The sequence below is a fragment of the Bos indicus genome, chromosome 18 (assembly GCF_029378745.1).
Source record: "Bos indicus isolate NIAB-ARS_2022 breed Sahiwal x Tharparkar chromosome 18, NIAB-ARS_B.indTharparkar_mat_pri_1.0, whole genome shotgun sequence".
In the NCBI taxonomy this organism is placed as follows: domain Eukaryota; kingdom Metazoa; phylum Chordata; class Mammalia; order Artiodactyla; family Bovidae; genus Bos; species Bos indicus.
This window is the reverse complement of record NC_091777.1, coordinates 49224169-49348947: the sequence shown is the minus strand read 5'-3', so window position 1 is coordinate 49348947 and position 124779 is coordinate 49224169. Positions and strand designations below refer to the sequence as shown.

The window sequence follows — 124779 nt, the reverse complement described above, 5'->3', positions numbered from 1 at the left end:
GCCCCACTGGTCACTCGATGGGCTTGGTGCCTCCCTCTGCGGCGTTCTCTTGCTGCTTGTCATCCGTATTGTGTAACCACATTTCCCTGCCGGCCCTCGGGCTCCCAAAGGATCTTACTGGGCTGCTTCATCTCTGTCCCTGGCATTGCCTGGCTGGAGCCTGACACGTGGCAGCCTTCATTAAGGCACAAGTATTTATTAACCTCAAGAATTTATCTAGTGCTGGGCTGCGCTGGAGTGAGCCCTGAGCATCGCCCTCATGGGGTTGACAGTCCAGTGGGGGAGACAGACCCACCCCCAGACAGTGACAGTCCAGACTGGGCAGGGCCCCGACTCAGCCTGAGAAGGGGTCTGGGAGGAATTGGTGGAGGTAAGGGACCCATGAATGAACAAGATGGCCTTGGTTTCCACCCTCACAGATCGCCCCCAGCCCAGCGAGGCAAACTGACAGTGAACAGGGTAATCGATCAGTCGAAGAGCGAATAGCAGAATGCTAAGAGTTGGACATGAAGTAAAACAGGATGAGACAGAGTGTGACTGTGACCCTTTAGCTGGGATTGTCGGGGAAGGCCGAGCCCTGAGGCTGAGCAGATGCAGCCCCGAATGAGCGGAGGGAGGGCACTCACAGGCTGAAGAGCCAGTGCACAGGGCTGGGAGCCGACAGTGAGAGAGAGCTTGGTGCTCAAGAAAGTGCAAGGAGGGAATTCCCTGGCCGTCCAGGGGTTGAGACTCCCTACTTCCACTGCCCAGGGTGCGGGTTCTGTCCCTAGTCAGGGAATAAGGCCTTCCCTGGTGGCTCAACAGTAAATAATCCACCTACCAATACAGGAGATAGGGGTTCTATCCCTGGGTGGGGAAGATCCCCTGGAGAAGGAAATGGCAACCCACTCCAGTATTCTTGCCTGGGAAATCCCATGGACAGAGGAGCCTGGTGGACTAGTCCATGGGGTTGCAAAGAGTCAGACACAACTTAGTGACTAAACAACAGGGCACTAAGATACCACATGCTGTGCAGCCAGCAAGTACTGACTAAAATAAAGGTAAATAAATAGAGCCAAGACATTAAAAAAAAAAAAAAAAACCTAAAAAAAAATGCTGCAAAGAGCCTTGGGCAGAGTGGGTGCTGGGTGGGAAAAAGATCTGAGGAGGCTGAAACCGCAATGGGCGAAGCGATGTGCTGTCAGCCTGCAGAGCTAGGAACTCACTGGCTTCACTCAGGAGAGCCCTCATCCTTGAGGCCAGAGTCCAGCCTTTGCCTAAGACTTCTGGAGTCAGGTCCTGCCCATCACCAGCTCAGAACTCTCCTGTGGCTCCATGTCACTCAGGATAAAGGACAGAGACCGCCTTGTGACCCACAATGTCCCATGTGATCTGCCCTTGTCACTTCTCTGTTTTCATCCCTACTCTTCCTCTTACTCTGGCTCCATCACCCTGGTGTCTCCACTGATGCTCTGATGTGTTTCTGCCCCCCAGCCTTTGCACTGGCTGTTCCTCTGCCTGGACTGCTCTGCCCATGTGACTCCTCCTTCAGATCTAAATATCACCCTCTCAGTGAGGTCTCCTGACCATCCTCGTGAAAACTGCCACTGTCCCCTCCCGTGACTTTCCATCCCCTTCCTGCCTTTGCTGTGTGCTTCATCACCATTTACCCTGTTATGTGCTTTACTTATCTATGGTGCTTGCTGTCTGACACCCTGGATAGAATTTCAGCTCCATGAGGGCAGACATCTCTGTGCTGTTCACTGCATGGAGAACAGGTCCTGGCACATAATAGGCACTCAATAAATAACGATCGACTACACAAAAGGAAGAGGCGAAACAGAAGGAGGGGGGAAATTTTTAAAGGGAGGAAAACAGCAGGTCTGTCCCAGCTGGCAGTTTGGAGTGTTAACACTTGCCCGCTTCCAGGATAACTCGGTGGCAGGCTGGGAGACTGAGGCACGGACCACACTGGCTAGCTCCCCTTGGGCTCTTGGAGCCAGACAGGATTGGCACGGAGGGCCGGCCTGGAAGAGAAAGTCACTGGCGCCACCTGCTGGACAGTGGTGTCATGACAGCTGTGCCCACCCTGCTGACTTGGGGCTAGTAAGGGCCTTTGCTAGGTAGGCAGGAGGAGACAGCCCAGAGGAGGCCATCACCAGCAGAAGTTCAGAGTCCAGGGAGACACAGCCATAAGCCTCTTTATTCCCGAGGCCCTGTGGACACTCCGCCCAATCAGTGCTATGCAGGAGGGCAGGACGGTGCCACCCATGACCTGTCTTGCTTCACTCTCCCTGTACATACACCTGCTCTCCCAACCCAGCAGGCTGGGACCCCCAGCTCTCTGGGAGGTGAGAGCTGCTCCAGCTCTCTCGGGGCTGCATCCACCCTCCGTGGTGCCAAGGACGGCAGAGGAGTCGAGGCCCACCCTGACTCTCCTCTAGGGCCTGGCAGCAAGGCCCGGGGTTCCTGATGAGAGCTGTCTCCATTCCTAGAGGTACATCATCCGGCCAAGCAGGGGTCTCACCACCCAGACATCGTCCACAATCTTCCCATCCTGCAAGGGACAAAAAAAAAAAAAAGGAGGAGGAAATGAGGGCTGAAAGCCCAGATTCTGGAGCCAAGTGGCCTGGGTTCAGATCCCAGCTCTGTCGCTGATAAGCTGTGTGACTTTGAACAAGTGGCTAGACCTCTCTGAGCCTCAGTTTTCCTCATCTGGAAAGAGAGGATGTAGTACGCACATCATAGATACTGTTAGAATTAAGTGAGGTATTTGGAAAAGGCTTAAAAGGGAGCCTGGCACATGGAAAGGACTGGGTAAGTGTAGGCTGTTACTATTAGAGCACAAACCCCAGAGTGAGACAAAACTCACTTTATATGCCAGCAAAGCCACCCTCTGTGGCCTACAGCACATGATCCAACTCTGAGCCTGACTTCCATATTCTATTGTGTTTGGGTTGGCCGGAAAGTTTGTTTGCAGTTTTCATTAAGATGTTTAGAAAAAGCCCAAATGAACTTTTTGGCCAACCCAATAAAAAGTGGGGAGAACTGAATAGATAATACACACAAGTGCCTGACCCTGTATGGGCCACACAATAAATGGTAGCTACTTATCGTAAAAAGAATATGGTCTTTGTGGTCGTTTCTGTAACCTCTGGCTGTGCAACCCTGGGAAAATTACTTGCCCTCTCTGAGCCTCTGTTCTCTTAGCTGTAAAATGGAAATAAAATGTGCCCTATAGTATTATTGTGGTGATTAAAGGGACTAAATATAAGGCATTGACCTCAGGGTTTGGTGCACAATAGTGTTCAATCAATCATAGTTATTAGTGCTATTTTAAAACTACAATGGCAAAAATACAGAAAGGTGAGCCATGATTATATGGGTCCATCTAGGCTTAAGCCATGGGGCTTTCTAGATGGCACAAGTGGTAAAGTTTTCACTTGCTAATGCAGGAGGCACAAGAAACTCGGGTTTGATCCCTGGGTCGGGAAGGTCCCCTGAAGTAGGAAATGGCAACCCACTCCAGTATTCTTGCCTGGGAAACCCCATGGGCAGAGGAGCCTGGTGGGCTACAGTCTGTGGGGTTGCACACACATCATATTGGTTTCCCTCTGCCTGCCTCCCACCTACTTTTTCCTTCCCCTGCTTCATGTTGATAAATCCCTTTAGAACTGACCGTGTTTTAGAAACCATTCTGAGCACTTTCTATGTAATAAGTCATTCAACCCTCGTTCAATCCTCTGAGGCAGAAACTATTAACATCCCCATTTTGCAGATAGGAAAATTGTGGCTCAGAGTTGCTTGAGGTTATCCAGCTGGTAAGTAGCAGAGGCAAGATTTGAACCCAGGATCTCCAGCTCTCAAGTCCACTTTTTAAACCACTTGACTCCAGAACACACTGGGCCTGCTCTCTCAGGCAGGGATCGGGCCACTGCTCACTGACCTGGTCATCAGACACCTGCTGGATGTGGACATGGGTCCCGTTGAGGATGTGCAACCGTGTGTACCCGTACTCTTTCACACGCAGGGCGCTCCAGGGCCGCGGGAAGAGGGTGAAGGGGGTGAGCAGCTCCTCACAGCCCTGCTGGAAAGAGTCATTTAGCCCCAGGGCTGGGGCAGGTGAAGTACCCTCTGGGGAGCAGAAAAGACCTGCCAGGTGGGATCCTGCCACCCCCAGGGAAGACAAAGCTGGTTAAGACTTGACCTTGGTAACACATACAACTGAGTGTTTTGACCCAGCCAGGCTTTCTGTGCCCCGAGTCTTGGACTTAGACAACAGTGCGTGGTTGTACAAGACTGTCCACTGAAGCATTTTCTGTAAAAGCTCTGAGCTGGAAGACAGCCAAATGCCCATCAGTAAGGGTCAGTTAAATAAATTAGAGCGTAGCCATCACAGAGAGGGGCAGTATAGAAAGATGGCCAAGATGTATTGTTAAGGGGAAAATGCAATTCACAAAATAGAAGAAATCGGTGGCTTTCAACCCTCGCTGCAGAGTAGACCCTCCAAGAAAGCTTTTAAAATCATCATTGCCTGGGAGAGAGGAAGTGTTTATCCTTGCAGTATAAAACTAGGTGATGTGAGCAGGAAGGATGAGGGAGCTTAAAAAAAAAAAAAAAGAAAGAAAAATCACCATGTTGCAGCCATCTCTGTAATAACTGCTGGAAGCAAGAACCATCAATGGATGGTCAAAGTAGCGGCGAAAGTATGAGGAATAGCAGGATATTTGCATGGTCTCCAAGTAGCTCCGGGAGACACTTGTTAACTTTAAAGGGGAAAATCATAAGTATGGTGCAAGAGATGCGTAAACCGAGGCTTAAAGACATACCATGCACTTCCTCATAGGATACACTGAAAAGAACACAGTACTGGGGACTTCCCTGCTGGTCCAGTGGTTAAGAATCTGCCTGGCAATGCAGGGGATGCACATTCAATCCCTGGTCAGGGAACTAAGACCCCCGATGCTGCAAAGCAACTGAGCCCACACATCACAACTAGAGACTCAGTATGTAACAAAAGATCGTGCATGATGCAGTGAAGATCTGACTGCTGCAACTAAGATCTGACGAGGCCAAATAAGTAAATGTCAAAACAAACACACAGGCAAAACCAGTATCACTTTTGTGTGTTCTTATAACAAATGTGTAACTTCAACCTAATCAAACCCACACTGAGAGTCTACCAAACAACACTGCTGCGCTCTTCAAATTTTTCAAAGTCTTGAAGAATGCAGAAAGAAGGGAAAATGTTTCTGACTAAAGGAGGGGAAAGAAACAAGACACAATAATAGAACGTATGATCTTAAACTAGATCCTGGAGCAGGAAAAAAAAAATCTTTCAAGGACATGAATAGGACAATTGGATAAATCTGAATGAGACTGGATGATGGTATAGTATCAATTGTTAACTACTTGAATCTATTATACTGTACTGATGTAAGAGAATGTCCTCATTTTTTTAGGAAACACAGATGGAAGGATAAAAGGACATCATTTCTGCAGCTGAACTCTTCATTGGATCTGCAAATGATAGTGAAACTGTACACACACATACACACACACGTGTGCACACACATATCGAGAGAGAGACAGAGACAGAAATAGAGATTGAAACAAGAATGGTTAAATGTTCACAACACCAAGGCCAAGCCCTCAGCTTCTGGTGTTTGTCCTGGGGTTGGGTCAGGGCATCAAAGATTTAAAACCTCCCTAGGTAATTCTAACATGCATCAAGGCTGAGAACTGCTAGGGTATGAAAGATGATCCGAGATGTTTTTAAAAAGTGGGTGATGGGACTTCCCTGGTGGTCCAATGGTTAAGAATTTGCCTCCCATTGGAGGGGATGTGGGTTCGATCCCTGGTCAGGGAACTAAGATCCCACATACTGTGGGGCAACTAAGCCCATCTGACACACAACTCGGGAAGCCTAGGCACTGCAATTAGAGAAAGCTTTCATGCTGCAATGTTGAGCAACACCGCCCCCCGCCCATGCACTGCAACAAAAATCCAGAGTAGCCAAAAAAAATGAAAAGTGGGTGATGTACTAATACATCTCTACTGAGACACTGACTAATTTGCATACACAGAAAATATTCTCAAATGCCACCCAAGAGACGTAACCATTGAGAGTGGGACTCAGTGGTAAAGAACTTGCCTGCCACTGCAGGAGACACAAGAGACATGACTTCGGTGCTTGGGTCAGGAAGATTCCCTGGAGGAGGGCATAGCAACCCACTCCAGTATTCTTGCCTGGAGAATCCCTGTGGACAGAGGAGCTTGGCAGGTTACAGTCCATGGGGTCGCAAAGAGTCAGACATGACTTAAGTGACTTAGCAAGAAGGATGTGGATGGCTGCATCTCCTGTCTGAATTTTTATCACAAGAAGTGCTTCCTTCAGATCAGATCAGATCAGATCAGTCGCTCAGTCGTGTCCGACTCTTTGCGACCCCATGAATCACAGCACGCCAGGCCTCCCTGTCCATCACCAACTCCCAGAGTTCACTCAGACTCACGTCCATCGAGTCAGTGATGCCATCCAGCCATCTCATCCTCTGTCTTCCCCTTCTCCTCCTGTCCCCAATCCCTCCCAGCATCAGAATCTTTTCCAATGAGTCAACTCTTCGCATGAGGTGGCCAAAGTACTGGAGTTTCAGCTTTAGCATCATTCCTTCCAAAGAAATCCCAGGGCTGATCTCCTTCAGAATGGACTGGTTGGATCTCCTTGCAGTCCAAGGGACTCTCAAGAGTCTTCTCCAACACCACAGTTTAAAAGCATCAGTTCTTTGGCGCTCAGCCTTCTTCACTGGATCTCACTAATGTGTTGTTGCTTAGTCACCCAGTCGTGTCTGACTCTTTACAACCCCATGAACTGCAGCACGCCAGGCCTCCCTGTCCCTCACCATCTTCCGAAGTTTGCCCAAGTTCATGTCCATTGCATTGCTGATGCCATACAGCCATCTCATCCTCTGATGCCCTCTTCACCTTCTGCCCTCAATCTTTCCCAGCATCAGGGACTTTTCCAATGAGTTGGCTGTTGGCATCAGATGACCAAAATACTGGAGCTTCAGCTTCAGCATCAATCCTTCCAATGAGTATTCAGGGCTGATTTCCCTTAAGATTGACAGGTTTGATCTCCTTGCTGTCCAAGGGACTCCCAAGAGTCTTCTCCAGGACCACAGTTCAAAGGCATCAATTCTTTGGTACTCCACCTTCTTTATGGTCCAACTCTCACAGCCATATGTGACCACTGGGAAGACCGCTAATTTGTAAAATCAGCTTAAAAAATAAGCCCTCACTTCTTGTGGAAGTGATTGATTCCAAGGCTGCTGGGGGTGAGAGTGAATGGGACACAAAATATTCCTGGAGCACCCTGTGGAGCCAAAAAGTAAGAAAGAGCCCACAAAATGACAGGGACACTTTGGAAGGATGCGGGACCTGATCTGAGGAGCTCCCAGTGGCCAGAGTGAGAGCCCGTACACAGCAGCATCAGTAGCAGGAGAACTGGATTATAACCCACAGAAGGAAATAATTCCCCAGGAGTCCACACTGGTGCAAATCCATAACTAACCAACCAACTAAATGGGGCAGAAGGGACGACCCTTCCTCACAGGAGGTTGCTAATTAATAAATCAGGGAGAAACAAGGGAAATAGACGATTCCCAGCCGAATGCCCCAGTGATCACTGTTGCAGGCAAGACCCACTGATGGATTCAAACATTAGTAAGTGGAGACTTCCCTGGTAGTCCAGTGGCTAAGACTCTGAGCTCCCAATGCAGGGATCCTGAGTTTGATCCCTGGTTGGGGAACTAGATTCACACGCCTCAACCAAGAGCTCAAATGCCACAACTAAAAATTCCAAGTGCTGCAGCTGAAAAAAAAAGAAAAAGAAAAGAAAGATTCTATGTGCCCCAACTAAGACCTGGAACAGGCAAACAGATTTAAAAAAGAAAATAGTGGGTGAAAGTTGGGGGAGAAACAACTTTTGCAGGGTCTAAAAGCATCTCCCCCAAGATGTTTATAAGCCAAAAGGGAAATACAGCAAGTTGATGGTGGAAGAACATCCTTACACAGGTGATTCAGAGAAAGTCCTCCAGGAATGAGACACTGTGAGGACCTGGACCCCTCGGTATGATGTGCTGAGGACACAACCATCACTTGTGATCCTCTGGCCCCAAACGCGTAATCTGCATCTTGGCATGAGAAAGTATCAGACAAGCCCAGATCCACGGGCATTCAGGAAAAAAAAAAACCAGAAACAAACAACTGGCCAGAATGAAAGACAAGGGAAGATGGAGGAATAGTCACAGATGGGAGGAGACTAAGGAGACACAATGAAGAAGGAAATGACAACCCATTCCAGTATTCTTGCCTGGAAAATTCCATTGACAGAGGAGCCCGGTGGGCTACCGTCCACGGGGTCACAAAGAGTTGGCTGCGACTGAGCACAAGGAGACACAAAAACCAAATACAGTGGAGGATGAGCTGGTGCAACGTGAATAAAGGCTGGAGTCCAGTTACAAGGATAATAATAAGCCCTCTGTTCTCGATCCGACCAGCAGACCTGGGCAAGCACCCCCTCCCCCGCCACTTACTGAACATGTGACTTCAAAGGAGTATTTTACTCTTAGCTTCTGTTTCTGCATCTGTGCGATGGGCACACTACTAGGTACATCTAACCCTCTAAGAGATGCCAGCTGAATAAAGGAGGAGGCACCCAAGCTGGCACAGGTGCCACCCTCAATAGATCAGAGGTCAAAGGCAACATCCCACCCCACCCCACCCTGCCCTGCTCACGGCGGATCCTGTGATGATGTGGACAGGGCCTCGAGGGTGGGTGTAGGGCATCTCTTGGCTGCCATTAAGTACCTGGAGAAGTGACAAGGTGGAGAGGGTGTGTCACACTGGCCAGGCCCCTGGGGATCTGACTGAGGGAGTCCACTGACACCACCAGCCCCATGGGTCTCAGCCCTCCCCGGGGGCCTCCCTCACCTGGTAGTTGTAAATCGGCCACAGGCGTTCATACGAGTGCTCATGGGCCCACAGCTGCAGGTCGACCCCTGAGACAAAGCAAGAGGGGTTCAGGCCTCTGAATCCAGGAGAGAAGGGAGGCGGGGCCTCGAGAGTCCTGGGGTGGAGCGGGGGGTCACTCACCATATTTGTAAAAAAGATCCTCCAACCCATAGAACTTGCCACGGAGGCCTTTGCGAACCTAAGCAAGATGAGCAAGGAGGGGAGGGGGGCTGAGGCTCACCCCCGACCTGGATTTCAGCACCTGGTTCCCTGGGAGGGGGTGCTCACCTTGCTTTCATGCCAAGTACAGTCATCCAAATCAGCATTGGAGCAGTACATGGGCCGGTGGCCCATGGTGATGATCCACGGCCGGACCGCCCGGTTCTTATTGGCTTTCTGCAGAGAAGGGTTCAGAGTGAGGGGCGGGCAGAGCAGGGGGGAGCCGGTGATGGAGGAGGGGGTGGGGGGCACATCCCAGGGGGACAGCCACAGGTTACCTGGAGGTCGCTCTCCAGCCAGTGAAACTGTCTCTCTACCAGGTGGCGGCCGTAATGAAGGAAGAAATATACCTCGGTGGAGAGGGAGATGATGTGTGCGGGTCCCAGATCCCAGCTGGAAGGGTCAAAGGGCAGGGGTCAGAAGTGAGGGTCTCCTCTGCATCTCCCATCCTTCAGGGGAGGGAGGCCACTGTCCCTGCTCCCCCCCCAGATTACCTGTACCACAGGCCTTCGGTGTTCCCTGGCATGCTGAAGCGAGCTTTGTAGTTGGAGAAGTTGCTGGATAAAAGGAAGTAAAAGGGTAGGAGGGAGGGTCTGGGTGCCCCTCCCCCCTCTTCCCACCATCAGGCCAAGCCTGGCTCCCAGCCCAGCCCTCATCTCCTCTCCTCTCACATCCGTCAATGAGCGGCTGCAGTGTGAGAAACTAAGGTGAGACACTAGGAAGGACTGGTTTTGTCAGCCAGGCCCTCGCCCACCCCAAAGCCCTCGGGCCTCACTAGCGTTCCTCGTGATTCCCAGGGCAGGTCATGTAGGGTAGGCTAGCAGCCACGGGTTCGATGAGTTTCATGAACCTGTCTCCGACACGTGCATTGTCCTGATCCATGTTGTAGGCGAAGTCTCCTGGGTGGGGGTGGGGAGGTGGGGGGTGGAGGAGAGGATGAAGACCCAGACCCAGCTCTGCTGTTGCCAGAACTGAGAGCTTGTTGATCAAGTCCTGGCTCCCCCTCCCGCTCAGGCATCTTCAGTCCCTACCTCACACCCAAGTGCCTAGGCACTTGGAACCGTCTCCTTAGCCTCTGGTCCCTGACATGCCTGCAGGACCCAGGACCTCGCTGGTCTCCTGTGCCCCAGCACCCCAGCCCCATCTCGTCCCTTCCCAGAGTCATGAGCATTGAGACTGGCATGGTCTGCCCTGGCACTGGTTTTGTACCAGGCAGTGTTCCAGATGTTTTGCTTGATCAGCCGAATCCTCAAAACACCCTCTAAAGTGGATGTTATTATCATCCCCGTTTCAGATGGGGAAGCCGAGGTCCAGGGAGGTGGAGAGCTGACTCAAGGTCACAGAGCTGAGCTTAAGGATCCAGGAATCAAACCTCAGGAGTCTGATTCCAGCATCTACTACAGCTTTGAATCATAGCCCCGATTTCCGTGTCCCATCTGGTTCCTGGCTCTCAGATCACAGCAGAAATGATCATGACAACCAACACTTATGTAGCACCTACAGCGTGGCAGTCAATGTCGACTTATTTCATCATGGTGCATGTGTACTAAGACGCTTCAGTTGTGTTCGACTCTTTGTGACCCCGTGGACTGTAGCCCGCCAGGCTCCTCTGTCCATGGGATTCTCCAAACAAGAATACTGGAGTGGGTTGCCATGCCCTCCTCCAGGGGAATCTTCCTGACCCAGGGATCGAACCCGCGTCTCTTACATCTCCTGCATTGGCAGGCAGGTTCTTTACCACTAGCGCCCCCTGGGACGTCCGTATCGTCATCACAACAGTCGGAAGAATCTAACCTAGTCCCAGCTCTTACAACAGTAATACAGAGGAGAAAACCAATGCACGTAGCTCTAAGTGCCAGACTGATTTTAACCCGGGAGCCCAGTTAACCGCGACAGCATCCCCATAGCCAGTCTCTTCCCCCGTCCCTTTGGAACCACGCTGGCCCCGGCTCCCGGCCCCTTGCAGTCCTGGCGTTACCTCCCACCCCACACCTAGCAGATGCCTCCTCACCCACATGAAGAATAGCGTCGTACATGCCCTGCTGGGTGTCCCGGCGCAGTCGGGGGAGGGCCCTCGGATTGTCGGCCCCTAGGTCCCCAAACACAGCCAGGCGCGGGCTCCAGTGGGGTCCCTTCTTCAAGGCCCGGAAGCGGAAGCGACGGCTCCAGCCCTGAGCACTGCCACAGCGGTAAACTGAGGGGAGAGGAAAACGTCAAAGTCTGCCGGGGCTGGGGGGTGGGGGGAGCGCCCCAGGGTGTCTCCTTCACCCCCATCCATCTTCAATTGGTGGGGGGACTGAATGGGTCTAACCCATGCCCCTTCTGACCACCTCACCCCAGGTCTCCAGCCTTCCGTTTTCATCCCAGGGTCTCATACAATAGGCTTGCAGGTAAGCAGAGAGGGTACCAGCCTGCCTGAGCCACCTGCCAATAGTAGCTGTTAGCCCACATCCCACTTTTCCTCCCATTCGCCCTTCAACACCCGGCCCCAGGGCACCTCTCACCATACTGGACCCCTGGCAGCAGCCCCTGCAGGGTGACTCGGTGTATGTAGAGCTTCCGCCGGAGAATGCCCCCATCCACAAAGAGGCTGAAGGTGCCCTGAGCCTGGAAGGGCAGGGGCCCAGAAGGCTGCAGCCCATACTGCACTTCAGAGGGCACCGGGACCTGTGTGGTCCAGGTTACAGTCATGGAGCCTGGCTCACCTGGAGAGAGAGGCAAAGGAGGTTCGGCAGTGAGGCCTGGGTAGACGTGGGGAGAGATGTGCAGAGAGTGAGAGGCTGTTGAACATTTACGAGTTAAGGACACAGGTTCCGGAGCTTCCCAAGTTCAATCCCTACTTCACCATTTCCAAGCTGTGCTTTCCCTGGGCAAGTCACTGCAGTTCTCTGAGCCTCAGTTTCCTTGTTGGTAAAATGGGATAATAATAGTATCTTCCCTATAGGGTTCTTTGAGGCTTAGATGAATAAATAAGAGGAAAGCACTTGAAACAGTGTCTGGTACAGTCAGGGTTACATGAGTGGATGGATATTATTATAAATGGTGTTACTATGTGCAGGCTTGTGCCACATACTTTACACATGACACTGTTTAGGGGTTGTAAACTCAAATGTCTGGAGGCCAGTTAGGTAATATATATGGGAACAAGGGCCAGCTGTAAGGAGGAAGGCAGCAGGGAGGGGTGGAGTCTGTGACCGAGCGTAGAGCCTGCCGTCTCGGAGTGGAAACCATTGTTCAGCTCTAGGGATGGCTGCCGTGCAGGAAGCAGGCTTGGTACCAGCCAGTCTGTCAACTTCTAGAGCAAGTCTTTATACTGCTAAGTGCTGTAAGTCACTTCAGTTGTGTCCGACTCTGTGCGACCCCATAGATGGCAGCCCACTAGGCTCCTCTGTCCCTGGGATTCTCCAGGCAAGAACACTGGAGTGGGTTGCCATTTCCTTCTCCAATGTATGAAAGTGAAAAGTGAAAGTGAAATCACTCAATCGTGAGCGACTCTTAGCGACCCCATGGACTGCAGCCTACCAGGCTCCTCTGTCCATGGGATTTTCCAGACAAGAGTACTGGAGTGGGGTTGCCATTGCCTTCTCCGAAATCTTTATACAGTGGTTTTCATATCCCAAGAGCACATACAAACTTTTAAGTAATAGCTTCTAATTCTTGAATGTCAGCAACCAGGGACCTCCCTCAAGGTCCAGTGGTTAAAACTCCAGCTTCTAATGCAGGGGGCCTGGGTTCGAGGGTTCAATCCCTGATGAGGGAACTAAGATTTCTCATGCCACAAGGCATGACCAGAAAAGTCAATTTGCAAACAAACAAAAGCAAATAAACAAACCCCATTAGCAACAAAATCAAGGTTTTAAAAATAACATGTGGTGTGTGTGCACGCGTGCTAGGTCGCTTCAGTAGTGTTTGACTCATTACGACCCTACGGACTGCAGCCCACCAGGCTCCTCTGCCCATGGGGTTCTCCAGGCAAGAATACCGGAGTGGGTTGCTATGCCCTTCTCTAGGGGATTTTCCCGATCCAGGGATTGAAATGGAATCTCTCATGTCTCCTGCTTTGGCAGGCGGGTTCTTTACCATTAGTGCCACCTGGGAAGCCCACCAGGTGATTCTTTTTCCTGCAACGTGTGTACAGAAGGCACGCGCACAGGTCATTCATGGCAGCACTGTTTGTAACTGCAAAATATCGGAAACCACAGACATGCCCCTACATAGGAGCGTAACTTAAGGAACTATCTAACATCCGTACCCAGGAGCACTTCACAGCTGTCGGAAAGGAAGACGATGAACTCTAGGAACCAGTATAGAATGACGTCCAGGACACAACGTTAACAGAAGCAATGTACGAAAGAGTGTCTATAGGCAGCTACTCTTCATGTAAGAGGGTGTAAGAGAATACACAAGTATCTGCTCATTTATTTGTACAAGAGACGTACACCAGAAACTGAACAGCTGGATTACTTACATGGGCTGGAATGGGGAAGGGGTAGAAAAAAGAGGGGATGGGAATGGAGTAGTTAGTCGAGAGGCAAGGGTAGGATGCTTCTCAAGTCTGTCATTTTCTTAAAACCCTGAGTCCTAGAGCTATAGTCCTGTTTCATCTTTCCTTCACACACCCCAAGAAATGAACAATTAAAGCCTTCCTAGGTTGTAGCGGGGCTTCCCAGGTGCTGCTAGTGTTCCCTGCCAATGCTGGAAACATAAGAGGTTAGAGTTTGATCCCTGTGTCAGGAAGATCCCCCTGGAGGAGGGCATGGCAACCCACCCCAGTATTCTTGCCTGAAAACTCCCATGGACAGAGGAGCCTGGCTGGCTACAGTCCATAGGGTTGCAGTGAGTCAGTCACAGCTGGAGTGACTTAGCACACACGTAGGTTGTAGGGGGACGTCAATACGGAATAGAAACACTTAACAGAGGGCTGTAAGTATATCAAAAAACAGGGACCTCCCTGGCGGTCCAGTGGTTGAGAATCTGCCTTGCAATGCAGGGAACTCAGGTTTCATCTCTGGTCAGGGGACTAAGACCCCACAGGCCATGGAGCAACCCCTTTATGCTTACTCTAGCACTGAACAAATGAGTAAGTCTATTGTAGATAGAGGGAGCTTGGTTTCTCAATGTTGGAAAAAGAAGTTGCAAATGAGGAAAGAAGGCTAAAGTATACCCTTGTTGGTGCACTGAAATACTGCTGGCATTAGTAAGATCTCATGGTATCTAAAATTAGTACAAAATTTACAGTTTGAAGACCAAATATGGCAGGCTCTTAAGCCAGCCTGCCTGGATTCAAATCCCAGACTGTGTGACCTGACGTGAGACTCTTCATTGCTTTGGGCCTCAGTTTACTCTTTTGTAAAATGGAACTAACAATAGTACCTACAGCTTAAGGTCAATAAGAGGTTAAATGAGTTTTCCATCTGAATCACTTCTAAGAGTATATTTGTTATTATATCATTATTGTGTAGGCCAAACAAAGGACAGCTATGATCTCACTGGGTTTTCACAGCAGCCCTGTGAGATGGGTTTTATTTTTGTTCCAGTTTACAGAGGCCTCCAGGCAAAGTGCCTTGTCCGAGGTTACTTATCCAGCAAATGCCAAAGCCATTTCATTCATGAGGTTTCAGATTCTCAATGCAACTAACCTTTAAGAAACTACCTTAGGACTTCCTGGTGATCCAGGAGTTAAGAATCTGCCAGCCAATGCAAGGGATGCGGTTCGATCCCTGACCCAGGAAGATTCCACACGCCACAGGGCAACTGACTGAGAGCCACAACTTCTGAGCCCACACCTGCCCTAGAGCCCATGTTCTGAAACAAGAGAGTAGCCTCCTCGCTGCGACTGGAGAAAAGCCTGAGCAGCAGCGGAGACCCAGCACAGCCAAACAAATAAATAAACGAATAAATAACGAACTAAGTGAAACTACCCTAAAAGTGTCAAGGATCCAAAAAAGCAGAAAAGTCTGAGAAACTGTCACAGATAGGAGAGGACATTAAAGAGACCTTAAAAGATTTAATAAGTCAATGCCAATTTTCCCACAATATTGCTTTTCTTTTTTAAAGTGTAGTTACTTTTCATGAAAAATGTCATTTACCTTACTACTGAATAGGTTTACTATTGTTCATTTTTAATGATTGAATCAATATTTTTAAATGCCTCCATTTTAGTTTCTGATATGGCGATTGTTATGGATATAACTCACATAGGCTAAAGCTCTCTGAAGTTCTCATAATTTTTTCAGCTGTGCCAAAGCATCCTGAGACAGAAACATGTGAGAACCACTGCCACATTCCAAGTTCCCATTTGCCACTTCACAGGTTACTATTTCACTTACTCTCCACTGGGAGGTCTCACTAATATTACCCTACTGTCCAGATGAGGAGGCTGAGGCCAGAGAGGTTAAGTCACTCTCCCAAGGTCACACGGCAGATAAGCAACAAAGCTGGGTTAGAACCCAGAAGTCTGGGTGCAGAGGGTCCAGAGTCCAGGGTCTTATTACCCCCTTGCACCTCCACCCCAAGATTAAGGACCAGGAGGTATTTTGTGACAACACAATGAGCAGTTACACAATGAATAATGACAACTCCAATCCTCCAAGGAAAATGCTTACTATAGGCTGAGAACCAGAACCATTTCCCACACAGCCATATACCCTACTGCTTATAATCCCCATTTAACAGATGTGGGCAACTGAGGCTCAGGAAGACCCACCAGCCTAGACTCCCTCGGGAATCAGTGCGAAATACCAGGGCCCCCAAACCAACTGGTCCTCACTGGGAAATGCCCAGGGAGAGGTCACAGACACTTACCTGGGTAGGACAAGTGCACTTGCTCGGGGGCAGCACTGGGAGGCTTTGGGGACCCCCGGACTTCCAGGGAGAAGAAGAGGAGTAGACAGCAGCAGGTCCAGCAGGGACGAAAGGAACACATGGTAGAGGGGAGGTGGGGAGCAGGGGAAGGGAAAGGGTCCTGCAGGCATCAGCAGGAGGGGCTGAGAGGATGGGGGAAGGAGTCAGCGGGGATGGCAGGGAGGGCTTCACAGGGAGTGCTTATCCAGACTCTGGAGAGAAAACAAAAGCAAGTGTCACTCACAACTGAGAGACAAATACCCTCTGAGCCTCACTGGATGCTAAGCACTTTGCATAGATGAACTCGTGGGAGCCCGACAACATTCCTGTATTGGTAGCCTCTGTGATCATCAGCCCCGTATCACACATGAGGAAGTTGAGCAATGGAGTGATTCAGTGGCATGGCTCAAGTGTGAAGGAGCGGAGACTGGAATTCAGGGGTCCTGGCTGCAGAACCCTTGCTTATCCACCGTTCACTCCCAGTGCAAGAGGTTTGGGAATGGGATTGGGGGTGGGGCTCTCCATCCTGGGCATTCCACCCTGCCCTCAGAGATCTCATGGTCCTCTCCTCCATCCTGCAGCCTTCCATCTTTGTGACTCCAATACCTCCACTCCATCCCCAGACCAACCAAGCATTTCATCCCACCTGGAGCAGCCCCATCCTCCCTGCCCCCATCTCAGCATCCCATCCTGCTGTTAGTGACCCCAATTTCTCCCTATTTCCTGGCCCTGCGCTTGCATACCCAACCTCCTTCTCCCCAGCCCTTCCCCTCCCGCTTCAGTTCGGATCTCCTGATCATGGAGGACCTGCCTGCCAGGGCAGAGGCAGGTGGGGACTGTCAATCCGGGAACCGGGAGCTGGGGCTGGGGGTTCCCTCCGGGTCCCGGCTCACCCTCTGGGACGCCAGCTCCCAGCATGCGCGCGTCTCGGGCACCAGTGCCACGGTGGTATTTATGAGCCATCCCACCGCCCACAGCTGTCCCAGCCCCGGAAGAGCCTGCCTTCTCCAGGTGACGGCCTCCCCAGACAGCTGGGGCCCCGCGTCCCACTGGTCTGGCCGGTCCCAGGCGCCCCACGCCCACACGCAACCCCCCAAGGGCGGAGCGAAGGAAGGGGTACCCAGGAAGTTTTGGTAAACCACCGCCGCCACCTCCAAGCTGGCCACCAGGTGAGCGCCCGGACCGGTAAGTCTGTGCTTGTCTCCAGGAGCCTCACCCCGCAGCTGCGGAGCCCCCAGGGCACTGACACTGGTTTCCATCTCTGGCCTTTCCGGATCCCGAGGTACTCAGGTGTTCAGGCACCTTCATCCGCGACCTGAGTTGGGGTGGGGAGATTCCCCATCCCTTTCCCTCCTCACGGGCTTTGTATTCTTGGCAGTTCCTTCCTCCTCCTCTCCAAGCTTAGTTCAGTCCTTCGCAGCTGCCGCCCCGCCCCCCGCATGCTGAAAACAGAAAATCTAAGTCCACCAATCACAGTGCTGCTTCTGAGCTGTGCGACACGGCTGTTGCTCGACCTCGCTGGGACTTGGTTTCTTCGCCTGTGAAATGACAGTGATAACAGTATGAACACTATGGTCTATGGTGAAGTTTAAACCAGTTGACACATGAAATTGCATGCTGAGAACAGGGCCTGGCCCAGAGTAAGGGCTGGATAAGAATCAGCTGTTATTTTTATGATTATTAATGTGTGAGTTCCAGAAATTGCCTTGGGATGTAGGTGGGACCGTGCTTCCCTAGTGGCTCAGACTTACCGTGGCTCAGAATCTACCTGCAATGCAGGAGACCTGGGTTTGATCCCTGGGTGGAGAAGATCCCCTTCAGGAGGGCATGGCAACCCACACCAGTATTCTTGCCTGGTGAATCCCATGGACAGAGGAGCCTGGTAGGCTACAGTCCAGGGGGGCGGACTAAGCACTAACTAACTAGGTGGGAGCCAGTGAGACCTCTCTGTAAAAGGTTTGTGACCTGTTTGAAGGTTGTAAGTGGCTTGCCACGATACCCTTGGATATTTTCCCAGAGCCTGGCTTGGACGGTAAAGAATCCACCTGCAACGTGGGAGACCTGAGTTCAATCCCTGGAGAAGGGCATGGCTACCCACTTCAGTATTCTTGCCTGGAGAATTCCACGGACAGAGGAGCTTGGCAGGCTATGGTCCATGGGGTCGCAAAGAGTCTGACATGACAGAGCGACTTTCATTCCCTCATTTTGCCAGAGCAGCAGGAAAAGTCAGAGGTCCAGGTTTTCTTTGCTTCTTCTTGTCTGACAAAATGACTCCACAATTTGGCTTTGTAAATTCAAGCAGAGCTGTATCTGCAGATTGTGTACACCAGTTTCCAAGAACAACACTGGGGGTGTGGTTCAAGATGGGCTTTTGCACTGCTTGGATTTTTCTCCACCTCCTGGAGTCTCCGTTACAGCTTAAAATCTAAAAAAAAAAAAAAAAAAAAAAGCAGCCCTTTTAGTCAAACTCAAATAACCTCAAGACCCTGCTCACCCTCAGCAATTGTTTTTGCTTTTAATTTTTTGGCTGCTCAGCAGGGCCTGTGGGCCAATAGTTCCCCTATCCGGGGATTGAACCCTCTGCCTCTTCATTCAATGTATGGAGTCCTACCCAGTAGACCACCAGGGAAATTCTACCCTTAGCAATTTTAACTTCCTCCTGTGTGTGTGTTCAGTCGTGTCCGACTCTTTGTGACTCCATGGACTGTAACCCACCAGGCTTCTCAGTCCGTGGCATATCCCAGGTGAAGAATACTGAAGCAGGTTGCAATTTCCTCCTCCAACGGATCTTCCCGACCCAGGGATCAAACCTGCGTCTCTTTCGCCTCCTGCATTGGTGGTTGGGTTCTTTGCTACTAGTGCTACCTGAAGTTTTTTTGCTAAAGTCACCTGGGGTAGGCTGGTGAAGCCCTTCCCCGAATCATGTTTTTACATGCATTAAAAAAAAAAAAATACACAGGATACAAAGGAAATGGATGCTATTACACAGATGCAGGAAATTTTTTATATATGTGATACAGTAATATATGTACTTCTTTATCAATGCATTAAAAATGTTAGTAATTTAGAAACTTTGTTGAGTGTATTGATGGTGTTTGAGTCTTGTGACAACTACAATAGGGATGACTATAATAGGGTGTAAAAACATCTGTAATTTCTTCTCATGACAAAGCCAGAAATCTGCTGTGTCCTGGGGTTGGCCCTTCCAATCCCCCACCATGTTAGAAGCACCTGGGAAATTTCAATTACAGCAGCAGTTCGTAAACTACCCTCTTAAAAATTATTGAGGACCCCAAAGAGTTTTGTTATATGTGGGGTTATATCTATCAATATTTACCATGGAAGAAACCCTGAATATTTATTGGAAGGACTGGTGCTGAAGCTCCAATACTTTGGCCACCTGATGGGAAGAGCTGACTCATGAGAAAAGACCCTGATACTGGGAAAGATTGAAGGCGGGAGGAGAAGGGGACAACAGAGGATGAGATGGTTGGATGGCATCACTGACTCACTGAACAGGAACATGATCAAACTCTGGGAGATGGTAAGGAAAAGGGAAGCCTGGCGTGCCGCAGTCCATGAGATCGAAAAGAGTTGGACATGACTGAGCGACTGGACAACAACAGTGTAAGAAAATAAAACTGAGAATTTTTTTTTTCTTTTCTTTCCTTTTTCTTTCTTTTGGCCGTGTCTCAAGGATGGTGAGATCTTAGTTTCCCAAGCTGGGCTCTCTGTAGTGAAAGCACCGACTCCTAACCATTGGACCTCCAGGGATTCCCAGAAAGAGGAAGTTTTTGAAACTCAAGAATACACGTGCATACGTTTCATTAGCCATCACAGTGATGACGTCATCGCAGGTCAGGTAGCTTCTAAAGAGTGAAAAGGACAAACACATCTTATGAAAATCGTTTTGTTCCCAAACCACATGCTGAGGATCATTGAATTGAAGGGCTGTCAAAGCAAAGTTGTTTTTCCAGTCCGAGTTCACACGGCCCCTGAATTCTATCGCTGAGTCAGGTTAAAAAGCCCCATTGCGGGGTTTCTCTGGTGGCTCAGTGGTGAAGAGTCTGCCTGCCAATGCGGGAGACATGGGTTCAACCCCTGCTCTGGGAAGATCCCACAGGCCACGGAGCAACTAAGCCCGTGTGCCACAACTATTGAGCCTGTGCTCTAGAGCCCATAAACCACAACTCCTGAGCCTACTTGCCCCAACTACTAAAGCCTGTGTACCCTTAGAGCCTGTGCTGTGCAACAAGAGAAGCCACTGCAATGAGAAACCCGCACACCACAACCAAGAGTAGCCCCCGCTCGCCACAACCAAGACCACAGCCAAAAAGAAAACCCACTGGGGACTTCCTTGGTAGTCCAAAGGTTAGGACTCTGCGCTTTGACCACTGGGGGCCTCAGGTTCCATCCTGGTGGGGGAAGTAAGATCCCACAAGCTGAGCAGTCAAAAAAGAAAAAAGCCCTACTGGAATTGTACTTTTTGGTCCCTGATGTAGCTGATAAAGGGGTCATAGCTCACTTATGACCCCTTTCCTCTGTCCTAATCATACGCAGGCCTCTTGCCTACTCTCAGGACAGCCATATAATTACTTCTAGTTTCTCTTTTTAGATACTTCTATGCTTTTGATAAATAGACTCCCATTTTCCTATTTCTTATTCTCTCCTTAGAGTAATCTTGTGGTGGCGAACAGAAGATCTACTCTGGGGTGACTTAGCCTGTGTTTAGATCTAGCATTAACCAGCTTAGGGAAATGATTGAACCTCACCGTGCCTCAGTTTCTCCATCTGTTAAATGGTGATACTAATAGTGGCCATCTTAGAGGGTTATGTGACAATTAAATCAGGTAACAGATATAAGCTACTTAGAACAGTGCCCAGCACAGAGCCAGCGCCACACACAGTGCCTCCCAGTTATTTACCCAAGACTTCCAGTCTGCCCAGTTTGTAAGGTAAGGCTATAACGAACCTACTTTTCAGAGTCATTTTTAATTATTTATCCTTCACCCCCACCCCCCAGGCTGCTGGGTGTGCCTGTGCCTGCTCAGTAGGAATGATGGACTTGGCTCTCGAGAGAATAGTCTGGATTTCTTCCTGGGGAGGATCACCTCTCCTTGAAGAGTGATCCGCAGGCTGGTACCCGCTGGGTGCCCGTAATAGGATGACTGTGGTGCTGCTCCCTGGGCCAGAGATCAGGGGAGCAGCGAAACCCTCTACCTGAAGAGTCCTGCCATCCTAGATGTCAGTTCAGTGGCCCTGACCACGAGGTAGCCTGTCTCTGTCACTCACAGCCCTGCAGAAGTAGGTGAAGGGAAGTGTTTGCCTCCATCTCCTCCCCCGGCAGACAACAGAAGTCTCTCAGTTAAAAAACCACGTAAGTCTTCCTCACTGCAGCAGTGTGATCCATAATAAAGTGAAGTAACAAATTAAAAAAATATATATTTTGCAATCTTTTATTGCAAAATATGGCATACATATAGAAAAGCACATGAAACATAAATGTTTTACTGAATGAATTATGACAAACACACTTATGTAACCACCACCCAGGTGAGGAAACAGATCTTCCCAGGTTTCTACAAATTCCCTCCAGCCTCCTCCCAGGCACGGCTTTCTCCCTCCCCATGAAGGTACCCACTTCACTAACTTCTACCTGATTTAGGTTACCGCACCTAAGTATGTCTCTTCATGCCTCTTTCATTTTGCCTGCTCCCCACATGACATAAACCGAACTATACACTGTGAACTCCTGTGTCTCTCTTCTTTCTCTCAACGTTCAGTTCAGTTGCTCAGTTGTGTCCGACTCTTTGTGACCCCATGGACTACAGCGCACCAGGCTTCCCTGTCCATCACCAACTCCCGAAGCTTGCTCAAATTCTTGTCCATCGAGTCAGTGATGCCATCCAACCATCTCATCCTCTGTTGTCCCCTTCTCCTCCTGCCTTCAGTCTTTCCCAACATCAGGGTCTTTTACACTGAGTCAATTCTTCGCATCAGGTGACCAAAGTATTAGAGTTTCAGCTTCACCATCAGTCCTTCCAATGAATACTCAGGACCGATTTCCTTTAGGATGGACTGGTTGGATCTCATTGCAGGCCAAGGGACTCTCAAGAGTCTTCTCCAACACCACATTTCAAAAGCATCAATTCTTCAGCGCTCAGTTTTCCTTATGGTCCAACACTCACATCCACACATGGCTACTGGAAAAACCACTACTTTGACTAGATGGACCTTTGTTGGCAAAGTAATGTCTCTGCTTTTTAATATGCTGTCTAGGTTGGTCACAGCTTTTCTTCCAAGGAGCAAGTGTCTTTTAATCTCATGGCTACAGTCACCATCTGCAGTGATTTTGGAGCCCAAGAAAATAAAGTCTCTCACTGTTTCCATTGTTTCCCCATCTATTTGCCATGAAGTGATGGGACTGGATGCCACAATCTTAGTTTTTTGAATGTTGAGTTTTAAGCCAGCTCTCAACATTATGACTGCAGAATTTAGCCAGGTTGGGTCTATACATACAGTCTATTCCTTCTTATGGTCAAGTACCATTCCATCCTGTGAATACTCTACAGTTTATTTATTTACTGACTGTAGATGGAAATTTGAGTTCTTTCCATTTTTTGTCTCTTACAAATGGTATTCTTAACTTTCTAGTACATATTTTGTTCTAGTACATTTACAGTATATTGTGAACATCTGTATACATTTCTCTTGTGTATGAATCCAGGAGTAGACTAGCTGGCTCATGGGAGATAGAGATAGACAGACAGACAGACAGATAGATAGATAATAGATAGATACTACCAAAGAGTTTTCCAAAGTGGTTGTAATAATTTATTCTCCTTCCTCCCGCCATGTTGGAGCATTTCCATTGTTCCGCATCCTCGCCAACACTTGGCCATGTCAGGCGTTTTATTTTTAGCCATTCTGGTGGATCTGTAGTGGTAGCTCATAATAGTTTTAATTTGCATTTCCCTGATGAGCAATTAAAATTGACCATCTTTTCATTTGCATACTGGTCTTGTGGATATCCATTATCTTGGTGTGTTTGTTCATGTGTCTTGCACAATTTTCTATGGGTTGTTTGTTTTTAAAATGAATTTGCTCTTTATATATTCTGAACACCAGCCATTTGTTAGTTATATGAACTATGAACATCTCCTACTGTGGCTTGCCTTTTTACACACACTCTCTCTCTTTTTTAAAAAATACATTCTGTCAATTAGGTGTTTTTTTTTTTTTGTTTGTTTTTTTGTTTTGCTGTTCTGGGTCTTAGTTGCAGCATGTGGGATTTAGTTCCTTGACCAGGGACTAAATCTGGGCCCACTGCATTGGGACCGTGAAGTCTTAACCACTGGACCACCTGGGAAATCACATCTTTTTACTCTCTTAATGGCATTTTTTAGATGCTTTTGAACTATGGTGTTGGAGAAGACTCTTGAGAGTCCCTTGGACTGCAAGGAGATCCAACCAGTCCATTCTAAAGGAGATCAGTCCTGGGTGTTCTTTGGAAGGACTGATGCTAAAGCTGAAACTCCAGTACTTTGGCCACCTCATGCAAAGAGTTGATTCATTGGAAAAGACTCTGATGCTGGGAGGGATTGGGGGCAGGAGGAGAAGGGGACGACAGAGGATGAGATGGCTGGATGGCATCACTGACTCAATGGACGTGAGTCTGAGTGAACTCTGGGAGTTGGTGATGGACAGGGAGGCCTGGCGTGCTGTGATTCATGGGGTTGCAAAGAGTCGGACACGACTGAGTGACTGAACTGAACTGAACTGAATGGACAGAAAGTCTTAACTTTAGCATCACTCAATTTCTCAATTTTTCTTTATGGATTTTTTTAATCCTATTAAAGCTATATCCCCATGTTTCTGAAACATATTGATATTCTCTTATTTTCCAAAAGTTTTATCATTTGCATTACATTTAGGTTGGCAATCTATCTGCAACTGATTTCTGTGTATGGTGTAAGGTGGGGTTGTTAATGTTTTTAAACTAATACACATGGCTAATAAAATAAAGATAAATGAGTCTGCTTTCTTAAGGGGACTTCTTTCTAAAATATTCTTTCCTTAAGAAAGTAAATCATCTTATTACTGAAAAATAAGAAAGTAGAAAGAGCCAGAAAAGGATAACCAGCTCAAATTCAGCTGACACACCTGAATTTGAATCCTGGGTTTGCCATTTCTTGGCTGGGTAACCTTGGACTAGTTCCACTCTTCTCTTAGTCTCAGTGTCCTAATCTCTAAAATGGGTTCAGCAATGACTACTTCTTTTTTTAAGACTTTTTTTTTAATGTGGAGCAGTTTTAAATTTTTTAATTTATTTTTGATTGGAGGATAATTGCTTTACAATATTGTGTTGGTTTCTGCCATACATCAACATGAATCAGCCATAGGTATACACATGTCCCCTCCCTCTTGAGTTACCTTCCCACCTCCCACCCCGCTCCGCCCCCTACCTTGTCACAGAGCACCAGGTTTGAGCTCCCTGTGTCGTACAGCAAATTCCCACTGGCGATCTGTTTTACATATGGTAATGTATATGCTTCAGTGTGGCTCTCCCAGTTCGTCCCATCTTCTCCTTCTCCCACCGTGTCCACAAGTCTTCCCTACACCTGCGTTTCACTGCTGCCCTGCATATAGGTTCATTAATACCATTTTTCTAGATTGCATGTTGTTATCGTTCATTCCCTGAGTTGTGACCAACTCTTTGCAACCCCATGGACTGCAGTATGCCAGGCCTCCCCGTCCCTCACCATCTCCCAAAGCTTGCCCAAGTTCATGTCCATTGCATTGGTGATGCCATTCAGCCATCTCATCCTCTGACACCCTCTTCTCCTTCTGCCCTCAATCTTTCCCAGCATCAGTGACTTTTCCAATGAGTTGGCTGTTCGCATCAGGTGGCCAAAATACTGACACTCCAGCTTCAGCATCAGTCCTTCCAATGAGTATTCAGGATCGATTTCCCTCAAGATTGACTGGTTTGATCTTTTTGCTGTCCCCGGGACTGTCAGCAGTCTAGATTCCATATATATATATTAATATATGATAGTTGTTTTTCTCTTTCTGACTTACTTCACTTTGTGTAATAGACTCTAGGTACATGATGTGGACCATTTTTAAAGTCTTTGTTGAATATGTTAGAACATTGCTTCTGTTTCATGTGGGGTTTTTTTGGCCTTGAGCCATGTGGGGTCTTAGCTCCCCAAACAGGGATGGAACTACACCCCCTACATTGGAAGGCAAAGTTTTAAGCACTGGGCCATGAGGGAAGTCCCTGGCTACTTCATAAGTGCTTAGAAAGATACAGCATGTAAAGCCTATATCATAGGGTGAGGCACAAAGAAAGAACTCAATTAATAGTAGCTGCAACGGTTAACAAAACATTTCATTTAATCACTCAGTGTTCATTTACCCTTAAGCTACTGCTGGTAACAGTGGGTGTCCCTCATTGGAGCCTTTTTTCTTAGACACTGGATCTGAGTTGAATCACGATCATCTGACATACCAATGTTATTTTACTGGACTCTTCTAAACATTCTTTTGTAATGACTGTGTGATATTTCATTGTGTGGTGAAATTCACCTGTTCTGCGGAGAAGAGAAATGGCATTAATGGATGAAAAACCAGGTGTTTGGAGCCAGGTGGCCAGGGTTCAAACCCAGCTTCCAACTCTAGTAGCTCTAAGTCCTTTGGCTCTCTGTGCCTCAGTGTCCTCATCTGTAAAATGGGGATAACATACTGCGTACTTGATATGTTTTTAGAGAATTGCTGAGAATTAGACCAGTGAATGGCTGTAGTGAACTAAGTACAGTATCAAAAGTAGTATTTGGTGTAAACAGAGTCCTCAGAAATCCTAATAGAAATATTTCAGGGTTTTGCAATTCATTATAAAAGATAAAGTAGACTGATGGAGATAGTTCGATGAATCAGTAGATGTGTAATAAAGCAAGAGTAGTAAAATGCTAATGGTCGAATCTAGGTGATGAATATGTGGGTTTCTTATAAAATTATTTTACATTTTTTGTATGTTTAAAATTTTTCATAATAAATTTTGGGAAAGTACTTGAGGGAGATCCATGTAGCTATTGCTATTGATGATCTTGGTGAAAACAGAGCAGCAATTGCTAGGAGCACTGCTGTGTGCCAGGTGCCCTGCTTAGGAAATAGCTCATTTGATGATCTGTAATGATTTGATACTCTGTAATGCAGACTCTAGGAGGCCCATTTTATAGATAGGAAAATTGAGGTTTGGCAAACCTTAGCAACTCACTGTGTGGCCTTCAGGTCACTGACTTGGTCCGAGGCAGAAGAGGCCTATGGGATCCAGAGGAGGTGATTGATGGAGGGACAGCTCCCTTCTAGGAGGGTGGCCTACTCTTCAGGGACAGGGACCTGGGCAGACAGGTCTTGGGGTCCCACCTGGGGAAGGTTCCTTGTTATCACAGCTGCCATATATAGATGGAGCACTCCCCATGTGCAGGCATCACACTGAGTGCTTTGCATAAACAATCTCATTGATACTGCACCCTGGCTATTAACCTCATTTTTAAATTTTAAATTTTCATTTTGGCTGTGCTGGGTCTTTGGCTTAGTTGCTCTATGGCATGTGGGATCTTAGTTCCCCAATCAAAGATCAAACCTGTATCCTCTGCATTGGAGGTGGATTCTTAACCACTGGACCACCAGGAAGTCCTCTAGCCCCATTTTATAGATGGAGAAACTGAGGCTAAGAGAGATTGAACAATTTAGCCAACATCATACAGCCTGTATATAGTCAAGCTGGGACTAAGACCCTGGTGTGTCTGATGTGATAGCCTGGGATGTGAACGCTTTTAGGAGAGACTTTTCCCCAGCTAGGATATTCTCTGTTGAGAAATACTGTCAACACCACCCTCAGTTTTATCCAGAATCTGCCCACTTCCCTCCCTTCCCCAGCAGCTACCCATCAGCTCCTTCCTGGACTGTCCTAGCAGCCCCCTCTCATGTCTCCATGCTTCCATCCTGTCCCCACTGTCTTCCCCACATGCAACCACAGGAATCTTGTTAACCCCTGAGCGAGGCCACGGTCCTCCCCTGCCCAGAGTCCTCCCCGTGGCCGATCCCACACCATCTGCCCCAGCCACCATTCTATCCTCACTCCTGCTACTCAACCCTGGCTCAGTCTCCCCCAGATACAGAGGCTTCTATCCTGTTCCTTGAGCACAACAGATGCATTCTTATCTCAGGGCCTTTGCACCGGCTACTCTCTCTGCCTTGAACATTTTTTCCTGATGCCCCTATGCTGGAAAAGACTGTTGAGAGTCCCTTGGACAGTAAGGAGATCAAACCAGTAAATCCTAAAGGAAATCAACCCTGAATATTCATTGGAAGGACTGATGCTGATGCTAAAGCTCCAATACTTTGGCCACCTGATGCGAAGAACTGACTCATTTGAAAAGACCCTGATGCTGGGAAAGATTGAAAGCAGCAGGAAAAGGGGGCGACAGAGGATTAGATGGTTGGATGGCATCATTGACTCTATGGACATGAGTTTGAGCAAACTCTGGGAGACAGTGAAGGACAGGGAAGCCTGGCGTGCTTTAGTCCACGGGGTTGCAAAGAGTCAGACAGGACTGAGCGACTGAACAACAACGTAACTTTCTCCTTCCTGCCTTCAGACTTGACCCAAATGTCACCTTATCAGTGAGGTTCTCCTTGACTTCCTGATGGAAAATAACAATCCACCTCCACACATCGTTCTGAATCCCCTAAGTCAGGGGTCTGGAGACTTTCGGTAAAGGTGGTTGTGGTTGTATAGTCTCTCACTCATGTCGGACTCTATTGCGACCCCGTGCACTGTAACCCACCAGGCTCCCTGTCCATGGGATTTCCCAGGCAAGAATACTGGAGTGGGCTGCCATTTTCTTTTCTAGGGGATCTTCCTGACCCAGGGATAGAACCCGTGCCTCCCGCTTGGCAGGCAGATTCTTCACCACTGAGCCACCTGGGAAGATATTAAAGAGTTTAGGCTTCAGTAGCCATATGCTCTGTGTCATAGCTTCTCAACTCTGGTTATAACACAAAAGCAATCACAGACAATATGTAACTGAATGAGCATGGCCATGTTGCAATAAAATTTTATTCATGGACATTGAAATGTGAATTTCATGCAAATATTATATATCACAGGGACTTCCCTGGTGGTCCTGTGGTTAAGATTCCGGGCTTCCAATGCAGGGGGCACAAGTTCAAACTCTGACTGGGGAACTAAGATTAAGATCCCACATGCCGTGAACCACAACCAAAAAGAAAAACATTCTCTTTAAAAAAAAAAATAGTGGATTATATTTGATTTAAGTGTTGTGACAAAATATTCTCTTGATTTTATTTTCCCAAACATTAGTAGTTGTAGTGTTAGTCGTTCAGTCGTTGACATTCCCTTCTGCAGGGGATCTTCCTGACACAGGGATCAAACCCAGGTGTCCTGCATTGCAGGCAGATTCTTTACCTTCTGAGCTACATTAAAAGATATAAAAACCATCCTTAGCTTGGGAACTGTACAAAAGCAAATGGCAGGCTAGATTGTACCTGGGTGCTACAGTTTGCTGACCCCTGTCCTAAGCCCACCCTGCCCAATGTTTTCACATCACCTTCTAACAGTCTGTAATATTTATTTATGTGTTATATTTATTATCTAACTTCCCCGCTAGTCTGTCAGCTTCAAAAATGCAGGGACTGGGGACTTTCCTGGTGGTCTGGTGGTTAAGAATCTGCTTTGCAATGCAGCAGACACAGTTTCTATCCCCGGCTGAGAAATTAAGGTCCCACATGCCACAGGCTCACTGCAACAAAGATTCAACACAGCTGAATAAATAAATATATCTATTTTTAAAAGACAGGGATTTTGCCCCTGGCTGGCAGCATGGAGGCCGCACGATGCCTGGAGTTACTGTAAAAGACATGAACCAGCAGGAGTTCGTCAGAGCTCTGGCAGCCTTCCTCAAAAAGTCCAGGAAGCTGAATGGGTGGACACAGTCAAGCTGGCCAAGCATAAAGAACTTGCTCCCTACGATGAGAACTGGTTCTACACACGAGCTGCTTCCACGGCACAGCACCTGTACCTCCCGGGTGGCGCTGGGGTTGGCTCCATGACCAAGATCTATGGGGGGTGCCAGAGGAACGGCGTCATGCCCAGCCACTTCAGCAGAGGCTCCAAGAGTGTGGCCCGGCGGGTCCTCCAAGCCCTGGAGGGGCTGAAAATGGTGGAAAAGGACCAAGATGGGGGCTGCAAACTGACGCCTCAGGGACAGAGAGATCTGGACAGAATCGCTGGACAGGTGGCAGCTGCCAACAAGAAGCATTAGAACAAATGGTGCTGGGTTAATAAAGTGCCTCGTTTGTTAAAAAAAAAAAAAAAAGCAAGGTGAAAAGACAGACTTCAGAATGGGAGAAAATAATAGCAAATGAAGCAACTGACAAACAACTAATCTCAAAAATATACAAGCAACTCCTGCAGCTCAATTCCAGAAAAATAACAACCCAATCAAAAACTGGGCCAAAGAACTAAATAGACATTTCTCCAAAGAAGACATACAGATGGGTAACAAATACATGAAAAGATGCTCAACATCACTCATTATCAGAGAAATGCAAATCAAAACCACAATGAGGTACCATTTCATGCCAGTCAGAATGGCTGCGATCCAAAAGTCTACAAGCAATAATGCTGGAGAGGATGTGGAGAAAAGGCAACCCTCTTACACTGTTGGTGGGAATGCAAACTAGTACAGCCACTATGGAGAACAGTGTGGAGATTCCTTAAAAAACTGGAAACAGAACTGCCATATGACCCAGCAATCCCACTGCTGGGCATACACACCGAGGAAACCAGAATTGAAAGAGACACGTGTACCCCAATGTTCATCGCAGCACTGTTTATAATAGCCAGGACATGGAAGCAACCTAGATGTCCATCAGGAGACTAATGGATAAGAAAGCTGTGGTACATATACACAATGGAGTATTACTCGGCCATTAAAAAGAATACATTTGAATCAGTTCTAATGAGGTGGTTGAAACTGGAGCCGATTATACAGAGTGAAGTAAGCCAGAAAGAAAAACACCGATACAGTATACTAACGCATATATATGGGATTTAGAAAGATGGTAATGATAACCCTGTATGCAAGATAGCAAAAGAGACACAGATGTATAGAACAGTTTTTTGGACTCTGTGGGAGAGGGAGGTAGGGATGATTTGGGAGAAGGGCATTGAAACATGTATAATATCATATAAGAAATGAATTGCCAGTCCAGGTTTGATGCAGGATACAGGATGCTTGGGGCTGGTGCCCTGGGATGACCCAGAGGAATAGTATGGGGATGGAGGTGGGAGTGGGGTTCAGGATGGGGAACACGTGTACACCCGTGGCAGATTCATGTTGATGTATGGCAAAACCAATACAATATTGTAAAGTAATTAGCCTCTAATTAAAATAAATAAATTTTTAAAAAAAGACAGGGATTTTGTCTGACTGGCACACGGTAGGTGCACAATAAAGATTTGTTAAATGATTGAATACTTGAATGAATCTTATTGATTACTGAAAGCATGAACTGAAGCTTTATTTCCACCACCTTCCTCACGTGGGGTAACCATGGCCAGTGCCCATCCAGGAGGAACCTGCTAAATGATGAGTCCAAGAATTAGAGATTGGCAGGAAGAGATTAGCAGGGAACCATTTCCTCTCACCCTGACCTTTGGCCTTCATGATTTCATCCTGTCTGTGATGTCATGGGTCAGGCGACCTGAGAGCCATCAGAGGTGAAGGGCATGCCGAGGGCACAGCTCATCTACTCAGAGATGCCATCCTGCCTCAGATTATCACAGGAAGGGTGACTCACCTCCTCAGATGTGGAAGCTTCTTGGGACAGAGCCAGGGCAACTCCCCTCCCCAGCCCCGCCTTCTCTGTGAACCCTGTCTCCCGCCCACCTGGTAATTATGGCGGCAGCCAGCTCGGTGCTCACTATGTGTCAGGTACCACGAGTGTGATTATGTGAATTTCACAGATCTCCTCATATCCCCATTTTCTTTTTTTTTAATTAAATTTTTTAAAATTAAATTTTAAATTTTATTTATTGTTGACTGCCCTGAGACTTCGTTCCTTTGTGTGGGCTTTCTCTAGTTGCAGCGATTGCGGGGCTACCCTTCTCTGCGGTATGTGAGCGTCTCATTGCAGTGGCCTCTCCTGTTACAGAGCATGGGCTCTAGGCACGTGAGTTTCAGTACAGTTGTGGCTCATGGGCTTAGTTGCCCCATGGCATGTGAGATCTTCCCAGACCAGGGATTGAACCTGTGTCCCTTGCATTGGCAGGTGGGTTCCTATCCATCAGGGAAGTATAAGTCCCTATCCTTATTTTCTAGAAAAGTAAACTGAGGCTCAGAGAAGTAAGCTAACAACTTAATTAGAAAGGAGAAGAGCTAGGATTCATTCCCAGAGCCTTCTGCCTCCAGGGCCTTGACTACTGAACTCCACAGTCTCAAATTCATCCCTCTGCCCGAGACATCAGCCGTCACATCCTGGATTTCAGGTGTCAACTCTAGGCCAGTGGCACCTCCTCATACTGTCCAATCATGGGATGGGATCAATGGTGCCACAGGATCCAGAATTGAGGCCTGGGACGGAGAAAACTCTCAACAAATGTGAGCTCTCGTTAGTATTTGCCCAACTATTTATCCTCCTATTGTTTGGCTACATTTTCCATTAGAGTCATTTTGAGGGGAAGGGAGGATTTTAAAGTCACTATATAAGAGCTGAAAGCATATGTCATTTAAAATTGGCTTTTAAAAAACTCTCATATGTCTTGTAAAAAACAAAACATTTCTGGAGCACTCGGAGGGTGTCAGGACAACACTCTAAGCACGTTACACATCCTTATAAAAAGGGCTGTGAAATTTAGGAGCTTGGGATTAACATACACACATTACTATATATAAAATAGATAACCAACAAGGACCTACTGTATAGCACAGGAAACTCTACTCAATATTCTATAATAACCTACATGGGAAAAGAATCTGAAAAAGAATGAATATATGTATAACTGAATCACTTTGCTTACACCTGAAGCTAACACAACATTGTAAATCAGCCATGCTTCAGTAAATTTTTTTTAAAAGGCTGTTGAGGTAGGGATTTTATTATACCCATTTCAGCAATGAGGAGAGCAAAGCATAAATTTCCTGTCTCTGGGTAAGCCACCACAAAGACATTTTGATTTTTTGCAAACTTTGGAGTTGATCACCGAACAGTGATTTGAATAAAGCTCACGTTGAGGTTAAAACCTCTGACTAACGGGCTTCCCTGGTGGTTCAGTGGTTAAGAATCCGCCTTGCAACGCGAGGGACACCGGTTTGATCCCTGGCCCAGGAAGATTCCGCATGTCACAGAGCAACTAAGCCCATGTTCCACATCTACTGAGCCCACATACTGGAGCCTGTGCTCTGCAACAAGAGAAGCCACTGCAATGAGAAACCTGTGCAACGCAATGAAGAATAGCCTCTGCTTGCCTCAACTAGAGAAAGCCTGTGTGTAGCAAAGGCCCAGTGTAGCTAAAAATAAAATAAATACATCTTAAAAAAAAAAGAAAAAGGCAAAAAACTCTGAATAATGACCAAAGGCCATCGAACAGAATTAGCTTGAATTGAGGGTTCATGATATCTTACAAATCCTTATTATTATATATTAGGATCATACTTACTATGAGAAAAATGGTCACACTATGGGAAGGAACAACAAACTCATGAAACACATGCTTATTGAGTGGAATAGCCTTTAGGGATTTGGCTTTGTTTTAGAAGGAAGGGTTTTTCCTGAGAACACAGAATCAAACGCCTGTGGTATGTGGGTTCACCCTGACCAGGAGCGTCACTGGTGACAGTAGATTGCACTCAGGTATTGTATAGTGTTGTCTTTCTACAACATGCTGTGCTGTGCTCAGTCACTTTAGTCGTGTTCGACGTTCTTTGCGACCCCATGGACTGTAGCCCACCAGGCTTTTCTGTCCATGAGATTCTCCAGGCAAGAATACTGGAGTGGGTTGCCATTTCCTACTCCATAGGGTCTTCCCAACCCAGGGATCGAACCCTCATCTCCAGCATCTCCTGCATTGGCAGGCAGATTCTCTACCACTGAGTCACCAAAGAAGCCCTAAAATCACTTTCAATTTACAGAAAAGCTGCAAAAATAGTACAACAGTTCCCATATTCCCCTTTCCCAGTTTCCCCTCAGGTTAGCGTCTTATAAAACCATGGTACATTTGTCAAAGTAAGACATTTCTTTTGGTGTAATACTATTAATGAGACTATAGACTTTGGTTGGATTTTACCCAATTTTCCCCACTGTATATCTAATTTAAATTTTCCACTGTATAGTTGAGTTTTTTAAAAAACATTGAGAGAGCAAGGACCACCTGTCTATGTAAGGAAAGGGCAGACTGGCTCTTATAAGTGGAGAAGATGAGCTGAACTGTGTCCAGGTTGTAATCTGGTGTCAGCTTCCTGAGAGTCTATGAAAACCCATTCTGGAGAATTCAGTGGGCAAGGACATGGGTAAATCTTAGAAAGCACACAACTAACCATCAGTGTGTGTAGCTGTTAGGGCTGAAATGTGGGCAGCTCTGTGTTTTTGCCTTCCGAGAATGCCCCAGCCCTTCCACAATCTCTCAGGTGTAGGAGCCTTTCAGCGCATCTATCGGGGGAGGAATGAGAATTCTCAGTGGACCCAACATCCCATCACTGAGCGAGAGTAAGATATCCATCATGATGGAAACAAGTCAAGTACAGACAAGAATGTGGTTTGCCTTCACCCAGCCATTCTCTCTTCAGGTTAAAAATCAAAGCAAACAGTACAATGGCAATTGGCATACTGGTGGTGACAGTTCATCGACACAAGTGTCCCTTGAGTCATGTGGTTCTGTTTGGACTGGTAGATGTCTAACCGTGATACTCAGCTGCCATTTGGGGATTTCTGTCATCCTGGGAATTCTCTTCCCTTCTGTCCTATATCAGGTTCCTTGTGTCTTGGATCCCAGTTCTTCCTCCTTCCTGGTGATGTTCTCATTTTGGTGGAGCTCATCCTGAAGCTTCATGAGGAATGTAAATTTTTGAGAGCTTGCACATGAGAAAATGTCTGCAACTTCCCATTTTAATTGACTGATATCATCATCTCCATCACCATTTTCTGTCACCTCCCCACCCTTCCAAAGCTTATTAAGTCTTTCTGTCCTGAGTTCTGAAGCTTTACAGTGACATATCCTGTGTTTCCCTAGTGCCTCAGTGGTGAAGAACCAGCCTGCTAATGCAGGAGATGCAGGTTCCATCCCTGCTTCAGGAAGATCCCCTGGAGAAGGAAATGGCAATCTACTCCAGTATTCTTGGCCTGGAGGATCCCATGGACAGAGGAGCTAAGCTACACAGTCCATGGGGTCATAAAGAGTTGGACATGATTGAAGTGACTTAGCATGCATGCATCCTGGGAAGGACCTATTTTTATCAACTCTGGTGGACACAGGAGGGGGCAAGTAGAAGCAAGAAGACCCAGTGGGGAGGCTGTGGAAATGGTCCAGACAGAAGACAGGGGTGAAGAAGACCAGGTTTCGGGGGGAGTGAAGGTGGTGAGATGTGCTCATATTTTGGATATATTTTGAGGGTAGAGCTGAGAGAATTTGATGTCAGATTGGATAGAGGATGAGACAGAAACTGAAGAATCAAGGACAACTCCAAGGCTTTTGGGCTTGAGCAACTGCAAAGACAAGTTGCTTTTCACTGAAATAAGGAAGAGGCAAAAGAACCGGGCAAGAAAATCAGGAAATTATTTTTTAATGTGTTAATCTGGAGATGCCTCTTATTCCATTGGAGATGTTAAACAGGCAATTGGATAGAGAGTTTGGAGTTCATGGGGAGAAAAATTTGGGAGCCAACAGCTCATCAATGGTGTTTAAGGCCATGAGACTGGCTGTGAACATCAATGGGAAGAGGTGAGGACCAAGGACTGAGACTCGAGAGCCCAAGAGCAAACAGACACAGTATCCTGGAAGCCAAAGGTAAAAGGAAGGATGAAGTGTTCAACCATGTCAAATGCTGCCGGTGGACCAAGGACTGAACTTTGGGTTTAGCAACATGAAAGTCATTGATGATCATGGCGAGCTACTGATAGATTCCTTTTTCATGCTTGCACATTATACTTTGTTCGGAGTACGGTGACTTATTTAACCAATCCCCTACTGAGGGATACTTAAACTGTTCCTTATCTTTTGCCAGGCTTCCCTGGTGCCTTAGTGGTAAAGAATCCACCTGCCAATGCAGGAATGCGAGTTCGATCCCTGGGTCAAAAAGATTCCCTGGAGAAGGAAATGGCAATCCACTCCAGTATTCTTGCCAGGGAAATCGAACGAACAGAGGAGCCTGGCAGGCTATAGTCCATGGGGTCGCAAAAAAGCAAGAGAGTTGGACACGATTTAGTGACTAAAGAACAACTGCTTTTCTATTTCAAATGGATTGCAATGGAGAACCTAGTTATACATCTTTTTGTACCCTATATATGTGCCATTCTCCTGCACATGAATTTCTAGGGGAAAAATAGGTGAGTTTCTAATTCTGACAGATGTTGAAAACTGTCCATCACAGAGATTATACCAGTCAACACTCCCACCAACAGCACATGCCCTTTCCCCTAGGGTCTTGTCAATATTAGGTTTTGCCAATCTTTTTGTCCTTTACCAAGTTGCTTTATTTAAAAAGGATCTCAGTGTTGGTGTTTTTTTTTTAATTTTTAAAATTGAAGTATAGTTGATTTACATTGTGCTGTGCCAATCTCTGTTGTAAAGTGACAGTTACACTCGTATAGACATTCTTTTTAAAAATATTCTTTTCCATTATGGTTTATCACAGGATGCTGAACATAGGTCCCTGTGCTCTGCAGTAGAACCTTGCTGTTCATGCATGCTACATATAACAGTTTACATCTGTTAATGCCGCGCTCCCTGTCCTTCCCTCCCCCACCCCCTCCCCCTTGGCAACTACAAGTCTGTTCTCTGTGTCCGTGGGTCTGTTTTACGGATAAGTTCATTTGGATCACATTTTAGGCTGCACATATAAGTGATGTCGTGTGGCATTGGTCTCTCGGTCTTACTTCACTTAGTGTGATAATCTGTAATTGCAATGTCTGTGTTGTTTCAATCAGCATTTGTTTTACTTCAAGTCATGTCTCATATATCTACATATATTTTCTATTTTTTCTTCATCTTTTTTAAAAATTGAAGTACAGTTGATTTATAGTGCTGTGCCAATCTCTGCTGTACAGCAAAGTGACTCAGTTATACATATATAAACATTTTTTAATATTCTTTTCCATTATGGTTTATCCTAGGAGATTGGACACAGTTCCCTGTGCTATACCATGGGATCTTGTTTATCCATTCTAAATGCAATGTTGATAATTCGCATCTACCAACCCCACACTACCAGCCCATCTCTTTTCCTCCCCCTCTGTCTTGGCAACCGCAAGTCTGATCTCTACGTCTGTGATTCTGTTTCTGTTTTGTAGACAGGTTTATTTGTGCCATATTTTAGATTCCACATCGAAGTGATATCATATGGATTTGTCTTTCTGTGTCTGACTTAGTTTGATCATCTCTAGTTGCATCCAATTTGCTGTAATCATCTCATATTTTTAAGAGCTTTTTTATTTCCTTTCCTCGGAGAAGGCGATGGCACCCCACTCCAGTACTCTTGCCTGGAAAATCCCATGGACGGAGGAGCCTGGTAGGTTGCAGTCCATGGGGTCACTAGGAGTCGGACATGACTGAGAGACTTCACTTTCACTTTTCACTTTCATGCCTTGGAGAAGGAAATGGCAACCCACTCCAGTGTTCTTGCCTGGAGAATCCCAGGGACGGGGAGCCTGGTGGGCTGCCGTCTATGGGGTCGCACAGAGTCGGACACGACTGAAGTGAAGTGACTTAGCATAGCAGGAGCTCTTTGTTCATATTCTCTGTGCATTTTCCCCACTATGGGGCTGCTCCTTTCCTGATTGATTTGTGAGAAATCTAGATCTTCTTTGACTTGTGATGGGGTTACATCCCATAAACCCATCATAAATTGAAAATATAGTAAGTCGAAATTGCATTTAATACACCTAACCTACCAAACATCATAGCTTAAACTAGCCTACCTTAAAAGTGCTCAGAATACTTGCATTAGCCTATAGTTGAGCAGAATTATCTAACACAAAGCCTTTTTTTTTTTTTTCTTTTTGGCTGCACTGAACAGCTTGCAGGATCTTAGTTCCCTGACCAAGGATCAAACACATGCCTCCTGCGGAGTCCTAACCACTGGAACACCAGGGAATTCCCACAAAGCCTTCATAATAACATGTTGAATTTGTTGTAGTTGTTTAGTCGATAAGTCATGTCCGACACTTTTGTGACCCCATGGACTGCAGCCTGCCAGGCTCTTCTTTTCTTGAGATTTCCCAGGCGAGAATACTGGAGTGGTTGCCATTTCCTTCTCCAGGGGATCTTCCTGACTCAGAGACTGAACCTGCATTTCCTGCATTGGCAGGCAGATTCTTAACTGCTGGGCCACCAGGGAAGCCCTAAGTGTTGAATATCTCATGTAATTTGTTGAATACTGTACTGAAAGTAGAAAACAGAATGGTTGTCCACGGACAGAATCGTTGGATCATGGGGACTGTGGCCACTGCCCCACCCAGCACCACCAGAAAGGGTCAAACTCCATATTACTAGCCTGGGAAACAATCAAAATTCAAAATACAATTTCTACTTAATGAATGCATATCGCTTTCACATCATCTTAAAGCCAAGAAAATTCTAAGTTAGACCATGGTAAGTCAGGAATATTTGCACAATGTTAGGAAAGTTAGCCCTTCAAGTGTCATACGATATGTATTTTTCCTATTTTGTTGGTGTTAATTCTGGATTGGTCAAATTTAGACATTAACTATTAACTCCTAGTTATGAAAGGTGAAAATTTATATTTCTAACCTCATCACCCGTTTCCCCACTTCCCTGTAATTTCCATGATTAGAACTCACACTACCACATTTAAGACTCTTGCAAACACCAGCTCCTGACCAGCAAGTTTCTTGGGTAAAGCCAGGATGATCTAATCACATGTGATAAGGCTGCTGAAAAAGAATCAGAAATGATCAAGAAAACTATGTGAAATGCAGATTTTCATCCACCACCATCAGTGAAACCTTTGCCCTGAGTAGGTACTGTGCTGAAAGAAAGGCCAGCCTTTTGAAAATCCAACTCCTATTTTAGGGTGTGTTTTTCAAACTTTTGTAATTACAATTCAGAATAAGCAATGTATTCACATTTCATTGCAGGGGGTCCAGGTACCTTTATTTTAAATGCCTGTCCAAATCCACTTAATGAATTTCGAGGCCTTAGCAGATCCAATGCCTCCCTTCTACAACAAATATATGTTTATAATTTTTTCTGTACAAGGACTTCCCTGGTGATTCAGTGGCTAAGACTTCATGCTCCTCATTGCAGGGGGTCCAGGTTCGATCCCTGATCACGGAACTAAATCCCACAAGCTGCAACTGAAAAAAGATCCCACATGCCAAGAGGAAGATCAAAGATCTTGCATGCCGAAACTAAGACTCAGTGCAACCAAATAAATAAATAATTTTTTTTCTTTTCTTAAAAAAAATATTTATTTTAATTGGAGGCTAATTACTTTACAATATTGTATTGGTTTTGCCATACATTGACATGAATCTGCCATGGGTGTACATGTGGTCCCCATCCTGAACCCTAAATATTTTTTTTTTAAATGGAAAAAAAAATTTTCTGTACAATGTCTAAATTTATGTTTTATCCAACTTGAGTGAGGTATAATTTACATAGCAATTGCAATGAAATGCGCCCACTTGAAGTGCATAGTTTGATGAGTTTTGACAATTGCATACCAACCCGACCAAGGCAGAGAACATTTCCTTCACTCTAGAAAGTTCTTTTGTGCACCTTTACAGTTCTTTCTCTCACCATCCACCACCTACCTGCCCCACCCACTCTGGGTAAATGCTTTTCTGATTTTTTTATTACCATAGATTTGTATTCTATTTGGGGGTATTTTTTGGAGGGGAGAAGCCATGTGGATCTTAATTCCCCAACCAGGGATTGAATCCAGGTTCTCAGCAGTGAAAGCCAAGGAATTCCCTAGATTAGTGTTAAAAGAAACATTTTTATATGCTCCCTTTACTATCCTGAAATGAAATTTTTGGATAATATAACTTACCCACATACAAATAACTTTTTTAAAATAAAGATGTGCTTATTGTAACATAAAGGCAGATTAAGAGGAAAGTGATCTGTAGAAAGTGAAAGAGGAGAGTGAAAAAGTTGGCTTAAAACTCAACATTCAGAAAACTAAGATCATGGTATCTGGTCCCATCACTTCATGGGAAATAGATGGGGAAACAGTGGAAACAGTGTCAGACTTTATTTTTTTGGGCTCCAAAACCACTGCAGATGGTGACTGCAGCCATGAAATTAAAAGACGCTTACTCCTTGGAAGGAAAGTTATGACCAACCTAGATACCATATTAAACAGCAGAGACATTACTTTGCTAACAAAGGTCCATCTACTCAAAGCTATGGCTTTTCCAGTAGTCATGTATGGATAGATGTGGGTGTTGGACTATAAATAAAGCTGAGGGCCAAAGAACTGATGCTTTTGAACTGTGGTGTTGGAGAAGACTCTTGAGAGTCCCTTGGACTGTAAGGAGATCCAACCAGTCCATTCTAAAGGCGATCAGTCCTGGGTGTTCATTGGAAGGACTGATGCTGAAGCTGAAACTCCAATACTTTGGCCACCTCATGCGAAGTGTTGACTCACTGGAAAAGACCCTGATGCTGGGAGGGATTGGGGGCAGGAGGAGAAGGGGACGACAGAGGATGAGATGGGCATCACCGACTCGATGCACATGAGTTTGAATGAACTCCGGGAGTTGGTGAGGGACAGGGAGGCCTGGTGTGCTGCGATTCATGGGATTGCAAAGAGTTGGACACAACTAAGCGACTGAACTGAACTAAACTGAATAACTGAGTCACTTTGCTGTACAGCAGTAATTAACACAACATAGTAAATCAACTATACTTCAATTTTAAAAGAGAGAGGAAGATGAAATTAAAACAAACAAGCAAACAAAAACAACAACAATAAACAAAACAGTGAAACAAGAACAAACTTCCGTTGTTTCACTCGATTGTTGCATTCTTGGGAAATTTTTACTTTTGTTTATGAGTAAAATGGCACTCAGAGCTGGACTTGGGTATTTATAACAGGTTCTCTACCTCCATGAATATCTCATGGAATGTAGGGTGGGACACCTCCTGGGACACTTAGCATCCTGATCCCCTCCCAGGAAGTGCTTGTGGCACCCCCTAATCCCTATAACACAAACCTTCCTTCAGTTTCCCAAACACCTTTGGGAGAGCAATGGCCACTTTAGGAATGAGTTTCTATTGCCATTCCAAAAACATTGCTTTAGAGAATGATCTGTCCCTCTCTCATACTTGGGGGTGGGGTGGGGGGCTGTTCTGGGTTCAAGTGTTGGGTTGCCTGTGCTTTGTGGTTGGGGGAGGAGGAGGTGGAGGGTGTAAGCAGCTGGCGACACCCCTGATGTCTCTCCTTCCCATCCACCATCTGGTCCTGCCCTGCTCCTCCAGTAGGCCCTGCCTGCAGGTTTGGGGCCAGGGACCCCCTCACGGTCCCTGAGTCAACAGCTTCCCAGACAAATTCTGTCTTTGGGAAATTTTTGATATTTCTATCCATTTGTACGATTTTCTTTTCCATTCCTTTGCTTTCCCACTGCAGGGGGATTTCTCACCCTTTTATTCCTTTACAGGCACTTCCAGAAAGAGAATCTTTAGATGTCCCAAGGGTGCAGGATGCAGAGCCTTTGAGCCAAATCCAGCCTGCCACTGTGTTTTCTCTGATCCTGAGAGTGAGCCCCTGTGGTGTGGCCCACTTGAAAGGGGACATTTGAAACAGTCACACCAAGGGCTTAAGAGCTCCATTCTTTATTAGCTGGGCTGCTTTAGGTACCTTTTTTATTAGTAACCCCTCTGGACCTCCATTTACTCAAAGGAAAGACTGAGGATGGTGATCATACTGCTCAGAAAAGAGTTAACTCAGCAGACCTGAGTTGCTCAAACCCTGCACATTCCCAAAAAGGATCTGTTGTTGTGAATGGGCCTTGGTTGACAACAGGGAACTGAGCTCCTCGAAGGTTCTGGTAAGAGTGTTTTGTACTCTTTAGAGTCTTTTTTTTTTTTTTTTTTTTTAAATCTTGAACTACACTGTACAGTTGATCTAGTTTGTTCAAATGATGGAATTTGTGGTTTAACAAGTGCTTTTCTCCTAGAGCGTCAATAACTATGGCCAGCCATTAAAGCGTGTGTGTCTACATGACTCCCTCTCCCCCAGTAAAAACCCTGGACTCCTAGGCTCAAGTGAGCATCCCAGGTACATAGCACTGCACATATGTTGTCACATCACAGCTGGGATTCCGTGCATCCTGTGTGACTTCACTGGGAGAGGACTCTTGGAATCTTGCACCCAGGTTCCTTTGGATTTCTTCTCATGCACCTTGGCTTCACATCCTTTCACTGTAATGAACTATAACCCTGAGTACTATACAGCATAGGACTATGGTCAATAACGTGGAATAACTTTGTATGGGGACAGATGGTTCTAGACTTATTGTGATCATTATTTCAGAATGTATTCAAATGTCAAAGCACCATAGAGTATGCCTGCTGCTGCTGCTAAGTCACTTCAGTCGCGTCCAACTCTGTGCGACCCCATAGACGGCAGCCCACCAGGCTCCCCCATCCCTGGGATTCTCCAGGCAAGAACACTGGAGTGGGTTGCCATTTCCTTCTTCAATGCATGAAAGTGATAAGTGAAAGTGAAGTTGCTCAGTCGTGTCCAACTCTTAGCGACCCCATGGACTGCAGCCTTCCAGGCTCCTCCGTCCATGGGATTTTCCAGGCAAGAGTACTGGAGTGGGGTGCCATCGCCTTCTCTGAGAGCATGCCTGAAACTAATGTAATATTGTATGTCTATTGCATTTCAATAAAAATAAAGAAATTAAAATAGGATGAAAAAAACTCTGAATATTATCACTTCTGAGTCCTATGAGTCCTTCCAGTGACTCACCAAACTCAAGGATGGTCTGGGCGACCCCCAACACAATACCTGAGATGCTTTGGGATATAGAAAAGAAAATGATTCCAAGAGATGTTTTTGGTAGTCATTTGTTCTGGAATTTTTAAAAAAATTATTGCAGTATAGTTGATTCACAATATTGTGTTAGTTTCAGGTACACAGCAAAGTGAACCAGCCATATATGCACATACATACACTCTTTCTCAGATTCCCCTCTCATACAGGCCATCACAGAGCTCCTGTGCTACAAGAGCAGGTCCCCATTAGCTGTCTATTCTACATACAGTAGTGTGTACAGGTCAATCCCAGTCTTCCAATGCATCCTTCCCGCCCCCACTCCCTGATTTCAAGAGGCTTTGAAGATAAGGACATTTACTCTCCCTTATAACCACAGGGGTGGAGGCAGGGCCACACCTGAGGTAGTGCAGTTTCAGCAATGGCATCAGGAAGCATCTCAGACCATTTTTCCCTTCTCTTCTTCAGTATGTTGGCATCCATCTCTGAGCCAGATGTCTTGTTGTCTTAAGACAGCCTCCAGGGCTTCCTGTATGTTTGTGCCTTCGTTCAAGCTCTACAGAAAAGGGAAAGGAACATTTATACTGACACAAATACACACACACACACAGCATGCATACAATTAAGTACAAAAATATACAACATAAATGAATTATTATAATGCAAGTATCAACCAGGTCAAGAAACAGAATATTGCCTCACCCTCCAAGACCCCCTCTTCATGACCCTCCCAATCATAGCTCTCCCCAACCCTAAGTGGAGAGAATACTACAATAAACTAATATCTATTACCTCTGTCCAGATTTAATGATTGTTAATAATTTTCCATATTTGCTTGGTCTGGATTTTTTTTCTGAACCATTTAAGAGTTAGTTGCAGACATAATGACTATTCATCCTAGTTTTAAATAGGAAGTAACAGGCCTCAAATGGAGTCACTTATGCTAAGCCCCATGTCAACAAACCAAGACTTAATCACTAACCTAATTGCAGTTTTCATCTCCTCCAGAAATGTAATCATAACAGGTCAATCTGGAATCTTCTAGTCAGCACTGGTGAGGTAATCCACCTGATAGCCCCTTCCATCCCTCAGAGAATGATGAGGTAATCTCTCTTTCCTGTCCCTGCCCACTTCTGCCTTTAAAAGCCTCCCATTTTGTTCAGCTCTTTGGAACTCCTTTCTGTTTGCCAGATGGGATGTTGCCCGATTCACAAATTGATGAATAAAACCAATTTGATTTTTAAATTTGCTCAGTTGAATTTTGTTTTGTTTTGTTTTAAATACTTAAGCCCACACGCTAAGTCGCTTCAGTCATGTCCGACTCTGTGCGACCCTATGGACCATAGCCCACCAGTCTCCTCTGTCCGTGGGATTCTCCACGTGAAAAGCCGTGAAAACTGGGTTGCCATGCCCTCCTCCAGAGGATCTTTCCAACCCAGGAATTGAACCCACATCTCTTATGTCTCCTGCATTGGCAGGTGGGTTCTTTACCACTAGTGCCACTTGGGCCCGTATTGTTTAGCAATTAAAAAAAAAAGTATTTATTTTTGGCTGTACTGGGTCTTCACTGCTGTGTGAGGGCTTTCTCTAGTTGCAGCGAGTGGGGTCTACCTCTATTGGCAGTGCTCGGACTTCTCATTCGGCGGCTTCTCTTGTTGTGGAGCACGGGCTCTAGGGCTCGCAGTCTCAGTAACTGTGGCTCACGGGCTTAAATGCTCCGCAACATGAGGAATCTTCCCAGACCAGGGATCGAACCCCTGTCCCCTGCACTGGCAGGGAGATTCTTAACCACTGGACTACCAGGGAAGTCCATCTTTTAACAATTTTAACAATCATGTCCTTCTCCTGCTCAATCTCACTACCATTACCCCACCTAAATCCGTAGTACTTTCTATTTGGCCCATTTCAGATTTCCCTACTAATCTCAAAATTATGTTTTCCCTCTCCTCTACCCTTTCTCCCTCCCTCTCTCCCTCCTTTCCTTCCTTCCCTTCTTCTCCTTTCTTTTTCATTTTTTCAAATCTGGGGTGAATCAAGACCACACATGGGTGACTTCCCTGGTGGTCCAGTGGTTAAGAATCCTCCTTTCCAACATGGGTTTGCTCTCTGGTCCTGGAACTAAGATCCCACACGTAGAGGGGCACCTAAGCCATGTGCAAAACGAGAGAGAAGCCCACGCACAGAAATGGAAGATCCTACGTGCTGCAACTACGAACTGATGCAGACTAACAAATAAATAAAAAGACTCACACATGGCATCTGATTGACCCTTTCAGTTTCCCAGATATATGTACTCTTCTTTTCTATGGTATTGACTTTTTAAAAGAAACATACATTTGGCTGAGCCAGGCCTTAGTTGTAGCACTGAAATCTTCCATCTTCATAGTGGCATTCAGGATCTTTAGCTGTGGCACGTGGAGTCTAGTTGCCTGACCAGGGATCAAACCAGGGCCCTCTGCATTGGGAGCGCAGACTCTTAGCTATTGGACCGCCAGGCAAGTCGCTATGATACTGTCATTTTGAAGAAACTCAATGGTTGTTCTTTACAATGTCCCACATTCTGGATTTGATGATTTCTTCATGGGGTCATTTCATTTGTCATCCTTGTTTTGAATACTCGAAGCATTTTATATTCCTTATCTCATTTACTTCTCGTAGTACAGGAAGTGGTTTTCATTATTAGTCATTTTACAGATGAGGAAACAAAAGTCCGAGAGATTAGGTAGCTTGTCCACATCACATGACTAGTATGTGGGGAAGCCTGGATTTGAACCCAGGTCTCTCTCTTTCAAAAGCTTAGTCCAACAGTCCACAGCCCTGTCCCCACACTGGCAGGGGCATTAAGAAACAGGAGTGTGACCATTACCTGTGCCACTTAAGTAGAGCTTTCCTACGTTTCAGCTGACTTTGAATCTCTGTCAATATGATCTCTTTGTAACAGAGACATGGCTGCTTAGGTGATAGCCATCAACCTTCACCCTGGTGCTGGACACCCATGCATATGAAGGGAAGACCCAAGAAAGAAGGTGAATCTCAAGCAAAACCCACACAAACTAGGGCCATTACCTGGCAGGGGGAAGCAGTGCTGGGTTTCTCTAAGGTCAAATTTCCCAAACTTCAGTGGCTCAAGTACCACTTGAGATTTTTAGCCATATTCAAGGACTACTTGAACGATTATTTACTTAGCAGGCATACATGCTAAGTCCTTCAGTCGTGTCTGACTCTTTGAAACCCCATGGACTGTAGCTCACCAGGCTCCACTGTCCATGGGATTTTCCTGGCAAGCATACTCGAGTGGGTTGCCATTTCCTCCTCCAGGGAATCTTTCTGACTCAGGGATAGAACCTGGTGCATCTCCAGCATTGGCAGGCAGATTCTTCACCATTGCACCCTCTGGGAAAGGTGACTTTATATCACTACTGTGAAGGGAAAGTCAGCATCGATGAATATTTTGTCAAAGACAGTATGGATCTAGTTAGATCACAAAGGTTCATTTTGTGTCCACCTAAAATCTCACCAGCATGTCCCACTCAGATGCTGGTCTGAGATTAAAGAAGTGACATTTTCCGGGGGATTGCTTTGTCAAGGGTGGGAAACTGGCCCAGAGATGTAGAAACAAAGTCAGGGATGATTGGCTGGGTGTCTGAGGGGAGGTAACAAGGCCAGGGCTGCTACCAGGGTTGGAGACAGAAGTGTTTGCTCCTGCGTCAGTGGTGCTGGGGAGATGGGGCATCCTTACCCCTTGTCCTTCAGGGGAGGGAGGCTGGAAATGGAGTTAATAATTAGTGTACACCAGGGAGCTTTATAAAATCCCCAGAGCATGGTGTTTGGAGAGCTTCCAGGTTGGTAAGCAGGTGGAGGTGCTGGGAGGTGGTACACCTGGAGAGAGCAAGGATGCCCTGTGCCCTCTCCCCCTACCTTGCCTGTGCACCTCTTCCACCTGGCTATTCATCTGTATCCTTTCCTTCAATAAACTGGTAAGCATAAGAGTTTCCCTGAGTTCTGTGAGCCGCTCTAGCAACTTAATCAAATCCAAGGAAAGGCTCTTTGAAACCTCTGATCTACAGCCAGTTGGTCAGAAGCCCAGTGATAACTTGGGCTCTTGACTGACATCTGGAGACTTCCCTAGTGGTTTAGTGGTTAAGACTCTGTGCTTCCACTGCAGGGAGTATGAGTTCGATCCCTAGTCCAGGAACTAAGATCCCACATACTGTGGGGACTCGTCAAAAAAAATGGACCTGAATGCACACCTAAAGTGCGCATCTGGGGTGGGGGTGGGCAGTTTCTTGGGACTAAGCCCTTAACGTGTGGGATCTTATGCTACCTCTGGCTCAATAGCAAAAGAGTTGAGTTAAATTGTAAGATACACAGCTAGTATCTCAGAGAATCACCTGGCTGTGGATAACTCTACACACATTTGGTGATTAGGAGTGTTTGTGTAGGTCATAAAAGAGACTCACAGCATAAAGATCCACACAGTAGAGAAAAACTGGGATTTTCCCTATTCGGGAGATTGAAAACTGAATTTTTCCTTTTCAGGAAGGCTTCCCTGAAAAAAACAGAGCAGGTTAAGGGGCTTAGAAAGGTTGGGGTAGTAATATTAAACATAGTGGTGAGAGAAGGTATAGCCGAAAAGGTGATACTCCAGCAAAGGTCAAAGTGGGAGCGACTTTCCTGGTGGTCTGATGGTTAAGACTTCACCTCCAGTGTAGGGGATGCATGTTCAATCCCTGGTCGGGGAGCTAAGATTCCACATGCCGCACGACCCAAAAAAACCAAAACACAAAACAGAAACAATATTGTAACAAATCAAATAAATCCTTTAAAACTGTGGAAACATGTATATTATCATGGGTGAAATAGATCACCAGTCCAGGTTTGATGCATGAGACAGGGTACTCAGGGCTGGTGCACTGGGATGACTCTGAGCTATGGGATGAGGAGGGAGATGGGAGGGGGGTTCGGGATGGGGAACACAGGTACACCCATGGCTGATTCATGTTAATGTATGGCAAAAACCAGTATAATATTGTAAAGTAATTAGCCTACAATTAAAACAAATAAATTAATTTTAAAAATAATAAAACTGATCCACATGAAAAAAAAACCTTAAAAAAAAGGAATCAAAGGAAGGGAGAGAAAGAGCCACTGGGGGTACCTGGGGAAGGGTGTTCCATGGGGAGGGGACAGCCAGTGAAAGGCCCTGAGGTGGAGTACGCTTGATGCGGTCATAGAATAGCAAAGAGGCCTGAGTGGCTGGGGCAAAGTGAGCAAGGGGGAGAACGGGGTCCAGGGGTCAGAGAAGTTATGGGGAAGATCATGGGCTACAGTGAGGACTTTGACCTTTTCTCAGTGGGGTGTGGGCACCTTGGTGGGCAGAGAGACCCTAGTCCAGATAGGAGGTGAGGATGGACAGGACCATGGTGGCGGCAGAAGTGACTGGCTTCTGGATAGATTTTTTAGAAATATTTATTTGGCTTCACCAGGGCTTAAGTTGTGGCATGTGGGGTCTAGTTCCCTGACCAGGGATTGAACCCTGGGTCCCCTGCACGGCGACCTCAGAGTCTTAGCCACTGGACCACAGGGAAGTCCCAGGCTCTGGAGAGATTTTGTGAAGTGGAGCCTACAGCATTTGCTGAGAGGTTGGAAGTGGGCGAGGGAGACTAAAGAGTGGAACTCTTGGCCCGGGCGCCAGGCAGGCCTCAGGCACAGTTCACGGTGAGATCACCCATTCTGGCACCTCGGGGACCACGCTTCCTGTGGGGGTGAACAATGGCTGATTTGGGGTTGCCCAAGCCGAGTGGTACCTTCCACTGAGTTCCTCTCCCATGGGTCTCTGCATGAAGGCCCCTGCAGGGTGGGTGGCAGCTGGACTGCTCGTGCCTGGGGCCAGTTGGGTGTGAACAATGCAAATAAAATAGCAGGAATTAGCCCCAGGCTCCCTGGGTGACAAGGGAGCCTTCCCTTCCTGAATGAAGAAGCTTCTAGAAAACCTGACCAAGGACAGAAAAAGAGTAACGGTCCAATGAACTTGGACTCAAGGCTGACTGATGTCCGCCACATCCTCCGTCTGAGGCCATGTGCGAGGTCTTTCTGAGCCCCGTCTTGTTCCTCCTAACACAGGATCAGAATGCCCACTGTTGGGGAATTTCCCTGCTAGTCCAGTGGCTAAGACTCTGGGCTCCCAATGCAGGGGGCCCAGGTGCAATCCCTGGTCAGGGAATTAGGCCCCGAATGCCACAATGAAAAGATCCCGCATGCTGCAACAATGGAAGAACCCGAGTGCTACAAGTAAGACCCGGGCCCAGACTGATAAATAAATAAAATATTGAAAAAAAAAAAAAGAATGCCCACTTTGGGAAAAGTCTATGAGATCACTCATGACATGTGCAGTGCTAGGTCTGGTGCATCATGAATGCTTGAAAAATCGTACCTCACAGGGAGTGTTGTCTAGGATCTAAGCGATAAAACTGGGTTACATCTTTACTCTGTGCCTGTGTTTTTTGTTTTCCTATTTTTCCTTTTTTTTTTTTTTTTTTGTCGCTGCACCTCTTGGCTTGCTGGATTTTAGTTCCCCAACCAGGGATCAAACTGTAACCCTAGCCCGGGCCCTTGGCGGTGAAAGCTCAGCATCCTCACCACTGGACTGCCAGGGAATTCCCTCACTCTGCACCTTTGGACTTTCCTGAGCCTCCGTTTCCCTCATATTGAGCCCTGATTTCCTTACGCCTTTCCCCACCAGCTTTCTTCCCCATAACTTCTTGTCTTAATAAATAGCAGAGAAATCTCTTCCATTTTTAGACCAGTAATCTTAGAGTCCATCTGGACCTCTCTGATTCTCGCACCCCATCAGAGGCATCCTTACACCAAGAAGTGGGGCCTTGCCCTTGGTAGCACTTTCCTGGAAATTCTCTAAGCTAGGGCTGCAGGGTACCCTAAGCAGGGTTCTCTGACTTTGCTGGATTTTTAAAAAACATATTTTCTTGCCCGAGTTGCATGGCTTATGGGATCTTAGTTCCCCAACCAGGGATCGAACCTGTGCCCCTTGCAGTAGAAGTGCAGAGTCTTAACCACTGGATCACCAGCCAAGTCCCAAGGTACTCTGACTTTAGAATTGCACCTTTGTGGGTCCCATCCTGTTTCTTGCCCCTTTGGAGGGCTCTGCCTCTGCCCCCACCATCAACCCTGGTGCATGGGGTGGGCTGGAAGTCCTGAGGAGCTCTAGGACTCTTGCCTAAATGGGGTCACCCTGGAGCCCTGTGGCTGGACCCCAGTCCAGTTGAGCAGCCTGGCAAGGGGCCGGCTCCCCCTGGCCGGCCGCCAGAACAGTGCTGGCATGCTGACTGGGGAGGCCTCTAGCCCGCTCACCTGGACGCAGGGCAAGTTCAGGACTATGTGTCAGGAACTGTGCCACCGCCCCTTAGCCGAAGCCTAGTAGGTGGGTCTGTGCATCAGCTCTCACCGCCCTTCGGCCTCCAGTCCACAGCACCAAAGTTTGTGTGCGGACACCGCAGGTGTTTTTCACCTGTGCATCCCGTCCTGTGGTCTCCCTGCTCCCCCTCTCCATTCCAGGTCAAAGGTACTCTTTACCGCTTTTCACCCAGGGCTTTTTTTTTTTTTTTTTTAAACCACATAAAGGAGTATTACATTTTATGGCTTAAAACAGAATCCCATGTAGTCTGTGAGATGACAGAAAATATATGCATTGGTCTCTACCCCTGGTTCTTGGCACAGAAATCCTGAAACCTTTGTAATTTCCTAAGTGATAAGAACACAAAGAGCAACTTCCCTGGTGTCCAGTGATTGAGAATCAGCCTGCCAAAGCAGGGGACACGGGCTCGATCCCTGGTCTGGGAAGATTCCACGTGCTGCGGAGCAACTAAGTGGGTGTACCGCAACTACTGAGCCCGTGTGCCGCAGCAAGAGAAGTCACCGCAGGAGAAGCCCTCGCAAGGCAGCTAGACCCGCCTTTGCTCACAGCAACTAGAGAAAGCCCCAGCACAGCAGTGAAGACTCAGTGAAACTAAATAATAAATAAATGACTACAGTTTTCAAAAAAGAGCACTAGGAGCATGTTTTGTTCTAATGATGGGACTCTGGGTGGGCTTCTGAATCGGAGCGGCGGGGCGGGGGGGCGGGGGGTGCGGGAGGGCAGCGCTGGTCACCAGAAAGACCGAGATACGATTAGAAACTTAGAATGTTTAGAAACCCCACCCTTCCACCCCCATCATCCTCACTGTCCAGACAGGGGAATCAGCTGACAATGGAGTTAATAGCTGACTCTGCGTGCACGAGGGAGCCTCCATACGAGGGCAATAGTAAAGTTGGCTTAAAGCTCAACATTCAGAAAACGAAGATCATGGCATCTGGTCCCATCACTTCATGGGAAATAGATGGGGAAACAGTGGCAACAGTGGCTGACTTTATTTTTTGGGGCTCCAAAATCACTGCAGATGGCGATTGTAGCCATAAAATTAAAAGACGCTTACTCCTTGGAAGGAAAGTTATAACCAACCTAGACAGCATATTAAAAAGCAAAGACATTACTTTGCCAACAAAGGTCCGTCTAGTCAAGGCTATGGTTTTTCCAGTGGTCACGTATGGATGTGAGAGTTGGACTGTGAAGAAAGCTGAGCACGGAAGAATTGATGCTTTTGAACTGTGGTGTTGGAGAAGACTCTTGAGAGTCCCTTGGACTGCAAGGAGATTCAACCAGTCCATCCTGAAGGAGATCAGTCCTGGGTGTCCATTGGAAGGACTGATGCTAAGGCTGAAACTCCAATACTTTGGCCACCTCATGTGAAGAGTTGACTCATTGGAAAAGACTCTGATGCTGGGAGGGATTGGGGGCAGGAGGAGAAGGGGACGACAGAGGATGAGATGGCTGGATGGCATCACTGACTCGATGGACATGAGTCTGAGTGAACTCCGGGAGTTGGTGATGGACAGGGAGGCCTGGCGTGCTGCGATTCATGGGGTCGCAAAGAGTCAGACATGACTGAGCGACTGAACTGAACTGAACTGAACTGGGGAGCTTCCAAGTGGGTGAACACATGTACTCCGGGAGGGTGATGTACCCCAACTCCAAGAGGACAGAAGCTCCTGCACTCAGGACCCTCTTGGACCTCATCGTGTGCATCTCTTCAATGGACTGTTCCTCTACATCCTTTATCGAATCTTTTAACAAAATGGTACATATAGTTCCCCGAGTTCTGTGAGCAGCTCCGGTAAAGTAATTGAGCCCAAGGAGAGTCTTTGGAACTTCTGATCTATAGATCTATAGGTAGTTGGTCAGAAGCACTGTTGATAACCTGGCCTTGTCATGGGGGAGGGGTGGCAGGGGCAGTCTTTTGGGACTGAACCCTTAACTTGCAAGATCTGACACTCTCTCTGGGGAGAGAGTATCACTCGTGCATATTAGGTTGCTTCAGTCATCCAACTCTGTGTGACCATATAGACTGTAGTCCACCAGGCTCCTCTGTCTACAGGATTCTCCAGGCAAGAATACTGGAGTGGGCTGCCATGCCCTCCTCCAGGGGATCTTGCAGACCCAGGGATTGAACCACGGTCTCCTATGTCTCCTGCATTAGCAGGCAGGTTCTTTACTGAGAGTGACACTTAGGAAGCCCCAAATAGAGTCAGAATCGAGTTAAATTGTAAGCCTTCCCAGACTTCTAGTTGGTGGCACGGAGAAGTGTTTGTGGGGATAACCTCCACATGGTTGGCGACCAGAGTATCAGAAGTGAAGGGTTGTGTGTGAGAAGTAAAGGACACACACAGAGGAGAAATGCAACAGGGGAGAACTGGATTTTTCCCTACAGAGGAAGGAAAAATCTGGATTTTTCCTTTACACATCTAAACAAAGAATCACCAAAATCTACCATATGCTTCCTGGTCAAAACAGAGATCATAATATCAGGATGTATTCTGGTTCTTCTGATCTAAATGGCCTACTTTCTGTGAATTATGCCTGCCAGAATATTCAAAAACTGAGGCCAATTATGTAGTCAATTTGAATTTACAAAAGGGCTATAGCCCTTCAGAGAGGAGGGCTTCTTTCTCAGCTGTCTGTGAAGATCCCTTTATTTTATTTCTTTCTTTATTTTGGGCTGTGCCGGGTCTTCATTGCTATGCAGGCTTTTCTCTAATTGCAGCGAGTGGGGGCCACTCTAGTTGAAGTGCGTGGCCTTCTCATGGCGGTGGCGTCTCAGCACGGGCTCTATGGCACATGGGTTTCAGAAGTTGCTCCAAGGCATCTGGGATCTTCCCAGATCAGGGATTGAACCTGTGCCTTGTCCCCTGGCAGGCGGATTCTTCACCACTGAGCCACCAGGGAAGCCCAGACCCCTTTCTTTCTACCATGAAAACTATTGTTCGTGTCCTCCAAGTCCTGCCGCCAGGAAGAGAGATCAGACTTTGAAAGGACTGGCCAGTACCTCCTCCACCGTCAGCGAATAGGAAGAGCTCTTTCTTCCCGGGGTTGTCAAGACGCTGTGAGCCCTTCCAGGAGATGGGTGACAAGATGCTCCCTTAGGTAAGTCTTACTCGGTGTGGGGCAAATCCAAGACCACTCACTTTGCTTCATTTATCTTCACTGGGGGATGGTTATGGAAGCAAAGGCATGGTCAAGGTTGAAAGACTCTAGGAATGCAGGGATTCTTGCCTAAAGAGGGTAAGAAAGAGCTAGTTAGAAGAGGAATCCTACACCAATGCTATTAATCCCAAATATGACCTTTTAAGTCGGAGAAGGCAATGGCACCCCACTCCAGTACTCTTGCCTGGAAAATCCCATGGATGGAGGAGCCTGGTAGGCTGTAGTCCATGGGGTCGCTAAGAGTCGGACACGACTGAGCGACTTCCCTTTCACTTTTCACTTTCATGCATTGGAGAAGGAAATGGCAACCAACTCCAGTATTCTTGCCTGGAGAATCCCAAGGACGGGGGAGCCTGGTGGGCTTCGGTCTATGGGGTCACACAGAGTCGGACATGACTGAAGTGACTTAGCAGCAGCAGCAGCATGACCTTTTAAAAGACCAGAGAGCGGACTCTCTGTCCTGCGTGCGTGCACTCTTTTCTTTCTCTCTCTCTCTCTCTCTCTCCCCCTCTCTCCCTCTTGCTATCTTCTAAATAAAATGGAGCTGTAACACTGAATTGCCTAAGAGCTGTAACACAGTTTGTCCAAGACCCGAGAGCTGTGATGCGCCGAGGGCTTTAATGTCCGTTGTTCCAAATCTTTGTTGTGACGAGACAAAGAACCGAGGAACATACACTCACGTGACATCTATGGTGCCGTGACTCGGGTTTAACCTGGCTGAAACAACCTCTACGTGGAAGAGGCCAAGCATAACAGGAGCCCAACTCAGCAAAGCTCCCGAGCTAGAAGCGGAAGGCGAAGAAACCCAGCGCAGGGGAAGGCCCATCGTGCTGGAAACCGGGACAGCGAGAAACGAAGTCAGCAGAAAGCTCATGCGGCCCAGTCTCAGATTCCAGAAGACCTCTGGTTAAGGTCAACCAGCTACAACATGCAGTGCCAGTTCAACAAAGATATAAAACTACAGCTGACCACGGAAAATATCACACACCCTTGGACACCGCTATAAGGACTCTGAGGCTTGAGACTAGCAAGAGGGGGCGGCTCAATACCCCTCGCCACCTCAGTTCAGCAGGAAGTAGCCAGAAAGACCTCGACGCCCCTATTCCCAAAGAATTGGGCCTCCCATCTCTTGAGGGGGGAACGTTAGGTAGGTAGAATAGGGAAAAGGAGTCCAAAATGGAGGTGGCTAAAAGACAAGGAAGGTCCGAGGACCAGAGTGAAGACTTCAGGCAGGACAAACAGAACAAACAGCACTCCTGGCTAAGCCCAATTTGCATAGGGCCGGCCCAGGTGGAGGAAAAAACATATAAAAGGAGGAGCCAAAGTGCTTTCTCTCGGACTCTCTCTCCTGCGTGCGTGCGCTCTTCTCTCTCTCTCTCTCTCTCTCTCCCTCTCTCTCTCTCTCTCTCTCCCTCTCCCTCTCTCTCTCTCTCCCCCTTTCTCCCTCTTGCTATCTTCTAAATAAAATGGAGCTGTAACACTGAAAAAAAATAAAAAAATAAAAATAAATACAAGACCAGAGAAATTGCTGCTCACAGTTTTCTGCATTCTCTGAGTAAGCATTGCATTTGTGGGACTTCCCTGGTAGTCCAGTGGTTAAAACTTCTCCCTGCAATGCAAGGGACTTGAGTTCGATCCCTGGTCGGGGAACTAGGATCCCACATGCCTCAGGGCAACTAAGCCCTTGCACCACAACTAGAAAGTCCATGCTATACAATTAGAAAATCTGTGTGCTGAAATGAAAGATCCTGCATGCTGCAACTAAGACCAACACAGCCAAATAAGTAACATAAACATTAAAAAATAAAAAAAATGTTAGGACTCATTAAAAAGAAAAGAAAAGAAAAGAATTGCATCTGTTGTTGTTTAGTCCCTAAGTTGTGTTCAACTCTTTGTGACCCCATGGACTGCAGCACACCAGGCTCCTCTGTCCTTCATTATCTCCTGGAGTTTGTTCAAATTCATGTCCATTGAGTTGGTGACGCTATCCAACTGTCTTATCCTTTGCCGCCCCCTTCTCCTTTTCTAGCTTCGGGGCTTTTCAAATGAATCAGGACTTTACATCAGGTGGCCAAAATATTGGAGCTTCAGCTTCAACATCAGTCCTTCCAACGAATATTCTGCACAGATTTCCTTTAGGATTGATTGGCTTGATTTCCTTGCAGTCCAAGAGATTCTCAAGAGTCTTCTTCAGCACCACAATTCAAAAGCATCAGTTCTTCAGTACTGAGTCTTCTTTATGATCCAACTCTTTTGTCCATACATCCCTACTGAGAAAACCATGGCTTGGACCTTTGTCGGCAAAGTGATGTCTCTGCTTTTTAATACGCTGTCTAGGTTTGTCGTAGCTTTCCTCCCAAGGAGCAAGCTTCTTTTAATTTCTTGGCCGCAGTCACCTCTCGCAGTCATTTTGGAGCCCAAGAAAATAAAACCTGTCACTGGTTCCAATTCTTCCCCTTCTATTTGCCTAAAAGTGATGGGACTGGATGCTGTGATCTTTTTTTTTTTTTTTTTTTTTTTAATGTGAAGTTTCAAGTCAGCTTTTTCACTTTCCTCTTTCACCCTCTTTACACTTATATGCAAAATGATTTGGGTTCTAGGCTTGGATTAACAGGCTTTCCTCCTGCAAGAAAACACCCAGGACACTGGCTTAAAGCAGGAGGAATCCAGGATGGCTCTCCCCTGGGGGGGGGACTCTGTCCTGTACCTGGCTACCCAATGACACTCCTATTACTGTCATATCAAAATACACCTATAACTTTCCCAAGAGACCAGTGGGTTGTTTTGTACAGCCTTGTCTCCTAGGAGCCATTACTCTCTAATCATTAGCTTCCTGGCAGTAGGCTCTTTTGGAACCCAATTATATTTGTTTTTCTTTTTAATCAGAGTGCAGCATGGGGTGTAATTCCAGGAATTAATAGAGATTGTCTCTGGAGGAGGAAATTGAAGAATGAAAATGACTTGTCAGATTCTGGCTTTTTATCCTACTTGAAGTTTTTAAACATTTTTCTAAAGCCATATTTTTGGACTCATAATTGGATTACAACCAGTTTTCATAATCTCATTACCAAATAAGATTCCCCCAGCTTTTACATTACATTAAAAAGTGATGTATTGCTGGGACTTCACTGGTGGTCCAGTGATTAAGAGTCCACCTTCCATTGCAGGGGTGCAAGTTTAAACTCTGATCAGGGAATTAAGATCCCTTGTGCGTCGCACTGAACCACAAAAATTAATAAATAAAAAAACTTTAAATACAGTGTATTGCTGTGGACTGTGATTTCTAAGATTTGCTTCAAATTGCCTGGGGGAGCCAGTGGGTGGGAATAGAGATGAAAGCAAATTGGTCAGGAGTTAACTGCTGGGGTTGACTGCTTCTTCCATTCTTCTTCCACTTTGGGACATGTTTGAAAACCTCAATACCCAAAAATTTTTTGACAGTGTATATATTGAAAAGAAATTTTTCGCATATAATAGGCACCCCATCTCTTAGAATTCAGGGTCTCCCACCCAGATTGCTATGACCCCTTTTCCCCTTCCTTGCTCTATTTCGCATAGCATTGATCACCTTCCAACATGCAACGTCATTGACACGTCACATCTACTGCTCATCACGGCCCAGTGAGTCACAGTGCATCTCATGCTTATTCCATAATAAAATGGAGTCTTTTCTACAATTGTGAAGACAATGTTGGGGGATTGGCAGATTCTTTTTTCAATGATTTTCCCAAAGTATCTAATTTGCTTACACTGTCTCCTGTTCACCATGTCTCTTCTCCTAGAAGGTAAGTTCCCTGTCCAGTTTTACTGGCTGATTTGAAAAGCATGGGTAGCTCGCATTTTATTTATTTATTTTTGGACGAAGTTGGTACAGAGGTTAAAAGCAAGAATTCTAGAGCCACTCTGGCTAGGTTCAAATACTAGCTCTGCCACCTACTATCTATGTGACCTTGGGCAGGTCACTTAGCCTGTTTTCGTATCTTTGAAGTAGAGACATAGCCACACCTACCCCAGGTTGCTAAGCTGACTGGTAGTAAAAGGGTCCATGAACGCTGGCTGGATTATTACTGGTTACAGCACTCATTTAGGAAGTCAGATAGAAGTGCATTTGATTCCTACTGGAGCCTGTTTTAGCTCTTGTTAGGGGCGCTGGGCACTTCTCTGGTGGTCCAGTAGTTAAGACTCCACGCTTCCACTGCAGGGTGATGTGGGTTCCATCCCTGGTCAGGGAACTAAGATCCCACATGCTACCTGGTATGGCCATAAATTGGAAAAAAGATAATGATGCCAGGTTGTTAAAGGTGATAGGAATTGTTCTAGAAGCTAAGGGATATGAAGCCTCCTGCCCAGATGCCTGACTGACTAACAGATGTTTAGCACCAAGGGCCTTACAGCCTGGTGAGAGATGCTCCAAAGGACCAATGGAGGGGATGACAGACAGACTCTGGATGCTGGCACCTCCTGCTCCTCCCTCCACGGTGGCTTCTGCGATTTGGTCCCATAATTACCCTGCAGGTTTGAACAGAGTCTGAAGGAAGGGAAGTTTGGAGAACAGAGCCTGGAGACAGGGCTGGGAGGGCATGGCAAGCAAGCCTGGGAGGAAGAGATAGGGAGAAGGGAGAAGAAGGCAGAAATGGCTAGTCATTGGGAGAATGGAGCCAGGGCGGGGTGGAGGGGAGGAGTGGGAGGGGAGGAGGGGTTGGGCGGGGGTCTGATACTGGATATTAAGGGAGGGATATTAAGGGAGGGGCAGGCGAATAAAAAGGGCTGAGGTGGCGGTGGGAGCAGGTGAGGCAAGGTGAAGGCCCACTCGTGAGGAGCACTGGCTGAGATGCAGGGTGAGACTCGGGGCGCAGAGCGGGGTTGGCTGTGGGCGCTGGGATGCGCGGGGCGGAGAGCGGCTGCGGTGGTCTGCTGGCAAGGACGGGCTGGGAGTCTGGGGACTGGAAGAGGTGGCTGCTGGGGTGTGGGGGCGACAGCCTTTGGGTGCGGGCGGCAGGGGCGTGGCCTGCGGAGGCTGCAAGTCCCTGATGTCTGGACCCTGGCTCTCCAGCAGCCACAGCCGCAGGGCCTGGCGAGGAGACCACGGGGGCCTCAGCCTCCCAGGGCCGGCCCGCCTGTGTTCCCGCTTCCGACCCCGAACCCAAGGAGGCGCCCGGCTTAAGCCAACTACCCATCGAGATGCTCCTGGAAGTGCTGAGCTACCTGCCCACAAGCGTGCTGCTCGGGCAATGCCGCCACGTGTGCTGGTACTGGCGCTACCTGGTGGACACCCGGGCCGTGTGGCTGAGCATCTTACCCTACAGCCATGCTAAGCTGTGGCCCGTCTTCCGAACCTGCCTGCCCCCAGACAACGACGACGACCCCAGGCCCTGCCTCCTGGGCCGCTTCTGCGAGCGCAGACCCTTAGGACGCAATCTCTACCCGAACCGCCATGGCATAGGTGGGGAGCCCAGGAAAAGAGGTCTCAAGAGTGCCCATGGGGTGGTTTGGAGGTGCGGGACAGAGAGGAGAGGCTCAAGGAAACCCCTGGGGCTTATCCGTGGGCTGGTGGGCAGGCCAGGAACTTGGGCACAAACATTTTTTCATTAAACAGATGCCTTCCTGCCTTGGAGGACAATCAACTGTACAAGCTGGAGACAGGAGGAAAGCTGGGAGGAAGACCGCAGGCTAGTTCCCGAGGACCCTTTCCAGCCTTTCTACAGGTGGACGTCCCTCTTCCCCAAGGGCTGGGGTGGGTGGTGGTGAGTTCTTGCCTGGTTCTCACTAACCCTTCCCCCTTTCTCCCAGGTGGTGCTACAAGAAGCAAGTGTTAGACCTGGAAAAGGAGGGTCTGTGGCCGGAACTCCTGGATAGTGGAAAGATTGAGATTTGTATCTCTGCCTGGTGAGTGTGATGGCAAAAACAGCTTTAAAAACAGGGCTGACCTTGGCATGGGTGACAAGGCATGTAGGCCTCCCAAAAACCCCTTAGATAAAGCAGGAAGGGAAATGACTTTACCACCATCAGAGCTTTACTACTTAGCAGTATCCACTCCCTGAACCCTCTCCTGACCCCCAAACGGACCTGAATGGGAAGATGCCAGGTTGGATCCTGTGCAAAGGACTTGGTTCAGGAGGAGGCAAGATAGAGTTGGCTAAGAGATCAGATTCTGGAGTCAGACTTCCCACACTCAAACCCTGGCTTCCCAGCTTTGTGGCCTTGGGCAAGCCACAGTGTGCCTACGTTTCCCTGTCTTCATAAGGCGGGGTTCTATGTCAGCCACAGAGCCAGTGCTTTGAAGTGTGACCTGTTTCAGCAGCCTTCATGATCCTTGATCCTGTGGGGAAGTGTGTTTTGAAACCTCGAATTGAGAAGTTCAGAGAGGTGAGGTCACTTGTTCAGGTGGCACAGCCGGGGCTTGGCGGGACCTGGCATTAGGCTCATACTTGTCTGACTCCAGAGCTTGTGCTCTGTTTGATGGTCTTGAAACCAGCGTGCTCCATGAAGACCTTCCAGGGGATACCTCACTCAGATTATTTTAAGGGAGGCAAGTTCCAAATCCTCTACCATTTTATGTACCCTCTTCTCAAATTACTCAGCTACAGATTACCTCTATGATGGGGGCATTGTATGATTATGCTTTCCCAATTTCCTGTCTCTCGGCCCTTCAGTTTTACAGAAAAAGTCATTCACTAAGGTGTATGGTCCCTGGATGTAAAGACCTCTGGGGAAACAGGCAAAGTGAGATTGAAATTTGAAATTTTGGTCTTACCACATTCACTTTCAGTCAAAACACCATAAACTTCCCCTCTCTGAAAACTCATCTCTTTCAGAAATATATTTACAATAAAATACTTTATTTAAGTTCATAATTTGTGCAAGTGGTAAAGAATCCACCTGCCAATGCAGGAGACACAAGAGACTTGGGTTCAATCCCTGGGTTGGGAAGATCCCTTGGAATAGGAAGTTGCACCCCACTCCAGCATTCTTGCCTGAGAAATTCCATGGGCAGAAGAGCCTGGTGGGCTACTTTCCATGGGGGTCACAAAAAGTCGGACACAACTGAGTGAGTACACACACTTAGCCGATTAACAATGTTCTGATAGTTTCGGGTGAACAGCAAAGGGACTCAGCTATACACGTACACATATCCATTCTCCCCCAGACTTCCCTCCCATCCAGGCTGCCACATAACATTGAACAGAGTTCCATGTGCTGTATAGTAGTTCCTTATGGGGATCCATTTTAAATATAGCTGTGTGTACATGTCCATCTCAAACTCCCTAACTATCCCTTCCCTCCGTCCTTCCCCACCCCCGGCAACCATCAGTTCATTCTCTAAGTCTGTGACTGTTTCTGTTTTGTAAGTTCGTTTGTATCATTTTCTTTTTAGATTCCACATATAACGGATGTCATATGATATTTCTCCTTCTCTGTCTGACTTCACTCATTATGACAAACTCTAGGTTCATCCATGACAAATGACATTATTTCATTCTTTTTAATGGCTGAGTAATATTTCATTGTATATAGGGGTTTTTTATCAATGTTTAATATCAGCCTCCAAATCAACTGATACTACACAAGGCATCCTTAGTCATATTGCTGGTTTTCCTGGAGTGGCTAGCCCCTATTATAGTCTATCTGTGTGGTTGTGGCTAGCCTCCACCAAACTATATTGGCAGGCTTATCCCAGATAGAGATATCCTATCAGACATAAAATTGCAAGGATCCAGAGATTACCTCTCAGTGTCAGACGGCAATGACCATAGCTTTGAACAGGGCGAAATTCCTTTCTACACAATATCTTTTCTGGAATTCATATGATTCCAATTTGCAGCAGTGTCTGGCAGCCACTTGTAAGTAACAGTTCAGCCAAAAAGAAAAAAGTTTAGCACTTAGGAAATTTTAAATTTCTACTTAAATTCTTTGTGTGCATGTTGTTGGCACAGAGCAGTATGAAAGGTAAGTCACAAGAACATAAACATATATTATTATTATATAAGGATAAAATCTAGAAGAAGTAGCATGTACATTTACACCTAAGAAGTGATATGATAACTCTGTGAATGAAGTTACTACTTTGTATATATATATATATATGTGTGTATGTATGTGTGTATATATATATATATGTCTCAAATTAATCTTGTTTTTAAATATGTATTTTGGCACCAAAAAAATGTATGTATCTTGTGTGTGCAAGTCAATGAATTATTACAAAGTGAACATATTCATTTAAATCAAGAACAGAAGATTAAAAGAAAAAAACAGAATGTTGCCAGCAAACAGCACCCTCAGTATCCGTCATGCCCCATTCCCATCACTTCCAATCCAACGGTAGCACCATCTTGAATTCTGTTACCATAGGTCAGTTTTGTCCATGTTGGTGCCATGTATATTTATGGAGTTATACCGTATATCAGAGAAGGCAATGGCACCCCACTCCAGTACTCTTGCCTGGAAAATCCCATGGATGGAGCCTGGTAGGCTGCAATCCACGGGGTCGCTAAGAGTGGGACACGACTGAGCAACTTCACTTTCTCTTTTCACTTTCATGCATTGGAGAAGGAAATGGCAACCCACTCCAGTGTTCTTGCCTGGAGAATCCCAGGGATGGGGAAGCCTGGTGGGCTGCCGTCTATGGGGTCACACAGAGTCGGACACGACTGAAGTGACTTAGCATAGCATACCGTATATAGTGTGTATCTGGCTTCTTTCAACCACATGTTTGTAAATTCACCCATAACTGTATGTAGCTGCAGTCTGTTTCATGGCTTCATAATTCATTGTGTGAATATACCATGTGTGCACAGGTGCTCAAGCGTCTGAGTTGTGTCTTTGCAACTGGACTGTAGCCTGCCAGACTCCCCTGTCCATGGGATTTCCCAGACAAGAATACTGGAGTGGGTTGCCATTTCCTACTCCAGAGATATCTACCCAGCCCAGGGTTCTTTACCACTACAGCCACGTGGGAAGTCCAATAATTAATTCTCTTCTCCAGTGGCTTCTAGTAAGGAGAAACTCCTAAATGGAGGAGCCGGGGTATGAATCAGGGGCCTTGTGCAAGCCAAACATGTGCTCTACCACCGAGCTACACCCCCACTCAATCTATCCTTTTACCAGTAACGGACATTGGGTATTGTGTCTTTGAATGTTACTTGATGTCCCATTACCAATTTGCTTAGATTCCCTTGGATCCTTCTAAGTGACTAAGAAAATTGTATCTTAAACATCACCGTTGAATGCATTGGAAATGACATCTTTTGCCACCAGCAAAACATAGAAAGAGAAATAATATGGTAGGAGGTACCTTGAAGAGCGTGGCTCTAGGTCATTACTTCTGAAATGAATGTGCGTGTGGACCATTGGAGAGGGTGTTTAGGGCAGATGGATTCCTTGGGGAAGCAGAGGGGCCAAGCTCCCACGTGACCTGATGCTGCTAGTCCTGGGGACCATAGCACCATTTTGGATTTTTAGACATGGGAAAGCCATTCAGGTAGAGGGGGCAGATGCCCAAAGAGGTGGGGTGGCAAGTTCAACCTTCAAGATTTTCCTTCTCCCACAGGTGGGCAGACCAAGAAGCCTCAGTCTGTCTGTATGAGCTAATTGTCCAACTTCTAGATGCCAAGCAGGCCAGGCTACATCATTTGTCTCCTAGGCCAATCCATCAAGGTACAACCAGTATCCCTTTTAAGGTGAGTCTGACAGGGGCAAAGAGAAAGAATGGTATGGCTTATGATGATTTATTGCTAAAAAATAAATGTCCCCCAAATTTAGTGGTTTAATATCAACAGCACTCATTTTATCTCCTCTCATGATTTCTATGAGGAGGGCTCTGGTGAGAGTTTCTGACTCCAGTCTCTCATGAAGTTCCATTTCAGACACTGGCTGGAGCTAAAGGGCAGCGTGGGCTGTGAGTGTGTACACAGCAGCTGGTGGCTGGCCAGGCAGCTCTGGGTTTAGTCTCAGAGCTTGGCCTTGGGATCTCCCTGTTTGCTCTAGTTGGGGCTTCCTCACAGCATGGAGGCTTCGGGGCAGGCAGCTGCTTCCTGGTGGCTCAGGGCTCCACCATGAGGCTTCTGGAGAAACCAGCAGAAGCTGCATTGCCTCTGTGACCCCACCATGGAAGTCACTTGGTGAGGTCACTCAGCATCATTCCCACCACTGGTTACAGTGAAACCCTCCCAGATTCAAGGGGTGGGAATTAGACTCCACCCCTGAGTGGGGAGTGGCATGATTCTAGAAGGACATGTGTAAGTGGAAACATTGCAGCCATCTAGGGAAAATACCACCTGCCAGAAGGCCCCCAACTCAGCTTTTGAGGGGAAGGCCATGGCACAGTGGGACTTAACCTCTTTTTCTGCCTACAGACCAACCACGTGTTCTCCAACCTCAAGAAGGGTGTCCGCTTTGTGTCTCTGGAACACTGGATTTGGGACATGGGGTTCCTGCCTGAGGACTATGGAATCATCGTGCCCAAGGCCAGTGTGATTGTACGGGTCTGTCAACCCTAGTAGAGGACTGTCCTTGTTAAACAACCTGACCATGCCTTCCAGCACCATTGGCTGGGCCACCTCAATAATCAAGGGCTTGTAGTTCCTGCCATCCTGGGATCTCCTGGGTCCAATCAAGGGTTCTACTGGGCCCTGTCTTTCAATTCTATGAGAAGCTATGAGAAGAACGTTTTTGCATCAGGTCCCCTGGCTGCTGCGGCTCTAACACAGCCCCTGTTCTACAGAGTGGAGACACACGGGTGAACATAGGGAGATGGTGAGAGGGCTCCTCACCCTCCCCCCACATGCCAGGCCCCTCTGGTTCTGCCCCTGTACCCTCTGCCCTTCTGTTCCTGCTGCAGAGGCTTCATTGGTCACTTCCAGAAGCTCTCTCCTCACCCCTCAACTAGAAGCTCAATCCCTGTGGCTGAGTAATTCCAGCCTCTAAACTATGATTTCAAACCTGGGGCCAAGACTCAAGAGCTGAAAGTAAAGCTCAAAAAATGTTTGGAGGCAGAGGGTTCTGCCCACCCTGTGAGCAATGAATTGGTCCCCTATATACAACTGCTCTGAGTTGTATAGTGTATAAAATTATTTTGTTACTTTGAAATTCTTTTTAAATATGGAGAGAGTAAATCAGGAAGATATCTGTCGATCATAGGTAATAAAATCTTGCCAAAGCTGAATAGAAATACAGTGTTAACAGCTTGATGACTACTCAGTTCAGAGTAAGGTGTTGTTTCAGTTGAGAGAAAACTGTATAGAAGAAAACAACTGTAGAAGGCATTCTCCAGCCAAGAGAATGGAAGAGTCCGAACCTGATTTCCCAAGCTCTAAGGAACTCATGGGATTAGAGATGATCAGTCAGGGTTAGAAGTTTAGGCAAGTGGTGGACGTGGGCACAGTGTCACAGTGACACCACATTTGTGACATTCTGGTCATGAGAGTGAGAGAGAACCTTGCAACGGCAGGATCCGGCTGTCCCCACCCCAGTCCAGGGACCATGGCTGCCCCCTCCCTGCTGCAGGATCCCTGAGGAGCTCCAGGTCTCAGGATGGAAAGCAGATGAAGCCGCTGCTGCCCTTGATGTGTCCACCCGGAAGTGTCCCCCCACCTGCAGTAGACGATGGGACACACCCCGAGGGGGAGGGTGTTTCATCACTTTCATCCAAAGGGAAGGGTGACAGGTTGAAACTGACCTGAGAGTCGTGTAGTGTGTGGTTCTGGAGTAGATATACTGATCTGGACAGTGAAGCTCTGGAGGATATTTTTGGGTCAGTTAGAGGACTTGGGATAGAAGGAATATGAAACAAGCATTTACAGGAAGGGAAAGGTGGACACCATTGCCTGAAAAAAGAACCATATGATTTAATTTGGATGTATGTATACTGCAGTCTGGCGTGCTGCAGTCCATTGGGTCACAAAAAGTTGGACATGACTTTGGGACTGAACAACAATAAATACTTCTGTCTACACTGTGCATATATGCATTTATATACAAGTATTTGTTTATACACCACATTAAAATAGAATACGTATATATCCTTGTATTCTTGATTGCCTTCTGGATATATACAGAACTAAAGCGTTGCAGGGTTATTGCAATGGTGATAGGTGCATAGTTGTGATTTTTGTAGTTATTGATTTTGCTTATCTAAATTTCTCATTTTCTACATGCTTATGTGTAGAAATACAGTGTTATACACAAATAAGTATTCTCCAATGCAATTTCCCTTTCCATAAATAACCACATTTAGAAATCGTCTTTGCTGACAAAATTGTTTTGTGTGTGTGTGTGATTCTAATTCTTTTTTTTCCCCCAAAACTTTAAACTTTTTATTTTGTTTTGGGGTGTAGCTAATTTACAATGCTGTGTTCGTTTCAGATAAACAGCGAAGGGACTCAGCCATACATATACACGTATCCATTCTCCCAATTCTAACTGTTTGTAATAGTGATGGCCCTTAGTGTGCTGAAGAGGACTCTGAGGTTCTCGGTGTTCTCATCTATTTGCACACATGAAGTATAGTCCACGATGGCTACCCATCCTCCGTGGCCATTCTCACCTCCAGCATTCACTTGGGTCATGGTCATGTTAAAAGTGGCACACCATTAACCAGGATGTGGTGGTAAGGAGCCATAGCTTCTAAAATGCCACTTGGCCGGCTTGAAAGCTCTCATTTCTCAGTAGAGTTCTAACCATTTGTGAAACATGGTTCACCCTGAAATTGCCTTTGGAAAATTTTCACCGCAGAAATAGTTGCCAGTGTTTTATTTTCTACAGTTTCTGTCTGTCCCTCCTGTATGGTCATTACTGTGCATGCCAAAGTATCTTTCCATGTAAGTGTGTTTAATTTTGTCCTTATATGTTGCTTACTTCTCTTGGGCTGGGACTTTATCTTCCCAGGGACCAAGTAGCCCAAAGTCACTGCTTTTTTTATGATGATCATGATTAGCTGTTGGATTATTCTATAAAATTGAATTTTTCTCCTAGAAGTCATTGGAATCTTATATTATTCTTAAATATATGATTATTCTTTTGTGTGTATTGTTTAGATTTATTTAAGACAAACTAACAAAGAATTTTAAAAACTATATACGTGTGTGTGTGGCTGACTCACTTTGCTGTACAGTAGACATTGACACAAGAGGCTCCCTGTCCATGGGGCATTTTCAGGCAAGAATGCTGGAGTGGGTTGCCATTTCCTCCTCCAGGAGATCTTCCTGACCCAGAGTTTGAACCCGTGTCTGTTGCATCTTCTTCATCATCAGGTGGATTCTTTACCATTGCACCACCAGGGAAGCCCAAAAATTAACTCTACTTCAATAAAAAAAAGACTAATGATAACAATAAACAATTTGAAATAAATAGAACATACATAAACTAAAGGAAACTGAAGTCACTCAGTCGTGTCCAACTCTTTGCAACCCCGTGGACTGTAGCCTACCAGGCTCCTCCATCCATGGGATTCTCCAGGCAAGAATACTGGAGTGGGTTGCCATATCCTTCTCTAGGGGATCTTCCCCACCCAGGTATTGAACCGGGGTCTCCCGAATTGCAGGCAGACACTTTACCCTCTGAGCCACCAGGAAAGCCCGTAAAAAATATATAAATGGCAATAAAAATAATGTAAAGCATCCATAGATGACTATTCTTAATATTTACATGTATATTTATATCCATTTAAAATGGATAGCCAACAAGTTCCATATAGCACATGAAACTCTGCTCAATGTTATGTGACAGCCTGGATGGAAGGGGAATTGCGGGGAGAATGGATGGAATATATGTATGGTTGAGTCCCTTCGATGTTCACTTGAAATTATCACAACATTGTTAATCAGCTACACCCCAATACAAAACAAAGTTTTTAAAAAAGGGTTACTTATTTGACTGATTTTGTTATGGGATTCCCTGGTGGCTTAGATGGTAAAGAGTCTGCCTGCAATGTGGGAGATCTGGATTTGATCCCTGGGTCAGGAAGATCCCCTGGAGGAAGAAATGGCAACCCACTCCAGTATTCTTGCCTGGAAAATCCCATGGGCGGAGGAGCCTGGAGGGCTACAGTCCATGGGATTGCAAAGAGTCAAACACAACCGAGCACCTTCACTTCACTTAATTTTTTAATAGAGAATTCTAAATACAAACGTATGTAGAGAGAAGAGCATTTTTATTATTCTTTTTAAACATATACTTCCTTTTTGGAGGGGCAGGGAAGGGCACAGTATGCAGGATCTTCTTTCCTGACCAGGGATGGAACCCATACCCCGTGCAGTGGAAGCTCAGAGTCTTAACCCCTTGACAGCTGGGGAAGTTCCTCTCTCTTTTTTAAAGAACCCACAATACCAATGTCACACTGAAGGAATTATTCATGTCTTTTTCAATATATGGGATCACCTATTACTTATAGTTTCTAAATAGGCAGTTGCCAGTGAGTGATGCTGCTGGGTAGGGTACACCTGAGATGCAGGCAGCGCTGCCTGAACCCTTCCGAGGAATGTTCCCATGGCCTGTGATTTTGGATATTCTGGCTGGACAGTTCAGTGAGACGCAAGGAGTGGATTCCTCTGGAAGGAGGCAGGACCTCCACACCCCCCAGGCCCATCTCCCCCTCAGGCTGGATCCCTCCTCCCACCCTCTGCAGACCTTCCATACCAGAGCTCTTACTCCAGGCCCTCCCTGGCTGCCCTACTCCTTGCCCCGCCCAGGACTCCCTTCTCAAATCTCCCTAGGTGTGTTTCCCCTTCAAATAGATCTTGGATCTTTAAATCTTCTTATTTTGTTTTGTGTTTTACCTAGGAAACTGGCTCCCGCCAAACTTTTCTTAAGGTCTTGGTTATTTTATTTCCAAGGGTAGCCTCAATAGGAGGAAGTGCTTCTTCAGAGTGAAAAGGTTTTGCAGCTCTTTTCTGCTCTTGACCCATGTCAGGGAAAAATCAGTCGATTGAAGATACAACTGATAATTTTTATTCGAGCCAAAGTTGAGGATTATAACCTAGGAAGAGCATCTCAAAGAGTTCTGAGAACAGTTCTGTCCGTTAGTGATCAAGACACAGTTTATATATAAGTTTTTGAGACAGTAGACTGTACATTAAATGATGTATTATTGACAGTTTACATGATCCAGTTTGAAGTGCCCAGTGTTTGTACATGTGACCCTTTACAAGGTCAAGAAGGAATGTTATCCTTGAAGGAGTTGTCTTGTTGATGCTAAGAGAATGCTGTTTATGGTTGAGCAGGTATTCCTGCTGGTGGGCAGGTTTGGTCAGTGCATAATGCTGATGCACAATGCATGGTGCTGGGAGAGGTGAGGGCAGATAAGAATTTTTATGTTAAATTTTTCTTGTCTTGCCATAAATATGAATTTTATTTCATACCCACTACAGACTTTTGGGTGGGGAGCTGAGAGGGTTTTACCTAAAATCTTATCTCCAATCCCACAACCCCCAGCCCCACTCCAGGAGAATGGGCATATCAGGACTGAAGCACCTTGAGGAAGGAGCTTGAACACAACACCCAGGGCTGCCCCACTCAACCCTACCTCTAAGGAGTGAAAAGTGAAAGTGAAAGTGAAGTCGCTCAGTCGTGCCCGACTCTTTTCGATCCCATGGACTGTAGTCTACCAGGCTTCTCTGTCCATGGGATTTTCCAGGCAAGAGTACTGGAGTGAGTTGCCATTTCCTTCTCCAGGGGATCTTCCTGACCCAGGGATCAAACCCAGGTCTCCTGCATTGCAAGCAGACGCTTTACCCTCTGAGCCACCAGGGAATATTACATCAGGGAATCTAGGGAGTGAGGCTCTCTTCAAATCCCTCCTACCCTCCCGAGAGAGATTTTATTAACTACTTATCTCCTTCCTCCTAAGATCCTTCCTACCCTCTATCCACACAAAAGGCCCATTCCTAGTCAGGTTTCTTCCCTGGAATCCAAACACCTCCCAGCTCTTCTCCTGTTAACAGGATAGGTGAACCAGGGCCAGGAAAACCAAGTTTGTGGAACTTCTAATGACCTTGGGATTCGTGCAGCCTGCCTCCCAGTGCTCTGAGGTTCAGGAATTTTCTACTTCTGCAAACCAGACTTGCAGGGCTCCCCCCTTGCAACATACTCCCCACTTCCCAAACACACCTTCAAAGATGCGCCTGCATGCCCACTCAACACTTCCCTGTCCATTCTTGTGGCTTCACTGGATCAGTGCCAACTGCAACCTTCCTGCTTTTATGGAGAATAATTTCTCATGCAGCCTCTACCACCTTGAAATGAAATACTTAGGGATTTCCCTGGTGGCAGAGTGGATAAGAATCCACATGCCAGTATAGGGGCCATGGTTTTGATCTCTGGGTCAAGAAGTTCCCCTAGAGGAGGAAATGGCAACCCACTCCAGTATTCTTGCTTGGGAAATTCCATGGACAGAGGAGCCTGGCAGGTGACAGTCCATTTGGTCCCAAAGAATCAGACATGACTGAGCGATTAACACAGACACATGATGTATCAAGCCCGCCTTTACCATCTTGGAATGAAATACTTAGATAATGAAACCTGTATCCACAAAGAATTCTTCTAATGTTAATAAAATGTCCCAAATATAATGTATACAGGGTAAAGGTGAAATAAAAGGAGAGAAATTCATAATTATTTAAAATTCTTCTTTTTTTCCTTTTTTTTTTTTTTTGCCACATGGCTTGCCAGGGAAAGTGTTGGACCTCCAAGAAATTCCTGAGAAATTCATAATTAAAAGAACATGTAGGGGGAGGAGAGGATGGGACAAATTGAGAGAATAGCACTGATATATCCCTATATATACACTGCTGCTACTGCTGCTGCTAAGTCACTTCAGTCGTGTCCGACTCTGTGCGACCCCAGAGACAGCAGCCCACCAGGCTCCCACGTCCCTGGGATTCTCCAGGCAAGAACACTGGAGTGGGTTGCCATTTCCTTCTCCAATGCATGAAAGTGAAAAGTGAAAGTGAAGTCGCTCAGTCATGTCCGACTCTGTGCGACCCCAGGGACTGCAGCCTACCAGGCTCCTTCGTCCATGGGATTTTCCAGGCAAGAGTACTGGAATGGGGTGCCATTGCCTTCTCCGATATATACACTACTATGTATAAAATGGATAGCTAGTGGGAAGTTGCTGAATAGCACAGGGAGCTTAGCTCCCTGCTCTGTTATGACCTAGAGGGATGGAACTGGGGCTAGGGGGAGGCTCAGAAGGAATCGGATATAAGTGTTAGTCACTCAGTTGTGTCTGACTCTTTGCGACCCCGTATACTATAGCCCATCCGGCTCCTCTGTCTATGGGATTCTCCAGGCAAGAATACTGGAGTGGGTTTTTTGTTCAGTCACTTGATTGTGTCTGACTCTTTGCCACCCCATGGACTGCAGCACGCCAGGCTTCCCTGTCCTTCACCATCTCCTGGAGTTTGCTCAAACTCACGTCTGTTGAGTCAATGATGCCATCCAACCATCTCATCCTCTGTCGTCCCCTTCTCCCCCTGCCTTCAATCTTTCCCAGCATTAGGGTCTTAATAGTGAGTTGGCTCTTCACATCAGGTGGCCAAATTATTGGAGCTGGGTAGCCATTCCCTTCCACAAGGCATTTTTCCAACCCAAGGATCTCCTGCATTACAGGTGGATTCTTTACCATCTGAGCCATCAGGGAAGCACGTATGTATGCATCAAGCTGATTCAAGTTGTTGCACAGCAGAAACTAACACAACATTGTCCAATTAAAAATTAATAAATAAATATAATAAAACAAAAAAAGAATATGTTTTTCAATATGCAAATGATACTTGGGCTTGCTCCCAGTAAGATTGTATGGTCAGGCCACTCAAGATGGCTGTTCTCTTGCTCTCTGTACACACTTTGCCCTACCAGTGCCTGCTCCACCTACACCCTATGCACACGGGCACATGGCTGACCTACCTCCGTACTTGCCCAGGCCCCATCTAGTGATTGTTCTTATCAAAGGGGCAGTGAGGAACTTGCCCTTCTGGTTTCCCTGGCCCACCTGACATCAATGCCCCTGTAACTGGCAATCTTCCCCCTAACACTGACCCCCACCCTGGGAGGAAAGACAGCCACCACATCCTGCCCCCGTGTTCTGCCCACCAACCTCTGCACACGGTGGGCTGTCGCTTCCCCATCCATTAAACTACTTATGTCTCTGTTGCTGACTCGGGGCTCTTTCTTTGGTCTTGAGGCTGGGAAAGCACAGGCCTTGTAGGCCTGTGAGGGGTAGCCCAAAAAGATTTAGTTACTCAAAGTGTGGAGGGCAGTCATCAGCATCATTTGGGGATTTGTTACAGACACAGATCTGATTCAGAGCCTGGATTTTAAAACCTTCCCAGGGCATGTGAAAAATCCCCAGGGTGTTCAGACTTCTCTGTGGATGCCTAAGGCTCCATGAGACCCAGAGCTGGCACTGCCTACATGAGGAGATTTTGTGGTTTTCTGAATTGGAGCATAATAACTAGCAAAGTACCAACAAACTCAAGGACATTCTTCCAATTGACAGAGTAATTGCATTCCTGGACTTATCAGTGTCTATTTTTTAAAACTTATTGTTACTTTTTTATTATAGTCACTTTACAACCTTGTGGCTCAGCTGGTAAAGAATCGGCCTGCAAGGCAGGAGACCTGGGTTCGATCCCTGGGTTGGAAAGATCCCCTGGAGAAGGGAAAGGCTACCCACTCCAGTATTCTGGCCTGGAGAATTCCAGGGACTATACAGTCCATGGGGTTGCAAAGAGTTGGACACGACTGAGTGATTTTTGCTTTCACTTCACTACAACAATAATATAATTGGCTTAAATATAGCTGGGTTAGTTTCTGCTGTACAGCAAACTGAATCAGCTATACATATACATGTATCCCCTCTTTCGGGGATTTCCTTCCTACTTAGGTCACCAAAGAGCACTGAGTGGAGTTCCCTGTGCTATACAATATGCAAATATTACAAATGCAAATGATACCTGGGCTTGCTCCCAGTAAGACTGTATGGTCAGGTCACTCAAGATGGCTGTTCTCTTGCTCTCTGTACACACTTTGCCCTACCAGTGCCTGCTCCACCTACACCCTATGCACATGGGCACATGGCTGACCAAAAGATTTGCATACCTTTTGGTCCTCTATATGTCTTCTTTGGAGAAATGTCTATTTAGTCTCACACCCATTTTTTTATTGCATTCTTTTTTTTTATTAAGCTGCAGGAGCTGTTTGTATATTTTGGAGATTAATGCCTTGTCAGTTGCTTTGCAAATATTTTATCCCATTTTGAGGGCTGTCTTTGGCTCTTGTTTGTGGTTTCCTTTGCTTATGCAAAAGGTTTTAAGAATAATTAAGCCCCATTTGTTTATTTTTGGTTTTATTTTCATTACTCTAGGAAAGTGAAGTCACTCAGTTGTGTCCAACTCCTTGCAATCCCATGGACTGTAGCCTGCCAGGCTGCTCTGTCCATGGGTTTTTTCAGGCAAGAATACTGCAGTGCTTTGCCATTTCCTTCTTCAGGGGATCTTCCCAACCCAGGGATCAAACCCAGGTCTCCTGCATTGTGTGCAAACTCTTCACTGTCTGAGCCACCAGGGAAGTCCCAATTACTCTAGAAGGTGGGTCAAAAAATATCCTGCTGCAATTTATGTCAAAGAGTGTTCTGCCTGTGTTTTCCTCTAAGAATTTAGGCCTTACACTTGTGTCTTTAATCTAGGTTGAATTTATTTTTTGTGTATGGTGTTAATAAGTATTCTAATTTCATTTTTTATATGTAGCTGTCCACTTTTCCCAGCACCACTTATTGAAGAGACAGTCTTTTCTCCATAGTATATTCTTTTTTTAAATGTATTTTATTTTTGGCTGCACTAAGTCCTCCTTGCTGCCTGAGGCTTTCTCTAGTTGCAGTGAGCAGGGCCTACTCGCTAGTTGCCGTGTGCAGGCTTCTCATTGCGGTGGCTTCTCCTGTTGCAGACCCTGGGCTCTAGGCCTGTGGGCTCAGTGGTTGTGGCACACGGGCTCAGTTGCCCCATGGCATGTGGGATCTTCCTGGACGAGGGATCGAACCTATGTCCCCTGCATTGGCAATTGGCTTCTTAACCACTGGACCACAAGGAAAGTCCCCATTGCATATTCTTGCCTCCTTTGTCATAGTTTAGGTGCCCATAGGAGCATGGGTTTATCTCTGGATTTTCTATCCTATTCCATGGACCTTTTGTTTGTTTCTTTGCTTTTGTGCCAGTACCATACCGTCTTTTTTTTTTTTAGTGTTTATTTATTTGGCTGTGTCAGGTCTTAGTCGTGTATGTGGGATCTTTCATTTCGGCACATAGGCTTGTCTCTAGTTGTGACATGTTGGCTCAGTAGTTGTAGCTCATGGGCTTAGTGGCCTGACCAGGGATCGAGCCTGTGTCCCCTGAATTAGAAGGTGGATTCTCAAACACTGAACCACCAGGGACGTCCCACCATACTGTTTTGATTACTATAGCTTTGTACGATAGTCTGACATCAGGGAGCCTGATTCCTCCAGCTCCAATTTACTTTTTGGAGATGGCCATTCAGCGTCTATTAACACACTTTACATTTACATGTAAACTGAACTGGATTATAGGCTCATATTAGCAGGCTTTCTTCCTGTGTGAAAACACACAGGACATTGACTAAAAGGAGGAACCGAGGACGGCTCTCTCCTGGGCAATGCTGTCCTGTGCACAGCTACCCAGTGGCACTCCCACTGCTGTAGCACCAAAATGCACCCATGCGTGTGCTCGGTCGCTCAGTCCTGTCTGATTCTTTGCAACTCCATGGACTGTAGCCTGCCAGGCTCCTCTGTCCATGGAATTTCCAGGCAAGAATACTGGAGTGGGTCACCATTTTCTCCTTCAGGGGCTCTTCCTTACCCAGGGATGGCATCCGTATCTCTTATGTCTCCTACATCTCAGGCGGATTCTTTAGCACTGAGCCGCCTGGGAAGCCCAAATGCACCCATAACTTTCCCCAAATATTCCTGTGGTCTTTGTACCCCCTTGGCTCCTGAGAGCCATTATGCTCCAATCATTCGGGCAGTATGCCCTTGCAATCGAATCATTTTTTTTTTTTTATCTGGAGTACAGCATGGAGTGTAATTCCAGGAATTAACAGAGATTGTGTCTGAGGAGGAAATTGAAGAATGGAATCTGGCTGGTTAGTTTCTGCCCTGTTATCCTACTTGAAGTTTTAAAACTTTTTTTTAGATTTATCTCTAGTTGCAGCTGGAGAAGGAAATGGCAACCCACTCCAGTATTCTTGTCTGGAAAATCCCATGGATGGAGGAGCCTGTTCAGCTACAGTCCATGGGGTCGCAAAGAGTCGGACACAACTGAGTGACTTCTGTTTCTTTCTTTCTTTTTCTAGTTGCGGCAAGTAGGAGCTACTCTTTGTTGAGGTTCTCAGGCTTCTCACTGTAGTCGCTTCTCTTGTTGCAGAGTACGGACTCTAGGCCCTCCAGCTTCAGTAGCCCTTGGGCTCTGTAGTTGTGGCATACAGGTTTTGTTGCTCCACAGCATGTGGAATCTTCCTGGACCAGTGATCAAACCTGTGTCCCTTGCATTGCAAGGCAGATTCTTAACCACTGGCACACCAGGGACTTTAAACTTTTTTTAAAACCACCTTTCGAACTCATGATTGGGTGATAATCAATTTTCATAATCTCATTATCAAACAGATTCCCACAGTTTAAACATTACATTAAAAAGTAATGTATTTCGCTGGATAGAAGGGTGTGGTTTCAAAGACTTGCTTCAGATTGTCTTGGGTAGCAAGTGGGTGGGAGTAGAGATGAAACCGGAATGGTCAGGAGTTAACTGTCGGAGCTGCTTGCTCCTTCCACTCTTCCACTTTGGGACGCGATGGAAAACCTCAATATGAAAAATTGTATTGACAGTATATATATTGAAAATAAATTTGTCCTCTATAATGGTCACCCCATCTCTCAGAATTCAAGGTCTCCATACCCAGACTGCTATGGCCCCCTATTCCCTTCCCTGATCTATTTCCCGTGGCATTGATCACCTTCCAACACATGACATATCATTCACATATCACGTCCACTGCTTATCATGGCCCATGTGAATCGTAGTCTGATTTCATGCTTATTCCGTAATAAAACCATTTTTCTCCAGTTGTGAAGATGATGTTGAGGGGTAGGCAGGAGATTTCCCCAAAGCATCTAATTTGCTTATTCTGTCTCCTCTTCACCATCTATCTCTCTCTTGGAAGGCAAGTTCTAAGCAAAAATCTATGCTGGTTTCACTTGCTGATATTTCAAATTACATGCATAGCTCATATTTTATTTTCATCGCATACAGTTGGTACAGAGGTTGAAAGCAAGAATTCTAGAGCCACCCAAAAGTGAAAGCCTTAGTCATTCAGTCATGTCCGATTCTTTAGGACCCCATGGATTGCAGCCCGCCAGGTTCCTCTGTCCATGGAATTCTCCAGGCAAGAATATGGGAGTGGATAGCCGTTCCCTTCTTCAGGGGATCTTCCCAACCCAGGGATCAAACCCAGGTCTCCTGCGATGCAGGTAGATTCTTTACTTTCTGAGCCACCCAGGCTAAGTTCAAAACCCAGCTCTGTCACCAACTAGCTGTGTGACCTTGGGCAGGTCACTTGGCCTCAGTTTTCACAGCTGTGAAGTGGGGACATAGCCATACCTACCTCAGGGGGTTGCTAACCTGACTGGTGGTAAGAGGCTCCATGAAGTTTGACTAGATTATTACTGGTTACAGCACTCATTTAGGTGTCAAAAAGAAATGCATTTAGTTCCAGCTGGAGCCTGTTTTCTCCTGTGCGAGGATCTCCAAGATAGTGATGCTGGATCCTTAGAGGTGATGGGAACTGTTCCATTAGCTAAGGGATATGAGGCCTCCCGCCTAGATGCCTGACTGAATAACAGCAGATGTTCAGCACCAAGGGTCTTACAGCCTGGTAAGGGATGCTCCAGAGGACCAATGGTGGGCTGACAGACAGACTCTGGATTCTGGCATCTCCTGCTCCTCCCTCCACTATTGCTTCAGTGATTTGGTTCCTTAATTACCCTGCAGGTGTAACTAGAGTTCGAAGGAGGGCAAGAGGGGGCTGGCAAGTAGGCCTGGGAGGAAGAGACAGGGAGAAGGGAGGGGCAGGCAGATATGGCTAGTCATTGGGAGAACGAGGCCAGGGCGGGGGTGGGGTAGGGGGTAGGGGAGTGGAGGGTGGGTGGGTGGTCTGGTTGCTGGGTATGAAGAAGGGAGGGGCGGATGAATAAAAAGGGCTGAGGTGGCGGTGGGAACAGGTGAGGCAAGGTGAAGGCCCACTCGTGAGGAGCACTGGCTGAGATGCAGGGTAAGACTCGGGACGCAGAGGGGGTTTGGCTGCGGGCGCTGGGATGCGCCGGGCGGAGAGCGGCTGCGGTGGTCTGCTGGCAAGGACGGGCTGGGAGTCTGGGGACTTGAAAGGGCGGCTGCTGGGGTGTGGGGGCAACAACTTTTGGGTGCGGGAAGCAGGGGCGTCGCTTGCGGAGGCTCCAGGTTACTGATGTCTTAGGCTGGCTCTCCAGCAGCAGCAGCCGCGGGGCCTGACGAGGAGACCATGGGCGCCTCAACCTCCTTGGGCCTGCCCGCCCGCGTCCCAGATCCGCACCGCGAGCCACAGGAGGCTCCAGGCCCGAACCAACTGCCCATCGAGATGCTCCGGAAGGTGCTGAGCTACCTGCCTCCAAGCACGCTGCTCCGGCACTGCCGCCCGGTGTGCCGGCGCTGGAGAGACGTGGTGGACGGCTGGGACCTGTGGCGGAGCATCCTGCCTTGGAAACACCCCGACCTGTGGCCCGTCATCAGCACCTGCCTGCCCCCTGCTGACAACCCCGGGCCCTGCATCCTGGGCCGCTTCTGTGAGCGCAGACCCATAGGAAGCAAGCTCACCGCGAACCCCGTGGGCAAAGGTGAGGACCCCAGGAAAGGCATCGATCCTCGTGCGGGAGGGTGGGAGGGATTTTTTTTTTTTTTTTGCAGCTAAAACTTGGTGGCTGGGGCAGAGATGGAGCCTGTTGGGAGGATCGGAGGGGCGAGGCCACCCTGGAAACCCCTGGGACTTAACTCGGGCTGGAGGGCAGGCAAGGAACTTGGTCACAAACTTTTTTCATGTAACAAAAGACCTCTGGAACTGTATGGTGCTGAGTGGTAGCGATAGCTCAGAGGAAGAGGAAGACTTGGGGGCCAGGCTGAAGACTTCTGGGGAGACGAGCTACAGTCCTGCCTACAGGTGAATGTCCCTAGTCCCCAGGGTCAGGGCCGTGGTGCATTTTTGCTGGGTCTCATTGATCTTGCTCTCTCTCATAGGTGTTGGTACAAAGGAGAAATTTTGGACCTGGAGGAGGAGGGTCTGTGGCGGGAACTCCTGGATAGTGGAAAGATTTGGATTTCTGTCTGTCGCCGGTGAGTGTGAGGCTAAAAACAGCCCTTTTGTTCAGTGCTGAGCTTGACATGGATGATGTCATTTAGGCCTCCTAGAAACACCTTGGGCCTTCCCACGTCACTCAGTGGTGTAAGGAATCTGCCTGCCAATGCAGATGTGGGTTCGATCCCTGGGTGAGGAAGATCCCCTGGAGAAGGGGATGGCAACCCACTCTAGTATTTTTGCCTGGGAAATCCCATAGACAGAGGAGCTTGGTGGGCCACAGTCCATGGAGATGCAAAAGAGTGGGGCATGACTTAGCAGCTAAACAACCCCTTAGGATAAAGTAGGAAGGGAAATGACTGGGCCACCTTCATAGAGCAAAAGTCCACTCCCTGAGCCCTCTGATAACCCCCTAAAGGGACTTGGATTGGAAGATGCCTGATTGGATTCAATATAGAGGGCTTGAGCACAACTAACGGAAAAGGCGATGGCACCCCACTCCAGTACTCTTGCTTGGAAAATCCCATGGACGGAGGAGCCTGTTAGGCTGCAATCCATGGGGTCGCTAAGAGTCGGACATGACTGAGCGACTTCACTTTCACTTTTCACTTTCATGCATTGGAGAAGGAAATGGCAACCCACTCCAGTGTTCTTGCCTGGAGAATCCCAGGGGCGGGGGAGCCTGGTGGGCTGCCGTCTATGGGGTCTCACAGAGTCGGACACAACTGAAGTGACTTAGCATAGCATGAGCCCAACTAAATCTCATCTGTGAATGAGTTTACAGGGTTTAGATGGGTTTAGTTTCTTGGGTTTAGATGGAGGCAAGATAGAGTTGGCTAAGAGGTCAGATCCTGGAGCCAGAACCTCTCACGTTCAAACCCTGACTTCTTGGTTTTGTGGCCTTGGGCAGGTCACAGTGTGCCTCTTAAAAATAGGGTTATATATCAGGTGCCAAGCCAGTGCTGTGGAGTTTGAGTTCTTTCAGCACCCTTCATGGTCCTTGATCCTGCGGGAATGTGTATTTTGAAATCTCAATTGGGTAGTTCATAAAGTAGAGGTGACTTCTCCTAGTGGCATAGCTAAAGGCTTGGCCAGATCTGGCATTAGGCTCAAACTTGTTTGACTCTTAGAGCTTGTGCTCTGTACGATGGTCTTGAAATTTGGGTCCATGAAAGAACTTCCAAGGGATACCTGACTTGGATGATTTTAAGCAAGGTGCATCCCAAATCCTGTACACTTTTATGTTCTCTGTTGTAAAATTACTCAGCTACAGATCACACCTATGGTGGGAGCGTCATTGTTTATGCTTCTCAATTCCTATCCCGTAATGCTCCAGTTTTGTTTTGTTTTCCTTAATTCATCTGTGCCGGATCTTAGTTGCAGCTCTCTAGTCGTGGCACATGGGCTTAGTTGTTCCAAGGCATGTGGGATCTTAGTTCCCCAACTAGAGATCCAATCTGAGTCCCTTGCATTGAAGGGACTCCCAAGGCTCCAGTTTTATAGAAAAAGAAAACCCCTGAACTAAGTTCTTTTGGGGCCTTATTATGGGTTTCACCTCAGCCTCCAGGTCATCCTAAGTCATGTTGGTCTTACTGGAGTGGCTTGCCCCCAGTTTACACTACGTGGATGTGGACAGCCTCCACCAAATTGCATTGTAGTCTGTCCAGTATGACCCGAAGTCCCCAGGTGGACAAAGGTACTCCACACTTAGTGTTTCATGGTCACAGAAAAAATTTTGAATAGGTATTTATAACTGTGTATGTGGTTGGCACAGAACAGTTTGAAAGGTAAGTCAAAAGAACATATATTAAAACTATGCTTGGATACTTTTGCAGAGAAGGCAATGGCACCCTGCTTCAGTACTCTTGCCTGGAAAATCCCATAGACAGAGGAGCCTGGTAGGTTGCAGTCCATGGGGCCGCTGAGAGTTGGACACGACTAAGAGACTTCACTTTCACTTTTTACTTTCACACATTGGAGAAGGAAATGGCAACCCACTCCAGTGTTCTTGCCTGGAGAATCCCAGGGACAGGAGAGCCTGGTGGGCTGCCGTCTATGGGGTCACACAGAGTTGGACATGACTGAAGTGACTTAGCAACAGCAGGAGGATACTTTTGTGGAAGAAGTAGAATGTACACCTAAAAACTGAAGTGATGCTAAGTCTCTGTAAAGGAAATTACCTGTTTGTGTATTTATATAGTCCCTTACTCTAAAGTGACATGAAAAACAGAATGTTGCCAGCAAACCTCCCCTTAGAATCCCTCACGCCCCATTCCCCATCACTTCCAATCTAAAGGTAGCACCATCCTGAATTCTACTAACATCAGTTTTGCCATTTTGGTGCTTAATATATATGGAGTCATGCAGAATATAGTTTATATTTGGCCTCTTTCAATGAACATGTTTGTAAATTCATCCATAATTATAGGTAGCTGCGGTTTCCTTTTATGACTGTGTAATATCGCATTATATGAATATACCACAATTTGTCCATTTAGCATTGATGGACATTGGATGTTCCTTTGAATGTTGCTGGGTATTCCATCACCAGTTTATTTAGATTTCCCCTGGATCCTTTTAAATGACTAAGAAAAACACATTGGAAATGACATCCTTTTCCACTAGTGAAAGAATGAGAAACAATATGGGGAAAAAAATAATACAGGAGGGGGTCCCTTGAAGAGCACAACTCCCAGTCACAGCATACAGACTAGCTAGGGAGCTCATTTAGTCCAAATGCATTCCTTGGTATGCAGAGGTTCCAAGCTCCCATGTAACAAGCACTGGCAGGTAATGATTGTACTTGTTGGGGGGACCACCATTTTGGATTTCCACATGGGAAGGCCATTGAGGTAAAGCAGTCAGGCCCTCAGAGAAATGGGATGATCTTCTCCTCCGGCAGCTGGACAGAACAACAAGGCAGTGACCGGATGTATCAGCTAGTCGTCAAGCTTCTAGATGCCAACTATGCCATCTTGCATTATTTCTTCCATAAACGTTTTCCCGTCCGGCCGCGGACAGGCAGTTTCTCCTTTCGGGTGAGTCTCTGACGGGGATGAGGGGAAAGAATGGTGGGGTCTATAATGAACTACTGTTGCCTAACAAATTGGCCCAAATTTACTGGTTTAATATTAACAAGGCTCATCTTATCACCTCCTGTGGTCTCTATGACTAGGTCTCTGCTGCGAGTTGCTGACTTTGTTCTCTTATGTAGTTCCATTTCAGACATTGGCTAGAGCTGAAGGGCAGGGTGGGCTGTGAGTGTGTACAGAGCTAGCCGAGCAGCTCTTGGTTTAATCTCAGAGCTTGGCCATGGGATCTCCCTGCTGGGAGTAGTTGGGCTTCCTCACAATATGGCAGCTTCGAGGAAACCAGCTGCTTCCTGGTGGTTCAGGGTACTACACTCTTGGTTACAGTGAAGCCCTCCCAGATTCAAGGGGGTGGGAATTAGACCCCACCCCTGGGTGAGGAGTGGCATGATTCTAGAAGGACGTGTGGAAGTCATTGTTGCAACCATTTATGGAAAATACCACCTGCTGGAAAGCCCCCAACTCAGCTTTTGAGGGGAAGGCCATGGCACAATGGGATTTAACTTCTTTTTCTGCCTACAGATCATGCATGCGTTCACCAACATCAAGAAGGGTGTCCGCTTTGTGTTGTTTGACCATAGTGTCGAGGGCTATGATTCGTGGCCTGAGCAGTGTGGAGTCTGCAGACCCCAATCCAGTGTCATCGTACGGATCCGTCCCCAGGCTGTCCCTGTAAGACAACCTGACTGTGCCTTCCAGGAGGTGGGACCATCGGCCAGACCACCTCAGTAATCAAAAGCTTGTAGCTCCTGGCATCCTGGGATCTCTCCTGGGTCCAATCAAGGGTCCTACTGGGCCCTGTCTTTAAATTCTATGAGAAACTACGAGAAGAACATTCTTACATCAGGGTTACTGACTGAACGCAGCCCCTGTTCTACAGAGTGGAGACACACGGGCGAAAACAAGGAAATGGTGAGAGGGCTCCTCACCCGCCGCCCCCAATGCCAGGCCCCTCTGGTTTGGCCCCCATGCCCTCTGCCCTTGTCTTCTGTTTCTGCTGCAGAGGCTTCATTGATCACTTCCAAGAAACCCTCTCCTCGTGTCTGAACCAGAAACTCATCCCTCTGGCTAATTCCAGTCTCTAACCTTCTGTGATTTCAAGACTGTGACCAGGATTCAGAGCTGAAAGTTAAACTAGCTCAAAAAATTGTTTAGAGGCAGAGCCTTCTGCCCACCCTGTGAACAATGAATTTGGTCCCCAGAGCCCAACCCTATTCTGGATTCTATGGTGGACAAAATTATTTTGTTACTTTGAAATTCTTTTTGAATATGGAGATAATCAAGAATGTATCTTCCAATCATAGTTAATAAATATAATATTTGCCTAAAGTAACTCAGCTTTTTTCAATAGAAATACAATGTTACTTGACTACATTGTTGTTCAGTTGCTCAGTTGTGTCTGGATCTTTGCAACCCCGTGGACAGCAGCACGCCAAGCTTTCCTGTCCTTCACCATCTCCCGGAGAATGCTCAAACTCATGTCCGTTGAGTTAGTGATGCCACCCAACCATCTTGTCCTCTGTCATCCCCTTCTCCTCCTGCCTTCTATCTTTCCCAGCATCAGGGTCTTTTCCGATTAGTCAGCTCTTTGAATCAGGTGGCCAAAGTATTGGAGCTTCAGCTTCAGCATCAGTTCTTCCAATGAATATTCAGGGTTGGGTTTCCTTTAGGATTGACTGGTTTGATCTCCTTGCTGTCCAAGGGACTCGCAAAAGAGTCTTCAACACCACAATCCATAAGCATCAAATCTTCAGTGCTCAGCCTTCTTTATGGTCCAACTCTCACATCCATACTTGACTGCTGGAAAAACTATAGCTTTGACTAGACGGACTTTTGTCGGCAAAGTAATGTCTCTGCTTTTTAATATGCTGTCTAGGTTTGTCATAGCTTTCCTTCTAAGCTTTTAATTTAATCTTTTAATTTCATATCTGCAGTGATTTTGCAGCCCAAGAAAAGTGTGTCACTGTTTCCATTGTTTCCCCATCTATTTGCCATGAAGTGATGGGATCAGATGCCATGATCTTAGTTTTTTGAAGGTTGAGTTTTAAGTCAGCTTTTTCACTGACTTGGTTCAGAGTAAATAGTTGTTTCCTTTGAGGGAAAACTGTACAGAAGAAAATACCAATAGAAGGTGTATTCTCCAGTCAAGAGAATGGAAGAGTTAGAAAGGAAGTCATGAGGTCAAAGCTTACCAACCAGGGTTAAAAACCTTAGGCAGGTGTGGGTATGGACACAGTGTCACAGTGACACCACATTTGTGACTTTCCGGTCACGAGGATGAGAGAACCTTGCAACGGCAGGATCCAGCTGTCCCCACACCAGTCCAGGAGTCATAGCTGCCCCCTCCCTGCTGCAGGATCCCTAGGGTGCTCCAGGTCTCCGGATGGAAAGCAGATGAAGCTGCTGCTGCCTTTGATGTGTCCACCCTGAAGTGTCCCCCACCTGCAGTAGAAGATGGGAAGTAGTAGAAGTAGTAGAAGTAGTAGTGTGTGTGTGTGTGTTTGTGTGCATACATACATATGTACATATATATATATACACATACATTCATATGGGATTTCCTGATGGCTCAAATGGTAAAGAATCCACCTGCTATGCCTGTTCGGGAGACCTGGGTTGGGAAGATCCCCTGGAGGAGGGAATAGCAACCCACTCAAGTATTCTTGCCTGGAGAATTCCATGGACAGAGGAGCCTGACAGGCTACAGTCCATGGGGTTGCAAAAAGTCAAACACGACTGAACAACTTTCACTTTCACATATATATACACATATATATTGTACATCTATGAATATATGTAAGTGTTGGTGTGTATATATATGTGCCAAGTTCAAAATGGAATATATCCTGCATTGGTATTCTGGATATATGTATCTCCAGAAGATAATATACATATATATGCTTCCCTGGTGGCTCAGTGGTAAAGTCTGCCTGCCAATGCAGGAGATGTGGTTTCGATCCCTGGGTCAAGAAGAATCCCTGGAGAAGGAAATGGAAACCCACCCCAGTATCCTTGCCTGGGAAATACCATGTACAGAGGCGCCTGGCATGAGGTTGCCAAGAGTCAGACACAACTGACCAACTGAACACACACACACACACACACTCCTTCAGGACTCCAAGTCCCAAGAAAAAGAGCTGGAGTAAAATTCAGAACATCATGTAAGCAGTGATGTCTGGGTATCAGAACTTGCCGAAGCACCCAAGGAATGCCAAGAAGCTAGTGGGGCTCAAGGTGTCAGGGGAGCCTCCAGATGTTCTCTGTTGGATGTCTCTGAGATCCTGCTGACTCTTCCAAGAAAAATGTCAATGGAAATTCCTCACCTCTCAAGAAGAGGAAAAGGGAATTTTATTAAAGTCAAACAGGATTACAGCTGGGGAAGCAGATACTCAGAAACCTCTGAGAACTGTACCACCTGTTAGAAGGTGAAGGTAGAGTTATGTATTGATACATTTTCTAAACAAAGGATCGTACCACAAAATGACATATAATATTTTACGTAACGTTTACCAAGGATACATAATCCAGGTAAGAATGTACAAAGCAAGCAATAAGTCAACAGGACCCCAAGTGAGCTGGGAGAGAACACTGCTCTTCAGGAAGTGACACTGCTAACATCAGAAGAAAGAGAAAGCAAATGATCTTTACGATAGAGCGGACACTGATGTTTTTCAGGAGTTCTGCTGTAATGAAGTTGAACACTGCACATTAGACAGACACGTAGGGAGAATTTTGTGTTTAATTTTCTCTTGTCCTGCCTTGAAATGTACATTTTATTTCATCACTCCACAATCTCACTAACGCTGATTTATTCTGTTATTGGTTTTTTGTTGTTTTTCTTTGTTACTGGTTTATTCTTGGGATTTTAATTTTTGCTTAGCCAGTTCTGATAGATGTGGGGTGGTGTTCATTTGCATTTCCCTGTTGATTAAGGAGCTAGAGCACCTTTTCATGTGTTTATTGCAACTTGTGGTCAATTTTATTTTAATCATTCTATGTATTTATTTCCCATCTTGCAAAATGGGAGGAGGCCTCCATGGAGGAGGCCACCCCTACACAATAGGTTAAGGCCATGACCTGGTTCCATGGTGAATCTTCTAACCAGTCGTAACCAGAAGTGTTCATTCAAGACAGAAGTGAGACCTAAACTGTGCCATGGGGCAATTGACTTCTTCTTGTCTTTTGGACTCGGTTTCTTCATCTGCTAGTGTTGGAGGGTCTCCTGCAGAAGTGTTGGTCAGCAGTGGCTCGCCGTGGGGATGGGGGTCCTGGTAGCAGCAGTCGTGGGAGGTGCCCCTTGGCCTGAGCATGGTCAATCTTTTGTTACAATTATTTTATTGAAGTAGAATTGATTTACAATATTGTGGTAATTTCTGCTGTACAGCAAAGTGGTGGATTCAGTTATACATACATATTGTACATTCATTTTCATAATCTTTCCCCTTATGGCTCATCACAGGATATTCAGTACAGTTCCCTGTGCTATACAGTAGGTTTTTGTTGTTTATCCATTCTAGACACAATACTTTGCATCTCCTAATCCCCAAGTTGCAATCCATCCCTCCACCCACACTGCCTTCTTGGCAACCACAAATCTGTTCTCAATGTCTTTGAGTCTGTTTCTACTTCATAGATAAGTTCTTTTGTGTCATGTTTTAGATTCCAAATAGAAGTGATATCATATGGTATTTATCTTCTTCTTTCTTACTCACTTCACTTAGTATGATAATCTCTAGGTCCATCCTTGCAAATAGCATATCATTTTTTGTAGCTGAGTAGTATTCCATTGATGTGAGAGTTGGACTGTGAAGAAGGCTGAGTGCCGAAGAATTGATGCTTTTGAACTGTGGTGTTGGAGAAGACTCTTGAGAGTCCCTTGGACTACAAGGAGATCCAACGAGTCCATTCTAAAGGAGATCAGCCCTGGGTGTTCTTTGGAAGGAATGATGCTGAAGCTGAAACTCCAGTACTTTGGCCACCTCATGCGAAGAGTTGACTCATTGGAAAAAACTCTGATGCTGGGAGGGATTGCGGGCAGGAGGAGAAGGGGACGACAGAGGATGAGATGGCTGGATGGCATCACCGACTGGATGGATGTGAGTTTGAGTGAACTCTGGGAGTTGGTGATGGACAGGGAGGCCTGGCGTGCTGTGATTCACGGGGTCACAAAGAGTCGGACACGACTGAGCGACTGAACTGAACTGAACTGAGTATTCCATTGTGTTTATCTGTGTAGCATATCTTTATCCTTTCCTCTGGCAGTGGACATTTAGGTTGGCTCCATGTCTGGGCTATTGTAGACAGTGCTGCAGTGAACATTGTGGTGCATGTGTGTTTTGGATTTTATGCCCAGAAACGGTATTGCAGGATCATATGGCAACTGTTTTTAGTTTCTGAGGAAACTCCGTAGTGTTTTCCATATTGGCCGCACCAATTTATATTGGTGCAATTTAATTCCCACCAACAGTGAGGGAGGGTTCCCTTTTCTCCACATGGTCACTCTTTTTTGGATCTATACTTCCATCCATCCTCCCACAGGACTTAATGCCTCCCAAGCATCATATTGTTTCCTCCAAAAACATTTCAGTATAAATCTCTAAAAGATAAGATCTCTCTCCTTGAAAGAAAAACTGCAATATTGGGACTTCCCTGGCAGTGCATTGAGGAAGACTCCATGCTTCCAATACAGGGGGTCGGGGTTCAATTGCTGGTCATGGAACTAGATCTAACATGCCACAACTAACACCCAATGCAGCGAAATAAAATTTTTTAATTGTTTTTAAAGAAGAAACTGCAATAGTCTAGCACACTTAAGGAATTATTAACGTCTTTTGGGGAATTCCGTGGTGGTCCAGTGGTTAGGACTCAGTGCTTCCACTGCCGTGGGCCTGGGTTCAACCCCTGGTTGGGGAACTGAGATCCAAGTTGTGTGGCGTGTCCAAAAGCAAACAAACAATAAAAAAAAAAAATACAAGCAACCACTTTTGGGGACTTCCCGGAGGTCCAACAGTTAAGAATCTGTGCTTCCACTGCAAGGAGCATGGATTTGATCTCTGGCCCCTGGTGAGGGAACTGAGATCCCACGTGCCTCATGGCATGGCCAAAAAAAAATTTTAAAAATGTCTTTTGAAATATATGGGATTACCTATTACTTATGGGCTTCCCTGGTGTCTCAGAGGTTAAAGCGTCTGCCTCCAATGCGGGAGACCCGGGTTTGATCCCTGGGTCAGGAAGATCCCCTGGAGAAGGAAATGGTAACCCACTCCAGTATTCTTGCCTGGAGAATCCCATGGACGGAGAAGCCTGGTAGGCTACAGTTCACGGGGTTGCAAAGAGTCAGACACGACTGAGCAACTTCACCTTCACCTTCACCTATTACTTATATTTTCTAAATGGGCAGTTGCCTGCAAGCAGTAATGCTACCGGGTAGATGTTCAGCTCTGGCTGAAGCTTTATTAGGAACGTTCCCATGGTCTGCGATTAGGGAGGTTCTGGCTGGACAGTTCCAAGGACATTAGACAGGATGGATTCTTCCCCTCCACATGCCCCCGGCCCATCTTCCCCTAAGGCTGAAGCAATCCTCCTCCTTGCCCTCCGCCCCTTTGCAGACCTTCCATATCAGGGCTCTCCCTTCAGTCACCTGGCCTGTCCCACTTCTTGCTCCACCCAGGATTCTCTTTTCAAATCCCCCTTGGTGTGTTTCTCCTTCAAACAGGCCAATGTTTTGATCATTATTCTGTTGTAGAGATTAGAAATTTTAGCAGAATTTTTCCTAATGTTTTGATTATTTCATTTCTAGGCGTGGCTTCAGTAGAAGGAATTGCTTCTTTAGGGCAAAGATGTTTTGTGAATTTTGTAGTTGTTTTCTGCTCTTGACCCCCAGAGGCTGGGTTAGGTGGGGAGCTGAGAGGATTTTATCTGAAATCCTGTCTCCTCAGTTCAGTTCAGTTGTGTCTGATTCCTTGCAACCCCATGAATCGCAGCACGCCAGGCCTCGCTGTCCACCACCAACTCCCAGAGTTCACTCAAACTCATGTCCATCGAGTCGGTGATGCCATCCAGCCATCTCATTTTCTGTCATCCTCTGTAGTTAACTATTAGGTTGGTGCAAATGTAATTGCAGTTTCTGACCATTAATTTTCAGTCATCATAACTAAGCTCAAACACATCTTTATTAATCAGAATAGGAACCATTACAATCAACACAGTTTTGCCAACAAGAAATAAATTTGCTTATTCCTGTAGCTTAAAACTCCGTGCCTTAGGATTCAAGGAATTCTTGGAAAGCATTCTCTGCCTCCTGCTGATTGTGGAAACATTTTCCCTACAAAAGGTTGTTGAGATGCTTGAAGAAGTGATAGTTGATTGGCGAGAGTTCAGGTGAATATGGAGGATGAGGCAAAACTTCATAGCCCAATTCTTTCAGCTTCTGAAGCGTTGGCTGTGTGATGTGTGGTTGGGCATTGTCATGGAGAACAATTGGGCCTCTCCTGTTGACCAATGGCAACCCACTCCAGTATTCTTGCCTAAAGAATTCCGTGAGCAGAGGAGCCTGGTGGGTCCCAAGGGGTCCCAAAGAGTCAGACATGACTGAGTGACAAGCAGACATGTTGACAAATGCTGGCTGCAGACGTTGCAGTTTTGGGTGCATCTCATCGATTTGCTGAGCATGCTTCTCAGACGTAATGGTTGGGATTCAGAAAGCTGTAGTGGATCGGTCAGGCAGCAGACCACCAAACAGTGACCATGACCATGAACCTGGCTAGGTTCAAATCCCAGCTCTCTCACCTACTAGCTGTGTGACCTTGGGCAGGTCCCTTGGTCTGTTTTCTCAGCTGTGAAGTGGGGATATGGTCATACCTGCTTCAGAGGTTTCTAACCTGACCAGTAGTAAAAATTTCCATGAAGTTTGGCTGGATTATACTGATTGCAGCACTCATTTAGGGAGTCAAATAGTAATGCATTTGGCTTCCCCTGGAGCCTGTTTTCTCCTGTGCAAGGATCTCCAAGTTAGTGATGATGCTGGATCCTTAAACGTGATGGGAATTCTTCATGGAACTAAAGAATGTAAGACCTCCTGCCTGGATACCTAAGTAACAGCAGGTGTTCAACACCAGGTCCTTACTTAGCGCCTGGTTAGGGACTCTCCAAGGGACAAGTGGTGGGGACTAAGAACGACAGACTCTGGATCTTGGTGACCCTACCCGCTTCCTCTTCTGCGGATTCTGTTTGTTGATTAATTCACAATCTGAATACAGCCGGAAGGAGAGGGTGTCTGGAGAATACCGGAGGCGTGGATGGGAGAAGCTGGCTTGTCAGTTGGGGTCGAAGCAGTGGGGAAGAGGGGGCGGGACAATGAGAAGGGAGGGGCGGCGAGACCACGGAGTAAGATAGAGCAAATGAGGGCCGGTGGGAGGTTCTGGGTTTTAAGAAGGGAGGGCAGGAGTATGAAAAAGGCCGAGAAGGCAATCAGGGCATGTGGAGCAAGGTGATGGCCTGCTGGGGAGGAGGAGCATGCCGAGATGCAGGGTGGGACTCAGTCAGGGCTCTGCGCGGCCCCGGAGCGGGCTGGCTGCCTGGGACTGTGGTGCAAGTAGGGGAGAATGGAGGGGATGGGAGGAGTCTGGGAACTTGAGGATAGGGCTGGGAGGCGGCTGATGGGGTTTAGGGGGTGGGGGGATGACAGGCGTGTGGCTGGCAGGGGCGTGACTGGTGGAGGCTGGAGGTCATGGACACTCTGACGTCTTGACACTGGATCTCCAGCAGCGGCAGCCTGGCCTGGCGAGGACGACCTGTGGGCCTCTGGGGGCCTGCCCACCAGGGTCCCTGCTCCGGACCGCGAACTCGAGGAGGTGCTGGACCAGAACCGACTGCCTAACGAGCTGCTCCAGGAGGTGCTGAGCTACCTGCCCCCAAGCACGCTGCTCGGGCAATCCCGCCAGGTGTGCCGGCGCTGGGTGGTGGACGGCTGGGACCTGTGGCGGAGCATCCTGCCCTGGAAACACCCGGACCTGTGGCCCGTCATCCGCACCTGCCTGCCCCCTGCTGACGACCCCGGGCCCTGCATCCTGGGCCGCTTCTGCGAGCGCAGACCCATAGGACGCAACCTCCTCCGGGACTCTCAGAGCTCTCGTGGCCTAGGTGGGAGCCCAGGGAAGGGTCCTTGTGGGAGTGGGAGGGAGGGTGCGGTAGCCTTGTGTTTGGTGGGGGCGCGGCAGGGGACCATAGGGGAGACCCATGAGACTTTAGCTGAGCTCACAGGTGGACGACGAACCTGGGCACAAGTCTTTTTTACTTAACACGTGGCTTCCAAAAACATAGCTTAGTGATGCACTGCACGATGGAGGGAACCTATAGAGGCATTCCTGAAGTCTTTTCTCCGTTCTGCCACAGTCCTGGTGACAAGTAAATGTCCCTCCCTATTCCCCAACTACCAGGGCAGTAGTGAGAACTTGCCTCTTTTTGACTTTTCTCCTTCTTTCTTAGGTGGTTTCTAAAGAAGGAAGTATTGGACCTAGGGGAAGAGAGCCAGAACTCCTGGATAGTGGGAAGATTGAGATTTCTGTCTCTGCCTGGTGACCGTGATTATAAAAACAGCCTTTAGCTAAGTGCTGACCTTGACATGGGTGATGTCATTTAGGCCTCCTAACAATCCCTTGGGCTTCCCAGGTGGCTCAGTGGTAAAGAATCTGCCTGCAATGCAGGAGACCTGGGTTCGATCCCTGAGTCAGGAAGATCCCCTGGAGAAGGAAAAGTAAAGTGTTAGTTGCTCAGTTGTGTCCGATTCTATGTGACACCATGGACTGTAGCCCACAAAGACTGTACCCTGTCCATGGAATTCTCCAGGCAAGAATACGGTAGTGGGTTGCCATGCCCTTCTCCAGGGGATCTTCCTGCCCCAGGGATCGAACCTGGGTCTTCTGCATTGCCATGAGATTCTTTACCATCTGAACCACCTGGGAAGCCCATGTGGAGAAGAAATTGACACCGCAATCCGGTATTCTTTCCTGGGAAGTCCCATGGACAGAGGAGCCTGGCTGGCTACAGTCCATGGGGTTGCAAAAGAATCAGACACAACTTCAGTGACTAAAAAACAACCTCTTAAGATGAAGGAATAGTAATGACTTTACCACTCTCATAGCCTTAGTACTTAGCAGAGTTCAGTCTCTGAACCCTCCCTTAACCCCCAAAGGAAGCTGGATTGGAAAATGCCTGGTTGGATTCAACACAGATTCAACACATTCACTTAAGTCAAGAACAGAATGTTAAAAAAAAGAACAGAAAGTTGCCAGCAAATAGCACCCTCAGCACCCCTCATGCCCCATTCCCAACACTTCCAACCCAAAGGTAGCGCCATCCTGAATTCTGTTACCATAGATCAATTTTACCCATTGTGATACTATATATATATACATATATATTAATATATATATGAATACATTATATATGGTGTCATATGTAGTATGTATCTGACTTCTTTCAATAACATATTTGTAAATTCATTCATAATTGTCTATAACTACAATTAATTTACTTTCATGACTGTATAATATCTTATTGAATATACTATAATGTATCCATTTACCACTGATGGACATTAGACGTTGTTTACTTTGAATGTTGCTGGTTATCTCTTCATCTGTTTATTTAGATTCTCCTGGATGCTTTTAAAACACTAAGAAAATTATACCTTAAATCATTACCACTGTTCAGTTCAGTTCAGTCACTCAGTCATGTCCAACTCTTTGCAACCCCATGAACCGCAGCACACCAGGCCTCCCTGTCCTTCACCAACTCCCGGAGTTTACCCAAACCCATGTCCATTGAGTCGGTGATGCCATCCAACTATCTCATCCTCTGTTGTCCCCTTCTCCTCCCACCTTCAATCTTTCTGAGCATCAGGGTCTTTTCAAATGAGTCAGCTCTTCACATCAGGTGGCCAAAGAATTGGAGTTTCAGCTTCAACATAGTCCTTCCGATGAACACCCAGGACTGATCTCCTTTAGGATGGACTGGTTGAATCTCCTTGCAGTCCAAGGGACTCTCAAGAGTCTTATCCAACATCACAGTTCAAAAGCATCAATTCTTTGGAGCTCAGCTTTATAGTTCAACTCTCACATCCATACATGACCACTGGAAAAACCATAGCCTTGACTAGACGGACCTTTGTTGACAAAGTAATGTCTCTGCTTTTTAATATACTGTTTAGGACTCAGATGGTAAAGCCTGCCTACAATGTGGGAGACCCAGGTTCGATCCCTGGGTTGGGAAGATCCTCTGGAGAAGGAAATGGAAACCTGCTTCAGTACTCTTGCCTGGAAAATCCCATGGACTGAGGAGACTGGTAGGCTACAATCCATGGGGTCGCAAAGAGTCGGACATGACTGAGCGACTTCACTTTTCACTTAGGTTGGTCATAACTTTCCTTCCAAGGAGTAAGCGTCTTTTAATTTCCTGGCTGCAATCACCATCTGCAGTGATTTTGGAGCCCCCCAAAATAAAGTCTGACACTGTTTCCCCATCTATTTCCCGTGAAGTGATGGGACCAGATGCCATGATCTTAGTTTTCTGAATGTTGAGCTTTAAGCCAACATTTTCACTCTCCTCTTTCATTTTCATCAAGAGACTCTTTAGTTCTTCACTTTCTGCCATAAGGGTGGTGCCATCTGCATATCTGAGGTTACTGATATTTCTCCCGGCAATCTTGATTCTAGCTTGTGCTTCATCCAGCCCAGCATTTCTCATGATGTACTCTGCATGTAAGTTAAATAAGCTGGGTGATAATATATAGCCTTGATGTACTCCTTTTCCAATTGGAACCAGTCTGTTGTTCCATGTCCAGTTCTGTTGCTTCCTGACCTGCATACAGGTTTCTCAGGAGGCAGGTCAGGTGGTCTGGTATTCCCATCTCTTGAAGAATGTTCCACAGTTTATTATGATTGACACAGATAAAGGCTTTGGCATAGTCAATAAAGCAGAAATAGATGTTTTTCTGGAACTCTCTTGCTTTTTCCATGATCGAGTGAATGTTGGCAATTTGATCTCTGGTTCCTCTGCCTTTTCTAAAACCAGCTTGAACATCTGGAAGTTCACGGTTCACGTATTGCTGAAGCCTGGCTTGGAGAATTTTGAGCGTTACTTTACTAGCGTGTGAGATGAGTGCAATTGTGCGGTAGTTTGAGCATTTTTGGCATTGCCTTTCTTTGGGATTGGAATGAAAACTGACCTTTTCCAGTCCTGTGGCCACTGCTGAGTTTTCCAAATTTGCTGACATATTGAGTGCAGCACTTTCACAGCATCATCTTTTAGGATTTGAAATAGCTCAACATCTTTGCCACCAATGAGACCTAGAAGAAATAATGTGGGAGGAGGTACCTTGAAGAGCATGGCTCTAGGTCATTACTTCTTTTTTTAAATTTTTATTTATTTTTAATTGAAGGATAATTGCTTTACAATGTTGTGTTGCGTTTCTCCATATATAAATCAGCTACAAATATACATATGTCCCCTCCTTCCTGAACCTCCCTCCCATCTCCCACCCCAAGGTTCATTCTAAAATGAACATACATGCAGGCCAGCTGGGGACTGGGTTTAGTGCAGATGGATTCATTGCAGAGGCAGAGGGATCAAGCTTCCAAAGGACATGGATGGTGCTAGTCCTGGGGATCACGGCACCATTTTGGATTTGTAGACATAGGAAGGCCTCTCTGGTGGAGGAGGCAAACGCCCAAAGAGATGGGATGGCAAGTCTAGCCTTTAAGGTCTTCCTTCTCCCACAGGTGGTTCTAAGGAAGAAGCAATAAACATGTATATCAGCTAATTGTCCAAATTGTAGATGTCAACAAGACTATCCTGGATCAGTTCTCTAAGAGTAGCTTTCACATCGGGCGGTGCAGAAGGAGAGAGCCCTTGAAGGTCAGCCTGTGTGGGGAAAAGGGTGAAGGGAAAGGTTGGTGGAGCCTATGTTAATCCACTACTGTATAACATACAAACAGCCCAAAGCATTAGTGGCTTAATATCAACAGCACTCATTTTATCTCCTTTCATGGTTTCCTGTTAGGAGCTACTAGGAGCTTCTGACTCCAGTCTCTTATGAAGTTCCATTTCAGATACTGGCTGGAGCTAAAGGGCAGGGTGGGCTGTGAGTGTGTACACAGCAGCTGGTGGCTGGCCAGGCAGCTCTTGGTTTAGTCTCAGAGCTTGGCCATGGGATCCCCCTGGGTGGTCTAATTTAGGCTTCCTCACAGCATGGTGGCTTCAAGGCAGGCAGCTGCTTCCTGGTGGCTCAGGGCTCCATGAGGCTGCTGGAGAAACCAGCAGAAGCTGCATTGCCTCTGTGATCCTGCTGTGAAAGTCACTCAGCATCACTCCCACCACACTCTTGGTTACAATGAAACCTGCCCAGATTCAAGGTGGGTGGGAATTAGACTCCACCCCTGGGTGAGGAGTGGCATGATTCTAGAAGGATGTGTGGAAGTGGAGACATTGTTGCAGCCATCTAGGGAAAATACCACCTGCCAGAGGGCCCCCAACTCAGCCTTTGAGGGCACAATGGAGCTTATCTCTTTTTCTCCCTGAAGGTCAACCATGTGTTCTCCAGCCTTGAGAAGGGTGTTCGCTTTGTGTCTGTGGAACAGTGGATCTTAGTCATGGATCTCAACAATGAGCCAAGTGGAGTCGAACTTACCAACGCCAGTTTGCTCAACTCCAGTTTGATTGTGCAGGTCGCCTATCCTAGTCAAGAGCTATTCTTGGAGAACAACCACCCCACGGATGTCAGGAACTTTGCGTGCGGGCACACCGTTTCTCTAATTAAGGACTTGTAGCTCCTGGCCATCCTGGGATCTCTTGGGTCCAGTTGAGGGTCCTACTAGAAGAAAATTCCTGCTACTTCTATAAGGCAGGCCCTGTTCTTCTGATTGGAAACCCATGGGTGAGCACAGGGAAAGGCTGGGTCATGAAAGGGCTCCTCACCAGGGGCCCTCTGGTTCAGCCCCCCTGCCCTCTGCCCTGGTCTCCTCCCAGGCCTGCTGTAGAGGCTCACTGGTCCCGTGCAGGAAGCCCCCTCCTCATGTCTGAACTGGAAGCTCATTCCTATGACCGAGAAAATTCCAGCCCCCGTAGGGGATGAATTTCATTTTGTGAGGTTTTAAGACCAGGACCAAGACTCACAGCTGACAGTGAACCAACTCAAAAAATGTTTGGAGACAGAGGGTTCTGCCCACCCTGTGAACAATGATGTGGTCCCCTGAGCCCAACCCTATCCTGGATCGTGTGGTGTATAAAATAGTTACATTTTGAAATTCTTTTAAATATGGAGAGAATAAATCAGGAATATCTCTGTCAATCATAGATTATAAATGTAGTATTATTTTGCCAAAAGCGTCTCAGCTCTTTTTAAATAGAAATTCAATGTTACAACCTTGGTGACTACTGGGTTCAGAGTAAGGAGCTGTTTCAGTTGAAAAATTGTACAGAAGGAAACACCAAGAGAAGGTGTTCTCCAGTGAAGAGAATGGAAGAGTCAGAACCCTATTTCCCAAGCCCTAAGCAAATCATGGGATCAAAAGTTAATCAATCAGGGTTAAAAGCCTTGGGCAGGCGGTGGATGTGGGCACAGTTTCACAGTGACACCACATTTGTGACATTCTGGCCACGAGGGTGAGAGAGAACTGTGCAACGGCAGGATCCGGCTGTCCCCACCCCAGTCCAGGGGTCATGGCTGCCCCCTCCCTGCTGCAGGATCCCTAAGGAGCCCCAGGTCTCTGGATGGAAAGCAGATGAAGCCGCTGCTGCCTTTGATGTGTCCACCCTGAAGTGTCCCCCCACCTGCAGTAGAAGATGGGACACACCCCAAGGGGAGGGTGTTTTGTCAGTTTCATCCAAAGGGGAGTATGACAGGTTGACAGGTTGAAACAGACCTGAGAGTTGTGGGGACCTAAGAGTAGTGACCACATGTAGTGTGTGGTTCTGGAGTAGATACTGGTTTGGACAATTAAGCTCTGAAAGATATTTTTGGGTCAACTGAAGGAATTTAGATAGGAGGAATGAGATAGGAATTTATAGGAAGGGAAAGATGGAGACCATTGCCTGGGGAAAAAGCAAGCACAGATTTTTATATATATATATATACTCCTTAAAGAGTCCCAGGTGGTACTAGTGGTAAAGAATCCACCTACCAATGCAGGAGACCCAGGTTCCATCCCTGGGTTGGGAAGAGCCCCTAAAGGAGGGCATGGCAACCTATGCCAGTATTAAATTTGGACACGACTGAAGCGACATAGTGTAGCATAGCATGTATACTCTTATATGTTATGTAGAACATATGCGCATATATGCTGCTGCGGCTGCTAAGTCGCTTCCGTCGTGTCCGACTCTGTGCGACCCCATAGACGGCAGCCCATCAGGCTCCCCCGTCCCTGGAATTCTCCAGGCAAGAACACTGGAGTGGGCTGCCATTTCTGTCTCCGATGCATGAAAGTGAAAAGTGAAAGTGAAGCTGCTCAGTCATGTCCGACCCTTAGCAACCCCATGGACTGCAGCCTACCAGGCTCCTCCGTCCATGGGATTTTCCAGGCAAGAGTACTGGAGTGGGGTGCCATTGCCTTCTCCATGTGCATATATGGGCATATCCATATGTGCTAAAATAAATTAATATATATTTACATAGCCTTGTGTTTGTATTCTAGACTATCTTCTGGATATGTGTATATAGAATAAGAATATGAACTAAAGTGTTACAGGGTTTACTGCAGTGGTGAACAGTGAATAGAGGTGAGTTTTGTACTTACTGATTTTGCCTATCTGAATTTCTTACTTTCTACCTGTGTGTCTAGAAATATAATGTTATAGACAAATGTAAGTGAGCGAGTGAGTGAAATCGCTCAGTCGTGTCTGACTCTTTGCGACCCCATGGACTGTACCTTCCATGTAAAGCATCCCCCAAATGCAATTTCTCTTCCTTTACAGAAATACCTATGCTTATTTACTTATTTATTGTTTTTTAAATTTGCCTGAGCTGCACCATTTGCCTGGATCTTAGTTCCTTGACCAGATATTGAACCTATGCCCTCAGAAGTGAAAGTGCAGAATCTTAACCACTGGACTGCAAGGGCATTCCCCAGATATAACCACATTTAGAAGACATCTTTTTTTTTTTTTCTAAGTGAGTTAATTTTTTTTAAGATTAGTTTATTTTTGGTTGCACTGGGTCTTCCTTGTTGCATTCAGGCTTTCTCTAATTGGAACGATCTGAGTCTACCCTTCGTTGCGGTGTGTGGACTTCTCCCTGAGGTGGCTTCTCTTGTTGAGGACCACAGGCTCTAGGTGAGCAGGCTTCAGTAGTTGGGGCACAGGGGCTTAGTTTCTCCGTGTCATGTGAAATCTTCCCAGACCAGGGATCGAACCCATGCGTTGATAGGCGGATTCTTATCCACTGTACCATCAGGGAAGTCCTAGAAGACATCTTTGCTGACTAGATTTTTTGCTTTGTTATAGAGAATTCTCGGAGAAGGCAATAGCACCCCACTCCAGTGCTCTTGCCTGGAAAATCCCATGGACGGAGGAGCCTGGTAGGCTGCAGTCCATGGGGTCGCTAGAGTCGGACACGACTGAGCAACTTCACTTTCACTTTTCACTTTCATGCATCGGAGACAGAAATGGCAGCCCACTCCAGTGTTCTTGCCTGGAGAATCCCAGGGACAGGGGAGCCTGGTGGGCTGCCGTCTGTGGGGTCGCACAGAATCGGACACAACTGAAGCGACTTAGCAGCAGCAACAGCATAGAGAATTCTAAATTATAAGCAGATGTAGAGAGAAGAGTATTATAACTTCCACATATCTATTAGCCAGAAACATATATTGACTTATGGCCAGTCTTCAATCCACAGCACTATCAGTTCTCTCCTCTTATATATATATTTAATATATATTTTTATTTTGACAGAATCTCAAACTTAAAGAGATATTGTAATTATGGCACATAAACATTTTTTCCCTGTGAAACATTTAGTAAATTTCCAACTTGATGCACCACCAACCTCACTACAAAATCTTTTTGTGTGTATTTTCTGCAAATCCGGACATTCTTCTACATCACTACAATACAACCATTGGGATAATGAAGCTCGTGTTGAATAAATAACAGAAAGGCTTAACATAGCTTTTCTCTCTTCTTGGAAATACCTGTTTGCAAGGTGAGCCCTGGCTGGCAGCTGGAAACTTGAATTTTGGAAGTGTCCCCACTGTTTCTTAACTGATAAGAAGGCTCATTATACTTAGACTGTGCAACCAAGATGGTTTCTGCTTGACCCCCGCTTTCATTTGGGGAATCCATAATTCTGTTACGTGCCAGAAAGAGGGTCCTCCATGTCCAGGTCCCAGTGACACTCCAAGGTGCTGGGTCTCTCATGAGCTTCCCAGGACATCGCTCATGTGTGACTGCCTTTTTGTTGCTGTGGGAAAATTTCACTCTGCATGACCCCCAAGAGGGAAGGGGGAGGACAGAGAGAAGAGGCACATGGATTCTCCCAGTCTCTGCTTTAGTGTTTTCCCCTGAGGATCCGGCTGTGCATCCTTTCTGCACTCCTGTAGTATATTTCAGGGGTGAGTCTGAGACAGACCTGGGACCTGGGACCCTTTGCTGAAAAGCACTGCAATGTTTGAACCTGGATGTACCTCTCCTCGAACATGCATGCGTGCTAAGTGGCTTCAGTCGTGTCCAAGTCTTTGCGACCCTGGGACTGTAGCCCACCAGGCTCCTCTGTCCATGGGATTTCCCAGGGAAGGATACTGGCTTGGGATGCCATTTCTTCTTTCAGGAGCTCTTCCTGACCCAGGGATCGAACCTACATCTCCTGCATTGGCAGGTGGATTCTTTACCACTGAGCCACTAAGGAAGCCTGAGCCTCAGTTTACTACTACTACTAAGTCACTTCAGTCGTGTCCGACTCTGTGTGACCCCATAGACAGCAGCCCACCAGGCTCCCCCGTTTACTGAGGCTCCAGCCTTGGTTTACTCTTTTGTAAATGGGAGGAGCCATAGTACCCACAGCTTAAGATCCAGTAAGAGGTTAAATGGTCTTTCCCTCTGATCACTTCATTATTGTTATTACTATTATTATTGTGTAGGTCAAACAAATGACAGTTGTGAGATTGATTTTGGGAGTGGTCCCTCCACTTCAATCTCTTGGAAGAGTTTGAGAGGGATCAGTGTTAAGTTCTACTTTGAATGTTTGCTAGAATTTCCCAGTGAAGCCATCTGGTCCTGGATTTTTGTTTGTAGAGAGTTTTTATTTTTTTAAGATTTATTTATTTATGCTGTGGACTCTGTAGTTGTGGTGCACAGGCTTGGTTACTCTATGGCCTGTGGGATCTTCCCAGACCAGGGATTGAACCCGAGTCTCCTCCATTGACAGGCAGAATCTTAACCACTGGACCTCCACGGAAGCCCCTGTAGGGAGTCTTCAAATTACAGAGTCTATTTCACTTCTAGACATAGGTTTGTTTTTTTTGTTTGTTTTTTAAACTGTTTCTTCATGATACATTTTTTTTTTTAAGATTTATTTATGTATTTAATTTTGTCTGCACACAGACTCTCTAGTCGTGTCCTGCAGGCTTGAGAGCCCTTGGGCTCAGTAGCGGTGGCACATGGGCTTAGTTGTTCCCAGACATGTGGTGTCTTAGTTCCCGGACCAGGGATCGAACCCACATCCCCTGTATTGCACTGCACCACCAGGGAAGTCCCCCACACAAGGAATTATTACTGTCTTTTAAAATACATGAGATCACCCATTACTGATATTTTCTAAATGAGCAGTTGCCAGCATGGAGTAATATGTATCCTGCCTGGGCAGGATACGCCAGAGATGCAGGCAACTTTGGCTGAACCCTTATTGGGAATGTTCACATAGTCTGTAATTTTGGATATTCCAGCTAGACAGTTTGATGAGAAGCAAGTAGTGGCTTCTTCTGGAAGGAGGGAACCCCTCCACACCCACCAGGCCCATCTCCCCCTCAGGCCGGAGCCCTCCTCCCCATCCCCCACCCCCTCTGCAGACCTTCCATAACAGACTCTCCCTCCAGACCCTCCTGTCCCACTCCCTGCCCCACCCAGCTCTTTCTTTTCAAAACCCCCAAGGTGCAAGTGTCCCTCTCCAGATAGGTTGGTGCTTTGATCTTTTTTTTTTTTCCTTTGGCTGCACAGTGAGGCTTGTGGGATCTTAGTTCCCTAACCAGGGATCCGGGTCCCCTGCACTGAGAGCTCAGAATCCTAACCCCTGACCGCCAGAGAATTCCCGGTGCTTTGATGTTTAAAGCCTCTTATTTTATTGTAAAGCCTATAAAATTGCCTCTGGCCTGAACTTTTCTTAAGGCTTTGATTACTTCATTTCCAAGCATGGCTTCAGTGGAAGGAATTACTTCTTGAGGCAGAATAAGTTATATGGATTTTGTGGCCCTTTTCTGCTCTTAACATCCCCCCCGCCCTGCCATTCTGGGTTGGATGGGGAGCTGAGAAGCCTTTGTCAGAAATCCCAGCTCCAAACCCACATCCCCCAGACCACTACTCCAGGAGACATGGGCACGTCAGGGCTGAACCACCTTGGGCAAAGGGCTTGAACCCAACACCCAGGGCTGCCCCACTCAACATCTAGGGAGTGGGGCTCTTTTCTAATCCCTCCCACTCTCCAGAGAGAGGAGATTTTGTTAACTACTTACCCCCTTCCTCCTAGGATCCCTGGGACCCTCCATCCACACAAAGGGCCCATTCCCAGTTCAGTTCCTTCCCTGGAATCAAAATACCTCCTAGCTCACCACTCTATTCCTGTTAACAAGATAGGAGAACCAGGGCCAGGGAAGCCAAGTTGACGGAGGTTTTAATGCCTTCATTATATTCACGTAGCAAGCCTGCTGGTGCTCCAAGGTTCAGGAATTTTCTACTTCTGCAAACCAGACTGGCAGGTCCCTACCTCCCACTTCCCAAGCACACCTCCAGAGATGCACCTCAGTCCCTACTCAACACTTCCCTGCCCATCCTTGTGGCTTCACTGGGTCAGAGCCCACCACAACCTCCCTGCATTTATAGCAAATAGCTTCTCATGCAGCCTTTATCACCTTGAGATGAAATACTTAGGGACTTCCCTGGTGGCACAGTGGATAAGAATCTGCCAGTGCAGGGGTCATGGGTTCGATCCCTGGCCTGAGAAGATTCCACATGCTGCTGAGTAACTAAGCCCATGGACCACGTGCTGCAATTACCGAAGCCTGTGTGCCTGGAGCCCATGCTCCTCAACAAGAGAAGCCACGGCAATGAGAAGCCCAAGCACCGCAGTGAAGAGTAGCCCCAGCTTGCCACAACTGGAGAAAGCCAGAGTACAGCAATGAAGACCCAGAGCAATAAAAATGATTAATTTTTTTTAAAAAAGAAATGAAATACCTAGATAATGAAACCTACCTCCACTGAGAATTCTTTAAATGTTAATAAAATGTCCCAAAGTATTTATGTATAGTGGAAAGCTGAAATAAAAGGAGAGAAATTCATGAGTAAAAGAATACATATTTCAATATGCAAATGATACCTGAACTTGATTCCGGCAAGTTTTAGCTACTCAAAGTGCGGTCCATGGAGGACAGCCATCAGCACCCCTTGGGAATTTGTTACAAGTGCAGACCTCATTCAGAGTCAGATTTTAAAACCTCTGCAGGATATGTGAAAAATCCCCAGGGTATACAGACTTCTTGTGTGGGTGTGCTCAGTCGCTCAGTCGTGTCCAACTCTTTGTGACCCTGTGGACTGTAGCCCACCAGGCTCCTCTGTCCATGGAGATTCTCCAGGCCAAAATACTGGAGTGGGCTCCATAACCTGCACTTGCCAAGTGGCACTAGTGGTAAAGAACCTGCCTGCCAATGCAGGAGATGTAGAAGACATGGGTTCAATCCCTGAGTGAGGAAGATCCCCTGGAGGAAGAAATGGCAACCTACTCCAGTGTTCTTGCCTGGAGAATCTGGTAAGAATCCCATAGACAGAGGAGCCTGGAGAGCTACAGTCCACAGGGTCCCAAAGAGTTGGACATGACTGAAGCAGCTGAGCACGCAGGGCAGGCAAGGTTTCATAACACCCACAGCTGGCACTGCCTAGATGAAGAGATTTTGCCCTTTTCTGAATTGGAGCATAATAACTAGTAAAGTGCCCACAATGCCAAGAATATTCTTCCAATTGACCCAGCAGTTGAACTCCTGGACCCTTCAGGGTCTATTTACACACTCTACATTTACAGACAAACTGGAATTAGGTTCTAGGCTCAGCTTAACAGGCTTTCCTCCTGCAAGAAAACACCCAGAACATTGACGAAAAGGAGGAAGAATCCAGGACAGTTCTCCCTTAAGGGGTGCTGTCCTGTATTGTGACACCAAAATGCACCCATAATTTCCCCAAAGGCCCCTGGGGTGCTTTGTACACCCTCCTCTCCTGGGAGCTATTATGCTCTAATCATTACCTTCCAGGCAGCAGGCTCCTGGAATCCAATGATTTTTTTCTGTTTAACTGGAGTACATCATGGAGAGTAATTCCAGGAATTAACAGAGATGGTGTCTGAGGAAAAACTGATGAATGGAAACAGACTTGTCAGTTTCTGCCCTTTTATGCTACTTGAAACTTTTAGACTGTTTTTTAAACCACTTTTTGAACTCATGTGTGCATGGGTGCTAAGTTGCTTCAGTCGTGTCCAACGCTTTGCGACCCTCTGGACAGTAGCCCAACCAGGCTCCTCTGTCCATGGGATTCTCCAGGCAAGAACACTGGAGTGGGTTGCTGTGCCCTCCTCCAGGGGATCTTCCCGACCCAGGGATCGAACCCACAACTCTTATGTCTCCTCCATTGGTAGGCGGATTCTTTACCACTAGTGCCATCTGGGAAGCCCAAACTCATGTTTGGATTCTAATTGATTTTCATAATCTCATTATTAAAGAGTCCCACAGTTTAAACATTACATCAAAAAATAATGTATTGCTTTGGACAGAAAGGTGTGATTTCTAAGATTTGCTTCAAATTGCCTGAGGGAGCAAGTGTGTGGGAGTAGAGATGAAACCGGATTAGTTAGGAGTTAACTGTTAGAGCTAACTGTTAGTGGTGTTCCTTCCACTCTTGCACTTTGGGAAAAACTGCATTGAAAATATACACATTGAAAAGAAATGTGCTGTGTATTATAGTCAGTCCACCTCTTAAAATTCAAGGTCTCCCTGCACAAACTGCTATGGCTCCCTTTCCCTTTCCCTTCTCTATTTCCCACAGCATGGATCACCTTCCAACACAGATGTCATTCACATGTCACGTCTACTGCTCATCATGGCCCATGTGAATCACAGTCTGATTTAACGATTACTCCATAATCAAACAGTTTTTCTACAATTGTGAAGAAGATGTTGGAGAGCTGACAGGAGATTTCCCAAAAGTATCTAATTTGCTTATTCAGTCTCCTGCTCACCATATCGCTCTCCTAAGTTCCACGTGGGCAAAAATCCATGATGGTTTTACTTGCTGATATTTAAAATTAAATGTGTAGCTTGCATTTCATTTTTCTTGGATAGAGTTGGTACAGAGGTTAAAAGCAAGAATTCTAGAGCCCACCAGGCTAGGTTCAAATCCCATCTCTGTCACCTACTAGCTGTGTGACCTTGGTCAGGTCACTTGGCCTCAGTTTCCAACCTGTGAAGTGGAGACATAGCCCCAATCTTAGTGGGTTGCTCCTGTCGTTGTTCAGTAGCTAAGTCGTGTCCAACTCTGCAACCCCATGAACTGCAGCACGATGGGCTTCCCTGTCCTTCACTGTCTCCTGGAATTTGCTCAAACTCATGTCCACTGAGTCAGTGATGCTCCTCTGACTGGTAGTAAAACGCTCCATGAAGGTTGGCTGGGTTTATTAGAGGTTACAGCACTCTTTTAGGGAGTCAAATAGAAGTGCACTTGGGAGACTTCCCTGGTGGTCCAGTGGCTAAGATTCCACATTCCGGATGCAGGGGGCCCGGGTTTGATCCTTGGTCAGGGAACTAAATCCCACAAGCCACAACTAAAGATTCCCCAGCAAAGACTGAAGACTTGGAGTGCTGCAACTAAGACCCAGCACAACCTAATACATAAATAAATATTAAATATTAAAAATTAAAAAAGAGCATTTGGCTCCTGTTGCAGCCTGATTTCTCCTGTGCAATGATCTCTGGAATAGTGAGGTTGGATCCTCCAAGGTGATGAGAATTGTTACAGGAGCTAAAGGATATGAGGCCTCCCACCCAAATGGCTGACTGAACAACAGCAAGTGTTTAGCACCAACTGAACTCAGAGCCTGGGTAGGGACACTCCCAGAGGTCACTGGTGAGGATGGCAGGTGACAAGACTGAATACTTCCACCAACCTCTCCCTCTTCTGAAGTTTCGGCTCAATTGAGCAGCTACCTCCAAGGTCTCAATACAGCCCCAAATAGAGAGGGTTTCTGGAGATCACTGGAGGTGGAGATGGGAGGGAAGGACTAGTAAGTTGAGGCAGAGGGAGGAGGAGAAGGCCAGCGAGAAGGGAAGGGTGGGCAGAGAATGTGACGTAGGGAAGAGAGTGGGGGTGTCGCCGGGTGGTGCTGGGTATTAAGAAGGGAGGGGCCGGGGAATAAAAAGCGGGCGCCTGAAGCTAGCTAGGTGAAAGCTTGCAGAGCAATGCCTGAGACGCAGGGTAGGACTCGGGGGGCTGCAGAGTCCCAAGGGGTTGGCTGCGGGGGCTGTGCTGCACGCGGAGGAGGGACAGCAGGAGTTTGCTGGCGAGGGTGGATGCAGAGTCTGGGGTTTTGAGGACGGGACTGGGGGTGGTGAGGATGGAGAGACAGCTGGCGGGATTTAGGGGCTGAAAGTCTCGGGGTATGGCTGGCAGGGGTGGGGCTGGCGGAGGTTTCAGGCCCCCGAAACCCTGAAGTATGACCCTGGTTTTCTCGCAGTGGTAGCCCAGCCTGGTAAAACGAGAATGGATAGCTCGGCCTCCGGTGGGGCCTGCCCGCCTGGGTCCCGCCTCCAGATCCCAAACCCGGGAGGCAGTGAACGTGGACCAACTGCCAAACGAGCTGCTCCAGGAGGTGCTGAGCTACCTGCCCCCAGGCACGCTGCTCCGGCACTGCCGCCCGGTGTGCCGGCGCTGGCGAGACTTGGTGGACGGCTGGGACCTGTGGCGGAGCATCCTGCCCTGGAAACACCCCGACCTGTGGCCCGTCATCCGCACCTGCCTGCCCCCTGCTGACGACCCCGGGCCCTGCACCCTGGGCCGCTTCTGCGAGCTCAGACCCATAGGACGCAAGCTCCTCCGGAACTCTCAGAACTCTCGTGGCCTAGGTGGGGAGCCCAGGAAAGGGGTACTCAAGGATGCGGATGGGAGGGTCTTGAGAGGTGTAGCCTCATGGGAAACCTATGGAACTTCTCCGTGGGCTGGAGGGCTGGTCGGGAACTTGGTCACAAATCTCTCTTTTTTTTAACTTTTTTATTTTGTAGGTATAGCAGATTAACAATGTTGTGATAGTTTCAGGGGAACAGCGAAGGGACTGTCATACATATCCGTGTATTCATCCCCCACCCCTCCAAACCTCCTCCCATCCAGGCTGCCACCTATTGAGCAGAGTTCCATACAATCAGTCCTTGTTGGTTATCCATTTTAAATATAGCAGTGTATACATGCCTACCCCAAACTCCCTAACTATCCCTTTCCCCGCCCCCATCACACACCTTTTTCATTTTACACAAGACCTCCAGAAATCCATGGTTCAGCAAAGTTGGGACCCCTTGGCAATAGAGGGTCATGCCTAGGGCCCTTCTCAGATGAGCTTCCAGGGTGCCTACCAATGAATATCCCTATTCCCCAAGGGCCAGGACAGTGTTGAGTTCTTGTTATGGGTTCTCATTGATTTATGTTCTGCTTTCTTAGGTGGTGTCATAAAAAGAAACAAGTGTTGGACCTGGAGGAGGGGAGGGTCTGTGGCCAGAACTCCTGGATGGTGGAAAGATTGAGATTTATGTCTCTGACTGGTGAGTGTGACAAAAACAGCTTTAAAAACAAAGTTGACCTTGGCATGGGTGACAAAGCATATAGGCCTCCCAACAACCTCTTAGATTAAGCAGGAAGGGAAATGACTTCACCACCACCAGGGCTTTTAGTACTTAGCGGTGTCCACTCCCTGAACCCTCGCCCAACCCCCAAAACGGACCTGGATGGGAAGATGCCCGATTAGATCCTATACAGAGGACTTGGTTCAGGAGGAGGCAAGATAGAGTTGGCTAAGAGATCAGATTCTGGAGCCAGACCTCCCACGCTCAAACCGTGGCTTCCTGGTTTTGTGGCCTTGGGCAAGTCACAGGTGCAAGACAGGGTTCCACATCAGCCACAGAGCCAGTGCTTTGAAGTGTGACCTGTTTCATCGCCTTTCATGATCCTTGATCCTGTGGGTTAGTGTGTGTTTTGAAGTCTCAAACTGAGTAGTTCAGAAAGGGGAGATGACTTCCCCTAGTGGCAAAGGAGAACCTGGCATTAGGCTCATGCTTGCTGACTCCAGAGCTTGTGGTCTGTATGATGGTTTTGAAACCATGATGGTCCGTGAGCATCTTCCATGGGATACCTGCCTCAGACAATTTCAAGGGAGGCAAATTCCAAACCTCCGCGTCTTTGTTCTCTGTTTTAAATAACTCAGCTACAGATCACATCTATGGTGGGAGCATCATATAGTTATTCTTCCCAATTGCTATCTCATAATCCTCCAGTTTTACAGAAAAAGAAAGCCCCTTATTGTGTTATATGGTCCCCAGATGTAAAGACTACTTGAGAGATAAGCAGAGTGATCAGCTGAAATTTTGGCCTTACCAAATTTCCTTTTTTTTTTTTAATGGTCCATTCTGTGCACAGCCTGATGATGAAGGTTGGGGATTTCGGAAACTGAAGGGCTTTTGTTTTTTTGACTGCACTGGGTCTTAGTTTCCAGCATGCGGGATCTTTGACTTTGCAGCATGTGAACCCTCAGGTATGGCACGTGGGATCTAGTGCCCTGATCAGGGATCAAACCCCAGCCCCCTACACTGGGAGTGCAGAGTCTTAGCCACTGGACTACCAGGGAAGTCCTGTGCTTATTTCATTTTTTTCCTTTTTAAATTTTTTGGCTGTGCTGCACCAAAATATAAATATCTTAGTTCCCCCACCAGGGATGGAATCTATGCCCCCTGCAGTGGAATCATGGAGTCTTAACCACAAGACCACCAGGGAAGTCCACCAAACTTACTTTCAATCAAGGCACCATAAACTGCCCCCTCTGCAAATCCATCTCATTAGAAGATGTATTTACAGTCAACTTCTGTTTTTAATTCTTTATCAAACTATTGTAGCATATTTGTATGGCTTTGAGCAATAGTGTACCAGTTGATTGTAATAATCAGTAACTCCTTCAGAGAAGACAATGGCAACCCATTCCAGTACTCTTGCCTGGAAAATCCCATGGACGGAGCCTGGTAGGCTGCAGTTCATGGGGTCACAAAGAGTTGGACACAACTGAGCGACTTCACTTTGACTTTTCACTTTCATGCATTGGAGAAGGAAATGGTAACCCACTCCAGTGTTCTTGCCTGGAGAATTCCAGGGATGGGGGAGCCTGGTGGGCTGCTGTCTATGGGGTCGCACAGAGTCGGACACGACTGAAGTGACTTAGCAGCAGCAGCCTCAGTTTTGCCATACATCACCCAGAAACCCTGAAAACTCCCAATGCCTGGGTCACACTCCATACCAAGTAAACAGGAGTGTCTAGGATGAGAGAGCCAGGTGTCAAGATCTTTGAAGTTTAGAGCCTACTGCAAGGTTAGAGGTCACAATGTCAAGAGCACCTTTCAACTGCCAGGTAGGGGGATTCTCAAAGCCACCCTCAGCCTCAGTAATTGACTAGAAAGACATAGACTTGAATGAAAACTCTATACCATTAGTTTATTAAAGAGAAAAAAGTACAGATAAAATTAGCCAAGGGGATGATCACAGGGAAGCATCCAGGAGAAGTATCCAACACCAGACTTCCATTGCCCTCTCCTCCCCGTGGAGTCAGGATGTACAATTGCCCTGGCCTTCATGGGTGACAGTATACAGGGAGTAATGCCAACCAGGAAGCTCACCTGAGTTTATAGGGGCTTTATCATGTGTTTAATCTCAGCCTCCAGGTCAGCTAATATTGCCTGAAGCATCTAAGTCACATTGCTGGTCTTCCTGGAGTGACCAGCCCCCATTATAGACTATCCATGTGGACATGGCCAGCACTCGACAATCACAGTGGCAGGCTGTCCCCAGGCAAACAAGGTTACTCCTGTCAGACATAAAATCCTAAGGGTCCAGAGATTACATCCCAGAAGCAGAGAGCAAAGACCATACGTTGGGACCTGCCTATGGGAGGAGGTGCTTCCCAAGTGGCTCAGTGGTAGAGAATTCGCCTGCCAATGCCAGAGACTCAGGTTTGATCCCTGGGTCAGGAAGATCCCCTGGAAAGGGGAATGGCAACCCACACCAGTATTCTTGCCTGAGAAATCCCATGGATAGAGGAGCCTGGCAGGCTACAGTCCATGGGGTCACAAAAAAAGAGTCAAGACATGACTTAGCAACTAAACAACAACAGTGGGTGGAGGTACCTTGAAGCCCGTGACTCCAATTCATTACCTGAAATGAATGCGCGTGAAGACCAGCTGGCTGCTTTTTTTTTTAATGGGCTCATTGTGGGATCTTAGTTCCCTCTTCAGGGATCAAACCCATTCCTGTTGAATTGGGAGCATGGGGTCTGGACTGCCAGGAAAGTCCCTGGGGAGCTTATTTAATGCAATTCATTGGGATTTGTTGGGTATAGGCAAGATCCAAGCTGCCAAGGAACCCTGATGGTGCTTGGCCTGGGGACCACATTTTGGATTTGCATACATGCAGAGGCGATACACGTGAAGTGGGCAGACATCCAAAAAGATGAAGCAGCAAGTCCAGCCTTCAAGGTCTCCCTTATCGCATAGGTGGACCAGCCGACGTGGCTCTGACAATTTGTATCATCTCATTGTCCAACTTCTAAGTGCCAACCAGTCCATCCTGGGTGATTTCTATGTTATGCCTGTTCCCATCGGCAGTGGACAGTGTCTCCTAGGTGGTGAGTCTCTGACAGGGGTGAAGGGAAAGGATGGTGGAGTTTCTGATGAACTAATGTTACATAACAAATTGCCCCCAAATTTAGTGGCTCAGTATCAACAGCTCTCATTTTATCTCCTCTCATGGTTTCTATGAGGAGGGCTCTGCTGGGAGTTTCTGGCTCTGGTCTCTCAGGTAGTTCCCTTCAGACACTGGCTGGAGCTAAAGGGCAGGGTGGGCTGTGAGTGTGTACACAGCAGCTGGTGGCTGGCCAGGCAGCTCTTGGTTTAGTCTCAGAGCTTGGCCTTGGGATCTCCCTGTTTGCTCTAGCTGGGGCTTCCTCACACTATGGCGGCTTTGGGGCAGGCAGCTGCTTCCTGGTGGCTCAGGGCTCCACCATGAGGCTGCTGGAGAAACCAGCAGAAGGTGCATTGCCTCTGTGACCCCACCATGGAAGTCACTCGGTGAAAGTCACTCAGCATCACTCCCACCACACTCTTGGTTGCAATGAATCAACCCGCCCAGATTCAAGGGGGTGGGAATTAGACCCCACCCCTGGGTAAGGAGTGGCACGATTCTAGAAGGATGTAGAACTGGAGACATTATGGCAGCCATCTGTGGAAAATATCACCTGCCCGAAGGCCCTCAACTCAGCTTCTGAAGGCTCAAGGAGAATTACTTCTTCCTTTCTGTAGGTCAGCCATGTGCTCTCCAACTTCAGTGTGTGCCTTGATTGAAAGGGGACTTCCCTGGTGGTCCAGTGGTTAGGACTCCATGATTTCACTCCAGTGTCACTAGGCAGGTTCATCTGCCCCAGTCCAGGGCTGACCTTGAAGACTACCCTACCTGACCGTACCTTCCAGGAGCTGGGACCACTGGCCGGGTCATCTCAGTAATCAGTGACTTGTAGCTCCCTGGCCTCCTGGGATCTCCTGGGTCCATTCGAGGGTCTGGATTCTTCTGCATGTGCTGAATGGTGACAGTTATGAGCGGAATGTCTGATCCAGCAGTGATTAGGGTGGGAGTGGAGGCAGGTGTCTAAGTCCATGACCCTTCTGCACCAGCCATCCATGAACTTGGCATAGAGCCTAGAGGAATAGTTAGCATCACTTCTGAAACCAAGACTGTGCTTAGCCACTCAGTCATGTCCAACTCTTTGCGAGCCCATGGACTGTAGCCCACCAGGCTCCTCTGTCCATGGGGATTCTCCAGGCAAGAATACTGGAGTGGGTTGCCGTGCCCTCCTCCAGGGGATCTTCCCAACCTGGGGATCAAACCCAGGTCTCCTGCATTGCAAGTAGATTCTTTACCATCTGAGCCGCCAGGGAAGCCAAGACTGCCAGGTTTCAAATTCCAGCTGTGACAAACTAGATACTCCGTATCTGTCCCATCCCTCCAGTCCCACTTCCCATTTCCAACTACTATCCTGGGAAGGTACACACTTTGGGTTACTTTCTCCTTTTTCTACCTATGTTTGTCCCACAATTATCATACAGCATTGTTCTGTTTTTAAGTTACGTGGAAATATTGTACTCACCAACCCACAACTTCATGTTTACTCTGAGGACCTGCTTTTGAATTAGTCCATATTATTACCTAGAGATCTTGTCCTTTTGTGTGTCAGTATTTAACTCTTTTTTAAGTGCCCTTCAATAACGTTTCATAAATTTTTTATAGAATACTGCATTTTTTTGTTACATTTGTTCTGAGCTACCTTAGGCTTTTGTAAACGGACTTTAAAATCTTTAATTTTCTATATTTATTCTTGGTTGTGCTGGACTTCATTGCCGCGCACAGGTTTTCTCTACTTGTGGCGAGCAGAGACTGCTCAGCGCTCGGTCTTCTCGATGTGGCGGCTTCTCTTGTCGCAGATCAGGAGCTCTGCAGTGCTCGGGCTTCGGTAGTTGTGGAACATGGGCTTTGTTGCGCCGAGGCATGTGGGATCTTCCCAGACAAGGGATAGAACCCATGTCCCCTGCGTTGGCAGGTGGATTCTTAACCATTGGAGCACCAGGGACGTCCCTAAAATTTGTTTAACAAAATAATTCTTAATTATCGAAACTACCATCTTTACCTTCTCTACATTCAGTAATATTAAGTATGGGCTTCCCACAGGGTCGCACAGAGTCGGACACGACTGAAGCAACTTAGTGTGCATGAAATGTTAGGCGTATTCACGCTGTGGTGGGGCCAATTTCCAGAACACTTTTCATCTTGTAAAACTGAAACTTTTTACCCATTAATCAACAATCCTCCATTCTCTCCACCTCACCCCCAGCAACCACCATTCCACTTGGTCTCTATGAATTTCCCTACTCTAGGGACCTTGTCTAAGTGGCTTCATACAGTTTTTGTCTTTTTGTGTCTGGCTTATTTCCCTAGAGTAATGTCCTCAAAGGTCATGTTGTAGCATGTATCAGAATTTCTTTTTTAAGGCTGAATAACATTCCCAGCCTTAAAAACACCACATTCTGCTTATCCAGTCATCTGTCAAGGGACACGTGGGTTACTTCCACCTATGGCTGTTGTGAATATTTCTATAAACAGGGGTGTAAAAATATCTCCTCAAGACTCTGCTTTCAGTTCTTTTGGGTATTTATCCAGAAGTGGAATTGCTGGATCATTTATGGAATTAATTTTTTTTTAACTTTGAGCTTTCACACGTACACACAAAAGGAAGAGAACATAGCATAATAAAACCTCATATCCCATCACCCAGATTCAACTGTTATCAAGCTCACTTCTTGTGTTATGTTTTAAGTTTGTACTGAAATTATAAGATATGCACAGAGAAGTGCAATCTAAGCCCATCTGTAACCAGCTAATGGCTAAGAAATCAGACCCGGCCTCTTGTGCCTCCAGGGTGGTGTCACATCTTGGTTGCAGCTTGTGGGATCCTTGCTGGGTCACACAGAATCTTTCTTTGCAGCTCTCAAGCTGTGGTGTGCAGGCTCCAGAGCTCCTGGGCTCTGGAGTTGTGATGCAGGCTTAGTCGCGCCACAGCATGTGGGATCTTAGTTCCCTAACCAGGGATCAAATCCAGGTCCCCTGGATTGCAAGGCAGATTCTTACCCAGCAGACCACCAAGGAAGTCCCTTATGCTTAATTTTTTTTCTCTTCCTGTTTCAAATATAAATTTTATTTCATCATTTCCCTCTTTCGAGTATTATTATTTCAATAGAAAACATTAGGTGATCTGGCCCCCAATGCCAGGGTGCTTGCTCACCTGCCCTGAAGTCATCATGTTCTTTGATGCCAGTCTTAAGAGCCCAGTTTTTCCTTTCCTTTTAGGGGGTTATGCTAGAGAATATTTCACAAGGACTGATAATTGATTCTAGGTTCTCCAATAGGACTTATGCCAACTTCATCCTGTATGTGCCTTATGCATGGCCTTTATAGAGAACAATAGATAAAATCGATAGTTTCAGGTCGTTTAGACATCCTTATTTAATTGGAGTTTTGAATATACACTGCAACGTGCAAGACTTTATTACTCTACAAATGATATAGAATAAAATCAACAGAGCCAACAACAATAACAAAATCAGAAGCAGATATTTAAGCCAACCAGAACTGAACCATTTACCAAAGATTTCATTTAGACTAAAAAGTGTGTCCTTTGAAGGACTTTTTACTTTGTATGTGAGTCATTAGATGTTTATGTTAGAGGACTCATCTGATGTGAAAATACAACATTGTCTGAATTACCACACAAGTTTGTCCCTGCAAAGTAGTTTTAAAAATCAAGAGCCGTTTGTCTTTGCAGCATCAGCTTTTCATCATAGAAACTTCAGAATCGTATAAATTAATTGACTGTAATAAACAAACACGGGCTATATGCCAATGGGAATACTTTAATAGCGCGTAGGAACATCTCAAAAGTCAGTGATGAGAATTACAAGGGGCTCCTATGAGTCTTATTGACCGATGAATTTGATGACGAAATCCAGTGATTGGTTAAATTGCCCCCAGTAGTCATTGCCCGCAGTAGTGATAGTCACTAAAGTGTTCTTGCCTGGAGAATCCCAGGGACGGGGGAGCCTGGTGGGCTGCCGTCTCGGGGGTCGCACAGAGTCGGACACGACGGAAGCGACTTAGCAGCAGCAGCAGCAGTCACTGCCCTCAGTAGTGATGGTGTCACTGAAGAGTTTAATAAATTTTAATTTTGACTGCAAGACAGACATTTGGTAACAGCACATTTGAACTGGTGCAACGTGTCTTTCAGGTGTGGCCCAGACTCTTCAGTCAACTGCCTGCTACTCTTGTCATTTTCTTCTCTTCTGAGCTTGGTGATGCTTGTCTTAGTTTAAATTAAATGCTAGAAGTAGCCATCAGAGTCCCTTCAGGTGGAGAATGAGAGATGTGAATCCATGAATTAATGTCTCTCAGTTTGTCAGTGCATAGGTTGGTAATAATATCTTATAAGTTTCTTTCTATAATGGCTGCAAAGAATCATTTTTTAATGTCCTTTCCAATAAACGAAATCTCCGGATTGTAATCCATGATCGTCCCCATCTCCTGGGAGCTCTTTGTAAAAGTAGTTCCCAATTTTTTAAAAGTATCTCAATAATGTAATGTGTTTCCTTTGAGCCATCTTGGGTGAAAATTTTCAAAACACTGTTTTCCCCATAAAACTACTTTCTCAGATGTCCAATATACATGATGAAGTATCAACAATTGGGTTTCAACAGACACTAATGTTTGGTTTGGTTTTATTAGAGCTAAACCATATTTGTGTGCTGGGGTCGAAATTCCTCCTTTTTGTTGCTGTATCTGTTTCTCTTCATTAGTAGCAATTTCTTGAACCCATAGGAAAAAACCTTTTATTGGGTTAGCAGGGTTAATGGAGAAAAGTGGACATTTTCACAGCTGGACAGAATAAATATTTAAAGCTGCCTGTTGGCCTGCAGCATCAGCAAGTGATTCCTTTCAGCTTCCATAGTGTCAGATTTGGAATGCCTGGTGTTTTAATAATTGATAGCTGCTTTGGCAGTTGTATAGCAATTAATAACTTGTCAATCGGTTTTCTATTTTTTTTTTTTTTTGGTAGGTTGCCCTGAAGATGTTAAAAACTTTATTGTTGGGATATCCCTGGTGATCCAGTGGCTAAGACTCCACATGCTGGGTTCGATCCCTGGTCAGGGAACTAGATCCCACATACAGCAATGAAGATCGAAAATCCCAATTGCCAAAACCTAGATTGGGCACAATCAAATAAATAATTTCTTAAAAGTACTCATTGTTTTCATGGCATTCCAAAGTTGTGTACCACTCCAAAAACATAATGACTGTCAGTATAAATATTTGTTACCTGGTCTTTAATTGACAAGCTAAAAAATTAAGGCAATTAATTTAGCATGTTGTGCTACCTTTGTTTCGGGTAAATAAGAGCTTTCAAATTATGTCCACTGTGGGTGTCATTGCATATCCAGCTCAATAATGTCCCTGCTCATCCTTTACATAGGACACATCCATAAACTAATTATATCAGTATTATCAATAGGGGTTTCTTGTGTTAACAGGTCATTCCTGGGAGCAAGAAGTTAATCCAATCTGTTAACAAAATGCAATCATTTTTTTTTCTGTTGTGATGCTGGAAGTTGCAAGACTAGAGTAGATCAAGCCAGAGTAGTACTGGGAATTCCCTGGCCACCCAGTGGTCAGGACTTGGTGCTTTCACTGTGGGGCATCCAGGTCTGATCCCTGGTCAGAGAACTAAGATCCTGTAAGCTATACCACGTGGCCAAAAAAACAAAACAAAACAAACCCACAAAAACCAGAGTATTAAAGCAACAATACTTCATAAGAAGTCTGTTGGCTTACAGAATTGTGTGCCGTGTTTTGAAAGTATAGAAGAGACTGTAAGACATAGTTAAAGGAGACCCCATTACTACTTCTTCAGTAGCCTTCCATAAGAGAGTCGTTTCTGAAATAACCATCACACAAAGTGAAAGTCCCTTTGCTACCAAGTCTAATTTAGTTTTGTAGCATAAAAGCAAGTCATCGACAAGCATTTTTGTAAAAGCATTGGAGTAAGACAATAACCGTCTACAAGGGCAAAAGCCTTACGCGTGGTTAAAGACCTGATAACAATGCAGTCGTCAAAGAAATTTGGCTATTTCTGTGACATACAAATTTTAAGATATTAATAATAGCTAGAAGGGAGAAGGCAATGGCAACCCACTCCAGTACTCTTGCCTGGAAACTCCCATGGACGGAGGAGCCTGGTAGGCTGCAGTCCATGGGGTCGCTAAGGGTCGGACACGACTGAGCAACTTCACTTTCACTTTTCACTTTCATGCATTGGAGAAGGAAATGGCAACCTACTCCAGTGTTCCTGCCTGGAGAATCCCAGGGACGGCGGAGCCTGGTGGGCTGCCGTGTATGGGATCACACAGAGTCGGACACGACTGGAGCGACTTAGCAGCAGCAGCAGCAGCAGCAATAGCTATAAACATGACTGTATCTTGGAATACTTAAAATTTGGGGAACTTCTAGAACATGTGTATTAATAAACGTCCGACAACATTGTCCATGTCACATTTGGCTCCATATTAATTCCCCTAGTCTGAGTACAAGCTGATGAAGGGGTTCTGGAGAATATGAGGGGCGGGGCCAGAGGGGCTGGCTAGTAAATTGGTTCAAGGCCGAGGGAGGAGTGGGCCTGACAGTGAGAAGGGAGCGGAGGGGTAGATTGGATTGTCAGTGGGAAGGTGGGGCAAGGGGCGGGGCGTGGTGGGCGGTGCTCGTATTAGGGATGGGGTGGCCTATAAAAAGGGCAGACTTGGCGCTGGAGGCGCAGAAGACAAGGTGACCGGTTAGTCCACCAGGAGCACTGGCTGCGATGCAGGGTATGACTCTGGGGTCTGCGAGGCCACGGGGGTGTGCTGGGTGGGGGTCGGCTGTGCTGTGCTGTGCTTCCTGTGGAGGAGAGGGTTTGCAGTAGTCGGCTGGCAAAGCATGGGTTGAGAGTTTGGGGACTTGAGGATGGGCCTGGTGGGGGTGGTGAGGATGGACAGGCAGCTGGCAGGGTTTGGGAATGGCACTCTTGGAGGGCAGCTGGCGGGGTCTGGCCGTCGGAGCTGCAGGTCCCTAACATTTGGACACTGACTCTCCCGCAGCGGCAACCAAGCCTGGAGAGGAGACCATGTGTACCTCAGCTTCCAGAAACTGGCCAGTCGGTGTTTGCTCTCTGAAGCCTGAACCCAGAGAGACGCCAGGCCCGAACCAACTGCCCATCGAGATGCTCCGGGAGGTGCTGAGCTACCTGCCTCCACGCATGCTGATCCGGCACTGCCGCCTGGTGTGCCGGCGCTGGCGAGACGTGGTGGATGACTGGGACCTGTGGCGGAGCATCCTGCCCTGGAAACACCCCAACCTGTGGCCCGTCATCCGCACCTGCTTGCCCTCTGCTGACAACCCAGGGCCCTGCATCCTGGGCCGCTTCTGCGAGCGCAGACCCATAGGACGCAACCTCCTCCGGAGCCCTCGTGGCCTAGGTGGTGAGCCCAGGAAAGAGGTCTTACTCCAGGGAGAACGTGGGAGGCACCAGACGCATGGGGCGCTTGGACTCCGTGAACCGGGTGGAACTGGATCCCAAGAGAAGAGTGGGAGTTTCCCCAAGGGAAACCCCCGGGGAGACTTATCCCTGGGCGGGTGGGTTGGCAAGGAACTTGGGCACTAACTGTTTTCATTTAACAGGAGGCTCCCAGAAATGGACCGTGCTGAGCCGTGAAGATGACTGGACGGAGGAGAAGGAAAACTTGGAGGTCATGCCAAGGGCCTATATGCAAACCAGCTTCCTGTCTTCCTACAGGTGAACGTCCCTCTTCCGCAAGGGCCAGGGCGGTTGTTGAGTACTTGCCCGGTTCTCATTGACCTTTCCCCATCTTTCCTAGGAGGTATCACAAGAAGCAGGTGTTGGACCTGGAGAAGGAGGGTCTGTGGCGCGAACTCCTGGATAGTGGAAACATTGAGATCTGTGTCTCTGACTGGTGAGTGTCATGACAAAAATGGCCCTTTGGCTGATCGCTGATCTTGGCTTGAAATTTTTTAAATTTCTAATTATATTCCTTGTATGTACCTGTGTGGGGTTGGCACAGAACAGTATGAATGGCAAATCAGAAGAATATAAAAATGCATGAATACATTAGGACAAAATTCTCTGGGAGAAGTAGAATGGACTTCTATGTCTAAAGAAGTGGGGCTATGGGAAGTCTCTGTAAAACGAGATAACTGTATTTACACCAGTTATTACTCTTATTTTTACATTTTTAATTTCAATCACCAAAAAAGCACGTATCTTGGTTGTGCAATGCAGTGAATTATCACAAAGTGAACACATTCATTTCAATCAAGAACAGGACATTGCTAGCAAACCCCACCCCCATATGCCTCATGCTCTGTTCCCCATCACTTTCAACCCAAGGGTAGTACCATCCTGAATTCTGTTGCCATAGATCAGTTTTGTTCATTTGGACATTTAATATATATGGAGTTGTACAGTATATAGTATATGGTCTTCTTTTAACCAATAACATGTTTGTAAATTCATCCATAATTGTATGGAGCTGCTGTTACTTTACTTTCACTGGTTTATAATATCCATTACGGGAATATAGCATAATTTATCCATTTACCACTGAAGGACATGGGATGTTCTGTCTTTGAATCTTGTTGGATATCCCATCACTAATTTATGTAGATTTCTCTATGCTGTGCTGTGCTCAGTCACTTCAGTTGTGACCCCATGGACTGTAGCCCACCAGGCTCCTCTGTCCACGGAATTCTCCAGGCAAGAATACTAGAGTGGATTGCCATGCTCTTCTCCAGTAGATTTCCCTGCATCTGTTTAAATGATGGGAAAGAAAATTGTATCTTAAAAACACCACCATTGTTCACATTGGAAGTCACATCTTTTACCGCCAGTGGAACACAGGATAAGAAATAATATGGGAGGAAGTACCTTGAAGAGCATGGCTCTAGTTCATTACTTCGGAAATGAATGTGCATGCAGAGTGGCTGGGGAGCTTCTTTAGTGTAGACTGATTCATTGGGGATGCAGAGGGGCTGAGCTCCAACATGACACTGATGGTAGAAGTCCTGGGGACCACAGAACTATTTTGCACTTGCATGCATGAGAAGGCCATTCAGATGAAGCAGGTAGACCCCCAGCGAGATGGGAAGGCAAGTTTAACCTTCAGGTTTTCCCTTCTCCCACAGGCGGAACGACCGACAAGGAATTGACTGCATATATCAGCTAACTGTCCATCTTCTAGATGCCAACCAGGCCATCCTGGACCATTTCTCTCCACTGCCTTTTCCCATCCGGCGTGGTAGAAACAGTGTCTCTTCTCGGGTAAGTCTCTGCAGGGGTGTGGGAAAGCACAGTGGGGCTTATGATGATCTATGGCTGTATAACAAATTGCTCTCAAATTAGTGACTTAATAACAACAGCACTCATTTCATCACATTTCATGGTTTCTATGAGGAGGGCTCTTCTGGGAGTTTCTGGCTCTGGTGTCTCGTGTAGTTCCCTTCAGACACTGGCTGGAGCCAAAGGGCAAGGTGGGCTGTGAGTGTGTACACAGCAGCTGGTGGCTGGCCAGGCAGCTCTGGGTTTAGTCTCAGAGCTTGGCCTTGGGATCTCCCTGTTTGCTCTAGCTGGGGCTTCCTCCCAGCATGGCGGCTTCAGGGCAGGCAGCTGCTTCCTGGTGGCTCTGGGCTCCATGAGGCTGCTGGAGAAACTAGCAGAAGCTGCATTGCCTCTGACCCTGCAATGGAAGTCACTTGGTGAAAATCACTCAGCATCACTCCCACCACACTCTTGGTTACAGTGAAACCCTCCCAGATTCAAGGGGGTGGGAATTAGACTCCACCCCTGGGTGAGCAGAGGCATGATTCTAGAAGGACATGGGGAAGTGGAGACATTGTTGCAGCCATCAAGGGAAAACACCACCTGCCAGAAGCTCTAACTCAGCTTTTGAAAACACACTGAGAATTAACCTCTTTTTCTGTCTACAGGCCAGCCACGTGTTCTCCAACATCAAGAAGGGCGTTCGCTTTGTGTCTTTTGAACGCCACATCTGGGACTTGGAGTTCAGAAATGAGCAGTATGGAGTGTGTCTGATGAACTCCACTGTCTTCGTGCGGGTCTGTCTACCCTAATCAAGGGCTGTCCTTGAAGACCACCTGACCTTCCTTCCAGGAGCTGGGACCAGTGGCTGAGCCATCTCAGTACTCGGGGACTTGTAGCTGCCTGGCCTCTGGGAACCTCATGAATCCAGTCAAAGCTTCTACTGGGCCCTGTCTTTAAATTCCGGAAGCTACAAGAAGAAAGCTCTTCCATCAGACTTATTGGCTGCTGCTACTCTAAGACAACTCCTGTTCTACCACAGGAGAACAGTGAACCCGTGAAATGCTGTAGCGGGACAAGGCTCCTCACCCTCCCCCGACGCCAGGCACCTCTGGTTCAACCCACATGCCCTCTGCCCTTGTCTCCTCCTGGTTCTGCATCAGAAGTTTTATTGGTCCCATGTAGGAAGCCCTCTCCTCATATCTAGAAGCTCATCCCCATGGCTGAGAAAATTCCAGCCACCACTGGTGGTGAGCTTAACCTCGTGGGGTTTCAAGACTGGGAACAGGACTCAGAGCAGAAAGTCAAACTACCTCAAAAACTGTTTGGAGACAGACAGAGGGTTCTGCCCACCCTGTGAACAATGAAGTCGTCCCCTGAGCCCAACTCTACCCTGGATTGTATTGTATGTAAAATTACTTTGTAATTTTGAAATTATTTTCAAATATGGAGAGGATAATTAAGGAACATCTTTTAAATCATAGGTAATACATATAATTTTGCCAAAACTGTCTCAGCTCTTTTTTAATAGAAATACATTGTTACTGCCTTGGTGACTACTTGGTTCAGAGTAAGGAATTGTTTCAGTTGAGGAAAAACTGCAGAAGAAAGCATCAGGAGAAGGTGTTCTCCAGTGGACAGAATAGAAGAGTCAGAACCCTATTTCCCAAGCCTTAAGGAAATCATGGGGTCAAAGGTTATCAAGCAGCATTAAAAGACTTAGGCCTGTGGTAGACCTGGGCACCGTGTCACAGGGACACCACATTTGTGACATTCTGGCCACAAGGGTGAGAGAGCCATGCAACGGCAGGATCCGGCTGTCCCCACCCCAGTCCAGGGGTCATGGCTGCCCCCTCCCTGCTGCAGGATCCCTAAGGAGCTCCAGGTCTCCGGATGGAAAGCAGATGAAGCCGCTGCTGCCTTTGATGTGTCCACCCTGAACTATCCCCCCACCTGCAGTAGAAGATGGGACACACCCTGAGGGGAGGGTATTTTGTCAGTTTCATTCTAAGGGGAGTTGACAGTTGAAACAGACCTAAGAGTTGTGACCACATGTAATGTGGGTCCTGAAGAATCCTGTGTGGTCCTTCCTCTTGCTCTAATGAGCTCTATTGCTCTGGCCTGGGTCATAGTTAGGACAGTTTAGCTCTGGAGAATATTTTGGGGCCAACTGGAAAAATTTGGATATGAGGAATATGAATCAGGCGTTTACAGAAAATTAAAGGTGGAGACAATTGCCCTAAAGAAAAAGCAATCACTGGTCCAGTGTTAAGAGTCTGCCTACCAATGCAGGGGACATGGGTTCGATCCCTGCTCCAGGAAGATTCCTCATGCAGAGGAGCAACTAAGTCCGTGGCCACAACTGCTGAGCACATGCTCTAGAACCTGTGCCCCACAAGAGAAGCCACCATAGTGAGAAGCCCACGTACCACAGCTAGAGAAAACCCGCACAGAGCAACAAAGACCCAGTACAGACAAAACCGACGAACAAGAAAAAGCAAAGGCAACCATAGAATTTAATCTGGACATATAAATACACTTCTATTTTTATTGTCCATATATGCATATGTGTAAGTATGTACGGGCTTCCCAGGTGGCACTAGTGGGAAAGAACCCACCTGCCAATGCAAATAAGACTCAGGTTCAATCCCTGGGTCTGGAAGATCACCTGCAGGATGGCATGGCAACTTACTCCAGTATTCTTGCCTGAAGAATCCCATGGACAGAGGAGCCATTTGGGCTACAGTCCATTGGCTACTCACAGAGTCAAACACAACTGAAATGACTTAGCACACACCCATATATGTAGGTATGTGTGTGTGTATATATATACATATACTATATACATATATATATGCATGTGTGTAGGTGTATGTATATATATGTGTGTGTGTGTATATATATATATATATATATATGTATATATATATATATACACACACACACATATACCTTTTTAGGCCACAAGAGCATGAAACCTAGAAAACTACAGGAAAAATAATTGTTCCATGGAAGCTAAACAACATGCTAGTTAAAAAAAAACGATGGGTCAATGATGAAATCAAAGAGGAAATTTAAAACTATCTTGAGACAAATCACATTGAAAACATAACCATGCAAAATCTATGGGATGCAGCAAAAGCAGTTCTAAGAGGAGCATTCATAGTGACACAGGCTTTCCCAAAAAACAAACAACCAACAAGCCCTGACATAAACAACCTAACCCAGCACCTAAAGAACTAAGAAAAAGGAAGACTAAAGAAAGCCTAAAGTCAGCAGAAGGAAAAAAATAACATACACTTTTTCAAAGAATAAAAATAATAAAATCAAGAGCCAGTTTTTTGAAAGAGTAAACAAAATAGACAAAGCTCTGGCCTGCTCTCCAAGGAGAAAAGCGAGAGGACCCAAATAAATAATATAAGAATTCAACAAGAAGAAATGGGGAAAAAATGGGAATTCCCTCATGGTCCAGCGGTTAGAACTCTGCTTCCATTTCAGGGGCACCAGTTCAATTCCTGGTCCAGGTACTAAGATCCCACGTGCTGGACTTCCCTGGTGACCCAGTGGTTAAGAATCCATCTGCTAATGCAGAGAACATAGATTCAACCCCTAGTCCAGGAAGATCCCACATGCCACGGAGCATCCAAGCCCATGAACCTCAACTACTAAGTTCATGTGCTGCAACTTCTAAAGCCTCCTGCCTGGCGCCCACGCTCCGCATCAAGAGAAGCCACCGCTGTGAGAAGCCCACACACTGCACACAAGAGTAGCTCCTGCTCTCCAAAACTAGACAAAGCCTGGACATAGCAGCTAGGACCCGGCACAGCAGCTAGGACCCAGCTCAGCCAAAAAATAAAGTGAACAAACTTCCAAAGAAAGAGGAGAAATAGCAACGGATATTACAGGCATTTTTAAAAAATTAAGAGAATACTATGAACAATTATATGCCAACATTTTAGACAACCTAGAAGAAATAGACAAGTTTCTAGAAATATACAACCCATACAACAAAACTGAATCAGGAAGAAATAGATAATTTGAATAAACCTATCACTAGAAGTGAAATCGATTTTGCAATTTTAAAACTCCCTGCAAACAAAAGTCCAGGACTGATGGCTTCACTGGGGAATTCTACCAAACGTAAGGAGAACCTTTACTGATTGCTCTCACACTCTTCCAAATAACTGAAGGAGAGAACACTCGCAAAGTCATTCTATGAGCCACCATCACCCTGATACCAAAACCAGATAAAACCACTCCAAAAAGGAAAACTACAGACCAATATCTTTGATGAATATAGATGCAAAATTCTCAACAAAACACTAGTAAACCAAACCCAACTAAGAGCACACACCTTTATCAAGCTGGATTCATCCCAGCATCACAAGGATGATTCAACACATGCAAGTCAATCGACGTGATACATCACATCAACAAAGGACAGAAACCACGTGATCGTCTCAATAGATGCAGAAAAAGCATTTGATAAAATCCAACATCCACCCACAATAAAAACTCATGTCAAAGTGAGTATAGAGGGATCACATCTCAACATAATTATAGCTACTTATGACAAATCTACAGTCAACATAATGCACCACAGTGAAAAACTGAAAGCCTTCCCACTAATCTGAAACAAGACGTAGAGGCCCACTCCCACCACTTCTATACTATATTATATTGGGAGTCCTAGCAACCAGGATGAGACAAGAAAGGAAATAAAAGACATCCAAATTGGAAGAGAAGAGGTGAAGCTGCCTTAAATGCAGATGACATGCTAATATATAGAAAAAGCATTAAAGACTTTACACAAAAATACTGGAACTGACAAACAAATTCAGTGAGGTAGCAGAATACAAGATTAACACACAGAAATCTGTTGCATTTCTTTACCCTGACAATGAAATATCAAAAAGTGAAAAAAAAAAAAAAAGCCCTTTTAAAATTTCAACACAGACATCCCTTGTGATCCAGTGGTTAAGAATTCACCTTGCAATGCAGGGGACGAGGGTCCGATCCCTGGTCAGGGAACTAAGATCCCACATACCTCAGAGTAACTAAGCCCACACACAAGTACTGAGCCCTCACGCTCCGGAGCCTGTGAGCCACAATTAGAAAGCCACAGCAGAGATTCTGCATGCCACAGCTAAGACCCAACACAGCCAAATACATAAATATTTAAACAAACAAAAAATTCCATCAAAAAATAAATACCTTAGAAATAAATTTGACAAAGGAGGTGAAAATCTTATATGCTGAGAACTATAAAATATTGATAAAGGAAATTGAAGGTGATTCAAAGAAATGGAAAGATATCCCATACTTTTAGATGGGAAAAAATGAATATTGTTAACAGTATTAATGTTGTAATATTTTGATAGCACCATCCAGAGATAAGGACATATATTTTTAATGTACACATAGACATTGGGCTTCCCTGGTGGCTCAGACGGTAAAAAATCTGCCTGACAATGCAGGAGACCTGGGTTCAATACCTGGGTTAGGAAGATCCCCTGGAGAAAGGCATGGCAACCCTCTCCAGTATTCTTGCCTGGAGAATCCCATGCACAGAGGAGCCTGGTGGGCTAAATCCAGGAGGTCGCAAAGAGACAGATACGACTGAGTGACTAATACATACATACATACATCTAGATAGGCACAGACAGAGATCTCATACCTTCACTGCTTAAGTTTCGGAAAGCCTCTGTCCCTCTCCCACTTTTTTCTCTCCCTTTCTGTTTTAAACTCCACTAATTGAGCTGAGGCTGTAGTCTCAAATGATGTGGGCTGTTTTACCTTTCAAGGACATACCAAGAGTTATAACTTTAAGATTTCTCCTAGGAGATCGTTTACTCTCTCAGGGTCAGAATTTTGAAAAGGTGTTTTATCAAGCTGATTTTCTCTAAATGTCAAAAAACTCCCTCCTGGCCATTTAAGAGTTAAGATAAGTGTTCACGAGCACTGGCTCTGTTCCAAATGTACATGAAGCCAGATGGAGTTGGAGTGAGCGCCCATCTGGGAGCTTTCCTCCTATCGGAAAGCACGCACAACATTGACCAGAAGGAGGAATCCAGGACGGCTCTCCCCTAGGGGGCGCTGTCCCGTGCACGGCTTCCGAAAAGCACTCCCATTACTGTGACATCAAAAATGGAGCCCTAACTTTTTCAAAAGGCCCCTGGGGTGCCTTATACACCTTCCCCTCCTGGAAGCCATTACTCTAAAATCATTATCTTCTAGGTGGAAAGCCCTTTTGGAACCCAGTTATATTTGTTTTTCTTCTTAATCAGCATACTCCATGGGATATGATTCCAAAAATTAACAGTGATTGTCTCTCAGGAGGAAATTGAAGAATGGAGATGCAAACTTGCTTGTCAGTATTTTCCCTTTGAGCTTTACTTGAAGATTTTTTTTTACCTATTTTTTTAAACCACTTTTTAAACCCCTGATTGGATCCAATCAATTTTCATAATCTCATTAGCAAACAGATTACATCAAAAAAATAATGTATTGCTATAGACAGAAGCAATATGAACTCCTTATTGCCAAATTCAGACTTAAATTGAAGAAAGTAGGGAAAACCACTAGACCATTCAGGTATGACCTAAATCAAATCCCTTATGATTATACAGTGGAAGTGAGAAACAGATTTAAGGGACTAGATCTGATAGACTGCCTGATGAACTATGGACGGAGGTTCGTGACATTGTACAGGAGACAGGGATCAAGACCATCCCCATGGAAAAGAAATGCAAAAAACCAAAATGGCTGTCTGAGGAGGCCTTACAAATTGCTGTGAAAAGAAGAGAAACGAAAAGCAAAGGAAAAAAGGAAAGATATAAGCATCCGAATGCAGAGTTTCAAAGAATAGCAAGGAGAGATAAGAAAGCCTCCCTCAGC

General features: G+C 46.5%; 5 protein-coding genes and 1 pseudogene across 5 annotated transcripts; 5 read left to right on the top strand and 1 right to left on the bottom strand.

Annotated features, from left to right (window-relative positions):
* Positions 1-2162: 2162 nt before the first annotated feature.
* Positions 2163-17420, bottom strand: ACP7 (acid phosphatase 7, tartrate resistant (putative)). Its single transcript, XM_019978722.2, has 13 exons — positions 17267-17420; positions 16012-16262; positions 11712-11912; positions 11219-11401; positions 9983-10106; positions 9702-9764; positions 9486-9600; positions 9277-9384; positions 9130-9187; positions 8968-9035; positions 8773-8844; positions 3926-4063; positions 2163-2536 (listed from the first exon to the last, which is right to left on the bottom strand). The coding sequence occupies exons 2-13, from the start codon at positions 16130-16132 to the stop codon at positions 2471-2473; spliced, it is 1317 nt and encodes a 438-aa protein (XP_019834281.2). The 5' UTR covers positions 16133-16262; positions 17267-17420; the 3' UTR covers positions 2163-2470.
* Positions 17421-28951: 11531 nt separating this feature from the next.
* Positions 28952-29450, top strand: LOC109572078 (small ribosomal subunit protein eS19 pseudogene; annotated as a pseudogene).
* Positions 29451-56680: 27230 nt separating this feature from the next.
* On the top strand, positions 56681-63413 carry LOC139176977 (F-box only protein 27-like). Its single transcript, XM_070770217.1, has 5 exons — positions 56681-56699; positions 57968-58409; positions 58705-58787; positions 59213-59280; positions 63270-63413. The coding sequence occupies exons 1-5, from the start codon at positions 56681-56683 to the stop codon at positions 63411-63413; spliced, it is 756 nt and encodes a 251-aa protein (XP_070626318.1).
* A 12872-nt stretch (positions 63414-76285) lies between these two features.
* On the top strand, positions 76286-81116 carry LOC139176976 (F-box only protein 27-like). Its single transcript, XM_070770216.1, has 5 exons — positions 76286-76390; positions 76444-76880; positions 77238-77333; positions 80198-80333; positions 80907-81116. Exons 1-5 carry the CDS (start codon positions 76286-76288, stop codon positions 81114-81116), a joined length of 984 nt encoding a protein of 327 aa, XP_070626317.1.
* A 7782-nt stretch (positions 81117-88898) lies between these two features.
* On the top strand, positions 88899-108970 carry LOC139176975 (F-box only protein 27-like). Its single transcript, XM_070770215.1, has 4 exons — positions 88899-88977; positions 89148-89278; positions 104491-104743; positions 108858-108970. Exons 1-4 carry the CDS (start codon positions 88899-88901, stop codon positions 108968-108970), a joined length of 576 nt encoding a protein of 191 aa, XP_070626316.1.
* Positions 108971-115241: 6271 nt separating this feature from the next.
* LOC109571719 (F-box only protein 27-like) lies at positions 115242-116525 on the top strand. The gene is made up of 4 exons (XM_019978242.2): positions 115242-115378; positions 115649-116029; positions 116229-116343; positions 116426-116525. Exons 1-4 carry the CDS (start codon positions 115372-115374, stop codon positions 116523-116525), a joined length of 603 nt encoding a protein of 200 aa, XP_019833801.2. The 5' UTR covers positions 115242-115371.
* Positions 116526-124779: the final 8254 nt, after the last annotated feature.

What these genes read in the sequence shown, in the direction of transcription:
- LOC139176975 (XM_070770215.1), top strand. Translation starts at nt 88,899, where the DNA reads ATGCCGAGATGCAGGGTGGGACTCAGTCAGGGCTCTGCGCGGCCCCGG. An exon ending in CTAACGAGCTGCTCCAGGAG is followed by an intron (nt 89,279 to 104,490) that starts GTGCTGAGCTAC and finishes CTGCTCCAGGAG; the next exon opens with GTGCTGAGCTACCTGCCCCC. An exon ending in TCAGAACTCTCGTGGCCTAG is followed by an intron (nt 104,744 to 108,857) that starts GTGGGGAGCCCA and finishes TGTTTGCTCTAG; the next exon opens with CTGGGGCTTCCTCACACTAT.
- ACP7 (XM_019978722.2), bottom strand. Translation starts at nt 16,132, where the DNA reads ATGTGTTCCTTTCGTCCCTGCTGGACCTGCTGCTGTCTACTCCTCTTC. An exon ending in AGTGCACTTGTCCTACCCAG is followed by an intron (nt 11,913 to 16,011) that starts GTAAGTGTCTGT and finishes CTCTCTCTCCAG; the next exon opens with GTGAGCCAGGCTCCATGACT. An exon ending in GGCTGGAGAGCGACCTCCAG is followed by an intron (nt 9,385 to 9,485) that starts GTAACCTGTGGC and finishes CCTTCTCTGCAG; the next exon opens with AAAGCCAATAAGAACCGGGC.
- LOC139176977 (XM_070770217.1), top strand. An exon ending in GCCCATGGGGTGGTTTGGAG is followed by an intron (nt 58,410 to 58,704) that starts GTGCGGGACAGA and finishes CCTTTCTCCCAG; the next exon opens with GTGGTGCTACAAGAAGCAAG. An exon ending in GAATTGAGAAGTTCAGAGAG is followed by an intron (nt 59,281 to 63,269) that starts GTGAGGTCACTT and finishes TTCTGCCTACAG; the next exon opens with ACCAACCACGTGTTCTCCAA.
- LOC139176976 (XM_070770216.1), top strand. Translation starts at nt 76,286, where the DNA reads ATGCGCCGGGCGGAGAGCGGCTGCGGTGGTCTGCTGGCAAGGACGGGC. An exon ending in GTGGGGGCAACAACTTTTGG is followed by an intron (nt 76,391 to 76,443) that starts GTGCGGGAAGCA and finishes CTGATGTCTTAG; the next exon opens with GCTGGCTCTCCAGCAGCAGC. An exon ending in ATCGATCCTCGTGCGGGAGG is followed by an intron (nt 76,881 to 77,237) that starts GTGGGAGGGATT and finishes TCTCTCTCATAG; the next exon opens with GTGTTGGTACAAAGGAGAAA.
- LOC109571719 (XM_019978242.2), top strand. An exon ending in GAGCCCTCGTGGCCTAGGTG is followed by an intron (nt 116,030 to 116,228) that starts GTGAGCCCAGGA and finishes TTCATTTAACAG; the next exon opens with GAGGCTCCCAGAAATGGACC. An exon ending in AGCTTCCTGTCTTCCTACAG is followed by an intron (nt 116,344 to 116,425) that starts GTGAACGTCCCT and finishes CATCTTTCCTAG; the next exon opens with GAGGTATCACAAGAAGCAGG.